Here is a 144,179-nt window from a genome sequence, read left to right as displayed (position 1 = left end):
CCCTAAAAAAGTCTGCTAGGGGACATCAGCATATATTGGTCATATCAGATTATGCCACCCGATATCCGGAGGCAGTTCCCCTACGTAGCACCTCTGCTAAAAACAAAGCAAAAGAATTAATAGTTCTGTTTACCCGGGTCGGAATTCCTAAAGAGATCTTAACTGACCAGGGAACACCATTTATGTCCCAAGTAACAAAAGAGCTATGTAAACTCCTAAAAATCAAGCATCTCAGAACCTCAGTCTATCATCCACAAACAGATGGTTTAGTGGAATGGTTCAATAAAACCTTAAAGAGCATGTTACGCCGGGCGGTCGATAAGGATGGGAAAAACTGGGATTATTTGTTACCATACCTGTTATTTGCCATTAGGGAGGTTCCCCAATCATTCACAGGCTTCTCCCCGTTTGAATTATTGTATGGCCGACACCCAAGGGGCTTACTGGATATAGCCAAACAGACTTGGGAACACGAGGTTACCCCATACAGAAGTGTAATAGAGCATGTTGCCCAGATGCAGGACCGCATAGCTGCAGTTCTACCTATAGTGAGGGAACACATGGAAAAAGCTCAAGAGGCCCAGAGGAATATGTATAATAAGGGTGCTAGGGTCAGAATTTTTTTTCCAGGTGATAGGGTACTAGTTCTGGTTTCCACCGTAGAGAGTAAATTCCTTGCTAAGTGGCATGGGCCATATGAGGTCTTGGAAAGAGTGGGAGAAGTAAAATACAAGGTGAGACAGCCAGGTAGGAGGAAACCTGAGCAAATTTACCATACAGTATAAACCTACTTTAGCCCTGGAAAGATAAAGAGGTCTTGTTAACCATAGTACCCCCAGTTCCATCAGAGAATTGAGATACTGACCCAGAGGTTAGCATAGCTGAAACCCTGTCCGTTCATCAGAAACGAGAGGTCCAGAATTTAGTGAGAAGAAACAAAGAAGTCTTCTCTACACAGCCAGGTAGAACTAGCGTAATTGAACATGACCTAGTCTCTGAACCGGGGGGTCCGAGTTAACCTTAAACCGTACCGAATCCCAGAGGCCAAAAGAGAGGCTATAAGTTTAGAGGTTAAAAAAATGCTAAAACTAGGCGTAATTGAGGAATCCCAAAGTGGGTGGAACAGCCCTATAGTTTTAGTCCCAAAACCAGACGGTACAACAAGGTTTTGCAATGACTACCGTAAACTAAACGCTGTGTCAAAATGTGATACTTATCCTATGCCCAGGGTTGATGAACTGGTAGAGAGACTGGGCAAAGCCCGATATCTCACGACCCTAGACCTAAGAAAAGGATACTGGCAGGTTCCCCTCACAGAAAGGGCAAAAGAAAAGACAGCCTTCTCAACCCCAGATGGCCTCTTTCAGTATAGGGGGCTGCCTTTTGGCTTACATGGAGCTCCCGCCCCATTCCAAAGAATGATGGATACAATTTTAAAACCACATGCTCGGTATGCTGCCGCCTACCTGGATGATGTGGTAATCCATAGTGAAGATTGGCAATCCCACCTTCCAAAGGTCCAAGCTGTGCTTGACGCAGTTCGGTCTGCTGGACTAACTGCTAACCCCGCTAAATGCACTATTGGTCTGGAGGAGGCCAAGTATCTGGGGTATTCTATTGGCAGAGGTTTACTCAAACCCCAAACACTCAAAGTAGAGGCGATACAAAATTGGCCAAGGCCAGTTACAAAAAAACAAGTAAGGACCTTTTTGGGATTAATTAGTTACTATAGAAGGTTTATTCCCAATTTTGCAAATAAGGCAACCCCACTAACCGACCTCACAAAAGCAAGATGGCCCCTAATGGTAAAGTGGTCCCCCGAAACCGAACAGGCCTTTAGAAGCCTGAAAGAAGCTCTCTGTGCCCAACCAGTGTTGGTCACACCTGACTTCTCAAAAGAATTTTTAGTCCAAACCGACGCATCTGAGGTAGGGCTGGGGGCTGTACTCTCCCAGGAGTCTCAAGGTGAGGAGCACCCCATCCTTTATTTAAGTAGGAAACTAAATCCCCAGGAGAAAAATTACTCCATAGTCGAGAAAGAATGTCTCGCAATAAAGTGGGCAATAGAGACGCTCAAATACTATCTGTTGGGGAGAAATTTCTGGTTGGTCACAGATCATGCACCCCTCACCTGGATGTGTCAAAACAGAGAGAAGAATGCTAGAGTGACCAGGTGGTTCCTAAGTCTACAACCCTTTAAATTTTCTGTGGAACACAGGTCAGGGCACAAACATGGCAATGCTGACGGGTTGTCAAGGATGCACTCCCTAATATCCATTGTCGCTCATCCCTCGGGGTCTGAGCTGGGGGGGGAGGATATGTGACAGAAACCAGGGGATGGTAATAAATTCCATATATAGGACTCCCAGGATACTGAACAGTTTCTATCCTGTTTAGGCTGGAAAGTGCAGCCTCATAATACATGCACTCCATTCCACAGTTTGGCAAGTGCTGGAACTGAGGGATGAGGGATCCAGACCAGAGTTTGTCTGCTGCCTGATTTCTGTCACCTGTCCTGCTAGTTAGAAATCAGGTATTTAAGACTGATTTTGTGGTTCCTCTTCCCTCTCCCCAAGAGCCTGGAGGCAGGAAGGCTGCTGGAAGCAGAGAGAGGAAAAGCTTCTCCCCAAACAGGTTAAATCATTCTACTCCTTTTTTCTAAAACTGCAAAGCCACTCCAACCCTGAGTCAGGGAAAACCTAAGTTAAGTTAGTGCTCAGGTGAGCAGACTTTTGTTTTGCTTGTGTTTCTTTTGTATGCACTGTGGCAGTCTCAGTGCCTGGGACTGAATAAACCAGGCATAAAAGACCGTGTTCTAACAGTCCCGGACAGACAGCGGAGCCCCGGAGTAAGCCGTTTGTCACAATATATATATATATATATATATATATATATACATATATATATATATATATACATATATATATATATATATATATATATATATATATATATATATATATATAGTAAAGGTTTACGTATATTTGCGAGTTGTCATTATTGTTCTTGTTCAGGGAAATCTCACATATTGGGGATCCTGGGCAAGTGGAGGTGCTGCCAATTAACCTATCGTTGCCCCAGGCTTCCAGTAGCTTGGGCTCAGATCTCTGTGAGCCAGCAGGTAAAGATAGCACCAGTAGACCCGTCTAGTCACAGGGAAAGAAACCACATTACCGTGTCCACTTGCACATGGCCGTGTAAGTGTATTTAATATTTTCACCAACCCCCAGCAATATTGTTGTAACCACATTAATTTTATTGTATTTTATTGTTTTATTGTCAAATGTTTTTCTAATCCCACGCTCCCCCATTGCTTGTATGTCTCTATATCTTTAACAGGGAAAGAGGGCTACACCTGTCATTTTTCCTCTGCAATATTACAAAGATACGCCCTTTCCTCTGTTGCTCGACTGCTAAAACTCTGACTCAGGCCCTCATTCTCTCCCATCTCGATTACAGTAACCTCTTGCTGTCCGGCCTTCCTGCCTCTCACCTGTCTACCAAACAATCTATCATAAACGCTGCTTCCAGAATCACTCTACTCTTTCCTAAATCTGTCTCGGCATCTCCCCTGCTGAAATCACTCTCCTGGCTTCCTATCAAATCCCGCATCTCACACTCAATTCTCCTTCTCCTCACTTTTAAAGCTTTACACTCTTCTGCCTACTTACATCTCAGTCCTAATTTCTCGCTATGCACCATCCCGACTCTTGCGTTATGCTCAAGGATGTCTTCTCTCTACCCCCTTTGTATCTAAAGCCCTCTCCCGCCTTAAACCTTTCTCACTGACTGCCCCACACCTCTGAAATGCCCTTCCCCTCAATACCCGACTAGCACCCTCTCTATCCACCTTTAAGACCCACCTTAAAACACACTAGTTTAAAGAAGCATATGAGTAGCTTCGTGGCTGATACTATACATCTCATACTGTACATAGACCTTGGCCCCCTGCAGATGCACTTACTAGAATTCCCTTCTACTGTCTCTGTACCATTACAATTAGATTGTAAGCTCTTCGGAGCAGGGACTCCTTTTCCTAAATGTTACTTTAATCTCTGAAGCACTTATTCCCATTATGTGTTATTTGTATTACTTGTTATTTATATAATTGTCACGTGTATTACTGCTGTGAAGCGCTTTGTACATTCATGGCGCTATATAAATAAAGACATACATACATACAATTTAATTTGGATACATTTATAGGCTTATGTCCTATTATACATCCATGCTTTGCAAGAAATTATTAACATTTGCTTCACCTTACCTTACAAGTAAGTATTAGTGTAAAAAATTGTCTAAGCAACTACAATAATAATAATCAGGACAGAGTAGCCCAGTGCACACTCCAAGGCCCTTTTACAGGCTGGGTTCCACCCACCAGTTCAGGAGCCCTGGTTTATATGTTGGAGGCATTTGGATTTGTTTCCATTTACAGTTAAAAAGTGGTGCAGTTTGATCCTAGAAAATTCAGCGAGACCTTAATTCATTATGGGCTATATTAACCAAGCAGAGCGGTGACGTCACCAGCTCTCCAAGCATGAGCGCCGGGTGTCCTGGCTATTTCGCAAGCACGCGCGGGGGGCGTTGCGGGCAAGTTGAAAAAAAAATTGTTTACTCACGCGCCAAGCTTTAATGAGCGTGCGTGCCCGCGCACACAGCGTGAGCCGGGACAATTTGAATTCCGAAACTAAACTCGGCTCAGCGCTAGCGTGGCCGTAGCCTTAGGCTGTGTCCATAGAGCCTCAGCCCACGATCCTCAACGCTGATGCTGAGGCTCGCCTGCTCGGTCAGCAGCGATCCCATGGACTGGCAGGCGAGCCAGCGTGCGCGATCAGGAGGCGGGGCAGTGATGTCGCTGGGCCAATAGCCCACGACGCACCGACGTCAACGTCACGGTGCCGACGTCACGGCGCTGTGACGTTGATACTGCTTTGCTGTGATTGGAGGTTTTCAGCCGACAGCGCGCTTTAAAACAGCATTGGCTGTCGGCTGAAAATCCCAACTCCTCAGCACGCCTGTGGACGCTTGCGTGAGCCCCCTCTCAAGACATCCTCATTGAGGATGCCGGGGCTCAGCGCGGAGCGTCCGCACAGCTCAGCGCTGCCTGTCCTTCCATGGACGCAGCCCTAGGCCTCGGGCATGGTGCTTCACGCCGCGCTGAGCCGTGCTCCTGCTCTGCCTCGCCTGCTCAATCCTGGTGCTTTTTTGTGTCCTGTCAGGTGAGGCAGTGAGCGTGCTTTGGGGGCGGGGCAGAGGCGGGAGGTGGGGCTAGTCCCTCGCTCCCATTGGGTGTTTGCGGTCATGTGACCGCTCCTCCGCTCCCCTCAGCGCGAAAAGTTAAACTTGCCTGTCTGCTGAAATTTTCGGAGCCTCCGCACGCATGCGGAAGCGGTTCCTAAAGCCGCGCTGATTGCAGATGCAGGGGGTAAGTGCATCTGCTCAGTGCAGATCAGCGGGGTCTGCTTTACCATGTCCCAGGCCTTATATGAAATATGGGGTCTCATACAGAGACAGAAATAGCTTGTTTTCCATTGCAGGACCAGGAGGGGGCAGTGTAAGGGCCTCATGCAGAGAGCAGCGGTGGAATTAATTGGAGAAAGTAAAAAATAGTACCTTTTTTGGCGTGATTTAATCTCCATATGCAGAAAGGTCATAAAACTGCATTTAAAATCCTGTCTGCATATGGAGAGTTTCAACCGGCGATATGAGCGCTGTTGAAACTTGTTGTAAAAAAATCGCGTTTTTTTTTTTCTCCCCCACCGACCGCCGAGCTCCAGCTTCTTGCCAACTTTTGTTGGCGAAGCAAAATGTTGAAAATCGCGCCATTTTTTTGGCGTGAACAGCCGCTAGATGGCGATCGCGCCTCTCTGAATACGGCCGTTTTCAACACTGGAGAGATTTAGGTTCTCGCCAGCCGCGCGGCGAGATTTGCAAATAAAAAAAAAATGGCGCTTCTTTCAAAACTCGCCATTACCTGCCTTTCTAAAGGCAGATTTCGCCAAAAAATTCCGCTTTTCCTGTTAGCGCTGCTCTCTGCATGAGGCCCTAAGAGGCCAGTAAATAAAATATAGAAGAGGAATAAAAGTCTAGTTAACCTGTTCTCTGCTAGAGGGCGCAGCAACATTCTCCAAAGGCATTTACAGTATTTATCGCAAAATTGGCAAAAGCTGGTAAAGTGAAAAAATTCCATCAGACGGGAAAAATCTTTCACCAAATTTTGCCTCCGAATTTAAAATTATTTTACAGACTTTTGCAAAATGTTACTTTTTTCTCAACAATTAAAAACATGTCAACACTCTACATATTATTCTCGATATGCAAACCCTCATTAGATACAGGTACAATTTACTATTTATTTCCCTTTTTTTAATTTAAAAATAATTTCATTTGGAGCAACATGACTGTTGCACGTGCCTAGAGATACTAGTAGTCATGTTGTATAATTCGTTGTGGTTTTAACATGTGATTTAAAATACGTTTTAAAACAATGATTTGTCAAATTTCTTGTCATAAGGACTCATTTACAATTTATTAAAAATGTAAATGAAACAAAAATGGAGAGGCCCCAGCGAGATTTGAACTCGCGACCCCTGGTTTACAAGACCAGTGCTCTAACCCCTGAGCTATGGAGCCAGCTGATCTCTAACTTTACTATATAGTCTGATAACATTACATGCGCAGTTTAGGTTCTGCGTGTTATATTGATTCTGATTGGCTACGGATTGGCCTATGCTTGCATTTAAAGGAGACAGCTCATATACAGTACCCAGAAGGTGACGTCCACTTCTCCGAGAGGTTGCTAAAAGGACTCACTCCATTGGACAGGGCTGTTTGTTAATGGTGCAGTCCCACTTATGACAAATGTAACAGTGACGTTTTTTCAATGTGTTCAAACCAGACAATTAGTGCTTTTAGCCCCTTTTCTGCCAGAGGAACACTAGAGGTTAAACAATAAATCAGACACAAACAATAATTACAAAATCATATTAATATGTTTTATTATTTCATATAATTTTTTTAAAGTTAAAATATGTGAGCCATAAAAAATTATATAAAAAATACTTGTCTGATGACAAAATACGTGTAAGTCTCCTGATTTTATCCCATCAGAGGAATCCTCGGTCTGAATGAATCTTTATAAGGTGACTGCAGCATGAAATGTGTTTGTAAAGAAGAGTATGACAGGTTAACGCAGTCATTGTCACCATTACCTGGGGGTGAGGGAATGGCCCAGGAGGCTCTAACCGTCTAACGCAATACAAATAACTCCCGTGCGGCGGGCGTCATGTGCGTTATAATAATGGGCTCTGTGTGTTCTCTCCCGAGCTTCCTTCCTCTGTCATTACTCGCTGCTCTCCCGGGTGTCTACGTTAATTACAGGGATGGGAACCGACTCCCGAACGCGACAGGAAATAACGAGCAATTAGGGACTCGCCTGCTCTCTCCGGAGACACGGAGCCAGAGGGGGGGATGATTCAGCTGAGGGTGACATGCGCAGGAGGTTATCAGGCCGGGGGACACAGGTGCAGAGCTCACACACACCTAGCTGGTGTCACTGCTGTTTAGCCAGTCAGATGGCTAGTTTATAGTTGGCAAAGCAATGGGTTGCTGGTCTCTGTCTCTCTTATAACTGTTCACTATAATTCCTCCTATTACGCCATAACCTCTCCCTATAACTCCTCGTATTGCCCCTATAACCTCTCCCTATAACTCCTCCTATTGACCCTATAACCTCTCCCTATAACTCCTCCTATTGCCCCTATAACCTCTCTCCTATTACTCCAAACAACCACTTACTATAATTTCTGCAATTGCTGCATATAACAGCTCCCTATAAATAGGGTTACCATATTTAAACATTAAAAAAAGAGGACACTCCATACGGCGGAGGGAGGGGGGGTGGGTTGGTGATTCCACCAGTACCTACCAACTCATGTTGTATTCATGAGTTATACTCAGTGGTGTGATTCAGAAAATTTAACAGACCCTGCGAGTGTGAGACCACTGGAGGAATCCCAAGTGGCCGTCAGGTTCCCCAGCCCTCCCGTCTCGCCATCAGACTCCACAGACGTACCTCTCTCCCCTGGCATGCGGATCCGGCAGCCGATTGGGGCAGGTGGTCGCCTCCTGGGCCGGTAGGAGCCGCAACGAGGAGGCAAGACAGCCATCCCCAAACCAAGAAAGGCAAGGACTGGGCATAGCCTGTCTCTCCCTTGGAATCCTGAGCCGCTGATCGGGCCCTGTCACAGGAGACCAGTACTTTTAACACCTTCATACCTTCTGGGATCAATACACACAGGAAGTCTGGGGGTGAAAACTAGCCTCCAATAGGTGCAGGGTGCCTGCTTCAGGAAGGCTTACCCTGTCCTCTCCACATCCAGGAACACACGGTACTCTTTCGGGAGAGGCACCTTCTCAGAACTTGCTCCCAGCGCTTATCTTCTGCTTGGCTAGGCTACCCCGGCACCTCTATTCCAAGCACCCGCCGGTCGCATCACTGGACTACGCCTGGAGCAAGTAACATTGTTCCTCAGAACTTTTCTTCAGCTAGGCTAGGCTTCTCCAGCACCTCAATGCCTAGTGCTTTGCTATTGCGAGCAAAGCACCTTGGAAAAGCCTGCCGGCGCTCCCACTGGACCAAGTCCCAAGATTGCCTCTTAGGCTGCGCCCAGGCAAGGAACGGGCGCACTTGTGCTTGTGCTCTGCGCCCTGCTCGGCTGGGCGATTTGTGGCCGGCTAGGCGCACGCTCGCTCGCCTGCCATGACGTCACAGAGATGGTTCGCCCTCATTGGGCGAACCGCTCACGTAACGCGCTTGCGAGCGGAAAATTCAAATTTGCTTGCTCTGTGCGCTGAGCGGCTTGCTCAGCGTGACCCTGGACGAGGCCTAAGTCTGAGAGACTGAGAGATAGAGAGAGAACTCTCTGATCGGGCAGTCCCTCACATAGACCTCAGTGTCCTATATCTAACATGGAAGAGAGACTAGCGACCAATCAGAAAGTGGGAATTTTTCCCACCAGCCAATAAGAATGGGGCCTCGTCTGGCTGTTGATGTCAGAGGAGGGGGCGTGTCAAGCCGGCTTGAAAAACCAGGTGGGCGGGAAATATGAATTGGCCAATGGGAAACGCGCATACGAGCAGCATCTTCCCCCAGCCAACCCATTTGCCACTCCCTGCTTCTCTTTGCTATAACTGAGACCTGGCTCACTCAGTCTGACTCAGCTCTGGAAGCTGCCCTCTCCTACGGTGGCCTTTCCTTCTCCCTCCGTGCCCTGATGGCATGGGTGGAGGCGTGGGGCTCCTGCTCTCACCTCTCTGCCGTTACCGAACCCTTCCTATTCCCCCATCTCTTGCTTTTCCCTCCTTTGAGGTTCACACTGTCCAGATCTTCTCTCCTCTCCCTCCATGTGGCAGTCATCTATCGCCCACCTAACTCTACTTATTCTCCTTCTGCCTTTCTCTCTCACTTTGAATCCTGGCTCTCTTTCTTTCTCTCCTCAGACTCCCCTGTTCTTCTCCTTGGGGACTTCAATTGCCACATTGATGACCCCTCTCTCCCTGGGCTTCCCGCTTTCTTTCTCTAACCTCTTCTTTTGGCCTTCAACAGTGGGCTGCAGCCAGCACCCACAAGGATGGCCACTACTTAGACCTGGTTTTCACTAAAAACGTATCTCTCTCCGATTTCTCCATTTCCCCTTTTCCTCTCTCTGACAATCATCTCATCTCATTCTCTCTATCTCGCTTCTACCCTTCTCCACCTCCATCTACCCCCCGGTTCTGCAGAAACCTGCGCTCTATTCACTTACCTGACTTTGAGTCCACTTTACACTCCTCCCTCTCCTCTCTCAGCTCTGCTACAGACCCTGACAACCTGCTCAGGAACTACAACTCTGCCTTATCTTCCTCTCTTGATCTACATGCCCCGCTTTCTCTCTGCCGCACTCGCCCTTCTAACCCTAGTTAAATTCCCACACGCGCATGCTGGGTTCCTCCATCCGTTCCTCTGGGCGCCTCTGGAGGAAATCTCATACTCTCGCAGACTTCCTTCACTACAAATTGATGCTATCCTGTTTCAACTCTGCCCTCTCGCAAGCTAAACAAGCCTACTTTTCTTCACTAATCAACATGCACAAGTCTAACCCACGCCGACTGTTCTCTGTCTTTGATACTCTACTCAAACCACCCTCAGCTGCCTCTCCTTCCTCCATCTCGCTCAGGACTTTGCTGACTATTTTAAGGAAAAGGTGGAATCCATACATCAGAACATCCCCTCTGTCTCTTCCTCCCATCCTACACCTCTTCCTAACTCTCCTCCTGCCTTCCTTGACTCTTTTTCCACTGTCTCAGAGGAGGATGTGTCGCTGTTGATCGCCTCTTCTCCCTCTACCACTTGCCCTTTTGACCCCATTCCCTCCCATCTCCTAAAACCTCTTGCTCCTAATATAATCGCTATGCTCACACACATTTTTAACTCCTCCTCTGCCCTGGAACCTTTCCATCCTCCTTCAAACATGCAACAGTCATACCATTACTCAAAAACAGCAAGCTTTACCCTACCTGTCTTTCTAACTATCGACCTGTCTCCCTCCTGCCTTTTGCCTATAAACTCCTTGAACGTCTTGTATTCTCTCGCTTGCTCCATTTTCTCAACACCTATTCTCTCCTAGACCCTCTACAATCTGGCTTCCGCACTACTCACTCCACGGAAACAGCCCTCACTAAAATAACTGACGACCTCCATGCTGCCAAAGACAGAGGTCATTACAATCTGCTCATATTACTCAACCTCTCTGCAGCATTTGACACTGTGGACCACCCTCTTCTACTTCACATTCTCCATACTCTTGGTATTCGGAACAAAGCTCTATCCTGGATCTCATCCTACCTCTCCCATCGTACTTTCAGTGTCTCTTCTGCTAACACATCCTCCTCTATTGATCTCTCTGTGGGGGTACCCCGGGGCTCTGTCCTGTGACCTCTTCTCTTATCTCTGTACACACTCTCTCTAGGTGACCTAATAACATCTTTTGGGTTTAATTATCACCTCTATGCTGACGACACACAAATATACTTTTCAACACCCGACCTTACACCTGCGGTACAAACCAAAGTTTCTGAATGTCTCTCTGCTATATCATCCTGGATGGCCCTCTGCCGCCTTAAACTCAACATGGCTAAAACAGAGCTCCTCATACTTCCTCCCAAACCTGGCCCTACTACCTCCTTCCACATTACTGTTGGAACTACGATCATTCACCCTGTAGCCCAAGCACGCTGCCTAGGGGTCACACTCGACTCCTCTCTCACATTCGCTCCTCACATTCAAAACATTTCTAAAACCTGTCGCTTTTTCCTCCGCAATATAGCAAAGATACGCCCTTTCCTCTATTGCTCAACTGCTAAAACTCTGACTCAGGCCCTCATTCTCTCTCGTCTTGATTACTGTAACCTCCTGCTGTCCGGCCTTCCTGCCTCTCACCTGTCTCCCCTACAATCTATCCTAAACGCTGCTGCCAGTGTCCCGCTACTCTTTCCTAGATCTGTCTCAGCATCTCCCCTCATGAAATCCCTCTCCTGGCTTCCGATCAAATCCCACATCTCACACTCCATTCTTCTCCTCACTTTTAAAGCTTTACACTCTTCTGCCCCTCCTTACATCTCAGCCCTAATTTCTCGTTATGCACCATCCAGACTCTTGCGTTCTTCTCAAGGATGACTTCTTTCTACCCCCTTTGTATCTAAAGCCCTCTCCCGCCTTAACCTTTTTCACTGACTACCCCACACCTCTGGAATGCCCTTCCCCTCAGTACCCGACTAGCACCCTCCCTATCCACCTTTAAGACTCAACTTAAGACACATTTGCTTAAAGAAGCATATGAATAGCACTGTGGCTATTCTGAACACATGATACATAAAGCTTGGCCCCCTGCAGACGCACTTACCAGAACTCCCTCCTACTGTCTGTACGTTCTCCCTACCTACCAATTAGACTGTAAGCTCCTCGGGGCAGGGACTCCTCTTCCTTAATGTTACTTTTATGTCCAAAGCACTTATTCCCATGATCTGTTATTTATATTATCTGTTATTTATTGGATTACCATGTGTATTACTACTGTGAAGAGCTATGTACATTAATGGCGCTATATAAATAAAGACATACAATACAATACAATATACTCCCTTGGGCGAGGAAGGGGATTAGAGGCATTGAGGAGTCAAAAGCTCCCAACACGGGATTGGGGTTAGGGGAGAGGAAAGAACACAGTGTTCTCAAAGTCAACAATCAGATAATGTGCGAGTGAGCGAGACACCTCAGTAAAGAGGGGGCTTGACTCAACTTAAAGTATATATCACCTAAATTAATTCAGCTCTAACTTTAAATAAAAACTTGCCGACCAATGACACCCATGCCATCCTAGCAACAAAAAAACCTACAGTCCCGCAGAAGGCCTCCTTTTTCTTCAAGAAATGCACTATAGGGGCTAAAGATCAAGAAGCGTCTGTCGCAGGAGAAGCGCAGATCCAGAACCAAACAGAGGAATAAGTAGACACCCCACTCACTCGTTGTAACGGGTGCTCACCACAAACAGGACTGAACCATGAGGCTGAGGTGGGGATTTTAGTATACACCAACCTACAGCCGCGAGACTGCGTCCTGTGTGCAGATTCTTAGTTGTGTGGTCGGGTCAGGGTAGGAGAAGTAGAATAGTATTGATACTCAACGTGGTCTAAGGTTGGAGTGATAGAATGGTCGTTGTGTGTAGCCGAGATCCAGGAGTAGAGATGGTGGGAGTCCAGGTAGAAGCCGAGGTCATAGATAGAAGAAGGCGGGGTCCAGGTACAAGTCGAGGTCGAGGGTACTAAGAAACAAGGCAGGTTAAGTGGGATTGCACAATACAAAACAGGACAAGGCAGGCTGATTGCTTGTGGGTAGCACTTAGTCGCAGGGTATGAACTGCTATGATCAGCCGATTTGGAGCAGGGATTGGTGAGCATATAAAGGGCTGTAAGCCAATCAGAGGAAAGGCTGCAAATGCTGATGTTATCTGCCCAATCGATCGTCAGAAGGCAGAGTGAGCACCACAGGTGAGGGAGATGAGATGATACCCTGCTGTCAGGTTTAACTCCTACACACAATCCTGTTAGCACGAGGTGCGTCACCAGTGGTGTCATGAGGCACGTCATAGGAACAGGACCTAAGACCGATCCTTCAGTAAACCCCCCCCCCCCCTTCAGAAGTGACCTCCGGGCGCTTCAAGAATGGTTTGGAGGGATACCTCCGGTGGAAGGCCCGGACCAGCCTAGGAGTGTGTAATTGATCTCTGGGGATCCAAGAGCGCTCTTCAGGGCCAAGACCCCTCCAGTGGACCAGGTACTGGAGCTTTCCCCTGGTCACCCTGGAATACAGGACAGTCTGGACCTCGAATGCCTGTTGTCCTTCTACTAGGAGAGGTTTAGGTGGAGACACTGAGGCAGGAGACAAAGAATCCTGTAAGAATGGTTTGAGAAGAGAAATGTGAAACACTCATGGATACTGGCAGACGTAGCAGGTAGGCCACCGGATTTACATTCTCAACGGACCAATGTATCTAGGTGCCAATTGTGCTATGGTTGCCTTTAGTCGAATGTTTTTTGTGGACAGCTATACCTTTTCACCCGGATTGTATGCTGGTGTTTCACGTCGATGCCGGTCTGCCTGTCTTTTCTGCATAGTCACCGCTTTTCGGAGATTCACACAAATTCTTTCCCATGACTCTTGCAGTTGTTGAATTCTGCTATCCACTACTGGAGTACCCGATCTAGGTCCTGTAGCAGGATGACCTTATGGGTGAAACCCATAATTCATAAAGAATGGTGATTCCTGTGCGGTCTCACTTTGTAGATTGTTGTGTGAGAATTCGGCCCAAGGCAAGAGCTCTGTCCAATTGTCCTGAGTGTCTGAAATAAAACATCGGATGAATTGTTCCAGTGACTTATTCGTCCTCTCCGTCTGGCCATTAGTCTGTGGATGACAAGCGGAAGAGAAGTGAAGAGATACTCCTAATTGCTGACAAAAGGCCAGCCAAAATATGGAGATAAATTGGGACCCCCGAGCTGATAAAATAACTTGGGGAACTCCATGAAGTTGAAATACCTCCTTAATGAACATCTCCAATAATTTGAGGGCATTAAGTAGTCCCTTAAGGGGAATTAAATGAGCTTGTTTCTAAAACCGGTCTACATCCACCTGGATGGTTTAAAAAGGGAGCTAGATCACAACCGGGGAATTACAGACCTGTAAGCCTGGCTTCAATAGTGGGGAAACTACTTGAAGGTTTAATACGGGATAATATTCTGGAATACCTAATGAAAACAAAATTATTAGTAATAGCCAGCATGGATTTATGAAGGATAGATCATGCCAAACTAACCTTATTTTTTTCTTTGAGGAGGTAAGTAGGAATTTAAACCAGGGTAATGCAGTTGATGTGGTGTACTAAATTGTATAAGGTAGTAGAATCAGAGCAGGATGTAAATTCTCTCCAGAAGGACTTAGAGAGACTGGAAACATAGGCAGGTAAATGGCAAATGAGGTTTAATACTGTACAGATAAATGTAAGGTTATGCATTTGGAATGCAAGCATAAACAGGCGACTTACAAATTAGATGGGGATAAATTGGGGGAATCCTTGATGGAGAAGGATTTAGGAGTGCTTGTAGACAGCAGGCTTAGTAATAGTGCCCAAAGTCATGCAGTAGCTGCAAAGGCAAACAAGATCTTATCTTGCATTAAACGGGCAATGGATGGAAGGGAAGTAACATAATAGATGCCCCTTTACAAAGCATTAGTAAGACCACACCTTGAATATGGAGTACAATTTAGGGCACCAATCCTAAGAAAAGACATTATGGAACTAGACAGAGTGCAGAGCAGAGCCACCAAATTAATAAAGGGTGTGGACAATCAAACTTATGAGGAGAGGCTTGCTAAATTAGATTTATTTACATTAGAAAAGAGGCGTCAAGAGACACGCCCCCGGAAGCTAGGGTGAATGGCAGCTTAGGGAATTAGCTCCCTTCACACTGGCAAGAATCATATAGCAAAGTGACAATAAAAATCACTATAAAAACCTCCAGAAGGCTGATAAACTTGGCGGAATACCTGGGGATGCCAGCCAAGGCAAAATCGAAGCAAAAAGACCCCTCGGTCAAGCCATATTTCAACAAAGCCACACCGTCAGCAGCAGGAGGCTCTGTATCACCCACACCGACTATGCAGTCAGAGTCCGACAACGAGACACTAACCCCACTAGCTGATGACCAGGAACTGGTCAGGAGAAAGGATCTCCGTGAATTCTGCGGGGAAATGAAGACCTTTTTCCGCAAAGAACTCTGGAACCTACGGAGAGATTTGGACGCGGTGGGTGAACGGACCGGGACCCTTGAGAAAAAAATGAATACCAACACGAGGGCCATAGTACAAACTAATAAAACGGTCTCCCAATTGGCAGAAAAGGTCCGAGAGATAGCAGACAAACAGGAGGACTCTGAAAATCGGGAACGCAGGAACAATGTCCGCATAAGGGGAATCCCAGAAACTATTACAGATCACGAGGACTTTGTTCAAAAATGGCTGGAGCATTTGCTCCCAGATAAATCGGAGCAGGACTTACACTTAGGGCCTCATGCAGAGAGCAGCGAATTTTAGAATTGGAGAGGGGGAAAAATTTTAGCTTTTTTGGAGAGTTTTTTTCTCCATATGCAGAAAGGGCAGAAAACTGCATTTACAAGCCTTTCTGCATATGGAGAGTTTCAACCAGCGCTATAAGCGCTGTTGAAACTAGTGGGGAAAAAATCGCGCTTTTTTTTTTTCCCCTCCACCGGCCGCGGAGCGCCAGCTGCTTGGTGGAGAGTAAAAATGTTGAAAATCGCGCCATTTTTTTGGCGCGAACAGCCACTAGATGGCGATCGCGGCTCTCTGCATACGGCAGAAAAAAAAAACTGGAGAGATTAGAAACTCTCCAGCCGCGCGGCGAATTTCAAGGAAAAAAAAAAAAATGGCGCTTTTTTCAAATCTCGCCATTTTCGGCTGTTTTTAGCGCGATTTTCGCCGGAAAATGGCGAGATTGCTATTAGCGCTGTTCTCTGCATGAGGCCCTTAGACCGCTGCCACCAAGCGCTTCGTTCAAGACCGCAAGCGGGAGACCCCCCTCGGGACATAATAGTGCGCTTCCACTATTTCCACATTTAAAGATGCTGTCTGCCAGATGGCGCGGGAGGCGAGATCCCTGGAATTCGAGGGATTCAGGCTTCAGGTCTTCCAAGACCTTTCACCAGCTACCCTTGCCAGACGCAGGAGTCTAGGCCCTGTGACAAAAGTGCTGCAAGAAAAAGGGACCCGCTACAGGTGGCTGTTCCCATTTGCCTTACTAGTGGTAAAAAACAGGGTCGCAAACACGCTTAGGAAAGTGGAAGATGGCGACGCATTTCTAAAGAAGCTGGGTCTGCTGCGAGGGGCGCCAAGCCCCGATCCCTCCCAACCTCCTCACCTCAATCTGGAGCCTGATCCAGCGCTGGAGACGTCCTGGCAGAGAGTGGGAACTCCGGAAGCTGCAGACCAGTGAAGAGCCGAGACTCCCAACAGCAGCCGTGTCCAATTAAACATTTAAAGGCAAAGTGCACTATTTACCCCCCCACAGAGGACATGGCCGCCGGGCTCCTTTACCTGTGCCTTCTTTGCTTTTTTTTTTTTCTCTCCATCTCCCCCTGGTGGTCATTATCGAACATCGCAGGCTGCATTGGCGGCAGAAGATCAGCTTCAGCAGCATTTGGCGGGAATCCAACAAAGAGCGCGAAGACGGCTGAGGCGGCATCGCGGGCTTGAAGAAGGCTCCGCGTCGCCATCTTGCTTTAGCTCATGTGACTTCCGCCTGCCCCGGCGACCTCTGGGACAGCGGAACTTCCGATCGGACAGATACAACGCCATTGGTCCTTCATGGCGACACCGGGAGAAGGGCACCCACCACAGAAGAGCGGCGTCCCTCGTGGGGTCGAGGGAGGGGGGTAGCGGGAGGGGGATGATGGGGGGGGGGCGAACGAGGTATGGGGAGAGTGAGACGTCTGGTCACAGAGGGGGGAGGAGGGGCCAGATCGGTGACCGGATCCCCATCACCCCTAGGGGTTTCCACGGACGGCAGCTAAGCAGGCTGTGCATGACGAGCAGAGGGGAGGGGCTCGGAGGGCTCATCAATCGGCATTATTATGTCCCGTCCAGATGGAGGCCAAAGGGGAAGTGCGGGAGGAGGGGGGGGGGGAGAACTCCCTGCATTAAACATTCCTCTGATGAAGGGGCTTAAAGAGTTTCCTATGAAGACACGGCAGTGCCAGATATACCCCAAGGGTTTGCTGTCTAGTTTAAGAGATAGCCTAATGTTGTTATATGTTACATTCTCTTTATCCCTGCAGCGGATGATAGGGCTGGGAGTCCGGAGATGCCCGTGATGGAACTTACCTCGTGAGCCCCTCTGCCTGATGGTTATGTGGAATCTAGTGCGGCCCTGTCCTTACCGGGGGATACGGGTGAAGCAAAGATTGGTGGAGGCGGGGAGGACCATCCGGTCAGCGGGGGTCTCCGGACGTCCAGCCACAGCTGCTCGACTAAAGTTAAGTCAGGTTTAGTTGAAACTACTTGGAGTTGTTAAGAGGTTTTACACTTTTACATTTGCACGATGTCACTTCTTATATTTTGTTGACCTGCCGGTGTGAACTACCCTAGTAGTTCGTCGGCGCCTCGAAAGGTACCTCATGGAGCTAGTTCATGAGGACCGCTCTTCCCTACAGAGGACAGATCTACAAAGGCCTGGTAGTACAACCCAGAGGTGCCAGGCAACTGTCCAGTCCGTAGGGCTGAAGAGCCGGTTCTGGCTCACCCCAGACAAGGCTCTTCTCATTTTGTTTTTTCTTTTTGCGCTCTCCCACGCTCCCTTCCTACCCTCCCCTTCCAGGCCACCCCGCCATACCGACGGTCGAAACCCCCATGAACAAAGAGTGCCGACAACTACCCCAACCGAGGCCCTCCAGGTTCACCCCGAGGACACCCAGGTAATGCAGATCAGGATGCATCCACATTGTAACATAATGAGAAACCAGATACACATAATACGACTTAAATGGCGTTAAATATCATATCTAACAATGTCAACGGCTTTAATAGCCCCATAAAAAGGAAGGCCGCGTTCATAGATTACAAAAGGAAAAAAGCAGACGTGCTCCTCTTACAGGAAACCCACTTCAGTACTAGTAGCTCCCCTAAATATTTAGATAACCACTATAAACAATTCTACCTAGCGTCTGCCACAGAGAAAAAGAGAGGGGTAGGGATCCTCTTTCAGAATAACGTACCCTTTACAATGCAGACACTCAGGAGGGATAAGGCAGGCAGATTCCTGATCGTTGTGGGAGTTATCCACGAACAACCGATAACTCTGGCAACGCTCTATGCTCCTAGTGAGCAAAGTCATGATTTTTTCAGAGATTTCTTCCAAAAATTGTCCCAGGTTGCCAAAGGCCACATTATACTAGCAGGTGACTTTAATCTCACGATGAACCCAAATCTGGATAGGTCGGGCACACCTAGAAGTGGGCAGCGCAAGGCGCTGGAGGCTCTAAAGAAGGGACTTAAGAAAAATCAGTTGACTGATATCTGGAGGGAGTTATATCCCACGGAGAGAAATTACACTTTCTACTCCCATCCCCATGACGCATATAGTAGAATCGACTATTTCTTCATATCTAGTAGACTTGTTCCCTTGGTCTCCTCTACAAGGATCCATGATATTTCGTGGGCGGACCATGCACCGATAGAGCTGTGGTGCACTCAAATTCGTTCTGATAGGCCCGGTGCAAATTGGAAGCTTAATGAGTCACTGTTAAAAACTCCAGATATCTGCGGGGCAGTGAGCGAGGAAATCAACCAATTCTTTAAGATAATCCACGGATCAGTACAATCATACTTTACCCTCTGGGAAGCCCATAAGGCAACCATAAGGGGCACATTACTTGGTATAGCAGCTCGCAGAAAACGAGAGAGAAACACCAAATTGGTAACGCTCCAAAATAAACTACATGCCCTCACGACTAGGCATAAAAGGCAACCCGACCCGCAGACATTATCTGAAATAAAGAACACCAAAATTGAACTTAATCTTCTGCTGACCTCTCAGGCAGACAAATCACTGAGTTGGTCAAAGAGGAAATACTATGAAAAGGCAAACAGGCCAGATACTATGCTAGCACGCAAATTACAAACCAAGCACTCAAATTATAATATACAGGCGATCCGATTAAAAACCGGAGCCTCTACGTCAAACCCGAAAAACATAGTAGAAGAATTCAAATCTTTTTACGAAAACCTATATAATGGAGAGAAAGTGGCACATAATATCAAAACCACAAGGGCCGCAGAAGATTTTCTGGCGAGCGCCAATCTGACAGGGCTAGATGAGGTGGACAGAGGGGTGTTGGAAGCGGAGTTCACGATGGAGGAACTTACCCAGGTCATAACAGACCTAAAGCCTTCAAAGGCCCCAGGCCCTGATGGCTACACAGGGCTATATTATAAGAAGTTAATTGAGAACCTAGCCCCATGGCTGCTCCGAATGTTTAATGCTGTGTTGGCAGGAGCCACGTTCCCGGAGCGGATGCTCCAAGCGTCTATTTCCGTGATTCATAAAAATGGAAAGGATCCGCAGGATTGCAAAAGTTATCGTCCAATCTCCCTCATTAATACCGATGTTAAAATATACGCCAAGCTAATAGCCAATAGATTGAGTCACATCCTGCCCAGACTCATACATCCAGATCAAGTCGGCTTTATTAAAGGTAGACAAGCTGCGGACAACACCCGACAAATTATTGATCTGCTAGAGATAGCCAATAATAAAAAAATACCAGCTATGATGTTGAGTCTGGACGCAGAAAAAGCTTTTGACAGGATTGACTGGCCTTACTTATGAAAGACGTTTGGGGCGTTTGGCTTTGGGGACAAGGTGAGTGGCGCTATAATGGCGTTATACTCCGGCCCCGCTGCTAGGGTCATACACCAGGGATTCCCATCAAATACATTTCAAATTAAAAGCGGTACACGACAGGGGTGCCCATTATCTCCCCTTTTATTCGCCCTGTGTATGGAACCACTAGCAGCGCAGATCCGCAACAACTCGGATATCTCAGGGATCAATATAGATTCGAAATCCCACAAGGTTGCCCTGTATGCTGACGACATCTTATTGATGATCTCCAAACCCCTTACTTCCTGCCGAACCTATTTGACCTGCTAGAAAAATTTAATAAGATATCTGGATTTAAAATAAATCAAACCAAATCAGAGGCCTTGAATATCAGTCTCCCAAAAGCAACAGAAAAACTATTGAGTCTGAACTTTAATTTCAATTGGCAACCAAAACATATTAAGTATCTAGGAGTCCATATCACTAAAGAATATAAAGGCATCTACGAAGCAAATTATCCCAAACTGATTCGAACCCTAAAAGATGATCTGAGAAAGTGGATGCCATATAGGATCTCCTGGATTGGTAGGATACATAGTGTAAAGATGAATCTCCTCCCCCGTATCCTATACCTATTTCAGACTCTGCCAGTACCACTGAGACTGAAGGAAATTCTCTCACTCCAGTCTGAAATCTCCAATTTTGTATGGGGCGGAAACAAACCGAGAGTAAACAAGACAATTATGAGAAAGACAATTCGGACAGGGGGACTAGCGGTACCTTGCCTGGTATCTTATTACAAAGTGGCGCAATTGTGTCAACTCACACAATGGCAGATCAACCCAGCATTGAAAAGATGGGTGGATCTGCAGACATCGGTCTGCTCCCCATTGGAGTTAGACAATCTATTGTGGTTACCTAAAACAGCCGTTAAATGGGCTGACCGGCCGCTTTCCTCGATGATCAACTCAATGTCAATTTGGGAGGCCTCTAAATCTAAATATGCCCTAACGTCTAAACACTCGCTGATATCCCCGCTTTGGGGTAATCCCGACTTTGCACCGGGACTCTCAGAACACACCTCAGAAATTTGGAAACGAAATGGATATAATCGGCTTAGAGATCTGGAGGGGATACCAAATAAAATTAAATCATTTGAACAAATCAGATCTGAGAAAAACATCCCACATTCCGAATTTTTCCGGTACCTCCACCTCAGGGCGTATTTTAACAAGACCACGCCATACCCATCTCTAACTACATTTGAAAAGCTATGTCTGACAGAAACAGACACACGGGGACTTACATCGCAGATTTATGGAGAAATTGTGGACTCTAGGAATGCACGACAAGAGCAAAAACTAGGATACAGAATTAAGTGGGAGACCGATCTAGGAGAAGCCCTGGAGGAGGAGGACTGGTCGGCCATATTTGAGGCGGCAGCCAAAAGCTCTATTTGCACGACTTTGAAGGAAAACGCATATAAAGTATTGATGAGATGGTACCTCACCCCACTGAAATTATCAAGGTTTGTGACAGGATACTCCCCGCTGTGTCCAAAGCAGTGTGGAGAATCGGCCGACCTGTTACACATGCTGTGGTCTTGCCCCCGTATCTCACCCATATGGGAAGAAATCCGAAATTGGATCCAGGGGATTTTTGACCTCACAATTCCCCCGGACCCGTGGCTGTTCCTCCTGAATAGACCATGGCCGGGACTCTCTAAAAATGGTAATAAATTAGTTGCACATTTCGCAATGGCAACACGGTGCGAGATCGCAGCTATGTGGAAACAACCCGAAATCCCAAATATCCCCAAGATTAGAAATCGAATGTGGTACATATGCCAGATGGAGAAATTAACGAGTTTGGTTAATGACACTGGTGAAAAATATCTATAAGTCTGGTCGCCCTGGTTGGAACAGACCGATATCCCGGGGATAGAGGTCACCACAATTTGGCAATAATAGTTCAAAATGCGTTTTCACTCGAAGGATGGGAGCATTGCAGTAGGCATCTCAGGCACACACAGGGAAGCAATAGGATATAAGAGACCTAGGAGCTATGTCGACGAGAGCTGAGGGAGGATACAAATCATGATCTGAATACTAATTTTTAATCTAAAAGCTGGTGAGGACCGCACTCGCGGGGCCATAACCCCCCCTCAACCCCCCAGCCCCCCCCCCCCATTTTAGCCTCACTTTTATTTTTTATTTCCCCCATAGCGCAGCACCTTAATTGCACCATATAATACAAAACCAGAGTTATGTTACGGTTCAGACTGTTTAGGTACTCTGGGGAGTACTTTGGTATCGCACAGGAATGTTATATGTGAGAGACTCATTTAATGTATACTGTGATACTGTATGTATTGAAAACTCTTTCAATAAAATCAAAGTTGAAAAAAAAAATAAACGAACAGAGGCGTCAAGAGGGGATATGATAATCTAACGCATATTCCCCCTCCAATCGCAGATAGGGTGCATGTGAGGAGAAATCTATATGTATTACCAAGTGTGGTGCTTTACCTGTTAGGCTCACAGGAAGCCTGAGCCTCCGCCAGTGAAAGCCTGGGGTGTATCCTCTTTAACAATACTATATGGTGGAGCGCGCCTCCACCTGCGATGGCTCCCCGCAGAGCGGGAATTTTTCCTCGCAGGACACATTCAAATGAACACATACACAGGAGTATAAGTATAACAGTTTACTATATGCAGAATATAACATAACACATACCTCAGCAATAATAACAGTGTCCCTCTATAACAACACTTGCACAACTACCCATCTTCTCACAGGGCCTTAACCCCCACACCTTATTCCTCCCCCAACACCGTGTACCCAGAGTCCTACGAGTCCACTAAGCGACCCAGAACCTATAGGCAGGATCAGCGCCTGATGTACCAGTATGTGCACGTAAAATACGATACCTGCCCCAGTGCTCCAGAAGCTGGGGCTGCAGATACTTCACAAAGGATCCGCCGCTCTGCGATCTCCTCTGCGACGTTCTGAAACTCTGCCTGGCGGTGGGTGGCCACCGCATGGAAAGTCTCTTATCTCTGCAGCTGCAGAGAGTGATTCACCTTCACCGCAATGCCAGGAGATTCACACTCACTTGTTTGGGTTTTACAGGACCCTGTCCCTATCTAAGGGGAGTCCCTGTAGTAACCACAAGCTGAGGGGATTGGGGCCTAGCTGGGGCCTAAGGGGGATGTCTGGCCTAGTGTATGAGCCACTTGCTCTCTACACTTACCCACCCTCCCCTGTCTGTGTCCCAGCTTCTTCTGCTTCCTCACTGCAGCACAATGTATCTTTCCTCTCAGGAAAAGCTGGAAGCCCTATTGGCTGCTGTGGCATCACGTGTGCTCCAGCCCCTGGGGCTGCTGGGAGTTGTTGTTCCCCTAGGGCCTCTTTAACATTAGGGCCGCGTGCTATGGGTACTGCGCACGTGCAACACTGTAATGGCCACCGCTAGCCCTACCTGCGCTTGCGTGAACTCTGGGAAGCTCTGCACTTCTGTAATGGCTGCTGGCCACCTTCTGCACATGCGCAATCCTGTGCCAATAGAAAAATGGCTGCCGTGATGCTTCTGCGCATGCGCGAGCTTTCGCACCTGCGCAAACACAATAAAGATGGCGGCACCCTGTAGCTGATGTCGCCGGGAGCCCCCGGCAATGCACTCGCCTGTGCCATTCCCTACACATGGAGCGGAGGTCCCTGCAACAGAACGCAAGTAAGGGGGACCCTGCTACACTAACTATATACAAATGTAGCTCGGCTTCCTATCACTAGCAAGCTGCTACTATGTGCTGTATTACCTGCCGGCTAACAGGGCCTAAGTCTCTGCCACGGAGAGCCTGGGGTGCGCACAATATTTTTAACGGGTGCAGCGCCTCCACCTGCGACAGCTCCCACCAAAGGGGGAGTGGGTCTTCGCAGGACGTATATGCAAGAATTACACTTACACAGCCAAGTTCTAAAACCAATCTCTTTTACTTGCAGACCAAACTCACAGTACATTACATGCCATAACATTCCAATATAGATGTAGCCAGGTCCCCCTTCGGTTGTGGGCCCCCCCCCCGCTAGGGGTACTCACCGGGTGGTTAGGAGGTTAGCCGCGCTCGTGGAGAGGTGTGGGCGCGTGAGTTAGCATAGCGCGATATTATTGAGGCGTGCAGGTTGCCAGGGAAGCTTGCGGTAGCGTTGCTAGGGCTTCAGCGGGTCCCGGTGCAGGGCGCCGCCATAGCGAATTGCGCGCGCATGCGCAGTGAAGATTTCAGAGCAAGGAACTGGCAGGGAAGTTCGCGCACGCGCAGGACAAGCGCGCGAACACTAGCCTACCAGGGAAGGCTCTGGGAAGGGACTACAAGTCCCATGAGCCTCGGTAGTGACCCCATGATGCCAGGGAGCCAAAAGGGCTGCAGGAGCTCCCTGCTTGCAACAAAGAGATACATTTCGCGGGGTTTTTGCAGATAGTCAGTTGGTGACCGGAGCAGCTAGGGGAAGGGGGTAGGGTGCCAGAGTCAGTGACTCTCTGCACTAGGCCAGCAATTCCCCTAGGCCCCAGATAGCCCTGAGTCACCCTAGTTGAGTGTGTAGGGACAGGCCCTAGGTTAGGGACCCTGGCCTATTAGCTATTCGCTAGTTAGGGATCCAGCGGACGCTGTGTTTCCCGCCACGAGGCTTGGGCTCAAGCCCTAGCCTTTGAGAGAGCTGGACTATATGCACGGAGGTCAAGCAAGCAGCGACTGCGGCCCGCTGGCAGCAGACAGATCCTCGCCGGGGTACAGACGGTGCGGAGCTGCGGTGATATTATCCACGCCGGAATTCACCCCACGCGTAGGAAGATATCCCGACTGATCCAATCCCAGTGGTATAGCAGCACCCGTGGCTGGAGCCAGGGCAGGTATCGTTATAAAGTGCACTGACAAGGCCTATCATCAGACATAGTGACTGCGCAGTCACACATGTACATGTATATGACTTGGTAGTGTGAGACAGTGGGATTACTGGACACAGGGTGGGATCCTTCTGTGTGAAGGACGCTTAAGGTGTTGGCGTCCGCCGTGACGCATAAGGTGTTGGCGTCCGCCGTGACGCATAAGGTGTTGGCGTCCGCCGTGACGCATAAGGTGTTTTGGCGTCCACCGTGACGCATAAGGTGTTGGCGTCCGCCGTGACGCATAAAGTGTTGGCGTCCGCCGTGACGCATAAAGTGTTAGCGTCCTGCGAGACGCAATAGTTAGTGTCCCCTCTAGGAAGGGGCACCAGTTGATGCTATATGCAGGAAGGGGCACCAGTTGATGTATGTTCTTGTGTTCACTAGTAAAATCACTGATTGGTTACACACATTGTGCTGGTTGATTATTTGTGTCCTGCGAGGACCAATTCCTGCTTTGCTAGGAACCATCGCAGGTGGAGGCGCTGCACCAAATAATAGAGAACTACTAGTTAATATATATGCCCCCAGGTTTCCCGTGGCGGAAGTTCAGCCCTCCTGTGAGCCGACAGGTAAAGCACCACACCTTGGTAGTAATGAAGACACTCCCCCCGTGGGAGGCAGGAACGGCGCGCAGCCCACAATGAAACCGCAGCAGGCAATGGTGATGAAGCACACAATGTGTGCTTCATCACTATTGCCTGCTGCGGTTTCATTTTGGGCTGCGCGCCGTTCCTGCCTCCCACGGGGGGAGTGTCTTCATGCTGCAGATCTTCAATGGCTGCGCGCCGGACGGCTGCTGTTCCTGTCATTCCAGGACATTGAGGGATACATCTGATGCGAGCAGAGCCAAGTTTGCAACCGGTTCTCAGATTGCCGGTGCTGCTGTTTATTCTTACTACTGGCCTCCCATCACTTTTCAGAACCGTGAGTCTACAATTACAATTTCACTGGTGCTCTAAGAAGAGCTATTTGTTTATTGCTAAGACTGTGTTAATCGGTTGTTTTGGGATCTGGTCAGCATTACATTTACCTATTATCAGGATGCAGCTGTCTTCTATAGACTCTTGGAAGCGCCTGGATAGTTAACCTCTTGGTTACCTGGTTTCATACACCTTGGTAGTAACACTGTATGTCCTTAGCACCCACACTATAATCTGCGATTGGGTGGGGGAATACCCGTTACATATACAGTAGCGACATACTTTATCGCACTAAATGCCGGCGGCATGCCGGGATCTACCCCAGCTGCCGCCAGTAATAACCGCGCGCCGCCGCGTTTCCCCCACGCACCCCCCCTCCAACTCGCGCGCAATTTACTATGCTTCCGGACCCCGAGCCCGGCTTCTGCTCTGCCCCTCTGCTTCCCCGCACCCCCGCTTACCTTGATTTGATCTCCAGGGGTGTCGGGGAAGCCTGGGGAAGCCAGGGAAGACGGGGAAGCCGGGCGCGCTTGTGACTGTGACGTCACAGTGCGCCGCCACGCGCCGCGGCTACCCGCTTCCCAGCCACATACAGCCAGCGGCTTTTGCTCGAATAAGAGCTGCCGCTGCTGTATATGTAGACGTTATATAGCACGCCACGGCGGATGCCAACAATAATCCCCACATCCGCCACCGGATGAGCCCACCCCGTGTCCGATCCTTACGGATTAGTCCTCCTGCTCACAGCAGGCCCTATGTGTGTGTATGGGTGACTGCGCAGCCACTATGTCTCGGGTGAATGAAGGGTACCGGTGGTGCACTTGATGAAATACCTGCCGAGCACTCCGATGCTCGGGACTGCCACGATCTTCAAAAAGGGTCTCTGTACGTCGACACCGATCTATCTCTCTCTCTCTAGGGTCCGGGCCTCTCCCACCCGGACTCCGGCAACACCAGTGCGGGTCTGAGCCCAGACCTCCCTCTCGACAGTATAGTCCCGGTCAAGACTTACAGTTACTAGGGAAACAGGAACCTCACTAAGGCGATCCCTAGCTTAGCTTGTCTCTAAGGTGACTCAGGGCTAACTGGGCCTGGGGCACCTAGGCTGCGCCGGGGCGGTTCGACCTCCCCTCACAGACTCTCCGTCTCCTCTCCTCTCCAATCAGCTCTAACTCCACGTGCGCGCAACCACTGCCTATATCTCTGGCACCTCCTCCACCCATTGGCTAGACTCTCTCACCTGACCCTCCCCGCAGGGCTGCTGGATCATGGGACTGCTTTCTCCCGCCAAATGCACTGTCCTCCTTCGCGGGCTTTTGCCACTACTATTTGCAAGCGCAACCTCCCGCTCTTTGGGGTGAATCAGGGGTCACGGCTACATCCTCCCCCCTGTGGATTCCAACAACCCCGCTTGGCCAATGATAACAACACAACCAGTTATATAATGAAAAACACTAATACATTGGTCTCTCTATCAACTTGTACATTTCACCGAACATGATAATCACTGATTGGACCCGGCTGCAAGCCCACTGCTGAGCCTCATAATGGGATGCCCCGAACTGATCAGAAGCCAACCTCATGAGAGGTTGGACAGCTCTTTGGCTTCTGCAAATTGGCTCTTCTGCTACCTCTTTGGGAGAGTAGCAATTCTCCTCGGGCATTTCCAACTCGGCCCTTGAGGGGCTAGGTATAGCTGTAAAGTCTCTTTGTGGCACAAAGCACGGGCTCTGGGGATCTAGCGGCGGACTCACTGGAGTCAGTGTCTCTGTCATGGGGCCAAGGGGCTCTTTGTCCATAGCTCCTCCGGGAGATTCCCCCTGCGGCCGGAAGGCCCCTTTGAAAGGTTCCTTCCTTTGGATCTTCCAGACTTTCCTGTCCGGATGACAGTTCCCCACTCAGGGGAGATGTAGGCCACTCCAAGTCTCCTTCTTCTATTTGGGGAATAGGGAGCAGATGATTGCGATGCTACGTCTTTATCCGACCCTCCGAGTCTTTGATACGGTAGACTGGAAGGCAAGGCATTTGAGAAATTACTTCGTACACCCCTTCCTGCCAACGGTCAGCCAACTTATGTTTTCCCGGTACTCCCAGGTTGCGGAGCAGTACGGCATCACCAAGTTTAATGTCTCTATGTTTTACTTTGTGATCATAGCGCCTTTTGTTCCTGGCATTTAGTTTTTCGGTGGATCTCTCGGCTTGCCCATAGGCCTTCTGTAGGTTCTCTTGCAATCTTTGTACGTAGCAAAAATGGGTGGAATTGTGCACCCCATCGGTGGAGACTCTTAACTGGATATCCACTGGCAGACGGGCTGCACGGCCAAACATAAGAAAGTAGGGCGAGAACCCGGTAGATTCATGTCGGGTGCAATTATAAGCATGGACTATAGTTTCCACATGGTGACTCCAATTAGTCTTCTCTACCCCCGTTAGCGTGCCCACAATGTCCAGCAGAGTGCGATTGAAACGTTCGGGTAAAACATCCCCTTCTGGGTGGTAAGGGGTAGTACGGGACTTTTTAATGTGCAAGTGGTTCAGTAATTCTTTTATTAGTTTAATTTCAAAGTCCCGTCCCTGGTCGGAGTGCAAACGTTGAGGTAGCCCATAATGCATGAAATACTTCTCCCAGAGCACCTTAGCCACCGTAATAGCTTTTTGATCTTTGGTCGGAAAGGCCTGGGCATAGCGGGTATAATGATCAGTGATAACAAGCATGTTCCCTATACCATGGGTGTCAGGTTCGATGCACAAGAAGTCCATGCAGACTAAATCCATAGGTCCCGTACTCTTTAGATGGCCCATGGGGGCAGTTCTAGTGGGTAGAGTCTTGCGTTGGATGCACCGCACACACCTTCGACAGTGATGCTCCACGGATTCTCTCATTTTTGGCCAAAAAAATCTATCTCTCACTAGTCCGAAGGTCTTGTCTACCCCCAGATGTCCGTGTTCATCATGGAGAGCTTTCAACACTAAGTATTGTAGTCGTTTTGGTAACACTAGTTAGCGGCGACCCGGATGGTCATGATACTTCACCACTCGGTACAACAGCCGATCTTGGATTTCAAATTTGTCCGCCTCCGGCATCAGTATACCTCCGACATCCTCCGGAGTCTGGCGAAGCAGGCCCCGTCGCTTTTGTCGAATGGCCTCACGGATAGTCCCTGCGACCGGATCTTGCTCTTGGTAATGTACCATGTCCTCCCAAGCAATGATTTGATCGGGGGTAACATGCATCCCACTCGGGTCACGATAGGCTTCAGGTATAGCGGTAGAGGTGCACCCTAGGGAGTCGGCCACCCGTAATTCCGAAAAGGCTACTTGCTCATGTATGATGGCTGCCGTGCCACAGAGTGCTCTTATGCCGGGTCCCGGAATCTCTTCCCACTGATCTTCGTCGGCGGTAGGAATCCACGTGTAGGATGTAGGGTTGGTCGGGATTGGCGTAGGCCAAGACCTGAGCAGCCGTCAGGCTCTGCTTCAAGTCGTGGAAGGCTTGTTCGCACTCGGGGGTCCATTTATCCCCGACTGGCTTTTTGGCTGAGTGGTTCTTCGGGCCCGTTTCAGACGGGTATATGCGGAGCAGGCTGTTGAGGGCTTTGGCCCTACGTGAGTACCCTTCCACAAATCGCCGATAGTAGCCGCAAAAACCCAGGAATGAGCGCAGCTCCCCCACATTCTCTGGGCGAGGCCAGTTAACGACAGCTTCTATTTTAGCGGGATCAGTGACGATTCCGGCGCTGGACACTATGTGTCCTACATACGTTACTGAGGTCCGGCAGAACCGACATTTGTCCAGAGAGAGTTTGAGGCCTTCTTGGGACAATCTATCCAGTACCTTCAAGAGATGGTTCTCGTGTTCTTCCAGGGTTTTCCCGAAGACTATGATGTCATCTAGGTACACCAGGCATTCTCGGGGGTTGAGGTCGCCCAACGTCTTCTCCATTAATCGCTGGAAGGTGGCGGGTGCTCCGCATATGCCTTGGGGCATGCGGGTGAACTGATAAAACCCCAAGGGGCAGACGAAGTCTGTCTTTTCTTGATCCTCTGGGCTCATAGGGACTTGATAGTACCCAGATCATAGATCCAGTACGCTGAACCACTGGCTCCCATGTAGGGTATCGAGGGCAGTAGAGAGCAGGGTAATCCAGTACAAGCAGAGGTCAAGCCAGGGGAATCCAGGGGTAAACAGGAGCAGGAACCGAAGCTGGAAAACACAGGAGAGCCAAGCATAGGACTGCACACACAGAGGTTACAAAGAACAATGCAGAGCAATGAGTGAGAGCACAGACAGGGGTTATAAAGGAGGGAATTCCAATGAGAGAGAGAGGAGGAGCAGAGGGTGAAGTGAGTGGCAGCAGGGATACACTGGCGACACACTTTATTCAAGCTTGGCTAGTCCCACGAATTCGGGTATACCCGGGTGTATTGAGGTTTGTGACTGTTTTCTGCCCGAGTGCATTGAGTTATTTTCCAAGCAGGGATTGAAGCATTTTATTCCCGCTGGCTGCAATACTGCACAGTATATATATATATATACTGCATTACAATTCATGAATTTATGCCATCTGGTAGACACGCGAAGCATTGCAGCCTATTAAATCCTAATCATTATCATTTAACAGATCAGCCGCCCATCAGCCAGGCATGAACCCAGGCTGGGAAGGCAAATGCAACGGGGCTTGTCAGAGGTGAGGAGTGGCGCATTCCAGGTATCTGCCAGGTACATACTGGGTATTTGCTCGAATAAAGTGTGTCGGTGCAGTAGGTGAAAAGGAGAGGAGGAGACAGGTGAGCCAGAGAGGGAGATAGCCTGAACAGCCAGAGAGGAGGAGCCAGGGGTCTGGGAAGGCCTACAAGAGGAGCATGTGCGCGCGCCCTCTGTAAGGTTAGAGTGCGCGCACAGGCTGTGTCAAGAGGCACACGGAGCGCCGTGCCGCAGGGGCACCCGCGGATGGTGGAGGGAGATACGGAGAGGAGTCAGCAGGAGCTAAGGGGACCAGAGTGGGAGCAGAGGGAGAGCATGAGCGGGGAGTATTAGACAGGGAAACGTGAGACTGAGGAGGCGCGCGTGCCCTGCGGGGAACATGCACAAACGCTGGGGAAGCATCAGGGACTGCCGCAGAGGGACGGGTGCGGGAGGAGGAAGGAAGACCAGAACGGGGAGGCAAGGAAAGGACATGAGAGACAGGAGGAAGCGCAGCGCCAGGGACACATGGAGGGGAAGGAATCCCCTGAACCGTCACAGTATCCCCCCTTGAGGATCGATCTCCGGGCGATCCAGCCATGGCTTTTGGGGAAATTTCAGATGGAATTGCCAGAGGAGTTTGGGGGCATGGATATGACATGCTGGAACCCAAGAACGCTCTTCAGGACCATACCCCTTCCAGTGGACGAGAAATTGGAGTTTATTCTTGGACCACCGAGAGTCGATTAGAGAGTGAATCTCGTACTCTCTGGATGAAAGGTTTGAGTAGGGATACATGGAATACAGACGGAATCCTCATGGTGGGAGGCAGTGCTAGACGGTAGGCGACCGGATTGATCTTTTCTATAATCTTGAAAGGGCCCAAAAATCTTGGAGACAACTTTGGAGATGGAGTCTTGAGTCTAATATTCTTTGAGGACAACCACACTCTGTCACCGGGTTTGAACGAAAGACCTGGTTGGCGACATCGATCTGCCTTAGTTTTTTGTTTTGAGACGGCAGACTGTAGAGACTTAAGGATCCTCCTCCAAGAATTCTGAATGGTCGTAACATGGGAGTCCACTGCGGGAACGCCAGAAGGTGGGAAGGAGAGAGGGAGACTGCTAGGGTGAAAACCGAAATTGATGAAAAAAGGAGATTCTTGTGTAGATTCATTCTTAAGAGAGTTGATAGCAAATTCGGCCCACGGTAGCAGGTCCACCCAGTTGTCTTGCGACTCGGATACAAAACATCTGAGGTATTGCTCTAAGGTCGGATTCATCCTTTCAATCTGACCATTGGTCTGAGGGCGATATCCGGAAGAAAAAAGAAGAGAAATCCCAAGACTCTGGGAGAACACACGCCAGAACTTAGAGATTAATTGAGAACCTCTGTCAGAGACAATTGAAATGGGAACGCCATGTACTGCACCGACACACTTTATTCGAGCAAATACCCGGTATGTACCTGGCAGATACCTGGAATGCGCCACTCCTAACCTCTGACAAGCCCCGTTGCATTTGCCTTCCCAGCCTGGGTTCATGCCTGGCTGATGGGCGGCTGATCTGTTAAATGATAATGATTAGGATTTAATAGGCTGCAATGCTTCGCGTGTCTACCAGATGGCATAAATTCATGAATTGTAATGCAGTTTATATATATATACTGTGCAGTATTGCAGCCAGCGGGAATAAAATGCTTCAATCCCTGCTTGGAAAATAACTCAATGTACTCGGGCAGAAAACAGTCACAAACCTCAATACACCCGGGTATACCCGAATTCGTGGGACTAGCCAAGCTCGAATAAAGTGTGTCGCCAGTGTAATCTGAAAATTTACTTGGAAAAAATATCGGCCAAAGTAGCAAAATTAGGAAGACCCTTGAGGGGAATAAAGTGTGAGTGTTTAGAAAATCTGTCTACCACGACAAGAATGGTATTCATTCCCTTAGAGTTGGGAAGTTCGACAATGAAGTCCATAGAGATGTGTTTCCATGGTTGCTCCGGGATGGGAAGAGGCAAGAGAAGACCCGAAGGCTTATGATGGGCAGATTTACTCTGGGCACATACCGGACAAGCACTAGTGAAATAAAAAATGTCCTTGTTCATCTTAGGCCACCAAAATGTCCGTTTAATGAGATCAGCTGTCCTTTTGAAGCCTGGATGGCCGGCCGATCTAGAAGAATGTCCCCAAAGTAATATCTTGTGACGAAACCGTGGAGCTGCGTATAAGCGTCCCTCTGGTACCCTGAACCTGCTGGGAATGTGGACCTGGGCTTTGTTGATTTCATCCAACACATCGAAATTATTGGCCGAGATTATACACTTGGCAGGAAGAATCGTTTCCAAGGATTCATTAGATTCATTCTCCGTGGCAAACTGGTGAGAGAGAGCGTCCGCTTTGATATTTTTGGTACCAGGAATATACGAAATGGTATAGTTGAAACGGGAAATAAAAAGAGACCAACGGGCCTGAAGGGATCCTAACCGTCGAGCTCCCTCGATATACAGCAAATTTTTGTGGTTGGTGAGGATGGCAATAGGTTCCTTGGTGCCTTCTAAAATATGACTCCACTCCAATGGGCCAATTTGATGGCCAAAAGCTCTCGATTCCCAACATCATAATTTCTCTCGGCAGACGAGAATTTCCGAGAAAAAAAACCACAGGGATGGAGTTTTTCTTGAGGAGAGGATCTCTGAGAAAGAACTGCACTGGCTCCCACATCCGAGGCGTCAACTTCCAAAGTGAAGGGAAGGGAGGTATCCGGGTGACGTAGGATGGGTGCAGAGACAAAGGCTTTTTTGAGAAACTCGAATGCGTCAATGGCTTCAGGAGACCAAGACGTGGGATCTGCACCTTTTTTGGTCAAGGCAGTGATGGGGAGAGCAATGGAAGAAACATTACGGATGAATTTCCTGTAATAGTTGGCAAAGCCGAGAAAACGCTGCACGGCCTTGAGAGAATTTGGCAGCGGCCAGTCGAGAACAGACTTCAGTTTCTCTGGGTCCATAGAAAAACCCTGGTTAGAGATAATATAGCCTTGGAAGGCAGTAGAGGTCTGGTGGAACAAACATTTCTCCATCTTGGCATATAGGCGGTTAGCACGAAGCCTAGAAAGCACTAGTTTGGTATGGTGAATGTGTTCCTCTAAGTTTTTAGAAAAAATGAGAATGTCATCCAAGTATACGATAACAAATGTTCCCAATACATTCCAGAAGATGGGTGTACTTTCTTTTTCACATGACTGTATATGTGTGTGTGTGTATATATGATATATATTATATATATATATATATGCAAATACAACTGTATGCTCATATTTGTATTTGCATATTTGCTTTCCTGTGGAGGGTTTTTGTCACTTTTTTTACTCACCATAACTTAACTCAGTATTATGGTGTATATATATATATATACATAAACACAGAAAAAACAGGCGCACTCATAGCGTAAAATTGTATAACAATAAATTTATGGAGTAAGGGATAAAAATGCACACTCACAAACAAAGCTGAAAAAAATGCGTTTTTGAGTACAACTCAGCCCGTTCAGATGCAGGAACCCAAGGAGGAGGACTTCGGTGTGATGTCCACGGTGTGTCTTGCCACAATAGCCCCTCTAGGTCCTGGCAGGGACCGAAAGCCACGAGGGACGCCGCCATCCCCTCTCTCTGGTGCTACACAGAGCATACACTGAATAGAGTCTCGCGTGAACTTGATGATGTCAGCGAGGTTTCAGCCGGGGAGAGTTCACAGTGTAAACAGGAACTTGAATGTCTGAATGGCTGGTAGCAAAATGCTAGCAAAGCAGCAGGAGTGCAATAATGTAGATGAGTGCAAATAAAATATATAACCTGGACAGTAGGCTCCACAGCAATCTCTACGTGTTTCGTCTCAAGCGAGACTTCATCAGGAGATGGTAGCATAGGCATTACATACAGTTATATAGTACACATGACCAATAAGATTATTAATAAGGAGGCAGAGGATTAGTAATGAGATACACATGATGAGTATTAGGGTTGGATTAACCCCTATATATGCCAGAGCACACATAGATAAGGATTCACAATTTTAATCCTAAAGACCAAGTATGTTATAGCATATAGTATTAGACGCTTCAACCAATGCATAAAATATATATCACAATTATAGACCAGAAATTAAACATACAAGTCAGCCAAAAAAGGTTAACCTGAAGAGTTAAGTAAAATGTCATAGGTAGTTGACTTGCATAGTAACATATATATAATACGTATAATACAGTAAACAGATGTCAATATGTGGTGAACAATACCCTAAGTATAGAGAGATAGCTATATAACAACTAAATATAGGAGGAGACAACATAGGTGCTAAAGAGACCCAGAGGGACCCGGGTAAGGAAACATGAGACCAAAAAGCTAACAGAACAACAAAAAAAAAAAAAGGGGTAGACATATATATAATGTAGGTAAAAGGAAAAAAAAAAAAAAAAAAAAAAGACATAAAAATGAAATTAAAAAATTAAAAAAAAAAAAAAAACTAAAAGTGAAAATGAAAATAAAAATAAACATAAAAATAAAAGTACAAATGGAGAAAAAAACAAAACAAAAAAAATATAATGAGATAATGTCTAAATAATGAAGGATACTAGACCAATGGTGATCACGCAAGCAAAGTCAATGGTACCCATATGAATAATGTAAATGTGAAAATGATTTGGTATACAAATATAAATGTAGAAATACTGAGCCACTGTGGTGTAATGGCACCCACAAGGAGGGAACGAAATAAATCGTTCAACCCAGACCTCCCAGCTAAGCGCCAGACCTCACAGTCAAAATTTTTTACTACATCCACTGTGCTTAGCATAGGTTTTTTACTTTTATTTGTAATAACATTTTCCATTTCACTTTTATTTATATTTTTACTCTATAGAGATTTTATATAGTGATAGGTTGGCGCTAATATATTTCTTCTTTTGTTGTGATATATATATATATATATATATATATATATATATATACATATATATATATATATATATATATATATATATATAAAAACAAACATCACAGCTTGCACTCAATGTACTGGTTCATATAGACAGGTGCTAGTCTCAAATAATAGAAATACAACATTACCATTCTCTCGTCCGGTAAAGAAAGACTGCACTCGGTTCAGTAATAATGAAAATCTGTATTGGGCATCTGAATAGAAAAGATAAATCACCCAATCCGACGTTTCGGTCCTGGAATAGGACCTCTCTCAAGGGGGTGCAATGACAAACTGACAGACAAGCATAATACCCTCACCACATGTGACAAACACACCTGACTCACATTACCTACAATAAAAATCTCTGCAAAAATCACCTGCCAGGTGTGTATAATGAGCCGTCGCCATCTTGGAGGGGGTGTCTGTGAAGGTAATGACCTCACTGATCTGCCTTCATTCACTGCTACTATATATCTACCCTATAGTTAGGTCAGTCTTGCAGCCTGTCTGCCTGCCAGAACGACCACAAGATGGCATACCTGCCCATTCCCAAGCTAAAGTCAATGGGGCATGCAGAAAGAGTGAAGGACAGCCATAGGCTGTCTATACAGGCAGCAACAAAGCACCAATCACACCAAAAAATGGAGATAATGATATAGCAAACTATGGGGAGAAAAAAAAGGGAGCAATGCTTCCCATAAATAACAACTGGTAATGTAGCCAAAATACCCCTTACAGCACATAAATAAACTGGATCAATCCTATGGGACAAGGCTCATCAAACATAACAGTGTAACATAGAAACCATCCATACTAACACAAAAGGAAAGGGATATGTGAACACACGAGAGATATACATATTTACACAAAGAAAACTAAAAACAATTTAGTCACGCCGTGTCTAATATCTGTACATACTACTACCCTACAATACCCTATATCCCAGAGTCACACACAGAGAGACTGAGACAAAAGGCAGGAAGATAATACAAACAATGACTGCATGTCACGATGACACCAACTTTTATCAACACATTTATATTTCTGGGTACTTGATTGAACAGAACAAGTTGCAAAATAAATTGTGATTTATTTCCTTAATAGACAAACACACGACATCTGCAGAATACACTTAAAACAACACTCACTGGGATAAGAGAACTAAATTGTCCTTGGAACGAAAGAAATTGTCCTTTGCTTGCCAGTGCAAGAAATGCAGCCTTGGTTTTAAAAGTCCTGTGGTTATGTGGTTGTTAACCCCTTCACTCCTGGACTGGTTGCTGCTGTACTGGAACAAAGTCTTGCATCTTTACATCATGGATTAAAATTCAGGAATCACACTGGGAAATACCTGGGGAGCCACAGTTATAGACTGGCCAAAGCTATCTTTAACATGTGGATCCAATCCCCTCGTGGGAACAAAAAACCCCACGAATAGCCAAGTGACCCACAAGTCATAGGACCGGTCAAAAGGGCTGTCCGGTGGGCAGGGCGCATGGGTCAGGTTGACGCAAATGCCACTTAGCATACCTGGGCTACACCCATTTCTTGGGGCCACTGTGTCTGGTCTCTGTCTTAAAGGTGTCAATAGCCTGACATCTGCTGTGCATCAGTATGCCAGTATTGTATACATTATGGGTCTCTGGGTCTTTTCATAATTGACACTCTTTTAGACAGGGGGACTCTAAATCTGTGGGAGCCTTTTGAGGCTCCATCATAAAAATAATTACAACCCTTTGAGGCTTGGTCATAAAAATACCGAAGCTCATTCACCCATATCACAGCTGGAGGTCCAAGTAATTCCTGCTTGGACTTACAAAAAAATACATCCTGCCTTACATTTAAGATCTGCTATCATGTGTTGGTTAGAGGGTATGGCAAGCAATGCATCTTGTCTTTTACCCTCGCAGACAGAGAATGGCCTGCAAATGGGGAATAAAAATGGCGGGGACAGGGCAACAACAGTAATGCATGGCAAATCAGGTATTAACCCTTTCATCCCCATCACACCTCCCCCACTCAAGATGCAGTGACTGCCCTGACCACTCCGTCCGGTGGCTGGGCTGACCTGCCAGCTCTTGAAGTTAGTAAGTCCTGAGGGCTGTCCTGGCAGGAAAGGCCATCAGCATTATCATGCTCACTTCCCTTCTTGTGCTGGATGGTGAAGTTCCACTCCTGTAAGGCAAGATTTCAGCGCAAAAGTTTAGCATTTTCCCCCGACACCCTCTGTAACCAACTCAAAGGATTGTGGTCAGTTATTACTGTGAAATGTCTGCCATACAAATAAGGCTGTAACTTCTTTAGAGCCCACACTATGGCCAGACACTCCTTCTCAATGGTGGCATATGCCACCTCCCTGGGCAGCAGTTTGCGGCTTAGATATACTACCGGGTGCTCATCGCCCTCCTCCCCCACTTGGCTGAGTACAGCACCAATGCCAAAGTCTGAGGGATCAGTCTGCACCAGGAACTTTTTTGCATAGTCTGGAGCAGCAAGTATAGGAGCGCTGGCTAGTGCAGTCTTTAATGCTTGAAATGAGACTTCACAGGCAGGAGACCAGACTACCAGCACAGACTGTCGCTTCTGGGTCAAGTCCCAGCAGCAGCAGCAGCAGCAGCAGCAGCGCACGGTACGTTTCATGTGCATGCAGTAAGGAACAGCAGAACTACAGTATCTGAAAGGCCAATTATAAAAAAGGCCAATTATAGAAAACATCCCAAATTAAGGTCCTCATTAAGACCCTTTGGGGTCACCGTATTAAGATTATATATGAGTCTTGCTTCCATTTGCAATAACAGTTTGTTCCTATTGCCGCCCCTGTTTGAAACACGTGCCTGTGCGATCGGCATGCAACGGAACGTGGCCAGGCTGTGTTTCAGATTTTCAAAGTGCCTAGCCACTGGCTGGTATTTCAACTCATCTTGGTCTGTGGTCTCCAAAAGTGCCTGCCTGTCAGGAATCGGTGTTCTCCTCGCTCCCCACACAGAGCACTCCCTCCCCGCAGGGAGTCCCTGGACACACAAAACAATCCTGCCTTACCAGCCTCCACGGCTCCTTGCCCCTGCCGCCGTCGCGGGATCACTCCCCTCTGCGATTTCTCTGCTCAGCGCCGGGCGCGCCCACGCCATCCTGCACGCACACCTGCACCATCCACTGGCTCGGTTCACACGCGTACACGAGTTACGGAGCACGCTCAGTCTGCACACTCTTATTCCCGTCCCTCGGACCTCAGGCTCCGCCCCCGCACACTGCACGGGCATACTCAGGTTACTATCAAGACTCACCTGGCCTGTTATGCCTGCACCAAGCTGCAGTGTCTCCCTGTAGCTCTTCCTGTCCCGCCTCCGTTCCTAATTGGACCTTCCTGCTTTATCTAGCTCCTCTCTGCTCTCAGTCTTTGCTCGACATAGTCTCTGTATGGAAATACTTCTGGATTCTCTCAGTGTTTTCCCAGGTTCTGACGCAGCTCGTACGACTACCCCCTCTGGCTCTCGATCTCGGCACTCCTTGGACAACGCTTCCTCTGGTAACCCCTTGAACACGGCTTGGACTATGATCTATCTCCACTCTCCACTCCCTGACTTCGGCAAGGCATCATTCTCTCTATCTCTACAACCGGTACCGGCAAGTATTGTCTACCTTACTACACCTGGCCTGGCAACGCTTCATACCACACTCCGGACACGCTCCCTTTGCTGCGGGTGCATGTATTACCACTACCCCCTTCAGCTCAGGGGACGGGTCTGGTCTGCGGGCAGCACCGGCGTAACATTATGTCGAACCCACAAGATGCAGACCAGACCGAACTTCAACAGTTTCTCTCCAATCTGCTTCAGCAAAACCAGGCCATGGCGGATCAAATTGTGGCACTTACACGCCAGGTCGCAGTACTCTCAGACAGGGTACCGACCGCGACCCCGCCAGATGTAAGCCCCCACTCCGCAAGCGCAGTTAGCAGCTCAGATGTAAGGATTCCTCCCCCCAAGCCTTATGCAGGTGAACCGCAAGATTGTAGGGGTTTCCTAAACCAGTGTGAGGTGCAGTTTGAAATGGCCCCCCATCTCTACAATACTGATCGCAAGAAGGTAGCCTACATTTATAACCTCCTCACTGGCAGCGCCCTGGCTTGGGCTTCCCCGGTTTGGGAGCGACGTTCTGACCTTACCCAAGATTACCCGGCATTTAAAGCCGAGTTTCAACAAGTATTCGATTCTCCCGCTCGTCGGGAGATGGCATCTGTTTCTCTCCTCCAGATCACTCAGGGACGGCGAATGGTGACGCAGTATGCTTTGGAATTCCGGACTCTAGTAGCCGAGACTATCTGGGGACAAGAGGCTCTCATCTCCGTGTTCTGGCAAGGCCTGGCAAATCCCATCAAGGATGAACTCTCTCGCCAATCCTGGCCGGATCAATTGAAGGTCCTCATTGATTTGGCTGTCCGAGTGGATCAACGTATCCAGGTACGCCGCTCAGAGCGTCAGCGTCAGGAGATCTTAGTTCTCGATGCCATTCACGCTCCTGGGATACCCATCACCCTTGGTCTTCCTTGGCTACAGCTTAACAATCCTCTCATTGACTGGACTTCCTCTGCTCCCATTTCCTGGAGGCCGAGGTCAGGCGAGACTCATCAATTGCTGGCCAATACCTCTGTTCCCGAAGTTATTCTACCTTCCGTTTACCATCAATTCCGGGATGTTTTCAATAAGGTACAGTCAGACCTCTTGCCGCCACACAGGACTTACGATTGTCCGATCGATCTAGTTCCAGGTTACTCCCTACCCAAGTCCAAGACCTACCCGTTGTCGTTACCAGAATCTCACGCTATGGATGAATATATCCAGGAGAATCTCAAGAAAGGCTTTATTCGTTACTCCAATTCCCCAGCAGGGGTTGGGTTTTTCTTCGTCAAGAAAAAGGACGGGTCGTTGGGGCCTTACATCGACTATAGGGGTTTAAACCACATCACTATTAAAAATTGTTACCCCCTTCCCTTTATTACCGAACTGTTCGATAAATTACAGGGGGCCAAGATTTTTTGCAAGTTGGATCTACGTGGTGCCTATAACCTGGTGCGCATCAGGAAGGGGGATGAATGGAAGACGGCCTTCAACACGCGTAGTGGACACTATGAATATCTGGTAATGCCTTTCGGCTTATGTAATGCTCCCGCTGTCTTCCAGGATTTCATCAACGACGTCTTTCGTAAGGTACTCAATATTTTTGTTATTGTATACTTGGATGATATCCTGACTTTTTCCAAAGATCTCCAGGACCATATACGCCACACCTCCTACGTCCTTTCCCGTCTCCGTGGACACCATTTGTACGCCAAACTGGAGAAGTGCACCTTTCATCAGACCTCTACTCCGTTCCTGGGGTATATAATTTCCGATGAGGGGTTTATGATGGACTCCGGTAAACTTCAAGCAGTCACTGAATGGCCAAGACCCAACTCTCTCAAGGCCATACAACGTTTTTTAGGGTTTGCTAATTACTATCGTAAGTTTATACGGAGTTTTTCCACCATTGTGGCACCCCTCACTGCGCTCACCAAAAAAGGAGCTGATCCTTCTGCTTGGTCATCCGAGGCCATCTCCACCTTCGAGACACTCAAGGAAGCCTTTATATCTGCACCTATTCTCCGTCATCCCAACATCGAACTTCCCTTCGTCCTGGAGGTCAACGCTTCTGATTGCGGCGCTGGTGCCGTTCTTTCCCAGAGACCCACGCCCCAAGATAAGTTACATCCCTGTGCATATTTTTCCACGAAATTCTCGTCTGCCGAGAGGAACTATGACGTGGGTAACAGGGAACTTCTGGCCGTGAAGATGGCTCTTCAAGAGTGGAGACACCTGCTAGAGGGGTCGAAAGAGCCATTTACTATTCTCACGGACCACAAGAACCTTCTTTACATAGAGAACGCTCAACGCCTTGGTCCACGACAGGCTCGTTGGGCTCTTTTTTTTTCTCGATTCGATTTTCACCTTTCCTATATCCCCGGGACCAAGAACGTAAAGGCAGACGCACTCTCCCGAATACATTCTTCTGAAGAGAGGCCAGAGGAATCTTTGGAAACTATCCTTCCACAAGAGAGGATTCTCGCCACGTCTTCTTTCAAGATTCTTGACAAGATTTTGCACTCCCAGAGACGCATTCCCAAGGACTTGGTTGTTACCGACAACAAACTCTTTGTACCATCCAAATTTGTTCCAGAGGTCCTGTCTTGGGGTCACTCCTCTAAATCTGCAGGTCATCCAGGTTTTAAGAAGACTACTGATCTCATTCGTCGGAATTTCTGGTGGCCAAGGATGTCTCAAGATATTCTGGAGTTTACCCGCGCATGCCCCACGTGCGCTCAAAGCAAGACTCTCCGTCAAAAGCCTCAGGGTTTTCTGTTACCCCTTCCAGTTCCCGACCGCCCCTGGTCCCACATTTCTATGGACTTCATCGTGGAGTTGCCCAGGTCCAGAGGAATGAACACTATCTTGGTGGTCGTGGACAGGTTCTCGAAGATGTCCCATTTCATTCCACTTAAAGGATTACCCACCTCCCCCGCCCTTGCTGATATCTTTACGGAGCAGATTTTCCGGATTCATGGGATCCCTTCGTCCATTGTTTCTGACAGAGGTTCTCAGTTCGTATCCAAATTTTGGAGAGCTTTCACGAAGAGATTGGGCATCTCTTCTTCTTTTTCTTCCGCCTATCATCCTCAGTCCAATGGACAAACGGAGAGAATCAATCAATCCCTGGAGAAGTACCTGAGATGTTTTATATCCGATTTCCAGGATGATTGGGCTCAACTCCTCTCTTGGGCAGAGTATGCCGTCAATTCTGCAAAAAACGAGTCCACCCGGGAGTCGCCCTTCTTTATAAATTATGGGTTCCATCCTCCCTGTCTTCCCATCCCCAACATTCCTTCTGGAGTACCAGCCGTAGATGAACGCATTTCTTCCCTCCAAACCGCATGGTCCAGGATTCAGTCTACCCTTCTCAACTCCGCCCGCAGATCGAAACTACAGGCCGATCGTCGTCGTCGTTCGGCGCCCAGTTACAAACCAGGGGATTTGGTATGGCTTTCCTCTAAGAATATCCACCTCAAGGTACCATCTCCTAAACTGGCACCTAAGTTCCTGGGTCCCTTCCCTATTTGTGAACAAATCAATCCTGTGGCATTCCGGCTCCAACTACCACCCAGTATGAAGATTCCCAATGTCTTTCATGTGTCCCTCTTAAAACCATTTATCTCCAGTCACGTCTTTCCGGATCAGACTCCTAAACCGGATCCCATTACTGTACAAAATAACGAGGAATACGAAGTTCACTCTCTTTTGGATTCTCAGCTATGCAGGGGTCAGCTCCAGTTCTTGGTGCAGTGGAAGTGCTTTGGCCCTGAAGAGAGATCCTGGGTACCTTCAAAGGACATTCATGCCCCGGCCCTTCTTAAGTCCTTCAGGAAAAAGTTTCCAGAGAAACCGTTCTTGGACCGTCCTGAGGCCGTTCCTGAAGAGGGCGATACTGTCAGGAATCAGTGTTCTCCTCGCTCCCCACACAGAGCACTCCGTCCCCGCAGGGAGTCCCTGGACACACAAAACAATCCTGCCTTACCGGCCTCCACGGCTCCTCGCCCCTGCCGCCGTCGCGGGATCACTCCCCTCTGCGATTTCTCTGCTCAGCGCCGGGCGCGCCCACGCCATCCTGCACGCACACCTGCACCATCCACTGGCTCGGTTCACACGCGTACACGAGTTACGGAGCACGCTCAGTCTGCACACTCTTATTCCCGTCCCCCGGACCTCAGGCTCCGCCCCCGCACACTGCACGGGCATACTCAGGTTACTAACAAGACTCAAAGGTACCCCTATAAATGCACTCTAAACCAAGCGTATATGTTTCTTAGGCTATAAAATAAAAGACCCCTATACCAGAAACTAAAAGAAAAAACGGCGCAAAAAACAAAAACGTTTTAATACATATTTACAATTAGCAATTACACTCAAATGGATAAAATATGGGTATGAACTGAACCCCTTGGAGGAGCAATATGGAGTCAGAATGGGGCTATGTATGGACCTTAGTATTCTCCTGAGTCGCTTATATCAGAGATTAACCCCTTCAACTCCGGCGTATAATTAGGACATATGATGCTCATGAACTAAACACATTTCCTATGCATATTCAGTAACCTGCATCAAGCAAAGGAATGATAGCAGTGTCAAACATAACAGTATACAATATTTATCAGCGGTATCCAAATATTTATAAATGTCGCTCTGTATACATATGTGTTGTATATCACGGTCTATGCTAGTGACAAATTGTCAAATACTTGAACGGTATCCGTTAATACAATCATAACCCTTCCCTCATATCCGTGTAACTACACGGGTGGTAACAGTATAGCAAGCCTGTATCAGATGGTTGCTGTATAGTAACAGCTTCCCAGTGTCACGCCAAAATACATATACACAGCTATGCACTCGTCAGGCGGCTGTAGTGTTGTAACAGACAGTGCTGTATGTTGGCAGAAGGCCAAAGCTTCTGACACTGAGATATGAGAGGGGGAGGGAGAGAAAGCAGGCTACGGTGAGCCCTTAACAGATAGAGAAAGGCATACGACCCGTTCGAGCATCTGGTACAGTCCTCACAGTCGCTCCTCCGGTGACGTCACCCTCGTGACGTCAGCAACACCCGACACGTGTTTCGCGCGTGTGACGCGCTTCTTCAGGGGGAGGAGTCTGCCCTTCCTATTCAGTGACTGGTATTTATAGAGAGACTTGGACTCCTATTGGTCCATGGATCCTTGTGGCGTATGCCTATATGCTGCTAATAGCAGAGTTAACCCTATCAGATCGGGTTTGTATCTAAAAACTGATAGTTAAAGGACGGATGAATAATTAGTGTAATGGGAGATTCCTCATATATTCAAATTTATGTTCCCAAATTTCTGCACATAAAACATGACGAGATTTGTAATGCATTCAAAGGATAACCCCAAACCATAGTAGTATGTATTTGTGTAGGAATGCATGACCTGATTATAGTGATCCGCCCCTAAGGTCAATAAGGATCTAGATACATTTAATATACTTGATGATGTTGAACCGGAGAGTATATAGAAATGTAACCAGATATAACACAATAGCTTGCTGGAAGGTCTTATGGTACCATATAGAGAATGTATATATGTAGGAATGTGTAACCCACTTAAAATGATCCGCCCCTAAGGTCAATACGGATCTTGGCTTGTCTTATATTCTGTATACCAATACCCCCAGGTGTGTGAAAATGGCTGTATTGAGTGCAATAAATTGTCGTGGATACACATAGTATCAAATGGATTGATATATTTGCGTATATATATGCCTTGCACTGTATTCAATTGCATGCAAATAGTGAATCAGTGGTTATTGGCATAAATTTATCGTAAAAACGCAGAGTACATGAATCCCTCATTCAGTCCTGAGGGTGACTGGGTCTGGAGGAGATATATCCACCGACATTCACGTTGGAGTAGGATTTTATCCCAGTCACCCCCTCGAGGACTGGGAGGTACATGTTCAATTGCTGAAAAGGTCATAACTTGTTGATTGACCTGATGGCATTCAGCAATGTGTCTAGCAATAGGTGTATCCACAAGATTTCTCACATTGCCCAGGTGTTCCAGTACACGTATTTTGAAGGGTCTGTGGGTTTTACCCACGTACCTCATTCCGCATGTACATGTCATCAAGTATATGACCCCGCAAGTCTGACAGTTCATGAAATTATTTATTTTGTAATTAGTTGTACCTTTTATGTTCATAAATGATTTGATACTCTGCATATAGGGACAAGCTTTGCATCTTGTACATTTAAAGAAACCCTTTGGTTTGTCTCCTAGCCAGGTTTTCTTAGGTTCGGATTGGAAGTGACTACGTACAATTCGATCTTTGACATTTCTGCTGCGTCTGCAGCACATACTTGGTGTTTTTGGAAGTATTTTCTTAAGGTCAATATCCTCCAGAAGAATATGCCAAAACTGGTTTAGAATACGTTTAACTTCCTGCCATTGGCTGCTGTATTTGCCAATAAAGCGTATGGTGTTGTCTTCGTGTGTCGCTTTATTTTGTACGAGTAGTTCTGTTCTCACTGATGTCAGTGCTCTATAATAGGCTTTTTTGATCACCTTGTTGGAGTAGCCCCTTTCCCTAAACCTTGATGTCATATCTTTTGATTGGGATTTAAATTCCGTTAGGGAAGAGCAATTACGTCTTAATCGTAAGAACTGACCAATGGGTATGTTGTCTACAATATGCCTTGGGTGATGGCTTGTAGCCATTAACAGTGTGTTGGTGGACGTGGGTTTCCTAAAGATATTAGTATCTAAATTGCCTGTACCGGTCTTTAGGATCGTGATGTCCAGAAAATCTAATTGTGTCTTACTTATGTGGTAAGTGAGTCTGAGGTTCAATGTGTTATTGTTCAGATGGTCAATGAATTCTACTAACAATGCTTCTGTTCCATTCCAGATGAGAAGGATATCGTCGATATATCTGACCCATAGTTCGATATGTTGTGTGTACCTCTCATAGTCCTCAAGGAAGACAATAGTCTCTTCCCACCACCAAAGAGTCTTCCTTGAGGACTACGAGAGGTACACACAACATATCGAACTATGGGTCAGATATATCGACGATATCCTTCTCATTTGGAATGGAACAGAAGCATTGTTAGTAGAATTCATTGACCATCTGAACAATAACACATTGAACCTCAGACTCACTTACCAGATAAGTAAGACACAATTAGATTTTCTGGACATCACGATCCTAAAGACCGGTACAGGCAATTTAGATACTAATATCTTTAGGAAACCCACGTCCACCAACACACTGTTAATGGCTACAAGCCATCACCCAAGGCATATTGTAGACAACATACCCATTGGTCAGTTCTTACGATTAAGACGTTATTGCTCTTCCCTAACGGAATTTAAATCCCAATCAAAAGATATGACATCAAGATTTAGGGAAAAGGGCTACTCCAACAAGGTGATCAAAAATGCCTATTATAGAGCACTGACATCAGTGAGAACAGAACTACTCGTACAAAATAAAGCGACACACGAAGACAACACCATACGCTTTATTGGCAAATACAGCAGCCAATGGCAGGAAGTTAGACGTATTCTAAACCAGTTTTGGCATATTCTTCTGGAGGATATTGACCTTAAGAAAATACTTCCAAAAACACCAAGTATGTGTTGCAGACGCAGCAGAAATGTAAAAAATCGACTTGTACGTAGTCACTACCAATCCGAACCTAAGAAAACCTGGCTAGGAGACAAACCAAAGGGTTTCTTTAAATGTACTGCTGCGGCAGCTTTTATTCTTACTAATCACTGGCATGCACCTGGCATGTTCCTGGAATGCGACTCTGTTCACCCGGAGCATGCCGGGCTCCTTTTGCCTTCCCAGCCAGGCGCATTACACGGCTGACGCGCGGTTGATGTGTTAATTGATAATTGTTCAGGATTTACTAGGCTGCAATGCTTCGCGTGTCTGCCAGATGGCATAAATTCATGAATTGTAATGCAGTATTTATATGTATATGTATATATATATATATACTGTATAACAACAACCCCTATAACCCCTAACATACACATACAGTACTGTATATGCACATCAATGATACTATAGGCCGGCGGGGGCGAGATGTTTTTGCAGCAGAGAGAGAACCGCTGCTCTCTCTGCGCATGTACAGTATAAATAAAACACACACATCAATAAAGAATCGTTCTTTAACTTAACGGCTATTTAGCGGGTTCCCTGGGCCAGAAAATTTTATTAAAAATACAGAAATGCTGCTTCATTACCATAGCTGATGTCGATGGAACCGAATGAAATAAAAAAGAATTAAAATCTCAGTGTATTAGATACACATGTGGGGGATGGGGGAAGAGGGTGGGGGGGTGGGTGGGGAAAGGGGGAGGGGGGTAAGGGCAGGGGGTGGAAGGAAGGAGGAGGATAATGCTGGAGGGGTTGATAATTGGTTTTCCACTTTAACTAATCAAAGAATACATAAAATTATGGATTCAGTGACTCACACGGGCTTGTGTGGTGTCTCTCCCTCAACGCTGACTGTAGTGGATTTATTACAGACTCATATGCTGGAGTCTCAATATACATAAAACTCACACGGCCTGATGTGAGTCCTTGTCCTCAGAGGGTGATGTCCTGTATGGATGGTGTCTGGGTTGTCTCAGCAGAATTATCCCCCGATGGGTGTAGTGTGTGAGTGTCTCCTCTCCCCGTTTCCCAGATGACCAAAAGGAGTGTATGCCAACAAGGGTTAACAACAATAAAAAAGGTCTTTAATGGGTATACAGTGGAGACATAAGCATATGAAATGCAAACATGTGGTGAACCATAACACAATGAAATACAATAAAATAAGACACAATGAAATGAAATAAAGCAAACACAAGGACTACACTCACACTTGATGTCAGATAAAATGGCCCAGCCTCAGCCGCTCGGTACACTCCTGCACGGTCTCCTCCTCCGTTCTTGCTCCCACTGGCGCGTCCGGCAGCGGAACCGGAAGAGGGGATCTGCACCGGATGTCCTGTAGTGTGCTGGGTCCCTCTCTCAATGAGCTCCGGCAGGGAACAACATGTTTCGCAATAAGCTTCGTCGGGTTCCTGCCGGATGCTCATTGTGTGCTGTATATATAGGTATCCCCCTTTAGTTAATTGGTTGATCACCTGTTTCTGATTAAAATTCAAACGGAGTAAAAATGACTATTTTATGTCTTTATAAGTGTTGCCGTTATTAGCCCTTAGTATTTATGGTAACCGGATGGTGGATTTCAACTTTGTAAGAAGAGATTGCATAATAAAAATTGCATAGTAGAAATTGCATAATGAAAATAATCTTTACCCAGCACTAATTAAAAATGGGTGTTCAAACAGGCTTAGTTTTTCTTTCAATTGCGCGACTATCTGGTGGGAACAGTATTTTCAAAATAATCACAATGTTAGGAACCATTAAAATCCTCCGTGAGTCACTTCTTTTAAACTTTTTTTGCTATTAGTTAGAATCTTGCCATTCGTGATACAATAGTGCCACCATGTGGCCAAACGTGAAAATTACATTCTACCTTGACATTGCAAAATCATATTTCTTACTGTGGGCAGTATGCCCTACATTTGTACAAAACACATTTAGAATGGTTATAAAGAGTGGTATATTAGAAAGGTATTTTAAAAATAGGGAGAAAGGGTTTAGAACCTAATGATTTGACAGGCACATTTGAAATGATTCAGGGAACATCTAAAAACCTTTCCTTCCTTGGAAGAGCAAGAATAAGTATACATACACAGTTAAAACCTAATGTGGCTCAATCCTTAGGATGGAGAACCCCGGAGTGCTCGTTCAGCTAACTAGACATCATTTAATGGATCGCATAGCTCTTAGGAAATAGTAGATCAAAAACCAAATATTGGAGTGCTCATTCAGATAGCTGGAGTAACTCCGTGTTTCACTTCACACTTAGATGATTTGCAGTCTGATAAAAACTTTGATAAAAACTTTATCATGGTTTAAAACATGGTGCCACGTTGTGGCTGTGTGTGGAAATTGCATTGACATTGTCATTTCTAATAGTAAGTCTGTGAAACTTAAAAGATGTTCAAGGTTATTCGTTGCTAGTTTCTAACTTCAAATCTGCTTGCAGTTTCATACAGAGTGAGTTCATTAGTTGTCCCGATGATGTGCATCACTTTTGGTCCTCGAGGGCAGGTTCAAGGTGAATTCATATACGATACGCACTCCCCTATACGAAATGGGATGGGAGAGGAATCAGTGTGTGTTTGGACATGCTTCTGGAATGATTTTTTTTTAAATGACTCTTAAAAATGACTTTTAAAAAGGGGGAAATGGAAACAGATCAATGTGTGTTCAAAGAAAGGCTGCAATGTCTATATCTACGTTAAGGCCTGCGGGTGCCAGGCTTTTCAGTTTATATATCCAAAAAGTTTCTTTTCGCGATAGAGATGTCAGTCTGTCCCCTCCCCTTCAATGAGGGGGGACTACTTCGATGCCCCTAAATTCAAGGCCTGATGGGTCTCCTTGGTGATGCAGTGCAAAATGCTTTGAGACGCTATGTGTCATTAATTTGCGTCTAATGTTCCCTAGGTGTTCCAGAATGCGTACCCGTAGTGGTCTACTGGTACGTCCTACATACTGGAGTCCACAGGGGCAATTTAAAAGGTAAACTACGAATTCTGATTTACAGTTGATAAAACTGGTGATTTTAAACTGTTCTCCTGTTATTTTAGAGATGAACTGAATTTTTTCTTTAGTTCCCTGTTTGCATGCTTTGCAAGAATTACATCTATGGAAACCTTTTACTTTTTGTAGCCAGTTGGGATCATGGCCTGTTACACTATTTTCTGGCCTAAAAAGGCTTGGTGCTAACCTTCTTTTGATATTGTCAGCCCTCTTATAGATGACTTTCGGCTTCCCTGGAAGATAATCCTTCAGAGTGGGGTCTCCTTGTAGGAGATGCCAGTGTTTATTCAGAATTTGTTGTATGCTTCCTGCATCTTGGCTGTACTGTGTTAAAAAAGCTATGCTGAACTCCTCTTTGGGCTTTGGTGGATTCGTTTTAAGGATTTCACTACGTTTGAGCTTCCCTACATCTCTTATTGCTATATCCATTTTGTCGTTATCATAGTTTTTAGCAATGAAGCGGTTTTTAAGTATATTGGATTGCTCCCTATAGACATTATCATCGCTACAGTTTCTCCTAATTCTGCGAAACTGTCCTGGGGGTATGTTCTTTAACCAATTTTTGTGGTGGCAACTGGTGTTGAGTAAGTAATTGTTACAGTCTACTGTTTTGAAGAAAGTTTTGGTCTTAAGTGTATTGTCTTCTATATAGATTGTTAGATCTAAGAAGTCTACTGAGTTAATTCCTATACACGACGTGAAAGCCAAATTTCTCTCATTATTGTTAATGTAATTTAAGAAGTGATTCAAGTTTTCGCTACTGCCTTTCCAGATGAAGAACACATCATCGATGTATCTTCGCCACAGGACGAGATCCGCACCATAATCATGGTCCGACCAGATGGTGTCGGTCTCCCAATTGTCCATTAACAAGTTGGCATAACTTGGTGCGAATTTCGTACCCATCGCTGTACCACATTTTTGTAAAAAGTAGGTTCCATCGAAATTAAAAAGGTTGTGTTTAAGAATAAAATTGATACTTTCTAAAATAAAGCGTTGCTGTTCTATTTTAACCGTTTTATCGCTTGTTATTGTCCTATTGATGGCTTCGATTCCATCATCATGCTTTATGGATGTGTATAATGAAGTTACGTCACATGTGCACATTTTATAGTCTTCTTGCCAGACTATCTGTTCCAATATATTAAGAATTTGCGTGGTATCTCTAAGGTAAGACCGCATCTCCGCAACATATGGTTGCAGGAAGCCATCTATATACTCTGATAGTCGCGACGTGAGCGAGCCTATCCCAGAGATGATGGGTCTCCCTGGTGGTGCTTCCATGTTTTTATGTATTTTAGGTAGAAAGTAGAATATCGGCATAACTGGGAACTTGACATTAAGATAGTCATATTCTTTCTCATTTAGAACTCCTGTCGTCCTGCCTTTATCTAGCAGAGTGAGGAATTCTGTACAGAATTCTTTATGCGGATTCGTCTTTAGACGTGCATAGGTGACGTCGTCAGACAGTATCCTCTCTGCTTCTCCTTTATAGTAAACAGTGTCCATAATGACTACCCCTCCCCCCTTGTCTGCTTGTTTGAATGTGATTCCCTTATCTTTTTCTAAGTTTTGTAGAGCGATTTTTTCTTTAAGTGTTAGATTATTTTTTGTTAACTTAGTCGTATTCGAGGTCAGTCTGTCAAAATCCTCCTGTATTTTCTGATGGAATACTTCAAGATTATGGCCTTTCGCCCAACTAGGATAGAATTTAGACTTATTTTTGAGGTTGGAATGTTTGAACTCATCACTCTCTATGTTCAAATTAGCATTACTGCTCACTATCTCCCTGGTTTGTGCATCTTTTGAGATGAAGAATTTCTTGAGTGTAAGCTGTCTAATATACTTGTGTGCGTCTATATACAGATTGAAGCTATTCGCCTTTGCGACTGAAGCGAAATCTAACCCCTTTTTTATTAGGTTATATTCATCTATATTAAGTTCTTTTTTACTCAGGTTGAATATGTTATTTAGATCGCTGCTCTTTTTCTGTGTCCTTCGTCCTCCCCGCTTTCCTCGTGTGGTCTTTTTCTGAGTTTTGTATTTGGTGTTTCTATTTCCTTCTGGTCTTCTAACACTAGGAAGCGATTCTGAGTGGCTAAGGGTGGAGGTTTTGTTGTATGGGCCTGTTCTAAAAAATGCCCTGCGTGTGGTCGGGGTGATCTTTGCTCTCTCCCATAGCCCTGCTCCTTGTCCTGTCGTTCCCTGTGTGTTTCCCTCTGTTCCCTATAGGGGGATCTGCGTTCCCTTCTTTGGCTTTGTTCCCTCTGGTGTTTGTGGGGTGACCGGTAGTGTCTCCTTTGGCTCTCTTCTCTCTCATAGCGTCTCTCTCTATATTCTCGATTGGACCCATAATGTTTGTAGGGTGATCTAGGGTCCCTATCCCTGCTCCGTTCTCTTTCATACCTGTTGTCACGACGTTCAAGTGGTGATCTTGCTCTGTAATTGTATGTGGCTGGCTTAGTTGTATGATACCTTTCCTGATACTCCTTTGCTTTAGAATAGTAATTGTGGCTCTCTCCCTGATCCTCTCTGTCTCTATCATTTTTCTTGGTCTCATCCCTTTTGTGACTTGCTGCGTCTTTGATTGTGTGGGTCTTATTTTCTCTGGGTGTTACTAGGGTGTCCGCTTCCTGGCGTCTAGTTGGATTTTGTCTAGCCTCAGTATTAAATGCAACACTTTTGTTGTTTTCATATTTTGGATAGTTTTTATATCTATCTGGATTTGTTGGATAGCTTGATATGTTAGGTCTTGAATTTTGGTGTTTGGTGCTACCTTCCCTACTCCTATATTCAAACATTTTCCTATCCCTTGGTGTGCTAGGTGGGACCAGTGTGACCTTTTGCCACCTGGGGTTGGACCCCACTACATAGTCTTCTTCATCTCGTCTAAATTTTTTATTCTTAGACTCTATTAGGTTTTTTTCTATGGCGTCTATTTCATCCGCTAGTTTTTTGTCCCTAGTTAGGAAAGTGGGATTATCTGTGGAGATTTCTAGTCTTCTCTGAATTAATGTTACTTCTTGATCAATTTCTAATAGGGTCTTTGTATGGTGTTTGACGATAAGTTTCATTAAGCTGAATGAACAAGCATCCATCGCTTCCTCCCATTGGACATTATATTCTATGTCTGCTAAATTGAAAGATGATTTTTTATCAAACCGTAAACCCCTAGGGATACGTTTAATGGCTAAGTATTTTTCTAGGTAGACTTTGTCCCAGACCTTCTTGGTCTCTTTCTTGAGTAAATTCTCAAGTTTGTCGAATTCGTTGTTTATTGTTTCTATATCTCCCATCTCCGCTGACTCAATTTCCCTCATTTTGTTTTCTATGTTATTACTTCTGAAAATTCTTTTTGTGAACACACTCTCCTTGATTTCGACCGAATCTTCTATCTCTATGGCTGCTTCTTCCATATTGAGATTGTCTGTGTGGGGTGCTGCCACCAGGATGGGATTAGAAAAGCCTGGAGGTTGTTTGAACTGGGGCGCTCCCTAGGATTTGTGGCGGAGAAAGTGCTGCAACGTCTAAGCTATTCAAATAAATTGGAATATAGATATGTGATTGTGTACGAAGTGTAAAAGAGTATATAAAAATATATACTGGCCCTTTTTTGATGATTTCCTGGTTGCTGCTTGACTTCGGAGAAGGGAATCCCGTCTCCTTCTTAGCGTGGCAGTTGTAGTGTGAAGATAGTCAGCGCAAACCTCATGGGCCTCCCAATGTCGATGGAACCGAATGAAATAAAAAAGAATTAAAATCTCAGTGTATTAGATACACATGTGGGGGATGGGGGAAGAGGGGGGGTGGGGGTGGGTGGGGAAAGGGGGAGGGGGTAAGGGCAGGGTGTGGAAGCAAGGAGGAGGATAATGCTGGAGGGGTTGATAATTGGTTTTCCACTTTAACTAATCAAAGAATACATAAAATTATGGATTCAGTGACTCACACGGGCTTGTGTGGTGTCTCTCCCTCAACGCTGACTGTAGTGGATTGATTACAGACTCATATGCTGGAGTCTCAATATACATAAAACTCACACGGCCTGATGTGAGTCCTTGTCCTCAGAGGGTGATGTCCTGTATGGATGGTGTCTGGGTTGTCTCAGCAGAATTATCCCCCGATGGGTGTAGTGTGTGAGTGTCTCCTCTCCCCGTTTCCCAGATGACCAAAAGGAGTGTATGCCAACAAGGGTTAACAACAATAAAAAAGGTCTTTAATGGGTATACAGTGGAGACATAAGCATATGAAATGCAAACATGTGGTGAACCATAACACAATGAAATACAATAAAATAAGAGACAATGAAATGAAATAAAGCAAACACAAGGACTACACTCACACTTGATGTCAGATAAAATGGCCCAGCCTCAGCCGCTCGGTACACTCCTGTACGGTCTCCTCCTCCGTTCTTGTTCCCACTGGCGCGTCCGGCAGCGGAACCGGAAGAGGGGATCTGCACCGGATGTCCTGTAGTGTGCTGGGTCCCTCTCTCAATGAGCTCCGGCAGGGAACAACATGTTTCGCAATAAGCTTCGTCGGGTTCCTGCCGGATGCTCATTGTGTGCTGTATATATAGGTATCCCCCTTTAGTTAATTGGTTGATCACCTGTTTCTGATTAAAATTCAAACGGAGTAAAAATGACTATTTTATGTCTTTATAAGTGTTGCCGTTATTAGCCCTTAGTATTTATGGTAACCGGATGGTGGATTTCAACTTTGTAAGAAGAGATTGCATAATAAAAATTGCATAGTAGAAATTGCATAATGAAAATAATCTTTACCCAGCACTAATTAAAAATGGGTGTTCAAACAGGCTTAGTTTTTCTTTCAATTGCGCGACTATCTGGTGGGAACAGTATTTTCAAAATAATCACAATGTTAGGAACCATTAAAATCCTCCGTGAGTCACTTCTTTTAAACTTTTTTTGCTATTAGTTAGAATCTTGCCATTCGTGATACAATGGTGCCACCATGTGGCCAAACGTGAAAATTACATTCTACCTTGACATTGCAAAATCATATTTCTTACTGTGGGCAGTATGCCCTACATTTGTACAAAACACATTTAGAATGGTTATAAAGAGTGGTGTATTAGAAAGGTATTTTAAAAATAGGGAGAAAGGGTTTAGAACCTAATGATTTGGCAATAGTAGATCAAAAAACAAATATTGGAGTGCTCATTCAGATAGCTGGAGTAACTCCGTGTTTCACTTCACACTTAGATGATTTGCAGTCTGATAAAAACTTTGATAAAAACTTTATCATGGTTTAAAACATGGTGCCACGTTGTGGCTGTGTGTGGAAATTGCATTGACATTGTCATTTCTAATAGTAAGTCTGTGAAACTTAAAAGATGTTCAAGGTTATTCGTTGCTAGTTTCTAACTTCAAATCTGCTTGCAGTTTCATACAGAGTGAGTTCATTAGTTGTCCCGATGATGTGCATCACTTTTGGTCCTCGAGGGCAGGTTCAAGGTGAATTCATATACGATACGCACTCCCCTATACGAAATGGGATGGGAGAGGAATCAGTGTGTGTTTGGACATGCTTCTGGAATGATTTTTTTTAAAATGACTCTTAAAAATGACTTTTAAAAAGGGGGAAATGGAAACAGATCAATGTGTGTTCAAAGAAAGGCTGCAATGTCTATATCTAGGTTAAGGCCTGCGGGTGCCAGGCTTTTCAGTTTATATATCCAAAAAGTTTCTTTTCGCGATAGAGATGTCAGTCTGTCCCCTCCCCTCCAATGAGGGGGGACTACTTCGATGCCCCTAAATTCAAGGCCTGATGGGTCTCCTTGGTGATGCAGTGCAAAATGCTTTGAGACGCTATGTGTCATTAATTTGCGTCTAATGTTCCCTAGGTGTTCCAGAATGCGTACCCGTAGTGGTCTACTGGTACGTCTTACATACTGGAGTCCACAGGGGCAATTTAAAAGGTAAACTACGAATTCTGATTTACAGTTGATAAAACTGGTGATTTTAAACTGTTCTCCTGTTATTTTAGAGATGAACTGAATTTTTTCTTTGGTTCCCTGTTTGCATGCTTTGCAAGAATTACATCTATGGAAACCTTTTACTTTTTGTAGCCAGTTGGGATCATGGCCTGTTACACTATTTTCTGGCCTAAAAAGGCTTGGTGCTAACCTTCTTTTGATATTGTCAGCCCTCTTATAGATGACTTTCGGCTTCCCTGGAAGATAATCCTTCAGAGTAGGGTCTCCTTGTAGGAGATGCCAGTGTTTATTCAGAATTTGTTGTATGCTTCCTGCATCTTGGCTGTACTGTGTTAAAAAAGCTATGCTGAACTCCTCTTTGGGCTTTGGTGGATTCGTTTTAAGGATTTCACTACGTTTGAGCTTCCCTAACAAGCAGACAAGGGGGGAGGGGTAGTCATTATGGACACTGTTTACTATAAAGGAGAAGCAGAGAGGATACTGACGACGTCACCTATGCACGTCTAAAGACGAATCCGCATAAAGAATTCTGTACAGAATTCCTCACTCTGCTAGATAAAGGCAGGACGACAGGAGTTCTAAATGAGAAAGAATATGACTATCTTAATGTCAAGTTCCCAGTTATGCCGATATTCTACTTTCTACCTAAAATACATAAAAACATGGAAGCACCACCAGGGAGACCCATCATCTCTGGGATAGGCTCGCTCACGTCGCGACTATCAGAGTATATAGATGTCATAGGTAGTTGACTTGCATAGTAACATATATATAATACGTATAATACAGATAGCTATATAACAACTAAATATAGGAGGAGACAACATAGGTGCTAAAGAGACCCAGAGGGACCCGGGTAAGGAAACATGAGACCAAAAAGCTAACAGAACAACAAAAAAAAAAAGGGGTAGACATATATATAATGTAGGTAAAAGGAAAAAAAAAAAAAAGACATAAAAATGAAATTAAAAAATTAAAAAAAAAAAAACTAAAAGTGAAAATGAAAATAAAAATAAACATAAAAATAAAAGTACAAATGGAGAAAAAAACAAAACAAAAAAAATATAATGAGATAATGTCTAAATAATGAAGGATACTAGACCAATGGTGATCACGCAAGCAAAGTCAATGGTACCCATATGAATAATGTAAATGTGAAAATGATTTGGTATACAAATATAAATGTAGAAATACTGAGCCACTGTGGTGTAATGGCACCCACAAGGAGGGAACGAAATAAATCGTTCAACCCAGACCTCCCAGCTAAGCGCCAGACCTCACAGTCAAAATTTTTTACTACATCCACTGTGCTTAGCATAGGTTTTTTACTTTTATTTGTAATAACATTTTCCATTTCACTTTTATTTATATTTTTACTCTATAGAGATTTTATATAGTGATAGGTTGGCGCTAATATATTTCTTCTTTTGTTGTGATATATATATATATATATATATATATATATATATATATATATATACATATATATATATATATATATATATATATATATAAAAACAAACATCACAGCTTGCACTCAATGTACTGGTTCATATAGACAGGTGCTAGTCTCAAATAATAGAAATACAACATTACCATTCTCTCGTCCGGTAAAGAAAGACTGCACTCGGTTCAGTAATAATGAAAATCTGTATTGGGCATCTGAATAGAAAAGATAAATCACCCAATCCGACGTTTCGGTCCTGGAATAGGACCTCTCTCAAGGGGGTGCAATGACAAACTGACAGACAAGCATAATACCCTCACCACATGTGACAAACACACCTGACTCACATTACCTACAATAAAAATCTCTGCAAAAATCACCTGCCAGGTGTGTATAATGAGCCGTCGCCATCTTGGAGGGGGTGTCTGTGAAGGTAATGACCTCACTGATCTGCCTTCATTCACTGCTACTATATATCTACCCTATAGTTAGGTCAGTCTTGCAGCCTGTCTGCCTGCCAGAACGACCACAAGATGGCATACCTGCCCATTCCCAAGCTAAAGTCAATGGGGCATGCAGAAAGAGTGAAGGACAGCCATAGGCTGTCTATACAGGCAGCAACAAAGCACCAATCACACCAAAAAATGGAGATAATGATATAGCAAACTATGGGGAGAAAAAAAAGGGAGCAATGCTTCCCATAAATAACAACTGGTAATGTAGCCAAAATACCCCTTACAGCACATAAATAAACTGGATCAATCCTATGGGACAAGGCTCATCAAACATAACAGTGTAACATAGAAACCATCCATACTAACACAAAAGGAAAGGGATATGTGAACACACGAGAGATATACATATTTACACAAAGAAAACTAAAAACAATTTAGTCACGCCGTGTCTAATATCTGTACATACTACTACCCTACAATACCCTATATCCCAGAGTCACACACAGAGAGACTGAGACAAAAGGCAGGAAGATAATACAAACAATGACTGCATGTCACGATGACACCAACTTTTATCAACACATTTATATTTCTGGGTACTTGATTGAACAGAACAAGTTGCAAAATAAATTGTGATTTATTTCCTTAATAGACAAACACACGACATCTGCAGAATACACTTAAAACAACACTCACTGGGATAAGAGAACTAAATTGTCCTTGGAACGAAAGAAATTGTCCTTTGCTTGCCAGTGCAAGAAATGCAGCCTTGGTTTTAAAAGTCCTGTGGTTATGTGGTTGTTAACCCCTTCACTCCTGGACTGGTTGCTGCTGTACTGGAACAAAGTCTTGCATCTTTACATCATGGATTAAAATTCAGGAATCACACTGGGAAATACCTGGGGAGCCACAGTTATAGACTGGCCAAAGCTATCTTTAACATGTGGATCCAATCCCCTCGTGGGAACAAAAAACCCCACGAATAGCCAAGTGACCCACAATTCATAGGACCGGTCAAAAGGGCTGTCCAGTGGGCAGGGCGCATGGGTCAGGTTGACGCAAATGCCACTTAGCATACCTGGGCTACACCCATTTCTTGGGGCCACTGTGTCTGGTCTCTGTCTTAAAGGTGTCAATAGCCTGACATCTGCTGTGCATCAGTATGCCAGTATTGTATACATTATGGGTCTCTGGGTCTTTTCATAATTGACACTCTTTTAGACAGGGGGACTCTAAATCTGTGGGAGCCTTTTGAGGCTCCATCATAAAAATAATTACAACCCTTTGAGGCTTGGTCATAAAAATACCGAAGCTCATTCACCCATATCACAGCTGGAGGTCCAAGTAATTCCTGCTTGGACTTACAAAAAAATACATCCTGCCTTACATTTAAGATCTGCTATCATGTGTTGGTTAGAGGGTATGGCAAGCAATGCATCTTGTCTTTTACCCTCGCAGACAGAGAATGGCCTGCAAATGGGGAATAAAAATGGCGGGGACAGGGCAACAACAGTAATGCATGGCAAATCAGGTATTAACCCTTTCATCCCCATCACACCTCCCCCACTCAAGATGCAGTGACTGCCCTGACCACTCCGTCCGGTGGCTGGGCTGACCTGCCAGCTCTTGAAGTTAGTAAGTCCTGAGGGCTGTCCTGGCAGGAAAGGCCATCAGCATTATCATGCTCACTTCCCTTCTTGTGCTGGATGGTGAAGTTCCACTCCTGTAAGGCAAGATTTCAGCGCAAAAGTTTAGCATTTTCCCCCGACACCCTCTGTAACCAACTCAAAGGATTGTGGTCAGTTATTACTGTGAAATGTCTGCCATACAAATAAGGCTGTAACTTCTTTAGAGCCCACACTATGGCCAGACACTCCTTCTCAATGGTGGCATATGCCACCTCCCTGGGCAGCAGTTTGCGGCTTAGATATACTACCGGGTGCTCATCGCCCTCCTCCCCCACTTGGCTGAGTACAGCACCAATGCCAAAGTCTGAGGGATCAGTCTGCACCAGGAACTTTTTTGCATAGTCTGGAGCAGCAAGTATAGGAGCGCTGGCTAGTGCAGTCTTTAATGCTTGAAATGAGACTTCACAGGCAGGAGACCAGACTACCAGCACAGACTGTCGCTTCTGGGTCAAGTCCCAGCAGCAGCAGCAGCAGCAGCAGCGCACGGTACGTTTCATGTGCATGCAGTAAGGAACAGCAGAACTACAGTATCTGAAAGGCCAATTATAAAAAAGGCCAATTATAGAAAACATCCCAAATTAAGGTCCTCATTAAGACCCTTTGGGGTCACCGTATTAAGATTATATATGAGTCTTGCTTCCATTTGCAATAACAGTTTGTTCCTATTGCCGCCCCTGTTTGAAACACGTGCCTGTGCGATCGGCATGCAACGGAACGTGGCCAGGCTGTGTTTCAGATTTTCAAAGTGCCTAGCCACTGGCTGGTATTTCAACTCATCTTGGTCTGTGGTCTCCAAAAGTGCCTGCCTGTCAGGAATCGGTGTTCTCCTCGCTCCCCACACAGAGCACTCCCTCCCCGCAGGGAGTCCCTGGACACACAAAACAATCCTGCCTTACCAGCCTCCACGGCTCCTTGCCCCTGCCGCCGTCGCGGGATCACTCCCCTCGGCGATTCCTCTGCTCAGCACCGGGCGTGCCCACGCCCTCCTGCACGCACACCTGCACCATCCACTGGCTCGGTTCACACGCGTACACGAGTTACGGAGCACGCTCAGTCTGCACACTCTTATTCCCGTCCCTCGGACCTCAGGCTCCGCCCCCGCACACTGCACGGGCATACTCAGGTTACTATCAAGACTCACCTGGCCTGTTATGCCTGCACCAAGCTGCAGTGTCTCCCTGTAGCTCTTCCTGTCCCGCCTCCGTTCCTAATTGGACCTTCCTGCTTTATCTAGCTCCTCTCTGCTCTCAGTCTTTGCTCGACATAGTCTCTGTATGGAAATACTTCTGGATTCTCTCAGTGTTTTCCCAGGTTCTGACGCAGCTCGTACGACTACCCCCTCTGGCTCTCGATCTCGGCACTCCTTGGACAACGCTTCCTCTGGTAACCCCTTGAACACGGCTTGGACTATGATCTATCTCCACTCTCCACTCCCTGACTTCGGCAAGGCATCATTCTCTCTATCTCTACAACCGGTACCGGCAAGTATTGTCTACCTTACTACACCTGGCCTGGCAACGCTTCATACCACACTCCGGACACGCTCCCTTTGCTGCGGGTGCATGTATTACCACTACCCCCTTCAGCTCAGGGGACGGGTCTGGTCTGCGGGCAGCACCGGCGTAACATTATGTCGAACCCACAAGACGCAGACCAGACCGAACTTCAACAGTTTCTCTCCAATCTGCTTCAGCAAAACCAGGCCATGGCGGATCAAATTGTGGCACTTACACGCCAGGTCGCAGTACTCTCAGACAGGGTACCGACCGCGACCCCGCCAGATGTAAGCCCCCACTCCGCAAGCGCAGTTAGCAGCTCAGATGTAAGGATTCCTCCCCCCAAGCCTTATGCAGGTGAACCGCAAGATTGTAGGGGTTTCCTAAACCAGTGTGAGGTGCAGTTTGAAATGGCCCCCCATCTCTACAATACTGATCGCAAGAAGGTAGCCTACATTTATAACCTCCTCACTGGCAGCGCCCTGGCTTGGGCTTCCCCGGTTTGGGAGCGACGTTCTGACCTTACCCAAGATTACCCGGCATTTAAAGCCGAGTTTCAACAAGTATTCGATTCTCCCGCTCGTCGGGAGATGGCATCTGTGTGCTCTCCTCCAGATCACTCAGGGACGGCGAATGGTGACGCAGTATGTCTTGGAATTGCACTACTGGCAAGATCAAGAAGAAGCAATGGGAATCGTATCACTAGGATATCTAGTCGCCGAGACTATCTGGGGACAAGAGGCTCTCATCTCCGTGTTCTGGCAAGGCCTGGCAAATCCCATCAAGGATGAACTCTCTCGCCAATCCTGGCCGGATCAATTGAAGGTCCTCATTGATTTGGCTGTCCGAGTGGATCAACGTATCCAGGTACGCCGCTCAGAGCGTCAGCGTCAGGAGATCTTAGTTCTCGATGCCATTCACGCTCCTGGGATACCCATCACCCTTGGTCTTCCTTGGCTACAGCTTAACAATCCTCTCATTGACTGGACTTCCTCTGCTCCCATTTCCTGGAGGCCGAGGTCAGGCGAGACTCATCAATTGCTGGCCAATACCTCTGTTCCCGAAGTTATTCTACCTTCCGTTTACCATCAATTCCGGGATGTTTTCAATAAGGTACAGTCAGACCTCTTGCCGCCACACAGGACTTACGATTGTCCGATCGATCTAGTTCCAGGTTACTCCCTACCCAAGTCCAAGACCTACCCGTTGTCGTTACCAGAATCTCACGCTATGGATGAATATATCCAGGAGAATCTCAAGAAAGGCTTTATTCGTTACTCCAATTCCCCAGCAGGGGTTGGGTTTTTCTTCGTCAAGAAAAAGGACGGGTCGTTGGGGCCTTACATCGACTATAGGGGTTTAAACCACATCACTATTAAAAATTGTTACCCCCTTCCCTTTATTACCGAACTGTTCGATAAATTACAGGGGGCCAAGATTTTTTGCAAGTTGGATCTACGTGGTGCCTATAACCTGGTGCGCATCAGGAAGGGGGATGAATGGAAGACGGCCTTCAACACGCGTAGTGGACACTATGAATATCTGGTAATGCCTTTCGGCTTATGTAATGCTCCCGCTGTCTTCCAGGATTTCATCAACGACGTCTTTCGTAAGGTACTCAATATTTTTGTTATTGTATACTTGGATGATATCCTGACTTTTTCCAAAGATCTCCAGGACCATATACGCCACACCTCCTACGTCCTTTCCCGTCTCCGTGGACACCATTTGTACGCCAAACTGGAGAAGTGCACCTTTCATCAGACCTCTACTCCGTTCCTGGGGTATATAATTTCCGATGAGGGGTTTATGATGGACTCCGGTAAACTTCAAGCAGTCACTGAATGGCCAAGACCCAACTCTCTCAAGGCCATACAACGTTTTTTAGGGTTTGCTAATTACTATCGTAAGTTTATACGGAGTTTTTCCACCATTGTGGCACCCCTCACTGCGCTCACCAAAAAAGGAGCTGATCCTTCTGCTTGGTCATCCGAGGCCATCTCCACCTTCGAGACACTCAAGGAAGCCTTTATATCTGCACCTATTCTCCGTCATCCCAACATCGAACTTCCCTTCGTCCTGGAGGTCAACGCTTCTGATTGCGGTGCTGGTGCCGTTCTTTCCCAGAGACCCACGCCCCAAGATAAGTTACATCCCTGTGCATATTTTTCCACGAAATTCTCGTCTGCCGAGAGGAACTATGACGTGGGTAACAGGGAACTTCTGGCCGTGAAGAGGGCTCTTCAAGAGTGGAGACACCTGCTAGAGGGGTCGAAAGAGCCATTTACTATTCTCACGGACCACAAGAACCTTCTTTACATAGAGAACGCTCAACGCCTTGGTCCACGACAGGCTCGTTGGGCTCTTTTTTTTTCTCGATTCGATTTTCACCTTTCCTATATCCCCGGGACCAAGAACGTAAAGGCAGACGCACTCTCCCGAATACATTCTTCTGAAGAGAGGCCAGAGGAATCTTTGGAAACTATCCTTCCACAAGAGAGGATTCTCGCCACGTCTTCTTTCAAGATTCTTGACAAGATTTTGCACTCCCAGAGACGCATTCCCAAGGACTTGGTTGTTACCGACAACAAACTCTTTGTACCATCCAAATTTGTTCCAGAGGTCCTGTCTTGGGGTCACTCCTCTAAATCTGCAGGTCATCCAGGTTTTAAGAAGACTACTGATCTCATTCGTCGGAATTTCTGGTGGCCAAGGATGTCTCAAGATATTCTGGAGTTTACCCGCGCATGCCCCACGTGCGCTCAAAGCAAGACTCTCCGTCAAAAGCCTCAGGGTTTTCTGTTACCCCTTCCAGTTCCCGACCGCCCCTGGTCCCACATTTCTATGGACTTCATCGTGGAGTTGCCCAGGTCCAGAGGAATGAACACTATCTTGGTGGTCGTGGACAGGTTCTCGAAGATGTCCCATTTCATTCCACTTAAAGGATTACCCACCTCCCCCGCCCTTGCTGATATCTTTACGGAGCAGATTTTCCGGATTCATGGGATCCCTTCGTCCATTGTTTCTGACAGAGGTTCTCAGTTCGTATCCAAATTTTGGAGAGCTTTCACGAAGAGATTGGGCATCTCTTCTTCTTTTTCTTCCGCCTATCATCCTCAGTCCAATGGACAAACGGAGAGAATCAATCAATCCCTGGAGAAGTACCTGAGATGTTTTATATCCGATTTCCAGGATGATTGGGCTCAACTCCTCTCTTGGGCAGAGTATGCCGTCAATTCTGCAAAAAACGAGTCCACCCGGGAGTCGCCCTTCTTTATAAATTATGGGTTCCATCCTCCCTGTCTTCCCATCCCCAACATTCCTTCTGGAGTACCAGCCGTAGATGAACGCATTTCTTCCCTCCAAACCGCATGGTCCAGGATTCAGTCTACCCTTCTCAACTCCGCCCGCAGATCGAAACTACAGGCCGATCGTCGTCGTCGTTCGGCGCCCAGTTACAAACCAGGGGATTTGGTATGGCTTTCCTCTAAGAATATCCACCTCAAGGTACCATCTCCTAAACTGGCACCTAAGTTCCTGGGTCCCTTCCCTATTTGTGAACAAATCAATCCTGTGGCATTCCGGCTCCAACTACCACCCAGTATGAAGATTCCCAATGTCTTTCATGTGTCCCTCTTAAAACCATTTATCTCCAGTCACGTCTTTCCGGATCAGACTCCTAAACCGGATCCCATTACTGTACAAAATAACGAGGAATACGAAGTTCACTCTCTTTTGGATTCTCAGCTATGCAGGGGTCAGCTCCAGTTCTTGGTGCAGTGGAAGTGCTTTGGCCCTGAAGAGAGATCCTGGGTACCTTCAAAGGACATTCATGCCCCGGCCCTTCTTAAGTCCTTCAGGAAAAAGTTTCCAGAGAAACCGTTCTTGGACCGTCCTGAGGCCGTTCCTGAAGAGGGCGATACTGTCAGGAATCAGTGTTCTCCTCGCTCCCCACACAGAGCACTCCGTCCCCGCAGGGAGTCCCTGGACACACAAAACAATCCTGCCTTACCGGCCTCCACGGCTCCTCGCCCCTGCCGCCGTCGCGGGATCACTCCCCTCTGCGATTTCTCTGCTCAGCGCCGGGCGCGCCCACGCCATCCTGCACGCACACCTGCACCATCCACTGGCTCGGTTCACACGCGTACACGAGTTACGGAGCACGCTCAGTCTGCACACTCTTATTCCCGTCCCCCGGACCTCAGGCTCCGCCCCCGCACACTGCACGGGCATACTCAGGTTACTAACAAGACTCAAAGGTACCCCTATAAATGCACTCTAAACCAAGCGTATATGTTTCTTAGGCTATAAAATAAAAGACCCCTATACCAGAAACTAAAAGAAAAAACGGCGCAAAAAACAAAAACGTTTTAATACATATTTACAATTAGCAATTACACTCAAATGGATAAAATATGGGTATGAACTGAACCCCTTGGAGGAGCAATATGGAGTCAGAATGGGGCTATGTATGGACCTTAGTATTCTCCTGAGTCGCTTATATCAGAGATTAACCCCTTCAACTCCGGCGTATAATTAGGACATATGATGCTCATGAACTAAACACATTTCCTATGCATATTCAGTAACCTGCATCAAGCAAAGGAATGATAGCAGTGTCAAACATAACAGTATACAATATTTATCAGCGGTATCCAAATATTTATAAATGTCGCTCTGTATACATATGTGTTGTATATCACGGTCTATGCTAGTGACAAATTGTCAAATACTTGAACGGTATCCGTTAATACAATCATAACCCTTCCCTCATATCCGTGTGACTACACGGGTGGTAACAGTATAGCAAGCCTGTATCAGATGGTTGCTGTATAGTAACAGCTTCCCAGTGTCACGCCAAAATACATATACACAGCTATGCACTCGTCAGGCGGCTGTAGTGTTGTAACAGACAGTGCTGTATGTTGGCAGAAGGCCAAAGCTTCTGACACTGAGATATGAGAGGGGGAGGGAGAGAAAGCAGGCTACGGTGAGCCCTTAACAGATAGAGAAAGGCATACGACCCGTTCGAGCATCTGGTACAGTCCTCACAGTCGCTCCTCCGGTGACGTCACCCTCGTGACGTCAGCAACACCCGACACGTGTTTCGCGCGTGTGACGCGCTTCTTCAGGGGGAGGAGTCTGCCCTTCCTATTCAGTGACTGGTATTTATAGAGAGACTTGGACTCCTATTGGTCCATGGATCCTTGTGGCGTATGCCTATATGCTGCTAATAGCAGAGTTAACCCTATCAGATCGGGTTTGTATCTAAAAACTGATAGTTAAAGGACGGATGAATAATTAGTGTAATGGGAGATTCCTCATATATTCAAATTTATGTTCCCAAATTTCTGCACATAAAACATGACGAGATTTGTAATGCATTCAAAGGATAACCCCAAACCATAGTAGTATGTATTTGTGTAGGAATGCATGACCTGATTATAGTGATCCGCCCCTAAGGTCAATAAGGATCTAGATACATTTAATATACTTGATGATGTTGAACCGGAGAGTATATAGAAATGTAACCAGATATAACACAATAGCTTGCTGGAAGGTCTTATGGTACCATATAGAGAATGTATATATGTAGGAATGTGTAACCCACTTAAAATGATCCGCCCCTAAGGTCAATACGGATCTTGGCTTGTCTTATATTCTGTATACCAATACCCCCAGGTGTGTGAAAATGGCTGTATTGAGTGCAATAAATTGTCGTGGATACACATAGTATCAAATGGATTGATATATTTGCGTATATATATGCCTTGCACTGTATTCAATTGCATGCAAATAGTGAATCAGTGGTTATTGGCATAAATTTATCGTAAAAACGCAGAGTACATGAATCCCTCATTCAGTCCTGAGGGTGACTGGGTCTGGAGGAGATATATCCACCGACATTCACGTTGGAGTAGGATTTTATCCCAGTCACCCCCTCGAGGACTGGGAGGTACATGTTCAATTGCTGAAAAGGTCATAACTTGTTGATTGACCTGATGGCATTCAGCAATGTGTCTAGCAATAGGTGTATCCACAAGATTTCTCACATTGCCCAGGTGTTCCAGTACACGTATTTTGAAGGGTCTGTGGGTTTTACCCACGTACCTCATTCCGCATGTACTGTACATGTCATCAAGTATATGACCCCGCAAGTCTGACAGTTCATGAAATTATTTATTTTGTAATTAGTTGTACCTTTTATGTTCATAAATGATTTGATACTCTGCATATAGGGACAAGCTTTGCATCTTGTACATTTAAAGAAACCCTTTGGTTTGTCTCCTAGCCAGGTTTTCTTAGGTTCGGATTGGAAGTGACTACGTACAATTCGATCTTTGACATTTCTGCTGCGTCTGCAACACATACTTGGTGTTTTTGGAAGTATTTTCTTAAGGTCAATATCCTCCAGAAGAATATGCCAAAACTGGTTTAGAATACGTTTAACTTCCTGCCATTGGCTGCTGTATTTGCCAATAAAGTGTATGGTGTTGTCTTCGTGTGTCGCTTTATTTTGTACGAGTAGTTCTGTTCTCACTGATGTCAGTGCTCTATAATAGGCTTTTTTGATCACCTTGTTGGAGTAGCCCCTTTCCCTAAACCTTGATGTCATATCTTTTGATTGGGATTTAAATTCCGTTAGGGAAGAGCAATTACGTCTTAATCGTAAGAACTGACCAATGGGTATGTTGTCTACAATATGCCTTGGGTGATGGCTTGTAGCCATTAACAGTGTGTTGGTGGACGTGGGTTTCCTAAAGATATTAGTATCTAAATTGCCTGTACCGGTCTTTAGGATCGTGATGTCCAGAAAATCTAATTGTGTCTTACTTATCTGGTAAGTGAGTCTGAGGTTCAATGTGTTATTGTTCAGATGGTCAATGAATTCTACTAACAATGCTTCTGTTCCATTCCAGATGAGAAGGATATCGTCGATATATCTGACCCATAGTTCGATATGTTGTGTGTACCTCTCATAGTCCTCAAGGAAGACAATAGTCTCTTCCCACCACCAAAGAGTCTTCCTTGAGGACTACGAGAGGTACACACAACATATCGAACTATGGGTCAGATATATCGACGATATCCTTCTCATTTGGAATGGAACAGAAGCATTGTTAGTAGAATTCATTGACCATCTGAACAATAACACATTGAACCTCAGACTCACTTACCAGATAAGTAAGACACAATTAGATTTTCTGGACATCACGAAACTAAAGACCGGTACAGGCAATTTAGATACTAATATCTTTAGGAAACCCACGTCCACCAACACACTGTTAATGGCTACAAGCCATCACCCAAGGCATATTGTAGACAACATACCCATTGGTCAGTTCTTACGATTAAGACGTAATTGCTCTTCCCTAACGGAATTTAAATCCCAATCAAAAGATATGACATCAAGATTTAGGGAAAAGGGCTACTCCAACAAGGTGATCAAAAATGCCTATTATAGAGCACTGACATCAGTGAGAACAGAACTACTCGTACAAAATAAAGCGACACACGAAGACAACACCATACGCTTTATTGGCAAATACAGCAGCCAATGGCAGGAAGTTAGACGTATTCTAAACCAGTTTTGGCATATTCTTCTGGAGGATATTGACCTTAAGAAAATACTTCCAAAAACACCAAGTATGTGTTGCAGACGCAGCAGAAATGTAAAAAATCGACTTGTACGTAGTCACTACCAATCCGAACCTAAGAAAACCTGGCTAGGAGACAAACCAAAGGGTTTCTTTAAATGTACTGCTGCGGCAGCTTTTATTCTTACTAATCACTGGCATGCACCTGGCATGTTCCTGGAATGCGACTCTGTTCACCCGGAGCATGCCGGGCTCCTTTTGCCTTCCCAGCCAGGCGCATTACACGGCTGACGCGCGGTTGATGTGTTAATTGATAATTGTTCAGGATTTACTAGGCTGCAATGCTTCGCGTGTCTGCCAGATGGCATAAATTCATGAATTGTAATGCAGTATTTATATGTATATGTATATATATATATATATACTGTATAACAACAACCCCTATAACCCCTAACATACACATACAGTACTGTATATGCACATCAATGATACTATAGGCCGGCGGGGGCGAGATGTTTTTGCAGCAGAGAGAGAACCGCTGCTCTCTCTGCGCATGTACAGTATAAATAAAACACACACATCAATAAAGAATCGTTCTTTAACTTAACGGCTATTTAGCGGGTTCCCTGGGCCAGAAAATTTTATTAAAAATACAGAAATGCTGCTTCATTACCATAGCTGATGTCGATGGAACCGAATGAAATAAAAAAGAATTAAAATCTCAGTGTATTAGATACACATGTGGGGGATGGGGGAAGAGGGTGGGGGGGTGGGTGGGGAAAGGGGGAGGGGGGTAAGGGTAGGGGGTGGAAGGAAGGAGGAGGATAATGCTGGAGGGGTTGATAATTGGTTTTCCACTTTAACTAATCAAAGAATACATAAAATTATGGATTCAGTGACTCACACGGGCTTGTGTGGTGTCTCTCCCTCAACGCTGACTGTAGTGGATTTATTACAGACTCATATGCTGGAGTCTCAATATACATAAAACTCACACGGCCTGATGTGAGTCCTTGTCCTCAGAGGGTGATGTCCTGTATGGATGGTGTCTGGGTTGTCTCAGCAGAATTATCCCCCGATGGGTGTAGTGTGTGAGTGTCTCCTCTCCCCGTTTCCCAGATGACCAAAAGGAGTGTATGCCAACAAGGGTTAACAACAATAAAAAAGGTCTTTAATGGGTATACAGTGGAGACATAAGCATATGAAATGCAAACATGTGGTGAACCATAACACAATGAAATACAATAAAATAAGACACAATGAAATGAAATAAAGCAAACACAAGGACTACACTCACACTTGATGTCAGATAAAATGGCCCAGCCTCAGCCGCTCGGTACACTCCTGCACGGTCTCCTCCTCCGTTCTTGCTCCCACTGGCGCGTCCGGCAGCGGAACCGGAAGAGGGGATCTGCACCGGATGTCCTGTAGTGTGCTGGGTCCCTCTCTCAATGAGCTCCGGCAGGGAACAACATGTTTCGCAATAAGCTTCGTCGGGTTCCTGCCGGATGCTCATTGTGTGCTGTATATATAGGTATCCCCCTTTAGTTAATTGGTTGATCACCTGTTTCTGATTAAAATTCAAACGGAGTAAAAATGACTATTTTATGTCTTTATAAGTGTTGCCGTTATTAGCCCTTAGTATTTATGGTAACCGGATGGTGGATTTCAACTTTGTAAGAAGAGATTGCATAATAAAAATTGCATAGTAGAAATTGCATAATGAAAATAATCTTTACCCTGCACTAATTAAAAATGGGTGTTCAAACAGGCTTAGTTTTTCTTTCAATTGCGCGACTATCTGGTGGGAACAGTATTTTCAAAATAATCACAATGTTAGGAACCATTAAAATCCTCCGTGAGTCACTTCTTTTAAACTTTTTTTGCTATTAGTTAGAATCTTGCCATTCGTGATACAATAGTGCCACCATGTGGCCAAACGTGAAAATTACATTCTACCTTGACATTGCAAAATCATATTTCTTACTGTGGGCAGTATGCCCTACATTTGTACAAAACACATTTAGAATGGTTATAAAGAGTGGTGTATTAGAAAGGTATTTTAAAAATAGGGAGAAAGGGTTTAGAACCTAATGATTTGACAGGCACATTTGAAATGATTCAGGGAACATCTAAAAACCTTTCCTTCCTTGGAAGAGCAAGAATAAGTATACATACACAGTTAAAACCTAATGTGGCTCAATCCTTAGGATGGAGAACCCCGGAGTGCTCGTTCAGCTAACTAGACATCATTTAATGGATCGCATAGCTCTTAGGAAATAGTAGATCAAAAACCAAATATTGGAGTGCTCATTCAGATAGCTGGAGTAACTCCGTGTTTCACTTCACACTTAGATGATTTGCAGTCTGATAAAAACTTTGATAAAAACTTTATCATGGTTTAAAACATGGTGCCACGTTGTGGCTGTGTGTGGAAATTGCATTGACATTGTCATTTCTAATAGTAAGTCTGTGAAACTTAAAAGATGTTCAAGGTTATTCGTTGCTAGTTTCTAACTTCAAATCTGCTTGCAGTTTCATACAGAGTGAGTTCATTAGTTGTCCCGATGATGTGCATCACTTTTGGTCCTCGAGGGCAGGTTCAAGGTGAATTCATATACGATACGCACTCCCCTATACGAAATGGGATGGGAGAGGAATCAGTGTGTGTTTGGACATGCTTCTGGAATGATTTTTTTTAAAATGACTCTTAAAAATGACTTTTAAAAAGGGGGAAATGGAAACAGATCAATGTGTGTTCAAAGAAAGGCTGCAATGTCTATATCTACGTTAAGGCCTGCGGGTGCCAGGCTTTTCAGTTTATATATCCAAAAAGTTTCTTTTCGCGATAGAGATGTCAGTCTGTCCCCTCCCCTTCAATGAGGGGGGACTACTTCGATGCCCCTAAATTCAAGGCCTGATGGGTCTCCTTGGTGATGCAGTGCAAAATGCTTTGAGACGCTATGTGTCATTAATTTGCGTCTAATGTTCCCTAGGTGTTCCAGAATGCGTACCCGTAGTGGTCTACTGGTACGTCCTACATACTGGAGTCCACAGGGGCAATTTAAAAGGTAAACTACGAATTCTGATTTACAGTTGATAAAACTGGTGATTTTAAACTGTTCTCCTGTTATTTTAGAGATGAACTGAATTTTTTCTTTAGTTCCCTGTTTGCATGCTTTGCAAGAATTACATCTATGGAAACCTTTTACTTTTTGTAGCCAGTTGGGATCATGGCCTGTTACACTATTTTCTGGCCTAAAAAGGCTTGGTGCTAACCTTCTTTTGATATTGTCAGCCCTCTTATAGATGACTTTCGGCTTCCCTGGAAGATAATCCTTCAGAGTGGGGTCTCCTTGTAGGAGATGCCAGTGTTTATTCAGAATTTGTTGTATGCTTCCTGCATCTTGGCTGTACTGTGTTAAAAAAAGCTATGCTGAACTCCTCTTTGGGCTTTGGTGGATTCGTTTTAAGGATTTCACTACGTTTGAGCTTCCCTACATCTCTTATTGCTATATCCATTTTGTCGTTATCATAGTTTTTAGCAATGAAGCGGTTTTTAAGTATATTGGATTGCTCCCTATAGACATTATCATCGCTACAGTTTCTCCTAATTCTGCGAAACTGTCCTGGGGGTATGTTCTTTAACCAATTTTTGTGGTGGCAACTGGTGTTGAGTAAGTAATTGTTACAGTCTACTGTTTTGAAGAAAGTTTTGGTCTTAAGTGTATTGTCTTCTATATAGATTGTTAGATCTAAGAAGTCTACTGAGTTAATTCCTATACACGACGTGAAAGCCAAATTTCTCTCATTATTGTTAATGTAATTTAAGAAGTGATTCAAGTTTTCGCTACTGCCTTTCCAGATGAAGAACACATCATCGATGTATCTTCGCCACAGGACGAGATCCGCACCATAATCATGGTCCGACCAGATGGTGTCGGTCTCCCAATTGTCCATTAACAAGTTGGCATAACTTGGTGCGAATTTCGTACCCATCGCTGTACCACATTTTTGTAAAAAGTAGGTTCCATCGAAATTAAAAAGGTTGTGTTTAAGAATAAAATTGATACTTTCTAAAATAAAGCGTTGCTGTTCTATTTTAACCGTTTTATCGCTTGTTATTGTCCTATTGATGGCTTCGATTCCATCATCATGCTTTATGGATGTGTATAATGAAGTTACGTCACAAGTGCACATTTTATAGTCTTCTTGCCAGACTATCTGTTCCAATATATTAAGAATTTGCGTGGTATCTCTAAGGTAAGACCGCATCTCCGCAACATATGGTTGCAGGAAGCCATCTATATACTCTGATAGTCGCGACGTGAGCGAGCCTATCCCAGAGATGATGGGTCTCCCTGGTGGTGCTTCCATGTTTTTATGTATTTTAGGTAGAAAGTAGAATATCGGCATAACTGGGAACTTGACATTAAGATAGTCATATTCTTTCTTATTTAGAACTCCTGTCGTCCTGCCTTTATCTAGCAGAGTGAGGAATTCTGTACAGAATTCTTTATGCGGATTCGTCTTTAGACGTGCATAGGTGACGTCGTCAGACAGTATCCTCTCTGCTTCTCCTTTATAGTAAACAGTGTCCATAATGACTACCCCTCCCCCCTTGTCTGCTTGTTTGAATGTGATTCCCTTATCTTTTTCTAAGTTTTGTAGAGCGATTTTTTCTTTAAGTGTTAGATTATTTTTTGTTAGCTTAGTCGTATTCGAGGTCAGTCTGTCAAAATCCTCCTGTATTTTCTGATCGAATACTTCAAGATTATGGCCTTTCGCCCAACTAGGATAGAATTTAGACTTATTTTTGAGGTTGGAATGTTTGAACTCATCACTCTCTATGTTCAAATTAGCATTACTGCTCACTATCTCCCTGGTTTGTGCATCTTTTGAGATGAAGAATTTCTTGAGTGTAAGCTGTCTAATATACTTGTGTGCGTCTATATACAGATTGAAGCTATTCGCCTTTGCGACTGGAGCGAAATTTAACCCCTTTTTTATTAGGTTATATTCATCTATATTAAGTTCTTTTTTACTCAGGTTGAATATGTTATTTAGATCGCTGCTCTTTTTCTGTGTCCTTCGTCCTCCCCGCTTTCCTCGTGTGGTCTTTTTCTGAGTTTTGTATTTGGTGTTTCTATTTCCTTCTGGTCTTCTAACACTAGGAAGCGATTCTGAGTGGCTAAGGGTGGAGGTTTTGTTGTATGGGCCTGTTCTAAAAAATGCCCTGCGTGTGGTCGGGGTGATCTTTGCTCTCTCCCATAGCCCTGCTCCTTGTCCTGTCGTTCCCTGTGTGTTGCCCTCTGTTCCCTATAGGGGGATCTGCGTTCCCTTCTTTGGCTTTGTTCCCTCTGGTGTTTGTGGGGTGACCGGTAGTGTCTCCTTTGGCTCTCTTCTCTCTCATAGCGTCTCTCTCTATATTCTCGATTGGACCCATAATGTTTGTAGGGTGATCTAGGGTCCCTATCCCTGCTCCGTTCTCTTTCATACCTGTTGTCACGACGTTCAAGTGGTGATCTTGCTCTGTAATTGTATGTGGCTGGCTTAGTTGTATGATACCTTTCCTGATACTCCTTTGCTTTAGAATAGTAATTGTGGCTCTCTCCCTGATCCTCTCTGTCTCTATCATTTTTCTTGGTCTCATCCCTTTTGTGACTTGCTGCGTCTTTGATTGTGTGGGTCTTATTTTCTCTGGGTGTTACTAGGGTGTCCGCTTCCTGGCGTCTAGTTGGATTTTGTCTAGCCTCAGTATTAAATGCAACACTTTTGTTGTTTTCATATTTTGGATAGTTCTTATATCTATCTGGATTTGTTGGATAGCTTGATATGTTAGGTCTTGAATTTTGGTGTTTGGTGCTACCTTCCCTACTCCTATATTCAAACATTTTCCTATCCCTTGGTGTGCTAGGTGGGACCAATGTGACCTTTTGCCACCTGGGGTTGGACCCCACTACATAGTCTTCTTCATCTCGTCTAAATTTTTTATTCTTAGACTCTATTAGGTTTTTTTCTATGGCGTCTATTTCATCCGCTAGTTTTTTGTCCCTAGTTAGGAAAGTGGGATTATCTGTGGAGATTTCTAGTCTTCTCTGAATTAATGTTACTTCTTGATCAATTTCTAATAGGGTCTTTGTATGGTGTTTGACGATAAGTTTCATTAAGCTGAATGAACAAGCATCCATCGCTTCCTCCCATTGGACATTATATTCTATGTCTGCTAAATTGAAAGATGATTTTTTATCAAACCGTAAACCCCTAGGGATACGTTTAATGGCTAAGTATTTTTCTAGGTAGACTTTGTCCCAGACCTTCTTGGTCTCTTTCTTGAGTAAATTCTCAAGTTTGTCGAATTCGTTGTTTATTGTTTCTATATCTCCCATCTCCGCTGACTCAATTTCCCTCATTTTGTTTTCTATGTTATTACTTCTGAAAATTCTTTTTGTGAACACACTCTCCTTGATTTCGACCGAATCTTCTATCTCTATGGCTGCTTCTTCCATATTGAGATTGTCTGTGTGGGGTGCTGCCACCAGGATGGGATTAGAAAAGCCTGGAGGTTGTTTGAACTGGGGCGCTCCCTAGGATTTGTGGCGGAGAAAGTGCTGCAACGTCTAAGCTATTCAAATAAATTGGAATATAGATATGTGATTGTGTACGAAGTGTAAAAGAGTATATAAAAATATATACTGGCCCTTTTTTGATGATTTCCTGGTTGCTGCTTGACTTCGGAGAAGGGAATCCCGTCTCCTTCTTAGCGTGGCAGTTGTAGTGTGAAGATAGTCAGCGCAAACCTCATGGGCCTCCCAATGTCGATGGAACCGAATGAAATAAAAAAGAATTAAAATCTCAGTGTATTAGATACACATGTGGGGGATGGGGGAAGAGGGGGGGGTGGGGGTGGGTGGGGAAAGGGGGAGGGGGTAAGGGCAGGGTGTGGAAGCAAGGAGGAGGATAATGCTGGAGGGGTTGATAATTGGTTTTCCACTTTAACTAATCAAAGAATACATAAAATTATGGATTCAGTGACTCACACGGGCTTGTGTGGTGTCTCTCCCTCAACGCTGACTGTAGTGGATTGATTACAGACTCATATGCTGGAGTCTCAATATACATAAAACTCACACGGCCTGATGTGAGTCCTTGTCCTCAGAGGGTGATGTCCTGTATGGATGGTGTCTGGGTTGTCTCAGCAGAATTATCCCCCGATGGGTGTAGTGTGTGAGTGTCTCCTCTCCCCGTTTCCCAGATGACCAAAAGGAGTGTATGCCAACAAGGGTTAACAACAATAAAAAAGGTCTTTAATGGGTATACAGTGGAGACATAAGCATATGAAATGCAAACATGTGGTGAACCATAACACAATGAAATACAATAAAATAAGAGACAATGAAATGAAATAAAGCAAACACAAGGACTACACTCACACTTGATGTCAGATAAAATGGCCCAGCCTCAGCCGCTCGGTACACTCCTGTACGGTCTCCTCCTCCGTTCTTGTTCCCACTGGCGCGTCCGGCAGTGGAACCGGAAGAGGGGATCTGCACCGGATGTCCTGTAGTGTGCTGGGTCCCTCTCTCAATGAGCTCCGGCAGGGAACAACATGTTTCGCAATAAGCTTCGTCGGGTTCCTGCCGGATGCTCATTGTGTGCTGTATATATAGGTATCCCCCTTTAGTTAATTGGTTGATCACCTGTTTCTGATTAAAATTCAAACGGAGTAAAAATGACTATTTTATGTCTTTATAAGTGTTGCCGTTATTAGCCCTTAGTATTTATGGTAACCGGATGGTGGATTTCAACTTTGTAAGAAGAGATTGCATAATAAAAATTGCATAGTAGAAATTGCATAATGAAAATAATCTTTACCCAGCACTAATTAAAAATGGGTGTTCAAACAGGCTTAGTTTTTCTTTCAATTGCGCGACTATCTGGTGGGAACAGTATTTTCAAAATAATCACAATGTTAGGAACCATTAAAATCCTCCGTGAGTCACTTCTTTTAAACTTTTTTTGCTATTAGTTAGAATCTTGCCATTCGTGATACAATGGTGCCACCATGTGGCCAAACGTGAAAATTACATTCTACCTTGACATTGCAAAATCATATTTCTTACTGTGGGCAGTATGCCCTACATTTGTACAAAACACATTTAGAATGGTTATAAAGAGTGGTGTATTAGAAAGGTATTTTAAAAATAGGGAGAAAGGGTTTAGAACCTAATGATTTGGCAGGCACATTTGAAATGATTCAGGGAACATCTAAAAACCTTTCCTTCCTTGGAAGAGCAAGAATAAGTATACATACTGTACACAGTTAAAACCTAATGTGGCTCAATCCTTAGGATGGAGAACCCTGGAGTGCTCGTTCAGCTAACTAGACATCATTTAATGGATCGCATAGCTCTTAGGAAATAGTAGATCAAAAAACAAATATTGGAGTGCTCATTCAGATAGCTGGAGTAACTCCGTGTTTCACTTCACACTTAGATGATTTGCAGTCTGATAAAAACTTTGATAAAAACTTTATCATGGTTTAAAACATGGTGCCACGTTGTGGCTGTGTGTGGAAATTGCATTGACATTGTCATTTCTAATAGTAAGTCTGTGAAACTTAAAAGATGTTCAAGGTTATTCGTTGCTAGTTTCTAACTTCAAATCTGCTTGCAGTTTCATACAGAGTGAGTTCATTAGTTGTCCCGATGATGTGCATCACTTTTGGTCCTCGAGGGCAGGTTCAAGGTGAATTCATATACGATACGCACTCCCCTATACGAAATGGGATGGGAGAGGAATCAGTGTGTGTTTGGACATGCTTCTGGAATGATTTTTTTTAAAATGACTCTTAAAAATGACTTTTAAAAAGGGGGAAATGGAAACAGATCAATGTGTGTTCAAAGAAAGGCTGCAATGTCTATATCTAGGTTAAGGCCTGCGGGTGCCAGGCTTTTCAGTTTATATATCCAAAAAGTTTCTTTTCGCGATAGAGATGTCAGTCTGTCCCCTCCCCTCCAATGAGGGGGGACTACTTCGATGCCCCTAAATTCAAGGCCTGATGGGTCTCCTTGGTGATGCAGTGCAAAATGCTTTGAGACGCTATGTGTCATTTATTTGCGTCTAATGTTCCCTAGGTGTTCCAGAATGCGTACCCGTAGTGGTCTACTGGTACGTCTTACATACTGGAGTCCACAGGGGCAATTTAAAAGGTAAACTACGAATTCTGATTTACAGTTGATAAAACTGGTGATTTTAAACTGTTCTCCTGTTATTTTAGAGATGAACTGAATTTTTTCTTTGGTTCCCTGTTTGCATGCTTTGCAAGAATTACATCTATGGAAACCTTTTACTTTTTGTAGCCAGTTGGGATCATGGCCTGTTACACTATTTTCTGGCCTAAAAAGGCTTGGTGCTAACCTTCTTTTGATATTGTCAGCCCTCTTATAGATGACTTTCGGCTTCCCTGGAAGATAATCCTTCAGAGTGGGGTCTCCTTGTAGGAGATGCCAGTGTTTATTCAGAATTTGTTGTATGCTTCCTGCATCTTGGCTGTACTGTGTTAAAAAAGCTATGCTGAACTCCTCTTTGGGCTTTGGTGGATTCGTTTTAAGGATTTCACTACGTTTGAGCTTCCCTAACAAGCAGACAAGGGGGGAGGGGTAGTCATTATGGACACTGTTTACTATAAAGGAGAAGCAGAGAGGATACTGACGACGTCACCTATGCACGTCTAAAGACGAATCCGCATAAAGAATTCTGTACAGAATTCCTCACTCTGCTAGATAAAGGCAGGACGACAGGAGTTCTAAATGAGAAAGAATATGACTATCTTAATGTCAAGTTCCCAGTTATGCCGATATTCTACTTTCTACCTAAAATACATAAAAACATGGAAGCACCACCAGGGAGACCCATCATCTCTGGGATAGGCTCGCTCACGTCGCGACTATCAGAGTATATAGATGTCATAGGTAGTTGACTTGCATAGTAACATATATATAATACGTATAATACAGTAAACAGATGTCAATATGTGGTGAACAATACCCTAAGTATAGAGAGATAGCTATATAACAACTAAATATAGGAGGAGACAACATAGGTGCTAAAGAGACCCAGAGGGACCCGGGTAAGGAAACATGAGACCAAAAAGCTAACAGAACAACAAAAAAAAAAAGGGGTAGACATATATATAATGTAGGTAAAAGGAAAAAAAAAAAAAAGACATAAAAATGAAATTAAAAAATTAAAAAAAAAAAAACTAAAAGTGAAAATGAAAATAAAAATAAACATAAAAATAAAAGTACAAATGGAGAAAAAAACAAAACAAAAAAAATATAATGAGATAATGTCTAAATAATGAAGGATACTAGACCAATGGTGATCACGCAAGCAAAGTCAATGGTACCCATATGAATAATGTAAATGTGAAAATGATTTGGTATACAAATATAAATGTAGAAATACTGAGCCACTGTGGTGTAATGGCACCCACAAGGAGGGAACGAAATAAATCGTTCAACCCAGACCTCCCAGCTAAGCGCCAGACCTCACAGTCAAAAATTTTTACTACATCCACTGTGCTTAGCATAGGTTTTTTACTTTTATTTGTAATAACATTTTCCATTTCACTTTTATTTATATTTTTACTCTATAGAGATTTTATATAGTGATAGGTTGGCGCTAATATATTTCTTCTTTTGTTGTGATATATATATATATATATATATATATATATACATATATATATATATATATATATATATATATATATATATATATATAAAAACAAACATCACAGCTTGCACTCAATGTACTGGTTCATATAGACAGGTGCTAGTCTCAAATAATAGAAATACAACATTACCATTCTCTCGTCCGGTAAAGAAAGACTGCACTCGGTTCAGTAATAATGAAAATCTGTATTGGGCATCTGAATAGAAAAGATAAATCACCCAATCCGACGTTTCGGTCCTGGAATAGGACCTCTCTCAAGGGGGTGCAATGACAAACTGACAGACAAGCATAATACCCTCACCACATGTGACAAACACACCTGACTCACATTACCTACAATAAAAATCTCTGCAAAAATCACCTGCCAGGTGTGTATAATGAGCCGTCGCCATCTTGGAGGGGGTGTCTGTGAAGGTAATGACCTCACTGATCTGCCTTCATTCACTGCTACTATATATCTACCCTATAGTTAGGTCAGTCTTGCAGCCTGTCTGCCTGCCAGAACGACCACAAGATGGCATACCTGCCCATTCCCAAGCTAAAGTCAATGGGGCATGCAGAAAGAGTGAAGGACAGCCATAGGCTGTCTATACAGGCAGCAACAAAGCACCAATCACACCAAAAAATGGAGATAATGATATAGCAAACTATGGGGAGAAAAAAAAGGGAGCAATGCTTCCCATAAATAACAACTGGTAATGTAGCCAAAATACCCCTTACAGCACATAAATAAACTGGATCAATCCTATGGGACAAGGCTCATCAAACATAACAGTGTAACATAGAAACCATCCATACTAACACAAAAGGAAAGGGATATGTGAACACACGAGAGATATACATATTTACACAAAGAAAACTAAAAACAATTTAGTCACGCCGTGTCTAATATCTGTACATACTACTACCCTACAATACCCTATATCCCAGAGTCACACACAGAGAGACTGAGACAAAAGGCAGGAAGATAATACAAACAATGACTGCATGTCACGATGACACCAACTTTTATCAACACATTTATATTTCTGGGTACTTGATTGAACAGAACAAGTTGCAAAATAAATTGTGATTTATTTCCTTAATAGACAAACACACGACATCTGCAGAATACACTTAAAACAACACTCACTGGGATAAGAGAACTAAATTGTCCTTGGAACGAAAGAAATTGTCCTTTGCTTGCCAGTGCAAGAAATGCAGCCTTGGTTTTAAAAGTCCTGTGGTTATGTGGTTGTTAACCCCTTCACTCCTGGACTGGTTGCTGCTGTACTGGAACAAAGTCTTGCATCTTTACATCATGGATTAAAATTCAGGAATCACACTGGGAAATACCTGGGGAGCCACAGTTATAGACTGGCCAAAGCTATCTTTAACATGTGGATCCAATCCCCTCGTGGGAACAAAAAACCCCACGAATAGCCAAGTGACCCACAATTCATAGGACCGGTCAAAAGGGCTGTCCGGTGGGCAGGGCGCATGGGTCAGGTTGACGCAAATGCCACTTAGCATACCTGGGCTACACCCATTTCTTGGGGCCACTGTGTCTGGTCTCTGTCTTAAAGGTGTCAATAGCCTGACATCTGCTGTGCATCAGTATGCCAGTATTGTATACATTATGGGTCTCTGGGTCTTTTCATAATTGACACTCTTTTAGACAGGGGGACTCTAAATCTGTGGGAGCCTTTTGAGGCTCCATCATAAAAATAATTACAACCCTTTGAGGCTTGGTCATAAAAATACCGAAGCTCATTCACCCATATCACAGCTGGAGGTCCAAGTAATTCCTGCTTGGACTTACAAAAAAATACATCCTGCCTTACATTTAAGATCTGCTATCATGTGTTGGTTAGAGGGTATGGCAAGCAATGCATCTTGTCTTTTACCCTCGCAGACAGAGAATGGCCTGCAAATGGGGAATAAAAATGGCGGGGACAGGGCAACAACAGTAATGCATGGCAAATCAGGTATTAACCCTTTCATCCCCATCACACCTCCCCCACTCAAGATGCAGTGACTGCCCTGACCACTCCGTCCGGTGGCTGGGCTGACCTGCCAGCTCTTGAAGTTAGTAAGTCCTGAGGGCTGTCCTGGCAGGAAAGGCCATCAGCATTATCATGCTCACTTCCCTTCTTGTGCTGGATGGTGAAGTTCCACTCCTGTAAGGCAAGATTTCAGCGCAAAAGTTTAGCATTTTCCCCCGACACCCTCTGTAACCAACTCAAAGGATTGTGGTCAGTTATTACTGTGAAATGTCTGCCATACAAATAAGGCTGTAACTTCTTTAGAGCCCACACTATGGCCAGACACTCCTTCTCAATGGTGGCATATGCCACCTCCCTGGGCAGCAGTTTGCGGCTTAGATATACTACCGGGTGCTCATCGCCCTCCTCCCCCACTTGGCTGAGTACAGCACCAATGCCAAAGTCTGAGGGATCAGTCTGCACCAGGAACTTTTTTGCATAGTCTGGAGCAGCAAGTATAGGAGCGCTGGCTAGTGCAGTCTTTAATGCTTGAAATGAGACTTCACAGGCAGGAGACCAGACTACCAGCACAGACTGTCGCTTCTGGGTCAAGTCCCAGCAGCAGCAGCAGCAGCAGCAGCGCACGGTACGTTTCATGTGCATGCAGTAAGGAACAGCAGAACTACAGTATCTGAAAGGCCAATTATAAAAAAGGCCAATTATAGAAAACATCCCAAATTAAGGTCCTCATTAAGACCCTTTGGGGTCACCGTATTAAGATTATATATGAGTCTTGCTTCCATTTGCAATAACAGTTTGTTCCTATTGCCGCCCCTGTTTGAAACACGTGCCTGTGCGATCGGCATGCAACGGAACGTGGCCAGGCTGTGTTTCAGATTTTCAAAGTGCCTAGCCACTGGCTGGTATTTCAACTCATCTTGGTCTGTGGTCTCCAAAAGTGCCTGCCTGTCAGGAATCGGTGTTCTCCTCGCTCCCCACACAGAGCACTCCCTCCCCGCAGGGAGTCCCTGGACACACAAAACAATCCTGCCTTACCAGCCTCCACGGCTCCTTGCCCCTGCCGCCGTCGCGGGATCACTCCCCTCGGCGATTCCTCTGCTCAGCACCGGGCGTGCCCACGCCCTCCTGCACGCACACCTGCACCATCCACTGGCTCGGTTCACACGCGTACACGAGTTACGGAGCACGCTCAGTCTGCACACTCTTATTCCCGTCCCTCGGACCTCAGGCTCCGCCCCCGCACACTGCACGGGCATACTCAGGTTACTATCAAGACTCACCTGGCCTGTTATGCCTGCACCAAGCTGCAGTGTCTCCCTGTAGCTCTTCCTGTCCCGCCTCCGTTCCTAATTGGACCTTCCTGCTTTATCTAGCTCCTCTCTGCTCTCAGTCTTTGCTCGACATAGTCTCTGTATGGAAATACTTCTGGATTCTCTCAGTGTTTTCCCAGGTTCTGACGCAGCTCGTACGACTACCCCCTCTGGCTCTCGATCTCGGCACTCCTTGGACAACGCTTCCTCTGGTAACCCCTTGAACACGGCTTGGACTATGATCTATCTCCACTCTCCACTCCCTGACTTCGGCAAGGCATCATTCTCTCTATCTCTACAACCGGTACCGGCAAGTATTGTCTACCTTACTACACCTGGCCTGGCAACGCTTCATACCACACTCCGGACACGCTCCCTTTGCTGCGGGTGCATGTATTACCACTACCCCCTTCAGCTCAGGGGACGGGTCTGGTCTGCGGGCAGCACCGGCGTAACATTATGTCGAACCCACAAGACGCAGACCAGACCGAACTTCAACAGTTTCTCTCCAATCTGCTTCAGCAAAACCAGGCCATGGCGGATCAAATTGTGGCACTTACACGCCAGGTCGCAGTACTCTCAGACAGGGTACCGACCGCGACCCCGCCAGATGTAAGCCCCCACTCCGCAAGCGCAGTTAGCAGCTCAGATGTAAGGATTCCTCCCCCCAAGCCTTATGCAGGTGAACCGCAAGATTGTAGGGGTTTCCTAAACCAGTGTGAGGTGCAGTTTGAAATGGCCCCCCATCTCTACAATACTGATCGCAAGAAGGTAGCCTACATTTATAACCTCCTCACTGGCAGCGCCCTGGCTTGGGCTTCCCCGGTTTGGGAGCGACGTTCTGACCTTACCCAAGATTACCCGGCATTTAAAGCCGAGTTTCAACAAGTATTCGATTCTCCCGCTCGTCGGGAGATGGCATCTGTTTCTCTCCTCCAGATCACTCAGGGACGGCGAATGGTGACGCAGTATGCTTTGGAATTCCGGACTCTAGTAGCCGAGACTATCTGGGGACAAGAGGCTCTCATCTCCGTGTTCTGGCAAGGCCTGGCAAATCCCATCAAGGATGAACTCTCTCGCCAATCCTGGCCGGATCAATTGAAGGTCCTCATTGATTTGGCTGTCCGAGTGGATCAACGTATCCAGGTACGCCGCTCAGAGCGTCAGCGTCAGGAGATCTTAGTTCTCGATGCCATTCACGCTCCTGGGATACCCATCACCCTTGGTCTTCCTTGGCTACAGCTTAACAATCCTCTCATTGACTGGACTTCCTCTGCTCCCATTTCCTGGAGGCCGAGGTCAGGCGAGACTCATCAATTGCTGGCCAATACCTCTGTTCCCGAAGTTATTCTACCTTCCGTTTACCATCAATTCCGGGATGTTTTCAATAAGGTACAGTCAGACCTCTTGCCGCCACACAGGACTTACGATTGTCCGATCGATCTAGTTCCAGGTTACTCCCTACCCAAGTCCAAGACCTACCCGTTGTCGTTACCAGAATCTCACGCTATGGATGAATATATCCAGGAGAATCTCAAGAAAGGCTTTATTCGTTACTCCAATTCCCCAGCAGGGGTTGGGTTTTTCTTCGTCAAGAAAAAGGACGGGTCGTTGGGGCCTTACATCGACTATAGGGGTTTAAACCACATCACTATTAAAAATTGTTACCCCCTTCCCTTTATTACCGAACTGTTCGATAAATTACAGGGGGCCAAGATTTTTTGCAAGTTGGATCTACGTGGTGCCTATAACCTGGTGCGCATCAGGAAGGGGGATGAATGGAAGACGGCCTTCAACACGCGTAGTGGACACTATGAATATCTGGTAATGCCTTTCGGCTTATGTAATGCTCCCGCTGTCTTCCAGGATTTCATCAACGACGTCTTTCGTAAGGTACTCAATATTTTTGTTATTGTATACTTGGATGATATCCTGACTTTTTCCAAAGATCTCCAGGACCATATACGCCACACCTCCTACGTCCTTTCCCGTCTCCGTGGACACCATTTGTACGCCAAACTGGAGAAGTGCACCTTTCATCAGACCTCTACTCCGTTCCTGGGGTATATAATTTCCGATGAGGGGTTTATGATGGACTCCGGTAAACTTCAAGCAGTCACTGAATGGCCAAGACCCAACTCTCTCAAGGCCATACAACGTTTTTTAGGGTTTGCTAATTACTATCGTAAGTTTATACGGAGTTTTTCCACCATTGTGGCACCCCTCACTGCGCTCACCAAAAAAGGAGCTGATCCTTCTGCTTGGTCATCCGAGGCCATCTCCACCTTCGAGACACTCAAGGAAGCCTTTATATCTGCACCTATTCTCCGTCATCCCAACATCGAACTTCCCTTCGTCCTGGAGGTCAACGCTTCTGATTGCGGTGCTGGTGCCGTTCTTTCCCAGAGACCCACGCCCCAAGATAAGTTACATCCCTGTGCATATTTTTCCACGAAATTCTCGTCTGCCGAGAGGAACTATGACGTGGGTAACAGGGAACTTCTGGCCGTGAAGAGGGCTCTTCAAGAGTGGAGACACCTGCTAGAGGGGTCGAAAGAGCCATTTACTATTCTCACGGACCACAAGAACCTTCTTTACATAGAGTACGCTCAACGCCTTGGTCCACGACAGGCTCGTTGGGCTCTTTTTTTTTCTCGATTCGATTTTCACCTTTCCTATATCCCCGGGACCAAGAACGTAAAGGCAGACGCACTCTCCCGAATACATTCTTCTGAAGAGAGGCCAGAGGAATCTTTGGAAACTATCCTTCCACAAGAGAGGATTCTCGCCACGTCTTCTTTCAAGATTCTTGACAAGATTTTGCACTCCCAGAGACGCATTCCCAAGGACTTGGTTGTTACCGACAACAAACTCTTTGTACCATCCAAATTTGTTCCAGAGGTCCTGTCTTGGGGTCACTCCTCTAAATCTGCAGGTCATCCAGGTTTTAAGAAGACTACTGATCTCATTCGTCGGAATTTCTGGTGGCCAAGGATGTCTCAAGATATTCTGGAGTTTACCCGCGCATGCCCCACGTGCGCTCAAAGCAAGACTCTCCGTCAAAAGCCTCAGGGTTTTCTGTTACCCCTTCCAGTTCCCGACCGCCCCTGGTCCCACATTTCTATGGACTTCATCGTGGAGTTGCCCAGGTCCAGAGGAATGAACACTATCTTGGTGGTCGTGGACAGGTTCTCGAAGATGTCCCATTTCATTCCACTTAAAGGATTACCCACCTCCCCCGCCCTTGCTGATATCTTTACGGAGCAGATTTTCCGGATTCATGGGATCCCTTCGTCCATTGTTTCTGACAGAGGTTCTCAGTTCGTATCCAAATTTTGGAGAGCTTTCACGAAGAGATTGGGCATCTCTTCTTCTTTTTCTTCCGCCTATCATCCTCAGTCCAATGGACAAACGGAGAGAATCAATCAATCCCTGGAGAAGTACCTGAGATGTTTTATATCCGATTTCCAGGATGATTGGGCTCAACTCCTCTCTTGGGCAGAGTATGCCGTCAATTCTGCAAAAAACGAGTCCACCCGGGAGTCGCCCTTCTTTATAAATTATGGGTTCCATCCTCCCTGTCTTCCCATCCCCAACATTCCTTCTGGAGTACCAGCCGTAGATGAACGCATTTCTTCCCTCCAAACCGCATGGTCCAGGATTCAGTCTACCCTTCTCAACTCCGCCCGCAGATCGAAACTACAGGCCGATCGTCGTCGTCGTTCGGCGCCCAGTTACAAACCAGGGGATTTGGTATGGCTTTCCTCTAAGAATATCCACCTCAAGGTACCATCTCCTAAACTGGCACCTAAGTTCCTGGGTCCCTTCCCTATTTGTGAACAAATCAATCCTGTGGCATTCCGGCTCCAACTACCACCCAGTATGAAGATTCCCAATGTCTTTCATGTGTCCCTCTTAAAACCATTTATCTCCAGTCACGTCTTTCCGGATCAGACTCCTAAACCGGATCCCATTACTGTACAAAATAACGAGGAATACGAAGTTCACTCTCTTTTGGATTCTCAGCTATGCAGGGGTCAGCTCCAGTTCTTGGTGCAGTGGAAGTGCTTTGGCCCTGAAGAGAGATCCTGGGTACCTTCAAAGGACATTCATGCCCCGGCCCTTCTTAAGTCCTTCAGGAAAAAGTTTCCAGAGAAACCGTTCTTGGACCGTCCTGAGGCCGTTCCTGAAGAGGGCGATACTGTCAGGAATCAGTGTTCTCCTCGCTCCCCACACAGAGCACTCCGTCCCCGCAGGGAGTCCCTGGACACACAAAACAATCCTGCCTTACCGGCCTCCACGGCTCCTCGCCCCTGCCGCCGTCGCGGGATCACTCCCCTCTGCGATTTCTCTGCTCAGCGCCGGGCGCGCCCACGCCATCCTGCACGCACACCTGCACCATCCACTGGCTCGGTTCACACGCGTACACGAGTTACGGAGCACGCTCAGTCTGCACACTCTTATTCCCGTCCCCCGGACCTCAGGCTCCGCCCCCGCACACTGCACGGGCATACTCAGGTTACTAACAAGACTCAAAGGTACCCCTATAAATGCACTCTAAACCAAGCGTATATGTTTCTTAGGCTATAAAATAAAAGACCCCTATACCAGAAACTAAAAGAAAAAACGGCGCAAAAAACAAAAACGTTTTAATACATATTTACAATTAGCAATTACACTCAAATGGATAAAATATGGGTATGAACTGAACCCCTTGGAGGAGCAATATGGAGTCAGAATGGGGCTATGTATGGACCTTAGTATTCTCCTGAGTCGCTTATATCAGAGATTAACCCCTTCAACTCCGGCGTATAATTAGGACATATGATGCTCATGAACTAAACACATTTCCTATGCATATTCAGTAACCTGCATCAAGCAAAGGAATGATAGCAGTGTCAAACATAACAGTATACAATATTTATCAGCGGTATCCAAATATTTATAAATGTCGCTCTGTATACATATGTGTTGTATATCACGGTCTATGCTAGTGACAAATTGTCAAATACTTGAACGGTATCCGTTAATACAATCATAACCCTTCCCTCATATCCGTGTGACTACACGGGTGGTAACAGTATAGCAAGCCTGTATCAGATGGTTGCTGTATAGTAACAGCTTCCCAGTGTCACGCCAAAATACATATACACAGCTATGCACTCGTCAGGCGGCTGTAGTGTTGTAACAGACAGTGCTGTATGTTGGCAGAAGGCCAAAGCTTCTGACACTGAGATATGAGAGGGGGAGGGAGAGAAAGCAGGCTACGGTGAGCCCTTAACAGATAGAGAAAGGCATACGACCCGTTCGAGCATCTGGTACAGTCCTCACAGTCGCTCCTCCGGTGACGTCACCCTCGTGACGTCAGCAACACCCGACACGTGTTTCGCGCGTGTGACGCGCTTCTTCAGGGGGAGGAGTCTGCCCTTCCTATTCAGTGACTGGTATTTATAGAGAGACTTGGACTCCTATTGGTCCATGGATCCTTGTGGCGTATGCCTATATGCTGCTAATAGCAGAGTTAACCCTATCAGATCGGGTTTGTATCTAAAAACTGATAGTTAAAGGACGGATGAATAATTAGTGTAATGGGAGATTCCTCATATATTCAAATTTATGTTCCCAAATTTCTGCACATAAAACATGACGAGATTTGTAATGCATTCAAAGGATAACCCCAAACCATAGTAGTATGTATTTGTGTAGGAATGCATGACCTGATTATAGTGATCCGCCCCTAAGGTCAATAAGGATCTAGATACATTTAATATACTTGATGATGTTGAACCGGAGAGTATATAGAAATGTAACCAGATATAACACAATAGCTTGCTGGAAGGTCTTATGGTACCATATAGAGAATGTATATATGTAGGAATGTGTAACCCACTTAAAATGATCCGCCCCTAAGGTCAATACGGATCTTGGCTTGTCTTATATTCTGTATACCAATACCCCCAGGTGTGTGAAAATGGCTGTATTGAGTGCAATAAATTGTCGTGGATACACATAGTATCAAATGGATTGATATATTTGCGTATATATATGCCTTGCACTGTATTCAATTGCATGCAAATAGTGAATCAGTGGTTATTGGCATAAATTTATCGTAAAAACGCAGAGTACATGAATCCCTCATTCAGTCCTGAGGGTGACTGGGTCTGGAGGAGATATATCCACCGACATTCACGTTGGAGTAGGATTTTATCCCAGTCACCCCCTCGAGGACTGGGAGGTACATGTTCAATTGCTGAAAAGGTCATAACTTGTTGATTGACCTGATGGCATTCAGCAATGTGTCTAGCAATAGGTGTATCCACAAGATTTCTCACATTGCCCAGGTGTTCCAGTACACGTATTTTGAAGGGTCTGTGGGTTTTACCCACGTACCTCATTCCGCATGTACTGTACATGTCATCAAGTATATGACCCCGCAAGTCTGACAGTTCATGAAATTATTTATTTTGTAATTAGTTGTACCTTTTATGTTCATAAATGATTTGATACTCTGCATATAGGGACAAGCTTTGCATCTTGTACATTTAAAGAAACCCTTTGGTTTGTCTCCTAGCCAGGTTTTCTTAGGTTCGGATTGGAAGTGACTACGTACAATTCGATCTTTGACATTTCTGCTGCGTCTGCAACACATACTTGGTGTTTTTGGAAGTATTTTCTTAAGGTCAATATCCTCCAGAAGAATATGCCAAAACTGGTTTAGAATACGTTTAACTTCCTGCCATTGGCTGCTGTATTTGCCAATAAAGTGTATGGTGTTGTCTTCGTGTGTCGCTTTATTTTGTACGAGTAGTTCTGTTCTCACTGATGTCAGTGCTCTATAATAGGCTTTTTTGATCACCTTGTTGGAGTAGCCCCTTTCCCTAAACCTTGATGTCATATCTTTTGATTGGGATTTAAATTCCGTTAGGGAAGAGCAATTACGTCTTAATCGTAAGAACTGACCAATGGGTATGTTGTCTACAATATGCCTTGGGTGATGGCTTGTAGCCATTAACAGTGTGTTGGTGGACGTGGGTTTCCTAAAGATATTAGTATCTAAATTGCCTGTACCGGTCTTTAGGATCGTGATGTCCAGAAAATCTAATTGTGTCTTACTTATCTGGTAAGTGAGTCTGAGGTTCAATGTGTTATTGTTCAGATGGTCAATGAATTCTACTAACAATGCTTCTGTTCCATTCCAGATGTGAAGGATATCGTCGATATATCTGACCCATAGTTCGATATGTTGTGTGTACCTCTCATAGTCCTCAAGGAAGACAATAGTCTCTTCCCACCACCAAAGAGTCTTCCTTGAGGACTACGAGAGGTACACACAACATATCGAACTATGGGTCAGATATATCGACGATATCCTTCTCATTTGGAATGGAACAGAAGCATTGTTAGTAGAATTCATTGACCATCTGAACAATAACACATTGAACCTCAGACTCACTTACCAGATAAGTAAGACACAATTAGATTTTCTGGACATCACGAAACTAAAGACCGGTACAGGCAATTTAGATACTAATATCTTTAGGAAACCCACGTCCACCAACACACTGTTAATGGCTACAAGCCATCACCCAAGGCATATTGTAGACAACATACCCATTGGTCAGTTCTTACGATTAAGACGTAATTGCTCTTCCCTAACGGAATTTAAATCCCAATCAAAAGATATGACATCAAGGTTTAGGGAAAAGGGCTACTCCAACAAGGTGATCAAAAATGCCTATTATAGAGCACTGACATCAGTGAGAACAGAACTACTCGTACAAAATAAAGCGACACACGAAGACAACACCATACGCTTTATTGGCAAATACAGCAGCCAATGGCAGGAAGTTAGACGTATTCTAAACCAGTTTTGGCATATTCTTCTGGAGGATATTGACCTTAAGAAAATACTTCCAAAAACACCAAGTATGTGTTGCAGACGCAGCAGAAATGTAAAAAATCGACTTGTACGTAGTCACTACCAATCCGAACCTAAGAAAACCTGGCTAGGAGACAAACCAAAGGGTTTCTTTAAATGTACTGCTGCGGCAGCTTTTATTCTTACTAATCACTGGCATGCACCTGGCATGTTCCTGGAATGCGACTCTGTTCACCCGGAGCATGCCGGGCTCCTTTTGCCTTCCCAGCCAGGCGCATTACACGGCTGACGCGCGGTTGATGTGTTAATTGATAATTGTTCAGGATTTACTAGGCTGCAATGCTTCGCGTGTCTGCCAGATGGCATAAATTCATGAATTGTAATGCAGTATTTATATGTATATGTATATATATATATATATACTGTATAACAACAACCCCTATAACCCCTAACATACACATACAGTACTGTATATGCACATCAATGATACTATAGGCCGGCGGGGGCGAGATGTTTTTGCAGCAGAGAGAGAACCGCTGCTCTCTCTGCGCATGTACAGTATAAATAAAACACACACATCAATAAAGAATCGTTCTTTAACTTAACGGCTATTTAGCGGGTTCCCTGGGCCAGAAAATTTTATTAAAAATACAGAAATGCTGCTTCATTACCATAGCTGATGTCGATGGAACCGAATGAAATAAAAAAGAATTAAAATCTCAGTGTATTAGATACACATGTGGGGGATGGGGGAAGAGGGTGGGGGGGTGGGTGGGGAAAGGGGGAGGGGGGTAAGGGTAGGGGGTGGAAGGAAGGAGGAGGATAATGCTGGAGGGGTTGATAATTGGTTTTCCACTTTAACTAATCAAAGAATACATAAAATTATGGATTCAGTGACTCACACGGGCTTGTGTGGTGTCTCTCCCTCAACGCTGACTGTAGTGGATTTATTACAGACTCATATGCTGGAGTCTCAATATACATAAAACTCACACGGCCTGATGTGAGTCCTTGTCCTCAGAGGGTGATGTCCTGTATGGATGGTGTCTGGGTTGTCTCAGCAGAATTATCCCCCGATGGGTGTAGTGTGTGAGTGTCTCCTCTCCCCGTTTCCCAGATGACCAAAAGGAGTGTATGCCAACAAGGGTTAACAACAATAAAAAAGGTCTTTAATGGGTATACAGTGGAGACATAAGCATATGAAATGCAAACATGTGGTGAACCATAACACAATGAAATACAATAAAATAAGACACAATGAAATGAAATAAAGCAAACACAAGGACTACACTCACACTTGATGTCAGATAAAATGGCCCAGCCTCAGCCGCTCGGTACACTCCTGCACGGTCTCCTCCTCCGTTCTTGCTCCCACTGGCGCGTCCGGCAGCGGAACCGGAAGAGGGGATCTGCACCGGATGTCCTGTAGTGTGCTGGGTCCCTCTCTCAATGAGCTCCGGCAGGGAACAACATGTTTCGCAATAAGCTTCGTCGGGTTCCTGCCGGATGCTCATTGTGTGCTGTATATATAGGTATCCCCCTTTAGTTAATTGGTTGATCACCTGTTTCTGATTAAAATTCAAACGGAGTAAAAATGACTATTTTATGTCTTTATAAGTGTTGCCGTTATTAGCCCTTAGTATTTATGGTAACCGGATGGTGGATTTCAACTTTGTAAGAAGAGATTGCATAATAAAAATTGCATAGTAGAAATTGCATAATGAAAATAATCTTTACCCTGCACTAATTAAAAATGGGTGTTCAAACAGGCTTAGTTTTTCTTTCAATTGCGCGACTATCTGGTGGGAACAGTATTTTCAAAATAATCACAATGTTAGGAACCATTAAAATCCTCCGTGAGTCACTTCTTTTAAACTTTTTTTGCTATTAGTTAGAATCTTGCCATTCGTGATACAATAGTGCCACCATGTGGCCAAACGTGAAAATTACATTCTACCTTGACATTGCAAAATCATATTTCTTACTGTGGGCAGTATGCCCTACATTTGTACAAAACACATTTAGAATGGTTATAAAGAGTGGTGTATTAGAAAGGTATTTTAAAAATAGGGAGAAAGGGTTTAGAACCTAATGATTTGACAGGCACATTTGAAATGATTCAGGGAACATCTAAAAACCTTTCCTTCCTTGGAAGAGCAAGAATAAGTATACATACACAGTTAAAACCTAATGTGGCTCAATCCTTAGGATGGAGAACCCCGGAGTGCTCGTTCAGCTAACTAGACATCATTTAATGGATCGCATAGCTCTTAGGAAATAGTAGATCAAAAACCAAATATTGGAGTGCTCATTCAGATAGCTGGAGTAACTCCGTGTTTCACTTCACACTTAGATGATTTGCAGTCTGATAAAAACTTTGATAAAAACTTTATCATGGTTTAAAACATGGTGCCACGTTGTGGCTGTGTGTGGAAATTGCATTGACATTGTCATTTCTAATAGTAAGTCTGTGAAACTTAAAAGATGTTCAAGGTTATTCGTTGCTAGTTTCTAACTTCAAATCTGCTTGCAGTTTCATACAGAGTGAGTTCATTAGTTGTCCCGATGATGTGCATCACTTTTGGTCCTCGAGGGCAGGTTCAAGGTGAATTCATATACGATACGCACTCCCCTATACGAAATGGGATGGGAGAGGAATCAGTGTGTGTTTGGACATGCTTCTGGAATGATTTTTTTTAAAATGACTCTTAAAAATGACTTTTAAAAAGGGGGAAATGGAAACAGATCAATGTGTGTTCAAAGAAAGGCTGCAATGTCTATATCTACGTTAAGGCCTGCGGGTGCCAGGCTTTTCAGTTTATATATCCAAAAAGTTTCTTTTCGCGATAGAGATGTCAGTCTGTCCCCTCCCCTTCAATGAGGGGGGACTACTTCGATGCCCCTAAATTCAAGGCCTGATGGGTCTCCTTGGTGATGCAGTGCAAAATGCTTTGAGACGCTATGTGTCATTAATTTGCGTCTAATGTTCCCTAGGTGTTCCAGAATGCGTACCCGTAGTGGTCTACTGGTACGTCCTACATACTGGAGTCCACAGGGGCAATTTAAAAGGTAAACTACGAATTCTGATTTACAGTTGATAAAACTGGTGATTTTAAACTGTTCTCCTGTTATTTTAGAGATGAACTGAATTTTTTCTTTAGTTCCCTGTTTGCATGCTTTGCAAGAATTACATCTATGGAAACCTTTTACTTTTTGTAGCCAGTTGGGATCATGGCCTGTTACACTATTTTCTGGCCTAAAAAGGCTTGGTGCTAACCTTCTTTTGATATTGTCAGCCCTCTTATAGATGACTTTCGGCTTCCCTGGAAGATAATCCTTCAGAGTGGGGTCTCCTTGTAGGAGATGCCAGTGTTTATTCAGAATTTGTTGTATGCTTCCTGCATCTTGGCTGTACTGTGTTAAAAAAGCTATGCTGAACTCCTCTTTGGGCTTTGGTGGATTCGTTTTAAGGATTTCACTACGTTTGAGCTTCCCTACATCTCTTATTGCTATATCCATTTTGTCGTTATCATAGTTTTTAGCAATGAAGCGGTTTTTAAGTATATTGGATTGCTCCCTATAGACATTATCATCGCTACAGTTTCTCCTAATTCTGCGAAACTGTCCTGGGGGTATGTTCTTTAACCAATTTTTGTGGTGGCAACTGGTGTTGAGTAAGTAATTGTTACAGTCTACTGTTTTGAAGAAAGTTTTGGTCTTAAGTGTATTGTCTTCTATATAGATTGTTAGATCTAAGAAGTCTACTGAGTTAATTCCTATACACGACGTGAAAGCCAAATTTCTCTCATTATTGTTAATGTAATTTAAGAAGTGATTCAAGTTTTCGCTACTGCCTTTCCAGATGAAGAACACATCATCGATGTATCTTCGCCACAGGACGAGATCCGCACCATAATCATGGTCCGACCAGATGGTGTCGGTCTCCCAATTGTCCATTAACAAGTTGGCATAACTTGGTGCGAATTTCGTACCCATCGCTGTACCACATTTTTGTAAAAAGTAGGTTCCATCGAAATTAAAAAGGTTGTGTTTAAGAATAAAATTGATACTTTCTAAAATAAAGCGTTGCTGTTCTATTTTAACCGTTTTATCGCTTGTTATTGTCCTATTGATGGCTTCGATTCCATCATCATGCTTTATGGATGTGTATAATGAAGTTACGTCACAAGTGCACATTTTATAGTCTTCTTGCCAGACTATCTGTTCCAATATATTAAGAATTTGCGTGGTATCTCTAAGGTAAGACCGCATCTCCGCAACATATGGTTGCAGGAAGCCATCTATATACTCTGATAGTCGCGACGTGAGCGAGCCTATCCCAGAGATGATGGGTCTCCCTGGTGGTGCTTCCATGTTTTTATGTATTTTAGGTAGAAAGTAGAATATCGGCATAACTGGGAACTTGACATTAAGATAGTCATATTCTTTCTTATTTAGAACTCCTGTCGTCCTGCCTTTATCTAGCAGAGTGAGGAATTCTGTACAGAATTCTTTATGCGGATTCGTCTTTAGACGTGCATAGGTGACGTCGTCAGACAGTATCCTCTCTGCTTCTCCTTTATAGTAAACAGTGTCCATAATGACTACCCCTCCCCCCTTGTCTGCTTGTTTGAATGTGATTCCCTTATCTTTTTCTAAGTTTTGTAGAGCGATTTTTTCTTTAAGTGTTAGATTATTTTTTGTTAGCTTAGTCGTATTCGAGGTCAGTCTGTCAAAATCCTCCTGTATTTTCTGATCGAATACTTCAAGATTATGGCCTTTCGCCCAACTAGGATAGAATTTAGACTTATTTTTGAGGTTGGAATGTTTGAACTCATCACTCTCTATGTTCAAATTAGCATTACTGCTCACTATCTCCCTGGTTTGTGCATCTTTTGAGATGAAGAATTTCTTGAGTGTAAGCTGTCTAATATACTTGTGTGCGTCTATATACAGATTGAAGCTATTCGCCTTTGCGACTGGAGCGAAATTTAACCCCTTTTTTATTAGGTTATATTCATCTATATTAAGTTCTTTTTTACTCAGGTTGAATATGTTATTTAGATCGCTGCTCTTTTTCTGTGTCCTTCGTCCGCCCCGCTTTCCTCGTGTGGTCTTTTTCTGAGTTTTGTATTTGGTGTTTCTATTTCCTTCTGGTCTTCTAACACTAGGAAGCGATTCTGAGTGGCTAAGGGTGGAGGTTTTGTTGTATGGGCCTGTTCTAAAAAATGCCCTGCGTGTGGTCGGGGTGATCTTTGCTCTCTCCCATAGCCCTGCTCCTTGTCCTGTCGTTCCCTGTGTGTTGCCCTCTGTTCCCTATAGGGGGATCTGCGTTCCCTTCTTTGGCTTTGTTCCCTCTGGTGTTTGTGGGGTGACCGGTAGTGTCTCCTTTGGCTCTCTTCTCTCTCATAGCGTCTCTCTCTATATTCTCGATTGGACCCATAATGTTTGTAGGGTGATCTAGGGTCCCTATCCCTGCTCCGTTCTCTTTCATACCTGTTGTCACGACGTTCAAGTGGTGATCTTGCTCTGTAATTGTATGTGGCTGGCTTAGTTGTATGATACCTTTCCTGATACTCCTTTGCTTTAGAATAGTAATTGTGGCTCTCTCCCTGATCCTCTCTGTCTCTATCATTTTTCTTGGTCTCATCCCTTTTGTGACTTGCTGCGTCTTTGATTGTGTGGGTCTTATTTTCTCTGGGTGTTACTAGGGTGTCCGCTTCCTGGCGTCTAGTTGGATTTTGTCTAGCCTCAGTATTAAATGCAACACTTTTGTTGTTTTCATATTTTGGATAGTTCTTATATCTATCTGGATTTGTTGGATAGCTTGATATGTTAGGTCTTGAATTTTGGTGTTTGGTGCTACCTTCCCTACTCCTATATTCAAACATTTTCCTATCCCTTGGTGTGCTAGGTGGGACCAATGTGACCTTTTGCCACCTGGGGTTGGACCCCACTACATAGTCTTCTTCATCTCGTCTAAATTTTTTATTCTTAGACTCTATTAGGTTTTTTTCTATGGCGTCTATTTCATCCGCTAGTTTTTTGTCCCTAGTTAGGAAAGTGGGATTATCTGTGGAGATTTCTAGTCTTCTCTGAATTAATGTTACTTCTTGATCAATTTCTAATAGGGTCTTTGTATGGTGTTTGACGATAAGTTTCATTAAGCTGAATGAACAAGCATCCATCGCTTCCTCCCATTGGACATTATATTCTATGTCTGCTAAATTGAAAGATGATTTTTTATCAAACCGTAAACCCCTAGGGATACGTTTAATGGCTAAGTATTTTTCTAGGTAGACTTTGTCCCAGACCTTCTTGGTCTCTTTCTTGAGTAAATTCTCAAGTTTGTCGAATTCGTTGTTTATTGTTTCTATATCTCCCATCTCCGCTGACTCAATTTCCCTCATTTTGTTTTCTATGTTATTACTTCTGAAAATTCTTTTTGTGAACACACTCTCCTTGATTTCGACCGAATCTTCTATCTCTATGGCTGCTTCTTCCATATTGAGATTGTCTGTGTGGGGTGCTGCCACCAGGATGGGATTAGAAAAGCCTGGAGGTTGTTTGAACTGGGGCGCTCCCTAGGATTTGTGGCGGAGAAAGTGCTGCAACGTCTAAGCTATTCAAATAAATTGGAATATAGATATGTGATTGTGTACGAAGTGTAAAAGAGTATATAAAAATATATACTGGCCCTTTTTTGATGATTTCCTGGTTGCTGCTTGACTTCGGAGAAGGGAATCCCGTCTCCTTCTTAGCGTGGCAGTTGTAGTGTGAAGATAGTCAGCGCAAACCTCATGGGCCTCCCAATGTCGATGGAACCGAATGAAATAAAAAAGAATTAAAATCTCAGTGTATTAGATACACATGTGGGGGATGGGGGAAGAGGGGGGGGTGGGGGTGGGTGGGGAAAGGGGGAGGGGGTAAGGGCAGGGTGTGGAAGCAAGGAGGAGGATAATGCTGGAGGGGTTGATAATTGGTTTTCCACTTTAACTAATCAAAGAATACATAAAATTATGGATTCAGTGACTCACACGGGCTTGTGTGGTGTCTCTCCCTCAACGCTGACTGTAGTGGATTGATTACAGACTCATATGCTGGAGTCTCAATATACATAAAACTCACACGGCCTGATGTGAGTCCTTGTCCTCAGAGGGTGATGTCCTGTATGGATGGTGTCTGGGTTGTCTCAGCAGAATTATCCCCCGATGGGTGTAGTGTGTGAGTGTCTCCTCTCCCCGTTTCCCAGATGACCAAAAGGAGTGTATGCCAACAAGGGTTAACAACAATAAAAAAGGTCTTTAATGGGTATACAGTGGAGACATAAGCATATGAAATGCAAACATGTGGTGAACCATAACACAATGAAATACAATAAAATAAGAGACAATGAAATGAAATAAAGCAAACACAAGGACTACACTCACACTTGATGTCAGATAAAATGGCCCAGCCTCAGCCGCTCGGTACACTCCTGTACGGTCTCCTCCTCCGTTCTTGTTCCCACTGGCGCGTCCGGCAGTGGAACCGGAAGAGGGGATCTGCACCGGATGTCCTGTAGTGTGCTGGGTCCCTCTCTCAATGAGCTCCGGCAGGGAACAACATGTTTCGCAATAAGCTTCGTCGGGTTCCTGCCGGATGCTCATTGTGTGCTGTATATATAGGTATCCCCCTTTAGTTAATTGGTTGATCACCTGTTTCTGATTAAAATTCAAACGGAGTAAAAATGACTATTTTATGTCTTTATAAGTGTTGCCGTTATTAGCCCTTAGTATTTATGGTAACCGGATGGTGGATTTCAACTTTGTAAGAAGAGATTGCATAATAAAAATTGCATAGTAGAAATTGCATAATGAAAATAATCTTTACCCAGCACTAATTAAAAATGGGTGTTCAAACAGGCTTAGTTTTTCTTTCAATTGCGCGACTATCTGGTGGGAACAGTATTTTCAAAATAATCACAATGTTAGGAACCATTAAAATCCTCCGTGAGTCACTTCTTTTAAACTTTTTTTGCTATTAGTTAGAATCTTGCCATTCGTGATACAATGGTGCCACCATGTGGCCAAACGTGAAAATTACATTCTACCTTGACATTGCAAAATCATATTTCTTACTGTGGGCAGTATGCCCTACATTTGTACAAAACACATTTAGAATGGTTATAAAGAGTGGTGTATTAGAAAGGTATTTTAAAAATAGGGAGAAAGGGTTTAGAACCTAATGATTTGGCAGGCACATTTGAAATGATTCAGGGAACATCTAAAAACCTTTCCTTCCTTGGAAGAGCAAGAATAAGTATACATACACAGTTAAAACCTAATGTGGCTCAATCCTTAGGATGGAGAACCCTGGAGTGCTCGTTCAGCTAACTAGACATCATTTAATGGATCGCATAGCTCTTAGGAAATAGTAGATCAAAAAACAAATATTGGAGTGCTCATTCAGATAGCTGGAGTAACTCCGTGTTTCACTTCACACTTAGATGATTTGCAGTCTGATAAAAACTTTGATAAAAACTTTATCATGGTTTAAAACATGGTGCCACGTTGTGGCTGTGTGTGGAAATTGCATTGACATTGTCATTTCTAATAGTAAGTCTGTGAAACTTAAAAGATGTTCAAGGTTATTCGTTGCTAGTTTCTAACTTCAAATCTGCTTGCAGTTTCATACAGAGTGAGTTCATTAGTTGTCCCGATGATGTGCATCACTTTTGGTCCTCGAGGGCAGGTTCAAGGTGAATTCATATACGATACGCACTCCCCTATACGAAATGGGATGGGAGAGGAATCAGTGTGTGTTTGGACATGCTTCTGGAATGATTTTTTTTAAAATGACTCTTAAAAATGACTTTTAAAAAGGGGGAAATGGAAACAGATCAATGTGTGTTCAAAGAAAGGCTGCAATGTCTATATCTAGGTTAAGGCCTGCGGGTGCCAGGCTTTTCAGTTTATATATCCAAAAAGTTTCTTTTCGCGATAGAGATGTCAGTCTGTCCCCTCCCCTCCAATGAGGGGGGACTACTTCGATGCCCCTAAATTCAAGGCCTGATGGGTCTCCTTGGTGATGCAGTGCAAAATGCTTTGAGACGCTATGTGTCATTAATTTGCGTCTAATGTTCCCTAGGTGTTCCAGAATGCGTACCCGTAGTGGTCTACTGGTACGTCTTACATACTGGAGTCCACAGGGGCAATTTAAAAGGTAAACTACGAATTCTGATTTACAGTTGATAAAACTGGTGATTTTAAACTGTTCTCCTGTTATTTTAGAGATGAACTGAATTTTTTCTTTGGTTCCCTGTTTGCATGCTTTGCAAGAATTACATCTATGGAAACCTTTTACTTTTTGTAGCCAGTTGGGATCATGGCCTGTTACACTATTTTCTGGCCTAAAAAGGCTTGGTGCTAACCTTCTTTTGATATTGTCAGCCCTCTTATAGATGACTTTCGGCTTCCCTGGAAGATAATCCTTCAGAGTGGGGTCTCCTTGTAGGAGATGCCAGTGTTTATTCAGAATTTGTTGTATGCTTCCTGCATCTTGGCTGTACTGTGTTAAAAAAGCTATGCTGAACTCCTCTTTGGGCTTTGGTGGATTCGTTTTAAGGATTTCACTACGTTTGAGCTTCCCTAACAAGCAGACAAGGGGGGAGGGGTAGTCATTATGGACACTGTTTACTATAAAGGAGAAGCAGAGAGGATACTGACGACGTCACCTATGCACGTCTAAAGACGAATCCGCATAAAGAATTCTGTACAGAATTCCTCACTCTGCTAGATAAAGGCAGGACGACAGGAGTTCTAAATGAGAAAGAATATGACTATCTTAATGTCAAGTTCCCAGTTATGCCGATATTCTACTTTCTACCTAAAATACATAAAAACATGGAAGCACCACCAGGGAGACCCATCATCTCTGGGATAGGCTCGCTCACGTCGCGACTATCAGAGTATATAGATGTCATAGGTAGTTGACTTGCATAGTAACATATATATAATACGTATAATACAGTAAACAGATGTCAATATGTGGTGAACAATACCCTAAGTATAGAGAGATAGCTATATAACAACTAAATATAGGAGGAGACAACATAGGTGCTAAAGAGACCCAGAGGGACCCGGGTAAGGAAACATGAGACCAAAAAGCTAACAGAACAACAAAAAAAAAAAGGGGTAGACATATATATAATGTAGGTAAAAGGAAAAAAAAAAAAAAGACATAAAAATGAAATTAAAAAATTAAAAAAAAAAAAACTAAAAGTGAAAATGAAAATAAAAATAAACATAAAAATAAAAGCACAAATGGAGAAAAAAACAAAACAAAAAAAATATAATGAGATAATGTCTAAATAATGAAGGATACTAGACCAATGGTGATCACGCAAGCAAAGTCAATGGTACCCATATGAATAATGTAAATGTGAAAATGATTTGGTATACAAATATAAATGTAGAAATACTGAGCCACTGTGGTGTAATGGCACCCACAAGGAGGGAACGAAATAAATCGTTCAACCCAGACCTCCCAGCTAAGCGCCAGACCTCACAGTCAAAATTTTTTACTACATCCACTGTGCTTAGCATAGGTTTTTTACTTTTATTTGTAATAACATTTTCCATTTCACTTTTATTTATATTTTTACTCTATAGAGATTTTATATAGTGATAGGTTGGCGCTAATATATTTCTTCTTTTGTTGTGATATATATATATATATATATATATATATATATATATATATATATACATATATATATATATATATATATATATATATATATATATATATAAAAACAAACATCACAGCTTGCACTCAATGTACTGGTTCATATAGACAGGTGCTAGTCTCAAATAATAGAAATACAACATTACCATTCTCTCGTCCGGTAAAGAAAGACTGCACTCGGTTCAGTAATAATGAAAATCTGTATTGGGCATCTGAATAGAAAAGATAAATCACCCAATCCGACGTTTCGGTCCTGGAATAGGACCTCTCTCAAGGGGGTGCAATGACAAACTGACAGACAAGCATAATACCCTCACCACATGTGACAAACACACCTGACTCACATTACCTACAATAAAAATCTCTGCAAAAATCACCTGCCAGGTGTGTATAATGAGCCGTCGCCATCTTGGAGGGGGTGTCTGTGAAGGTAATGACCTCACTGATCTGCCTTCATTCACTGCTACTATATATCTACCCTATAGTTAGGTCAGTCTTGCAGCCTGTCTGCCTGCCAGAACGACCACAAGATGGCATACCTGCCCATTCCCAAGCTAAAGTCAATGGGGCATGCAGAAAGAGTGAAGGACAGCCATAGGCTGTCTATACAGGCAGCAACAAAGCACCAATCACACCAAAAAATGGAGATAATGATATAGCAAACTATGGGGAGAAAAAAAAGGGAGCAATGCTTCCCATAAATAACAACTGGTAATGTAGCCAAAATACCCCTTACAGCACATAAATAAACTGGATCAATCCTATGGGACAAGGCTCATCAAACATAACAGTGTAACATAGAAACCATCCATACTAACACAAAAGGAAAGGGATATGTGAACACACGAGAGATATACATATTTACACAAAGAAAACTAAAAACAATTTAGTCACGCCGTGTCTAATATCTGTACATACTACTACCCTACAATACCCTATATCCCAGAGTCACACACAGAGAGACTGAGACAAAAGGCAGGAAGATAATACAAACAATGACTGCATGTCACGATGACACCAACTTTTATCAACACATTTATATTTCTGGGTACTTGATTGAACAGAACAAGTTGCAAAATAAATTGTGATTTATTTCCTTAATAGACAAACACACGACATCTGCAGAATACACTTAAAACAACACTCACTGGGATAAGAGAACTAAATTGTCCTTGGAACGAAAGAAATTGTCCTTTGCTTGCCAGTGCAAGAAATGCAGCCTTGGTTTTAAAAGTCCTGTGGTTATGTGGTTGTTAACCCCTTCACTCCTGGACTGGTTGCTGCTGTACTGGAACAAAGTCTTGCATCTTTACATCATGGATTAAAATTCAGGAATCACACTGGGAAATACCTGGGGAGCCACAGTTATAGACTGGCCAAAGCTATCTTTAACATGTGGATCCAATCCCCTCGTGGGAACAAAAAACCCCACGAATAGCCAAGTGACCCACAATTCATAGGACCGGTCAAAAGGGCTGTCCGGTGGGCAGGGCGCATGGGTCAGGTTGACGCAAATGCCACTTAGCATACCTGGGCTACACCCATTTCTTGGGGCCACTGTGTCTGGTCTCTGTCTTAAAGGTGTCAATAGCCTGACATCTGCTGTGCATCAGTATGCCAGTATTGTATACATTATGGGTCTCTGGGTCTTTTCATAATTGACACTCTTTTAGACAGGGGGACTCTAAATCTGTGGGAGCCTTTTGAGGCTCCATCATAAAAATAATTACAACCCTTTGAGGCTTGGTCATAAAAATACCGAAGCTCATTCACCCATATCACAGCTGGAGGTCCAAGTAATTCCTGCTTGGACTTACAAAAAAATACATCCTGCCTTACATTTAAGATCTGCTATCATGTGTTGGTTAGAGGGTATGGCAAGCAATGCATCTTGTCTTTTACCCTCGCAGACAGAGAATGGCCTGCAAATGGGGAATAAAAATGGCGGGGACAGGGCAACAACAGTAATGCATGGCAAATCAGGTATTAACCCTTTCATCCCCATCACACCTCCCCCACTCAAGATGCAGTGACTGCCCTGACCACTCCGTCCGGTGGCTGGGCTGACCTGCCAGCTCTTGAAGTTAGTAAGTCCTGAGGGCTGTCCTGGCAGGAAAGGCCATCAGCATTATCATGCTCACTTCCCTTCTTGTGCTGGATGGTGAAGTTCCACTCCTGTAAGGCAAGATTTCAGCGCAAAAGTTTAGCATTTTCCCCCGACACCCTCTGTAACCAACTCAAAGGATTGTGGTCAGTTATTACTGTGAAATGTCTGCCATACAAATAAGGCTGTAACTTCTTTAGAGCCCACACTATGGCCAGACACTCCTTCTCAATGGTGGCATATGCCACCTCCCTGGGCAGCAGTTTGCGGCTTAGATATACTACCGGGTGCTCATCGCCCTCCTCCCCCACTTGGCTGAGTACAGCACCAATGCCAAAGTCTGAGGGATCAGTCTGCACCAGGAACTTTTTTGCATAGTCTGGAGCAGCAAGTATAGGAGCGCTGGCTAGTGCAGTCTTTAATGCTTGAAATGAGACTTCACAGGCAGGAGACCAGACTACCAGCACAGACTGTCGCTTCTGGGTCAAGTCCCAGCAGCAGCAGCAGCAGCAGCAGCGCACGGTACGTTTCATGTGCATGCAGTAAGGAACAGCAGAACTACAGTATCTGAAAGGCCAATTATAAAAAAGGCCAATTATAGAAAACATCCCAAATTAAGGTCCTCATTAAGACCCTTTGGGGTCACCGTATTAAGATTATATATGAGTCTTGCTTCCATTTGCAATAACAGTTTGTTCCTATTGCCGCCCCTGTTTGAAACACGTGCCTGTGCGATCGGCATGCAACGGAACGTGGCCAGGCTGTGTTTCAGATTTTCAAAGTGCCTAGCCACTGGCTGGTATTTCAACTCATCTTGGTCTGTGGTCTCCAAAAGTGCCTGCCTGTCAGGAATCGGTGTTCTCCTCGCTCCCCACACAGAGCACTCCCTCCCCGCAGGGAGTCCCTGGACACACAAAACAATCCTGCCTTACCAGCCTCCACGGCTCCTTGCCCCTGCCGCCGTCGCGGGATCACTCCCCTCGGCGATTCCTCTGCTCAGCACCGGGCGTGCCCACGCCCTCCTGCACGCACACCTGCACCATCCACTGGCTCGGTTCACACGCGTACACGAGTTACGGAGCACGCTCAGTCTGCACACTCTTATTCCCGTCCCTCGGACCTCAGGCTCCGCCCCCGCACACTGCACGGGCATACTCAGGTTACTATCAAGACTCACCTGGCCTGTTATGCCTGCACCAAGCTGCAGTGTCTCCCTGTAGCTCTTCCTGTCCCGCCTCCGTTCCTAATTGGACCTTCCTGCTTTATCTAGCTCCTCTCTGCTCTCAGTCTTTGCTCGACATAGTCTCTGTATGGAAATACTTCTGGATTCTCTCAGTGTTTTCCCAGGTTCTGACGCAGCTCGTACGACTACCCCCTCTGGCTCTCGATCTCGGCACTCCTTGGACAACGCTTCCTCTGGTAACCCCTTGAACACGGCTTGGACTATGATCTATCTCCACTCTCCACTCCCTGACTTCGGCAAGGCATCATTCTCTCTATCTCTACAACCGGTACCGGCAAGTATTGTCTACCTTACTACACCTGGCCTGGCAACGCTTCATACCACACTCCGGACACGCTCCCTTTGCTGCGGGTGCATGTATTACCACTACCCCCTTCAGCTCAGGGGACGGGTCTGGTCTGCGGGCAGCACCGGCGTAACATTATGTCGAACCCACAAGACGCAGACCAGACCGAACTTCAACAGTTTCTCTCCAATCTGCTTCAGCAAAACCAGGCCATGGCGGATCAAATTGTGGCACTTACACGCCAGGTCGCAGTACTCTCAGACAGGGTACCGACCGCGACCCCGCCAGATGTAAGCCCCCACTCCGCAAGCGCAGTTAGCAGCTCAGATGTAAGGATTCCTCCCCCCAAGCCTTATGCAGGTGAACCGCAAGATTGTAGGGGTTTCCTAAACCAGTGTGAGGTGCAGTTTGAAATGGCCCCCCATCTCTACAATACTGATCGCAAGAAGGTAGCCTACATTTATAACCTCCTCACTGGCAGCGCCCTGGCTTGGGCTTCCCCGGTTTGGGAGCGACGTTCTGACCTTACCCAAGATTACCCGGCATTTAAAGCCGAGTTTCAACAAGTATTCGATTCTCCCGCTCGTCGGGAGATGGCATCTGTTTCTCTCCTCCAGATCACTCAGGGACGGCGAATGGTGACGCAGTATGCTTTGGAATTCCGGACTCTAGTAGCCGAGACTATCTGGGGACAAGAGGCTCTCATCTCCGTGTTCTGGCAAGGCCCGGCAAATCCCATCAAGGATGAACTCTCTCGCCAATCCTGGCCGGATCAATTGAAGGTCCTCATTGATTTGGCTGTCCGAGTGGATCAACGTATCCAGGTACGCCGCTCAGAGCGTCAGCGTCAGGAGATCTTAGTTCTCGATGCCATTCACGCTCCTGGGATACCCATCACCCTTGGTCTTCCTTGGCTACAGCTTAACAATCCTCTCATTGACTGGACTTCCTCTGCTCCCATTTCCTGGAGGCCGAGGTCAGGCGAGACTCATCAATTGCTGGCCAATACCTCTGTTCCCGAAGTTATTCTACCTTCCGTTTACCATCAATTCCGGGATGTTTTCAATAAGGTACAGTCAGACCTCTTGCCGCCACACAGGACTTACGATTGTCCGATCGATCTAGTTCCAGGCTACTCCCTACCCAAGTCCAAGACCTACCCGTTGTCGTTACCAGAATCTCACGCTATGGATGAATATATCCAGGAGAATCTCAAGAAAGGCTTTATTCGTTACTCCAATTCCCCAGCAGGGGTTGGGTTTTTCTTCGTCAAGAAAAAGGACGGGTCGTTGGGGCCTTGCATCGACTATAGGGGTTTAAACCACATCACTATTAAAAATTGTTACCCCCTTCCCTTTATTACCGAACTGTTCGATAAATTACAGGGGGCCAAGATTTTTTGCAAGTTGGATCTACGTGGTGCCTATAACCTGGTGCGCATCAGGAAGGGGGATGAATGGAAGACGGCCTTCAACACGCGTAGTGGACACTATGAATATCTGGTAATGCCTTTCGGCTTATGTAATGCTCCCGCTGTCTTCCAGGATTTCATCAACGACGTCTTTCGTAAGGTACTCAATATTTTTGTTATTGTATACTTGGATGATATCCTGACTTTTTCCAAAGATCTCCAGGACCATATACGCCACACCTCCTACGTCCTTTCCCGTCTCCGTGGACACCATTTGTACGCCAAACTGGAGAAGTGCACCTTTCATCAGACCTCTACTCCGTTCCTGGGGTATATAATTTCCGATGAGGGGTTTATGATGGACTCCGGTAAACTTCAAGCAGTCACTGAATGGCCAAGACCCAACTCTCTCAAGGCCATACAACGTTTTTTAGGGTTTGCTAATTACTATCGTAAGTTTATACGGAGTTTTTCCACCATTGTGGCACCCCTCACTGCGCTCACCAAAAAAGGAGCTGATCCTTCTGCTTGGTCATCCGAGGCCATCTCCACCTTCGAGACACTCAAGGAAGCCTTTATATCTGCACCTATTCTCCGTCATCCCAACATCGAACTTCCCTTCGTCCTGGAGGTCAACGCTTCTGATTGCGGCGCTGGTGCCGTTCTTTCCCAGAGACCCACGCCCCAAGATAAGTTACATCCCTGTGCATATTTTTCCACGAAATTCTCGTCTGCCGAGAGGAACTATGACGTGGGTAACAGGGAACTTCTGGCCGTGAAGAGGGCTCTTCAAGAGTGGAGACACCTGCTAGAGGGGTCGAAAGAGCCATTTACTATTCTCACGGACCACAAGAACCTTCTTTACATAGAGAACGCTCAACGCCTTGGTCCACGACAGGCTCGTTGGGCTCTTTTTTTTTCTCAATTCGATTTTCACCTTTCCTATATCCCCGGGACCAAGAACGTAAAGGCAGACGCACTCTCCCGAATACATTCTTCTGAAGAGAGGCCAGAGGAATCTTTGGAAACTATCCTTCCACAAGAGAGGATTCTCGCCACGTCTTCTTTCAAGATTCTTGACAAGATTTTGCACTCCCAGAGACGCATTCCCAAGGACTTGGTTGTTACCGACAACAAACTCTTTGTACCATCCAAATTTGTTCCAGAGGTCCTGTCTTGGGGTCACTCCTCTAAATCTGCAGGTCATCCAGGTTTTAAGAAGACTACTGATCTCATTCGTCGGAATTTCTGGTGGCCAAGGATGTCTCAAGATATTCTGGAGTTTACCCGCGCATGCCCCACGTGCGCTCAAAGCAAGACTCTCCGTCAAAAGCCTCAGGGTTTTCTGTTACCCCTTCCAGTTCCCGACCGCCCCTGGTCCCACATTTCTATGGACTTCATCGTGGAGTTGCCCAGGTCCAGAGGAATGAACACTATCTTGGTGGTCGTGGACAGGTTCTCGAAGATGTCCCATTTCATTCCACTTAAAGGATTACCCACCTCCCCCGCCCTTGCTGATATCTTTACGGAGCAGATTTTCCGGATTCATGGGATCCCTTCGTCCATTGTTTCTGACAGAGGTTCTCAGTTCGTATCCAAATTTTGGAGAGCTTTCACGAAGAGATTGGGCATCTCTTCTTCTTTTTCTTCCGCCTATCATCCTCAGTCCAATGGACAAACGGAGAGAATCAATCAATCCCTGGAGAAGTACCTGAGATGTTTTATATCCGATTTCCAGGATGATTGGGCTCAACTCCTCTCTTGGGCAGAGTATGCCGTCAATTCTGCAAAAAACGAGTCCACCCGGGAGTCGCCCTTCTTTATAAATTATGGGTTCCATCCTCCCTGTCTTCCCATCCCCAACATTCCTTCTGGAGTACCAGCCGTAGATGAACGCATTTCTTCCCTCCAAACCGCATGGTCCAGGATTCAGTCTACCCTTCTCAACTCCGCCCGCAGATCGAAACTACAGGCCGATCGTCGTCGTCGTTCGGCGCCCAGTTACAAACCAGGGGATTTGGTATGGCTTTCCTCTAAGAATATCCACCTCAAGGTACCATCTCCTAAACTGGCACCTAAGTTCCTGGGTCCCTTCCCTATTTGTGAACAAATCAATCCTGTGGCATTCCGGCTCCAACTACCACCCAGTATGAAGATTCCCAATGTCTTTCATGTGTCCCTCTTAAAACCATTTATCTCCAGTCACGTCTTTCCGGATCAGACTCCTAAACCGGATCCCATTACTGTACAAAATAACGAGGAATACGAAGTTCACTCTCTTTTGGATTCTCAGCTATGCAGGGGTCAGCTCCAGTTCTTGGTGCAGTGGAAGTGCTTTGGCCCTGAAGAGAGATCCTGGGTACCTTCAAAGGACATTCATGCCCCGGCCCTTCTTAAGTCCTTCAGGAAAAAGTTTCCAGAGAAACCGTTCTTGGACCGTCCTGAGGCCGTTCCTGAAGAGGGCGATACTGTCAGGAATCAGTGTTCTCCTCGCTCCCCACACAGAGCACTCCGTCCCCGCAGGGAGTCCCTGGACACACAAAACAATCCTGCCTTACCGGCCTCCACGGCTCCTCGCCCCTGCCGCCGTCGCGGGATCACTCCCCTCTGCGATTTCTCTGCTCAGCGCCGGGCGCGCCCACGCCATCCTGCACGCACACCTGCACCATCCACTGGCTCGGTTCACACGCGTACACGAGTTACGGAGCACGCTCAGTCTGCACACTCTTATTCCCGTCCCCCGGACCTCAGGCTCCGCCCCCGCACACTGCACGGGCATACTCAGGTTACTAACAAGACTCAAAGGTACCCCTATAAATGCACTCTAAACCAAGCGTATATGTTTCTTAGGCTATAAAATAAAAGACCCCTATACCAGAAACTAAAAGAAAAAACGGCGCAAAAAACAAAAACGTTTTAATACATATTTACAATTAGCAATTACACTCAAATGGATAAAATATGGGTATGAACTGAACCCCTTGGAGGAGCAATATGGAGTCAGAATGGGGCTATGTATGGACCTTAGTATTCTCCTGAGTCGCTTATATCAGAGATTAACCCCTTCAACTCCGGCGTATAATTAGGACATATGATGCTCATGAACTAAACACATTTCCTATGCATATTCAGTAACCTGCATCAAGCAAAGGAATGATAGCAGTGTCAAACATAACAGTATACAATATTTATCAGCGGTATCCAAATATTTATAAATGTCGCTCTGTATACATATGTGTTGTATATCACGGTCTATGCTAGTGACAAATTGTCAAATACTTGAACGGTATCCGTTAATACAATCATAACCCTTCCCTCATATCCGTGTGACTACACGGGTGGTAACAGTATAGCAAGCCTGTATCAGATGGTTGCTGTATAGTAACAGCTTCCCAGTGTCACGCCAAAATACATATACACAGCTATGCACTCGTCAGGCGGCTGTAGTGTTGTAACAGACAGTGCTGTATGTTGGCAGAAGGCCAAAGCTTCTGACACTGAGATATGAGAGGGGGAGGGAGAGAAAGCAGGCTACGGTGAGCCCTTAACAGATAGAGAAAGGCATACGACCCGTTCGAGCATCTGGTACAGTCCTCACAGTCGCTCCTCCGGTGACGTCACCCTCGTGACGTCAGCAACACCCGACACGTGTTTCGCGCGTGTGACGCGCTTCTTCAGGGGGAGGAGTCTGCCCTTCCTATTCAGTGACTGGTATTTATAGAGAGACTTGGACTCCTATTGGTCCATGGATCCTTGTGGCGTATGCCTATATGCTGCTAATAGCAGAGTTAACCCTATCAGATCGGGTTTGTATCTAAAAACTGATAGTTAAAGGACGGATGAATAATTAGTGTAATGGGAGATTCCTCATATATTCAAATTTATGTTCCCAAATTTCTGCACATAAAACATGACGAGATTTGTAATGCATTCAAAGGATAACCCCAAACCATAGTAGTATGTATTTGTGTAGGAATGCATGACCTGATTATAGTGATCCGCCCCTAAGGTCAATAAGGATCTAGATACATTTAATATACTTGATGATGTTGAACCGGAGAGTATATAGAAATGTAACCAGATATAACACAATAGCTTGCTGGAAGGTCTTATGGTACCATATAGAGAATGTATATATGTAGGAATGTGTAACCCACTTAAAATGATCCGCCCCTAAGGTCAATACGGATCTTGGCTTGTCTTATATTCTGTATACCAATACCCCCAGGTGTGTGAAAATGGCTGTATTGAGTGCAATAAATTGTCGTGGATACACATAGTATCAAATGGATTGATATATTTGCGTATATATATGCCTTGCACTGTATTCAATTGCATGCAAATAGTGAATCAGTGGTTATTGGCATAAATTTATCGTAAAAACGCAGAGTACATGAATCCCTCATTCAGTCCTGAGGGTGACTGGGTCTGGAGGAGATATATCCACCGACATTCACGTTGGAGTAGGATTTTATCCCAGTCACCCCCTCGAGGACTGGGAGGTACATGTTCAATTGCTGAAAAGGTCATAACTTGTTGATTGACCTGATGGCATTCAGCAATGTGTCTAGCAATAGGTGTATCCACAAGATTTCTCACATTGCCCAGGTGTTCCAGTACACGTATTTTGAAGGGTCTGTGGGTTTTACCCACGTACCTCATTCCGCATGTACTGTACATGTCATCAAGTATATGACCCCGCAAGTCTGACAGTTCATGAAATTATTTATTTTGTAATTAGTTGTACCTTTTATGTTCATAAATGATTTGATACTCTGCATATAGGGACAAGCTTTGCATCTTGCACATTTAAAGAAACCCTTTGGTTTGTCTCCTAGCCAGGTTTTCTTAGGTTCGGATTGGAAGTGACTACGTACAATTCGATCTTTGACATTTCTGCTGCGTCTGCAACACATACTTGGTGTTTTTGGAAGTATTTTCTTAAGGTCAATATCCTCCAGAAGAATATGCCAAAACTGGTTTAGAATACGTTTAACTTCCTGCCATTGGCTGCTGTATTTGCCAATAAAGTGTATGGTGTTGTCTTCGTGTGTCGCTTTATTTTGTACGAGTAGTTCTGTTCTCACTGATGTCAGTGCTCTATAATAGGCTTTTTTGATCACCTTGTTGGAGTAGCCCCTTTCCCTAAACCTTGATGTCATATCTTTTGATTGGGATTTAAATTCCGTTAGGGAAGAGCAATTACGTCTTAATCGTAAGAACTGACCAATGGGTATGTTGTCTACAATATGCCTTGGGTGATGGCTTGTAGCCATTAACAGTGTGTTGGTGGACGTGGGTTTCCTAAAGATATTAGTATCTAAATTGCCTGTACCGGTCTTTAGGATCGTGATGTCCAGAAAATCTAATTGTGTCTTACTTATCTGGTAAGTGAGTCTGAGGTTCAATGTGTTATTGTTCAGATGGTCAATGAATTCTACTAACAATGCTTCTGTTCCATTCCAGATGAGAAGGATATCGTCGATATATCTGACCCATAGTTCGATATGTTGTGTGTACCTCTCATAGTCCTCAAGGAAGACAATAGTCTCTTCCCACCACCAAAGAGTCTTCCTTGAGGACTACGAGAGGTACACACAACATATCGAACTATGGGTCAGATATATCGACGATATCCTTCTCATTTGGAATGGAACAGAAGCATTGTTAGTAGAATTCATTGACCATCTGAACAATAACACATTGAACCTCAGACTCACTTACCAGATAAGTAAGACACAATTAGATTTTCTGGACATCACGATCCTAAAGACCGGTACAGGCAATTTAGATACTAATATCTTTAGGAAACCCACGTCCACCAACACACTGTTAATGGCTACAAGCCATCACCCAAGGCATATTGTAGACAACATACCCATTGGTCAGTTCTTACGATTAAGACGTAATTGCTCTTCCCTAACGGAATTTAAATCCCAATCAAAAGATATGACATCAAGGTTTAGGGAAAAGGGCTACTCCAACAAGGTGATCAAAAATGCCTATTATAGAGCACTGACATCAGTGAGAACAGAACTACTCGTACAAAATAAAGCGACACACGAAGACAACACCATACGCTTTATTGGCAAATACAGCAGCCAATGGCAGGAAGTTAGACGTATTCTAAACCAGTTTTGGCATATTCTTCTGGAGGATATTGACCTTAAGAAAATACTTCCAAAAACACCAAGTATGTGTTGCAGACGCAGCAGAAATGTAAAAAATCGACTTGTACGTAGTCACTACCAATCCGAACCTAAGAAAACCTGGCTAGGAGACAAACCAAAGGGTTTCTTTAAATGTACTGCTGCGGCAGCTTTTATTCTTACTAATCACTGGCATGCACCTGGCATGTTCCTGGAATGCGACTCTGTTCACCCGGAGCATGCCGGGCTCCTTTTGCCTTCCCAGCCAGGCGCATTACACGGCTGACGCGCGGTTGATGTGTTAATTGATAATTGTTCAGGATTTACTAGGCTGCAATGCTTCGCGTGTCTGCCAGATGGCATAAATTCATGAATTGTAATGCAGTATTTATATGTATATGTATATATATATATATATACTGTATAACAACAACCCCTATAACCCCTAACATACACATACAGTACTGTATATGCACATCAATGATACTATAGGCCGGCGGGGGCGAGATGTTTTTGCAGCAGAGAGAGAACCGCTGCTCTCTCTGCGCATGTACAGTATAAATAAAACACACACATCAATAAAGAATCGTTCTTTAACTTAACGGCTATTTAGCGGGTTCCCTGGGCCAGAAAATTTTATTAAAAATACAGAAATGCTGCTTCATTACCATAGCTGATGTCGATGGAACCGAATGAAATAAAAAAGAATTAAAATCTCAGTGTATTAGATACACATGTGGGGGATGGGGGAAGAGGGTGGGGGGGTGGGTGGGGAAAGGGGGAGGGGGGTAAGGGTAGGGTGTGGAAGGAAGGAGGAGGATAATGCTGGAGGGGTTGATAATTGGTTTTCCACTTTAACTAATCAAAGAATACATAAAATTATGGATTCAGTGACTCACACGGGCTTGTGTGGTGTCTCTCCCTCAACGCTGACTGTAGTGGATTTATTACAGACTCATATGCTGGAGTCTCAATATACATAAAACTCACACGGCCTGATGTGAGTCCTTGTCCTCAGAGGGTGATGTCCTGTATGGATGGTGTCTGGGTTGTCTCAGCAGAATTATCCCCCGATGGGTGTAGTGTGTGAGTGTCTCCTCTCCCCGTTTCCCAGATGACCAAAAGGAGTGTATGCCAACAAGGGTTAACAACAATAAAAAAGGTCTTTAATGGGTATACAGTGGAGACATAAGCATATGAAATGCAAACATGTGGTGAACCATAACACAATGAAATACAATAAAATAAGACACAATGAAATGAAATAAAGCAAACACAAGGACTACACTCACACTTGATGTCAGATAAAATGGCCCAGCCTCAGCCGCTCGGTACACTCCTGCACGGTCTCCTCCTCCGTTCTTGCTCCCACTGGCGCGTCCGGCAGCGGAACCGGAAGAGGGGATCTGCACCGGATGTCCTGTAGTGTGCTGGGTCCCTCTCTCAATGAGCTCCGGCAGGGAACAACATGTTTCGCAATAAGCTTCGTCGGGTTCCTGCCGGATGCTCATTGTGTGCTGTATATATAGGTATCCCCCTTTAGTTAATTGGTTGATCACCTGTTTCTGATTAAAATTCAAACGGAGTAAAAATGACTATTTTATGTCTTTATAAGTGTTGCCGTTATTAGCCCTTAGTATTTATGGTAACCGGATGGTGGATTTCAACTTTGTAAGAAGAGATTGCATAATAAAAATTGCATAGTAGAAATTGCATAATGAAAATAATCTTTACCCTGCACTAATTAAAAATGGGTGTTCAAACAGGCTTAGTTTTTCTTTCAATTGCGCGACTATCTGGTGGGAACAGTATTTTCAAAATAATCACAATGTTAGGAACCATTAAAATCCTCCGTGAGTCACTTCTTTTAAACTTTTTTTGCTATTAGTTAGAATCTTGCCATTCGTGATACAATAGTGCCACCATGTGGCCAAACGTGAAAATTACATTCTACCTTGACATTGCAAAATCATATTTCTTACTGTGGGCAGTATGCCCTACATTTGTACAAAACACATTTAGAATGGTTATAAAGAGTGGTGTATTAGAAAGGTATTTTAAAAATAGGGAGAAAGGGTTTAGAACCTAATGATTTGACAGGCACATTTGAAATGATTCAGGGAACATCTAAAAACCTTTCCTTCCTTGGAAGAGCAAGAATAAGTATACATACACAGTTAAAACCTAATGTGGCTCAATCCTTAGGATGGAGAACCCCGGAGTGCTCGTTCAGCTAACTAGACATCATTTAATGGATCGCATAGCTCTTAGGAAATAGTAGATCAAAAACCAAATATTGGAGTGCTCATTCAGATAGCTGGAGTAACTCCGTGTTTCACTTCACACTTAGATGATTTGCAGTCTGATAAAAACTTTGATAAAAACTTTATCATGGTTTAAAACATGGTGCCACGTTGTGGCTGTGTGTGGAAATTGCATTGACATTGTCATTTCTAATAGTAAGTCTGTGAAACTTAAAAGATGTTCAAGGTTATTCGTTGCTAGTTTCTAACTTCAAATCTGCTTGCAGTTTCATACAGAGTGAGTTCATTAGTTGTCCCGATGATGTGCATCACTTTTGGTCCTCGAGGGCAGGTTCAAGGTGAATTCATATACGATACGCACTCCCCTATACGAAATGGGATGGGAGAGGAATCAGTGTGTGTTTGGACATGCTTCTGGAATGATTTTTTTTTAAATGACTCTTAAAAATGACTTTTAAAAAGGGGGAAATGGAAACAGATCAATGTGTGTTCAAAGAAAGGCTGCAATGTCTATATCTACGTTAAGGCCTGCGGGTGCCAGGCTTTTCAGTTTATATATCCAAAAAGTTTCTTTTCGCGATAGAGATGTCAGTCTGTCCCCTCCCCTTCAATGAGGGGGGACTACTTCGATGCCCCTAAATTCAAGGCCTGATGGGTCTCCTTGGTGATGCAGTGCAAAATGCTTTGAGACGCTATGTGTCATTAATTTGCGTCTAATGTTCCCTAGGTGTTCCAGAATGCGTACCCGTAGTGGTCTACTGGTACGTCCTACATACTGGAGTCCACAGGGGCAATTTAAAAGGTAAACTACGAATTCTGATTTACAGTTGATAAAACTGGTGATTTTAAACTGTTCTCCTGTTATTTTAGAGATGAACTGAATTTTTTCTTTAGTTCCCTGTTTGCATGCTTTGCAAGAATTACATCTATGGAAACCTTTAACTTTTTGTAGCCAGTTGGGATCATGGCCTGTTACACTATTTTCTGGCCTAAAAAGGCTTGGTGCTAACCTTCTTTTGATATTGTCAGCCCTCTTATAGATGACTTTCGGCTTCCCTGGAAGATAATCCTTCAGAGTGGGGTCTCCTTGTAGGAGATGCCAGTGTTTATTCAGAATTTGTTGTATGCTTCCTGCATCTTGGCTGTACTGTGTTAAAAAAGCTATGCTGAACTCCTCTTTGGGCTTTGGTGGATTCGTTTTAAGGATTTCACTACGTTTGAGCTTCCCTACATCTCTTATTGCTATATCCATTTTGTCGTTATCATAGTTTTTAGCAATGAAGCGGTTTTTAAGTATATTGGATTGCTCCCTATAGACATTATCATCGCTACAGTTTCTCCTAATTCTGCGAAACTGTCCTGGGGGTATGTTCTTTAACCAATTTTTGTGGTGGCAACTGGTGTTGAGTAAGTAATTGTTACAGTCTACTGTTTTGAAGAAAGTTTTGGTCTTAAGTGTATTGTCTTCTATATAGATTGTTAGATCTAAGAAGTCTACTGAGTTAATTCCTATACACGACGTGAAAGCCAAATTTCTCTCATTATTGTTAATGTAATTTAAGAAGTGATTCAAGTTTTCGCTACTGCCTTTCCAGATGAAGAACACATCATCGATGTATCTTCGCCACAGGACGAGATCCGCACCATAATCATGGTCCGACCAGATGGTGTCGGTCTCCCAATTGTCCATTAACAAGTTGGCATAACTTGGTGCGAATTTCGTACCCATCGCTGTACCACATTTTTGTAAAAAGTAGGTTCCATCGAAATTAAAAAGGTTGTGTTTAAGAATAAAATTGATACTTTCTAAAATAAAGCGTTGCTGTTCTATTTTAACCGTTTTATCGCTTGTTATTGTCCTATTGATGGCTTCGATTCCATCATCATGCTTTATGGATGTGTATAATGAAGTTACGTCACAAGTGCACATTTTATAGTCTTCTTGCCAGACTATCTGTTCCAATATATTAAGAATTTGCGTGGTATCTCTAAGGTAAGACCGCATCTCCGCAACATATGGTTGCAGGAAGCCATCTATATACTCTGATAGTCGCGACGTGAGCGAGCCTATCCCAGAGATGATGGGTCTCCCTGGTGGTGCTTCCATGTTTTTATGTATTTTAGGTAGAAAGTAGAATATCGGCATAACTGGGAACTTGACATTAAGATAGTCATATTCTTTCTTATTTAGAACTCCTGTCGTCCTGCCTTTATCTAGCAGAGTGAGGAATTCTGTACAGAATTCTTTATGCGGATTCGTCTTTAGACGTGCATAGGTGACGTCGTCAGACAGTATCCTCTCTGCTTCTCCTTTATAGTAAACAGTGTCCATAATGACTACCCCTCCCCCTTGTCTGCTTGTTTGAATGTGATTCCCTTATCTTTTTCTAAGTTTTGTAGAGCGATTTTTTCTTTAAGTGTTAGATTATTTTTTGTTAGCTTAGTCGTATTCGAGGTCAGTCTGTCAAAATCCTCCTGTATTTTCTGATCGAATACTTCAAGATTATGGCCTTTCGCCCAACTAGGATAGAATTTAGACTTATTTTTGAGGTTGGAATGTTTGAACTCATCACTCTCTATGTTCAAATTAGCATTACTGCTCACTATCTCCCTGGTTTGTGCATCTTTTGAGATGAAGAATTTCTTGAGTGTAAGCTGTCTAATATACTTGTGTGCGTCTATATACAGATTGAAGCTATTCGCCTTTGCGACTGGAGCGAAATTTAACCCCTTTTTTATTAGGTTATATTCATCTATATTAAGTTCTTTTTTACTCAGGTTGAATATGTTATTTAGATCGCTGCTCTTTTTCTGTGTCCTTCGTCCTCCCCGCTTTCCTCGTGTGGTCTTTTTCTGAGTTTTGTATTTGGTGTTTCTATTTCCTTCTGGTCTTCTAACACTAGGAAGCGATTCTGAGTGGCTAAGGGTGGAGGTTTTGTTGTATGGGCCTGTTCTAAAAAATGCCCTGCGTGTGGTCGGGGTGATCTTTGCTCTCTCCCATAGCCCTGCTCCTTGTCCTGTCGTTCCCTGTGTGTTGCCCTCTGTTCCCTATAGGGGGATCTGCGTTCCCTTCTTTGGCTTTGTTCCCTCTGGTGTTTGTGGGGTGACCGGTAGTGTCTCCTTTGGCTCTCTTCTCTCTCATAGCGTCTCTCTCTATATTCTCGATTGGACCCATAATGTTTGTAGGGTGATCTAGGGTCCCTATCCCTGCTCCGTTCTCTTTCATACCTGTTGTCACGACGTTCAAGTGGTGATCTTGCTCTGTAATTGTATGTGGCTGGCTTAGTTGTATGATACCTTTCCTGATACTCCTTTGCTTTAGAATAGTCATTGTGGCTCTCTCCCTGATCCTCTCTGTCTCTATCATTTTTCTTGGTCTCATCCCTTTTGTGACTTGCTGCGTCTTTGATTGTGTGGGTCTTATTTTCTCTGGGTGTTACTAGGGTGTCCGCTTCCTGGCGTCTAGTTGGATTTTGTCTAGCCTCAGTATTAAATGCAACACTTTTGTTGTTTTCATATTTTGGATAGTTCTTATATCTATCTGGATTTGTTGGATAGCTTGATATGTTAGGTCTTGAATTTTGGTGTTTGGTGCTACCTTCCCTACTCCTATATTCAAACATTTTCCTATCCCTTGGTGTGCTAGGTGGGACCAATGTGACCTTTTGCCACCTGGGGTTGGACCCCACTACATAGTCTTCTTCATCTCGTCTAAATTTTTTATTCTTAGACTCTATTAGGTTTTTTTCTATGGCGTCTATTTCATCCGCTAGTTTTTTGTCCCTAGTTAGGAAAGTGGGATTATCTGTGGAGATTTCTAGTCTTCTCTGAATTAATGTTACTTCTTGATCAATTTCTAATAGGGTCTTTGTATGGTGTTTGACAATAAGTTTCATTAAGCTGAATGAACAAGCATCCATCGCTTCCTCCCATTGGACATTATATTCTATGTCTGCTAAATTGAAAGATGATTTTTTATCAAACCGTAAACCCCTAGGGATACGTTTAATGGCTAAGTATTTTTCTAGGTAGACTTTGTCCCAGACCTTCTTGGTCTCTTTCTTGAGTAAATTCTCAAGTTTGTCGAATTCGTTGTTTATTGTTTCTATATCTCCCATCTCCGCTGACTCAATTTCCCTCATTTTGTTTTCTATGTTATTACTTCTGAAAATTCTTTTTGTGAACACACTCTCCTTGATTTCGACCGAATCTTCTATCTCTATGGCTGCTTCTTCCATATTGAGATTGTCTGTGTGGGGTGCTGCCACCAGGATGGGATTAGAAAAGCCTGGAGGTTGTTTGAACTGGGGCGCTCCCTAGGATTTGTGGCGGAGAAAGTGCTGCAACGTCTAAGCTATTCAAATAAATTGGAATATAGATATGTGATTGTGTACGAAGTGTAAAAGAGTATATAAAAATATATACTGGCCCTTTTTTGATGATTTCCTGGTTGCTGCTTGACTTCGGAGAAGGGAATCCCGTCTCCTTCTTAGCGTGGCAGTTGTAGTGTGAAGATAGTCAGCGCAAACCTCATGGGCCTCCCAATGTCGATGGAACCGAATGAAATAAAAAAGAATTAAAATCTCAGTGTATTAGATACACATGTGGGGGATGGGGGAAGAGGGGGGGGTGGGGGGTGGGTGGGGAAAGGGGGAGGGGGTAAGGGCAGGGTGTGGAAGCAAGGAGGAGGATAATGCTGGAGGTGTTGATAATTGGTTTTCCACTTTAACTAATCAAAGAATACATAAAATTATGGATTCAGTGACTCACACGGGCTTGTGTGGTGTCTCTCCCTCAACGCTGACTGTAGTGGATTGATTACAGACTCATATGCTGGAGTCTCAATATACATAAAACTCACACGGCCTGATGTGAGTCCTTGTCCTCAGAGGGTGATGTCCTGTATGGATGGTGTCTGGGTTGTCTCAGCAGAATTATCCCCCGATGGGTGTAGTGTGTGAGTGTCTCCTCTCCCCGTTTCCCAGATGACCAAAAGGAGTGTATGCCAACAAGGGTTAACAACAATAAAAAAGGTCTTTAATGGGTATACAGTGGAGACATAAGCATATGAAATGCAAACATGTGGTGAACCATAACACAATGAAATACAATAAAATAAGAGACAATGAAATGAAATAAAGCAAACACAAGGACTACACTCACACTTGATGTCAGATAAAATGGCCCAGCCTCAGCCGCTCGGTACACTCCTGTACGGTCTCCTCCTCCGTTCTTGTTCCCACTGGCGCGTCCGGCAGCGGAACCGGAAGAGGGGATCTGCACCGGATGTCCTGTAGTGTGCTGGGTCCCTCTCTCAATGAGCTCCGGCAGGGAACAACATGTTTCGCAATAAGCTTCGTCGGGTTCCTGCCGGATGCTCATTGTGTGCTGTATATATAGGTATCCCCCTTTAGTTAATTGGTTGATCACCTGTTTCTGATTAAAATTCAAACGGAGTAAAAATGACTATTTTATGTCTTTATAAGTGTTGCCGTTATTAGCCCTTAGTATTTATGGTAACCGGATGGTGGATTTCAACTTTGTAAGAAGAGATTGCATAATAAAAATTGCATAGTAGAAATTGCATAATGAAAATAATCTTTACCCAGCACTAATTAAAAATGGGTGTTCAAACAGGCTTAGTTTTTCTTTCAATTGCGCGACTATCTGGTGGGAACAGTATTTTCAAAATAATCACAATGTTAGGAACCATTAAAATCCTCCGTGAGTCACTTCTTTTAAACTTTTTTTGCTATTAGTTAGAATCTTGCCATTCGTGATACAATGGTGCCACCATGTGGCCAAACGTGAAAATTACATTCTACCTTGACATTGCAAAATCATATTTCTTACTGTGGGCAGTATGCCCTACATTTGTACAAAACACATTTAGAATGGTTATAAAGAGTGGTATATTAGAAAGGTATTTTAAAAATAGGGAGAAAGGGTTTAGAACCTAATGATTTGGCAGGCACATTTGAAATGATTCAGGGAACATCTAAAAACCTTTCCTTCCTTGGAAGAGCAAGAATAAGTATACATACACAGTTAAAACCTAATGTGGCTCAATCCTTAGGATGGAGAACCCTGGAGTGCTCGTTCAGCTAACTAGACATCATTTAATGGATCGCATAGCTCTTAGGAAATAGTAGATCAAAAAACAAATATTGGAGTGCTCATTCAGATAGCTGGAGTAACTCCGTGTTTCACTTCACACTTAGATGATTTGCAGTCTGATAAAAACTTTGATAAAAACTTTATCATGGTTTAAAACATGGTGCCACGTTGTGGCTGTGTGTGGAAATTGCATTGACATTGTCATTTCTAATAGTAAGTCTGTGAAACTTAAAAGATGTTCAAGGTTATTCGTTGCTAGTTTCTAACTTCAAATCTGCTTGCAGTTTCATACAGAGTGAGTTCATTAGTTGTCCCGATGATGTGCATCACTTTTGGTCCTCGAGGGCAGGTTCAAGGTGAATTCATATACGATACGCACTCCCCTATACGAAATGGGATGGGAGAGGAATCAGTGTGTGTTTGGACATGCTTCTGGAATGATTTTTTTTAAAATGACTCTTAAAAATGACTTTTAAAAAGGGGGAAATGGAAACAGATCAATGTGTGTTCAAAGAAAGGCTGCAATGTCTATATCTACGTTAAGGCCTGCGGGTGCCAGGCTTTTCAGTTTATATATCCAAAAAGTTTCTTTTCGCGATAGAGATGTCAGTCTGTCCCCTCCCCTTCAATGAGGGGGGACTACTTCGATGCCCCTAAATTCAAGGCCTGATGGGTCTCCTTGGTGATGCAGTGCAAAATGCTTTGAGACGCTATGTGTCATTAATTTGCGTCTAATGTTCCCTAGGTGTTCCAGAATGCGTACCCGTAGTGGTCTACTGGTACGTCCTACATACTGGAGTCCACAGGGGCAATTTAAAAGGTAAACTACGAATTCTGATTTACAGTTGATAAAACTGGTGATTTTAAACTGTTCTCCTGTTATTTTAGAGATGAACTGAATTTTTTCTTTAGTTCCCTGTTTGCATGCTTTGCAAGAATTACATCTATGGAAACCTTTAACTTTTTGTAGCCAGTTGGGATCATGGCCTGTTACACTATTTTCTGGCCTAAAAAGGCTTGGTGCTAACCTTCTTTTGATATTGTCAGCCCTCTTATAGATGACTTTCGGCTTCCCTGGAAGATAATCCTTCAGAGTGGGGTCTCCTTGTAGGAGATGCCAGTGTTTATTCAGAATTTGTTGTATGCTTCCTGCATCTTGGCTGTACTGTGTTAAAAAAGCTATGCTGAACTCCTCTTTGGGCTTTGGTGGATTCGTTTTAAGGATTTCACTACGTTTGAGCTTCCCTACATCTCTTATTGCTATATCCATTTTGTCGTTATCATAGTTTTTAGCAATGAAGCGGTTTTTAAGTATATTGGATTGCTCCCTATAGACATTATCATCGCTACAGTTTCTCCTAATTCTGCGAAACTGTCCTGGGGGTATGTTCTTTAACCAATTTTTGTGGTGGCAACTGGTGTTGAGTAAGTAATTGTTACAGTCTACTGTTTTGAAGAAAGTTTTGGTCTTAAGTGTATTGTCTTCTATATAGATTGTTAGATCTAAGAAGTCTACTGAGTTAATTCCTATACACGACGTGAAAGCCAAATTTCTCTCATTATTGTTAATGTAATTTAAGAAGTGATTCAAGTTTTCGCTACTGCCTTTCCAGATGAAGAACACATCATCGATGTATCTTCGCCACAGGACGAGATCCGCACCATAATCATGGTCCGACCAGATGGTGTCGGTCTCCCAATTGTCCATTAACAAGTTGGCATAACTTGGTGCGAATTTCGTACCCATCGCTGTACCACATTTTTGTAAAAAGTAGGTTCCATCGAAATTAAAAAGGTTGTGTTTAAGAATAAAATTGATACTTTCTAAAATAAAGCGTTGCTGTTCTATTTTAACCGTTTTATCGCTTGTTATTGTCCTATTGATGGCTTCGATTCCATCATCATGCTTTATGGATGTGTATAATGAAGTTACGTCACAAGTGCACATTTTATAGTCTTCTTGCCAGACTATCTGTTCCAATATATTAAGAATTTGCGTGGTATCTCTAAGGTAAGACCGCATCTCCGCAACATATGGTTGCAGGAAGCCATCTATATACTCTGATAGTCGCGACGTGAGCGAGCCTATCCCAGAGATGATGGGTCTCCCTGGTGGTGCTTCCATGTTTTTATGTATTTTAGGTAGAAAGTAGAATATCGGCATAACTGGGAACTTGACATTAAGATAGTCATATTCTTTCTTATTTAGAACTCCTGTCGTCCTGCCTTTATCTAGCAGAGTGAGGAATTCTGTACAGAATTCTTTATGCGGATTCGTCTTTAGACGTGCATAGGTGACGTCGTCAGACAGTATCCTCTCTGCTTCTCCTTTATAGTAAACAGTGTCCATAATGACTACCCCTCCCCCTTGTCTGCTTGTTTGAATGTGATTCCCTTATCTTTTTCTAAGTTTTGTAGAGCGATTTTTTCTTTAAGTGTTAGATTATTTTTTGTTAGCTTAGTCGTATTCGAGGTCAGTCTGTCAAAATCCTCCTGTATTTTCTGATCGAATACTTCAAGATTATGGCCTTTCGCCCAACTAGGATAGAATTTAGACTTATTTTTGAGGTTGGAATGTTTGAACTCATCACTCTCTATGTTCAAATTAGCATTACTGCTCACTATCTCCCTGGTTTGTGCATCTTTTGAGATGAAGAATTTCTTGAGTGTAAGCTGTCTAATATACTTGTGTGCGTCTATATACAGATTGAAGCTATTCGCCTTTGCGACTGGAGCGAAATTTAACCCCTTTTTTATTAGGTTATATTCATCTATATTAAGTTCTTTTTTACTCAGGTTGAATATGTTATTTAGATCGCTGCTCTTTTTCTGTGTCCTTCGTCCTCCCCGCTTTCCTCGTGTGGTCTTTTTCTGAGTTTTGTATTTGGTGTTTCTATTTCCTTCTGGTCTTCTAACACTAGGAAGCGATTCTGAGTGGCTAAGGGTGGAGGTTTTGTTGTATGGGCCTGTTCTAAAAAATGCCCTGCGTGTGGTCGGGGTGATCTTTGCTCTCTCCCATAGCCCTGCTCCTTGTCCTGTCGTTCCCTGTGTGTTGCCCTCTGTTCCCTATAGGGGGATCTGCGTTCCCTTCTTTGGCTTTGTTCCCTCTGGTGTTTGTGGGGTGACCGGTAGTGTCTCCTTTGGCTCTCTTCTCTCTCATAGCGTCTCTCTCTATATTCTCGATTGGACCCATAATGTTTGTAGGGTGATCTAGGGTCCCTATCCCTGCTCCGTTCTCTTTCATACCTGTTGTCACGACGTTCAAGTGGTGATCTTGCTCTGTAATTGTATGTGGCTGGCTTAGTTGTATGATACCTTTCCTGATACTCCTTTGCTTTAGAATAGTAATTGTGGCTCTCTCCCTGATCCTCTCTGTCTCTATCATTTTTCTTGGTCTCATCCCTTTTGTGACTTGCTGCGTCTTTGATTGTGTGGGTCTTATTTTCTCTGGGTGTTACTAGGGTGTCCGCTTCCTGGCGTCTAGTTGGATTTTGTCTAGCCTCAGTATTAAATGCAACACTTTTGTTGTTTTCATATTTTGGATAGTTCTTATATCTATCTGGATTTGTTGGATAGCTTGATATGTTAGGTCTTGAATTTTGGTGTTTGGTGCTACCTTCCCTACTCCTATATTCAAACATTTTCCTATCCCTTGGTGTGCTAGGTGGGACCAATGTGACCTTTTGCCACCTGGGGTTGGACCCCACTACATAGTCTTCTTCATCTCGTCTAAATTTTTTATTCTTAGACTCTATTAGGTTTTTTTCTATGGCGTCTATTTCATCCGCTAGTTTTTTGTCCCTAGTTAGGAAAGTGGGATTATCTGTGGAGATTTCTAGTCTTCTCTGAATTAATGTTACTTCTTGATCAATTTCTAATAGGGTCTTTGTATGGTGTTTGACGATAAGTTTCATTAAGCTGAATGAACAAGCATCCATCGCTTCCTCCCATTGGACATTATATTCTATGTCTGCTAAATTGAAAGATGATTTTTTATCAAACCGTAAACCCCTAGGGATACGTTTAATGGCTAAGTATTTTTCTAGGTAGACTTTGTCCCAGACCTTCTTGGTCTCTTTCTTGAGTAAATTCTCAAGTTTGTCGAATTCGTTGTTTATTGTTTCTATATCTCCCATCTCCGCTGACTCAATTTCCCTCATTTTGTTTTCTATGTTATTACTTCTGAAAATTCTTTTTGTGAACACACTCTCCTTGATTTCGACCGAATCTTCTATCTCTATGGCTGCTTCTTCCATATTGAGATTGTCTGTGTGGGGTGCTGCCACCAGGATGGGATTAGAAAAGCCTGGAGGTTGTTTGAACTGGGGCGCTCCCTAGGATTTGTGGCGGAGAAAGTGCTGCAACGTCTAAGCTATTCAAATAAATTGGAATATAGATATGTGATTGTGTACGAAGTGTAAAAGAGTATATAAAAATATATACTGGCCCTTTTTTGATGATTTCCTGGTTGCTGCTTGACTTCGGAGAAGGGAATCCCGTCTCCTTCTTAGCGTGGCAGTTGTAGTGTGAAGATAGTCAGCGCAAACCTCATGGGCCTCCCAATGTCGATGGAACCGAATGAAATAAAAAAGAATTAAAATCTCAGTGTATTAGATACACATGTGGGGGATGGGGGAAGAGGGGGGGGTGGGGGTGGGTGGGGAAAGGGGGAGGGGGTAAGGGCAGGGTGTGGAAGCAAGGAGGAGGATAATGCTGGAGGTGTTGATAATTGGTTTTCCACTTTAACTAATCAAAGAATACATAAAATTATGGATTCAGTGACTCACACGGGCTTGTGTGGTGTCTCTCCCTCAACGCTGACTGTAGTGGATTGATTACAGACTCATATGCTGGAGTCTCAATATACATAAAACTCACACGGCCTGATGTGAGTCCTTGTCCTCAGAGGGTGATGTCCTGTATGGATGGTGTCTGGGTTGTCTCAGCAGAATTATCCCCCGATGGGTGTAGTGTGTGAGTGTCTCCTCTCCCCGTTTCCCAGATGACCAAAAGGAGTGTATGCCAACAAGGGTTAACAACAATAAAAAAGGTCTTTAATGGGTATACAGTGGAGACATAAGCATATGAAATGCAAACATGTGGTGAACCATAACACAATGAAATACAATAAAATAAGAGACAATGAAATGAAATAAAGCAAACACAAGGACTACACTCACACTTGATGTCAGATAAAATGGCCCAGCCTCAGCCGCTCGGTACACTCCTGTACGGTCTCCTCCTCCGTTCTTGTTCCCACTGGCGCGTCCGGCAGCGGAACCGGAAGAGGGGATCTGCACCGGATGTCCTGTAGTGTGCTGGGTCCCTCTCTCAATGAGCTCCGGCAGGGAACAACATGTTTCGCAATAAGCTTCGTCGGGTTCCTGCCGGATGCTCATTGTGTGCTGTATATATAGGTATCCCCCTTTAGTTAATTGGTTGATCACCTGTTTCTGATTAAAATTCAAACGGAGTAAAAATGACTATTTTATGTCTTTATAAGTGTTGCCGTTATTAGCCCTTAGTATTTATGGTAACCGGATGGTGGATTTCAACTTTGTAAGAAGAGATTGCATAATAAAAATTTCATAGTAGAAATTGCATAATGAAAATAATCTTTACCCAGCACTAATTAAAAATGGGTGTTCAAACAGGCTTAGTTTTTCTTTCAATTGCGCGACTATCTGGTGGGAACAGTATTTTCAAAATAATCACAATGTTAGGAACCATTAAAATCCTCCGTGAGTCACTTCTTTTAAACTTTTTTTGCTATTAGTTAGAATCTTGCCATTCGTGATACAATGGTGCCACCATGTGGCCAAACGTGAAAATTACATTCTACCTTGACATTGCAAAATCATATTTCTTACTGTGGGCAGTACTGTATGCCCTACATTTGTACAAAACACATTTAGAATGGTTATAAAGAGTGGTATATTAGAAAGGTATTTTAAAAATAGGGAGAAAGGGTTTAGAACCTAATGATTTGGCAGGCACATTTGAAATGATTCAGGGAACATCTAAAAACCTTTCCTTCCTTGGAAGAGCAAGAATAAGTATACATACACAGTTAAAACCTAATGTGGCTCAATCCTTAGGATGGAGAACCCTGGAGTGCTCGTTCAGCTAACTAGACATCATTTAATGGATCGCATAGCTCTTAGGAAATAGTAGATCAAAAAACAAATATTGGAGTGCTCATTCAGATAGCTGGAGTAACTCCGTGTTTCACTTCACACTTAGATGATTTGCAGTCTGATAAAAACTTTGATAAAAACTTTATCATGGTTTAAAACATGGTGCCACGTTGTGGCTGTGTGTGGAAATTGCATTGACATTGTCATTTCTAATAGTAAGTCTGTGAAACTTAAAAGATGTTCAAGGTTATTCGTTGCTAGTTTCTAACTTCAAATCTGCTTGCAGTTTCATACAGAGTGAGTTCATTAGTTGTCCCGATGATGTGCATCACTTTTGGTCCTCGAGGGCAGGTTCAAGGTGAATTCATATACGATACGCACTCCCCTATACGAAATGGGATGGGAGAGGAATCAGTGTGTGTTTGGACATGCTTCTGGAATGATTTTTTTTTAAATGACTCTTAAAAATGACTTTTAAAAAGGGGGAAATGGAAACAGATCAATGTGTGTTCAAAGAAAGGCTGCAATGTCTATATCTAGGTTAAGGCCTGCGGGTGCCAGGCTTTTCAGTTTATATATCCAAAAAGTTTCTTTTCGCGATAGAGATGTCAGTCTGTCCCCTCCCCTCCAATGAGGGGGGACTACTTCGATGCCCCTAAATTCAAGGCCTGATGGGTCTCCTTGGTGATGCAGTGCAAAATGCTTTGAGACGCTATGTGTCATTAATTTGCGTCTAATGTTCCCTAGGTGTTCCAGAATGCGTACCCGTAGTGGTCTACTGGTACGTCTTACATACTGGAGTCCACAGGGGCAATTTAAAAGGTAAACTACGAATTCTGATTTACAGTTGATAAAACTGGTGATTTTAAACTGTTCTCCTGTTATTTTAGAGATGAACTGAATTTTTTCTTTGGTTCCCTGTTTGCATGCTTTGCAAGAATTACATCTATGGAAACCTTTTACTTTTTGTAGCCAGTTGGGATCATGGCCTGTTACACTATTTTCTGGCCTAAAAAGGCTTGGTGCTAACCTTCTTTTGATATTGTCAGCCCTCTTATAGATGACTTTCGGCTTCCCTGGAAGATAATCCTTCAGAGTGGGGTCTCCTTGTAGGAGATGCCAGTGTTTATTCAGAATTTGTTGTATGCTTCCTGCATCTTGGCTGTACTGTGTTAAAAAAGCTATGCTGAACTCCTCTTTGGGCTTTGGTGGATTCGTTTTAAGGATTTCACTACGTTTGAGCTTCCCTAACAAGCAGACAAGGGGGGAGGGGTAGTCATTATGGACACTGTTTACTATAAAGGAGAAGCAGAGAGGATACTGACGACGTCACCTATGCACGTCTAAAGACGAATCCGCATAAAGAATTCTGTACAGAATTCCTCACTCTGCTAGATAAAGGCAGGACGACAGGAGTTCTAAATGAGAAAGAATATGACTATCTTAATGTCAAGTTCCCAGTTATGCCGATATTCTACTTTCTACCTAAAATACATAAAAACATGGAAGCACCACCAGGGAGACCCATCATCTCTGGGATAGGCTCGCTCACGTCGCGACTATCAGAGTATATAGATGGCTTCCTGCAACCATATGTTGCGGAGATGCGGTCTTACCTTAGAGATACCACGCAAATTCTTAATATATTGGAACAGATAGTCTGGCAAGAAGACTATAAAATGTGCACTTGTGACGTAACTTCATTATACACATCCATAAAGCATGATGATGGAATCGAAGCCATCAATAGGACAATAACAAGCGATAAAACGGTTAAAATAGAACAGCAACGCATTATTTTAGAAAGTATCAATTTTATTCTTAAACACAACCTTTTTAATTTCGATGGAACCTACTTTTTACAAAAATGTGGTACAGCGATGGGTACGAAATTCGCACCAAGTTATGCCAACTTGTTCATGGACAATTGGGAGACCGACACCATCTGGTCGGACCATGATTATGGTGCGGATCTCGTCCTGTGGCGAAGATACATCGATGATGTGTTCTTCATCTGGAAAGGCAGTAGCGAAAACTTGAATCACTTCTTAAATTACATTAACAATAATGAGAGAAATTTGGCTTTCACGTCGTGTATAGGAATTAACTCAGTAGACTTCTTAGATCTAACAATCTATATAGAAGACAATACACTTAAGACCAAAACTTTCTTCAAAACAATGTTTATATCCCTTTAAAGTGAATCTTGATACTGAAAATGCTTTATAAGTACAAAAAAGATTTTATAAGTACTAGATATATGAAATCCTTTGTTATACATCTGTATACTTCCATTAATTGATATAGCTTTATATAATAATAATGATGCTGGTAACTTAAAACATCAGTAGTTGTGTTTTTAAATTTATCCATTATATGTTCTGTTTTGTTTTTAAGATTTCTCATGTGTATGTTGTAAATACCTTGTTGTGCAGCCATTGCTATGGGGATTGTTGGGGAGATAGTTATCCACTTTAATGATTAATCTACCACAGGTGAGGTTTAAATACGTTCCCTGTTTCTATTGGTGGCATACACTCACCACTCCCTATATCTATTTGGCTGCCATACACTATCAGCACTCTTTGAAAAAGTCCATAGCCTGGACGAAACATGTTAGAGTGGTTGCCTGATGTTTGCTGCTAGCGATCAATAAAGTTTTTTTAGACATCCATGCGTTGGCTGCTGAAGTTGCTGTGAACCACGGACCATCTTACCCCCTTCTTCCTGTGTCATCATTTCCGGCGGAGCACGCTGACGCCAGCTACACCAGAGGAGGAAGCCGCTGCAGAATTCCCTGCACCAACAGGGACGGCTTTTTCGTGAGTACTCCTAACCTCCACGCGGTATTTCAGGGAGATTATTGAGGCGGTTAGTGCCGGGCTGTGATTTACTTGGGGGCGCCCCTTAGGGAGGTGTCCCCCTGTACCTCTATCCGGCTTACTATTACCCAACTCCCTGTTTTCAATACCGGAGGCTTATTGTTTCATTAATCATTGCTGGGTCTCTCTTCAATCAAGTTGCCATAAAGTGTGTGCACTACCTGTTAGCAGCCTCGGTATACTGGGTAATTCCATATTCTCTAGCACTTCTTAAATTACATTAACAATAATGAGAGAAATTTGGCTTTCACGTCGTGTATAGGAATGAACTCAGTAGACTTCTTAGATCTAACAATCTATATAGAAGACAATACACTTAAGACCAAAACTTTCTTCAAAACAGTAGACTGTAACAATTACAAACTCAACACCAGTTGCCACCACAAAAATTGGTTAAAGAACATACCGATATCATACAGAAGAAAAAGGACCCAGTCTTGCAGCACTCAATCACTCGGAATGTAATGTTGTAAATTTAAAATATACTTTATTGATAACCTTGAATAAAAAATAGGGGGTTAAAACGTAATTAAATGATGATAAACAGCTCGTGACTGTTAAGGTTTACCCTGGTCAACAACAACCTACCTCACCTACAGTTTAGGTGTCTAGAGGATTACTTTATGCCTTAGCCAATGCCATACTATCCTGTATCTTTCTACGCAGTATGTCCATGAGCCTGCACCTATGATCAATAGTGGGGGCTACACAGGTTCTTACCATAGACCTGGCTCACACAGCGCATATCTATATCAGGGACAGACATCACATAGGTCTAACCAAGCGCACATTATGCCATACTAAATACTGTACCTATCCTCAGTGTATCAATTTAGTACCTATCATACGCCTGGATACACTCGCAAGGAGAGTATCTTCAAGTGGGCTCTCAGAGGCTCCTTTTTCCTATATTTTTAGGTAGCTACTATCCGTAGCGCTTGATCCCCAATATTTATTAGGGACTCTATTTACACCTACCCACCTTACCGTAGGTGGGGTATTTAGGATACAGTCACGAGCTGTTTATCATCATTTAATTACGTTTTAACCCCCTATTTTTTATTCAAGGTTATCAATAAAGTATATTTTAAATTTACAACATTACATTCCGAGTGATTGAGTGCTGCAAGACTGGGTCCTTTTTCTTCTGTATGATATCATCACGTCTCCATCCAGTCAGCACCTCACTGTGGTCTAACACTAGCTGTGCGGGTTCCTTTTGCGTGTAGCTTAAAGAACATACCCCCAGGACAGTTTCGCAGAATTAGGAGAAACTGTAGCGATGATAATGTCTATAGGGAGCAATCCAATATACTTAAAAACCGCTTCATTGCTAAAAACTATGATAACGACAAAATGGATATAGCAGTAAGATATGTAGGGAAGCTCAAACGTAGTGAAATCCTTAAAACGAATCCACCAAAGCCCAAAGAGGAGTTCAGCATAGCTTTTTTAACACAGTACAGCCAAGATGCAGGAAGCATACAACAAATTCTGAATAAACACTGGCATCTCCTACAAGGAGACCCCACTCTGAAGGATTATCTTCCAGGGAAGCCGAAAGTCATCTATAAGAGGGCTGACAATATCAAAAGAAGGTTAGCACCAAGCCTTTTTAGGCCAGAAAATAGTGTAACAGGCCATGATCCCAACTGGCTACAAAAAGTAAAAGGTTTCCATAGATGTAATTCTTGCAAAGCATGCAAACAGGGAACCAAAGAAAAAATTCAGTTCATTTCTAAAATAACAGGAGAACAGTTTAAAATCACCAGTTTTATCAACTGTAAATCAGAATTCGTAGTTTACCTTTTAAATTGCCCCTGTGGACTCCAGTATGTAGGACGTACCAGTAGACCACTACGGGTACGCATTCTGGAACACCTAGGGAACATTAGACGCAAATTAATGACACATAGCGTCTCAAAGCATTTTGCACTGCATCACCAAGGAGACCCATCAGGCCTTGAATTTAGGGGCATCGAAGTAGTCTCCCCTCATTGGAGGGGAGGGGACAGACTGACATCTCTATCGCGAAAAGAAACTTTTTGGATATATAAACTGAAAAGCCTGCCACCCGCAGGCCTTAACGTAGATATAGACATTGCAGCCTTTCTTTGAACACACATTGATCTGTTTCCATTTCCCCCTTTTTAAAAGTAATTTTTAAGAGTCATTTAAAAAAAAATCATTCCAGAAGCATGTCCAAACACACACTGATTCCTCTCCCATCCCATTTCGTATAGGGGAGTGCGTATCGTATATGAATTCACCTTGAACCTGCCCTCGAGGACCAAAAGTGATGCACATCATCGGGACAACTAATGAACTCACTCTGTATGAAACTGCAAGCAGATTTGAAGTTAGAAACTAGCAACGAATAACCTTGAACATCTTTTAAGTTTCACAGACTTACTATTAGAAATGACAATGTCAATGCAATTTCCACACACAGCCACAACGTGGCACCATGTTTTAAACCATGATAAAGTTTTTATCAAAGTTTTTATCAGACTGCAAATCATCTAAGTGTGAAGTGAAACACGGAGTTACTCCAGCTATCTGAATGAGCACTCCAATATTTGGTTTTTGATCTACTATTTCCTAAGAGCTATGCGATCCATTAAATGATGTCTAGTTACTGTAGCTGAACGAGCACTCCAGGGTTCTCCATCCTAAGGATTGAGCCACATTAGGTTTTAACTGTGTATGTATACTTATTCTTGCTCTTCCAAGGAAGGAAAGGTTTTTAGATGTTCCCTGAATCATTTCAAATGTGCCTGCCAAATCATTAGGTTCTAAACCCTTTCTCCCTATTTTTAAAATACCTTTCTAATATACCACTCTTTATAACCATTCTAAATGTGTTTTGTACAAATGTAGGGCATACTGCCCACAGTAAGAAATATGATTTTGCAATGTCAAGGTAGAATGTAATTTTAACGTTTGGCCACATGGTGGCACCATTGTATCACGAATGGCAAGATTCTAACTAATAGCAAAAAAAGTTTAAAAGAAGTGACTCACGGAGGATTTTAATGGTTCCTAACATTGTGATTATTTTGAAAATACTGTTCCCACCAGATAGTCGCGCAATTGAAAGAAAAACTAAGCCTGTTTGAACACCCATTTTTAATTAGTGCTGGGTAAAGATTATTTTCATTATGCAATTTCTTCTATGCAATTTTTATTATGCAATCTCTTCTTACAAAGTTGAAATCCACCATCCGGTTACCATAAATACTAAGGGCTAATAACGGCAACACTTATAAAGACATAAAATAGTCATTTTTACTCCGTTTGAATTTTAATCAGAAACAGGTGATCAACCAATTAACTAAAGGGGGATACCTATATATACAGCACACAATGAGCATCCGGCAGGAACCCGACGAAGCTTATTGCGAAACATGTTGTTCCCTGCCGGAGCTCATTGAGAGAGGGACCCAGCACACTACAGGACATCCGGTGCAGATCCCCTCTTCCGGTTCCGCTGCCGGACGCGCCAGTGGGAACAAGAACGGAGGAGGAGACCGTGCAGGAGTGTACCGAGCGGCTGAGGCTGGGCCATTTTATCTGACATCAAGTGTGAGTGTAGTCCTTGTGTTTGCTTTATTTCATTTCATTGTGTCTTATTTTATTGTATTTCATTGTGTTATGGTTCACCACATGTTTGCATTTCATATGCTTATGTCTCCACTGTATACCCATTAAAGACCTTTTTCATTGTTGTTAACCCTTGTTGGCATACACTCCTTTTGGTCATCTGGGAAACGGGGAGAGGAGACACTCACACACTACACCCATCGGGGGATAATTCTGCTGAGACAACCCATACACCATCCATACAGGACATCACCCTCTGAGGACAAGGACTCACATCAGGCCGTGTGAGTTTTATGTATATTGAGACTCCAGCATATGAGTCTGTAATAAATCCACTACAGTCAGCGTTGAGGGAGAGACACCACACAAGCCCGTGTGAGTCACTGAATCCATAATTTTATGTATTCTTTGATTAGTTAAAGTGAAAAACCAATTATCAACCCCTCCAGCATTATCCTCCTCCTTGCTTCCACCCCCTGCCCTTACCCCCCTCCCCCTTTCCCCACCCACCCCCCCCCCCTCTTCCCCCATCCCCCACATGTGTATCTAATACACTGAGATTTTAATTCTTTTTTATTTCATTCGGTTCCATCGACATCGGGAGGCCCATGAGGTTTGCGCTGACTATCTTCACACTACAACTGCCACGCTAAGAAGGAGACGGGATTCCCTTCTCCGAAGTCAAGCAGCAACAAGGAAATCATCAAAAAAGGGCCAGTATATATTTTTATATACTCTTTTACACTTCGTACACAATCACATATCTATATTCCAATTTATTTGAATAGCTTAGGCGTTGCAGCACTTTCTCCGCCACAAATCATAGAGAGCGCCCCAGTTCAAACAACCTCCACTCATTACCATAGCTGATAGCCGCTAAGGCAATGAAGGGGTTAACCCACCGTGCCCGTTTTATTGTGGGTAGCGGGGGTGGGTGAAGGGGGTATTTGGCCCTTGGTGTGAGTTTAGGACTTGCGGGGGGGTTGCGGGTGCACTTAACCCCTTCACGGCCGTAGCAGTTAATACCGCTACTGTCATGAAGGGGTTAACCCCTCCCACTACCCCCCCGCAAGCCCTAAACAACCATCATTGGGGCTAATACCCCCTTCACCCACTCCCGCTACCCACAATAAAAAAAACTCACACACAGCAGCCGCCAAAAAATAAATAAATAAATCTACTAAAATAAATAAATAAATGACTATAAATAAATACATTTGAAATACATTTTTATTTATAGTGTAGATATGCAGGGGGTCTCCGGAGCTGAACCGCGTTGGTTTCAGGTCGGGAGACCCCCTGCTCCCCGAGATACAGCCCCCTTTATGAGGTGCCAGTATCCCTCTGCATTTAAAGGTCCCGATCACGTGATCGCGGCCTGTAAACAAAGCAGAGGGATACCGGCACCCCCTAAAGGGACCTGTATCTCGGGGAGCAGGGGGTCCCGGACCTAAAACCACAGCGGTTCTGCTCCGGAGACCCTCTGCACATGTACAGTATAAATAAAACACACACATCAATAAAGAATCGTTCTTTACCTTAGCGGCTATGTGCTATGGTAATTAAGCAGCATTTCTGTATTTTAATAATATTGTACAGTGAGCAGGGGGTTCCCTGAGCCAGAAATTAATGCTTAGGGGACCCCCTGCTCCTGCACAATTTTATTAAAAATACAGAAATGCTGCTTCATTACCATAGCGTATAGCCGCTAAGGCAATGAAGGGTTAAGGCAGAATAAACAATAAATACATTTCATACATATTTTTAATGTGTGTTTTAAACTTCCCTGCCTTCACTGTAATCTATGTAAAAAAAAACTCCCCCTATTGTGTGTTTTAAACTTCCCTGCCTTCACTGTAATCTATGTAAAAAACCCTCCCCCTATTGTGTGTGAAGCTTCCCTGCCTTCACTGTAATCTATGTAAAAAACCCTCCCCCTATTGTGTGTGAAGCTTCCCTGCCTTCACTGTAATCTATGTAAAAAACCCTCCCCCTATTGTGTCTGTTAAACTTCCCTGCTTTGACTAATCTGTGTAAACCCCCTCCCCCTATTGTGTCAGTTAAATCTGCCTGGCCTGTGTTTTCTGTGAGTGCAGTGTACTGTATGTAAATGTGGGGAGGGGGATCCCGTGTAAATAACCACACCCACACCCACTACCCACTACCCACCTGCACATGGCCCCTCCGCTGCTGCAAAAAAGAGACAAAAATTAAAACATACAAAGTAATGTCCCCTAACCCCTTAATCACCATAGCGGTTATTAACCGCTACAGTCATTAAGGGGTTAACCCACCCTCACCCACCACTCGGGATGCCTACATACCCTCCCACACTAACCCCCCCCCCCCGTGAGGCCTAACCACCCAGTACCCACAAGGGAGGCCTACCCATATACCGTTGGGGAAACAACCAGTACCCACCCCCTGTGCCCCCCCATAAATACAAGATTTATCCTTTTACATACAGGGTTCATAACGCAGACCCACGCGAGTCCCCGGTTGCTAGCGGGGCACCTGGACAGACCTACAGTTTACCAGCAGCCCTTTTTACACAGGTTCTGGAGGCCTGCTGGTGGATCCCGCCATTTTTCGTCATGGTTCCCACGGTTGACAGAGGCTTGGGGGGAAAAAGGATGTGACGTCATTGAAAGCTTGTCACATGGTACTAGAGCCAATCAGAGTAAGGATGGAGTTCCCACGCTCTGATTGGCTACCATACCATGTGAGGGCGGCCATGTGTCTTTTCATGACGTCATCTTAAAGGCAATTGAAGCAAAGCCATTCTGATTGGCTGTACTTTCATTGCCTTTAAGTGACGTCATCATTTTTTTTTGTCGGCCAAAACACATGGTTTTCACGGCCCAATCAGGACCATGGGAACCATGACGAAAAATGTGACGTCATAGGCCTTTAAAAGCCTATGTCGTCTCATTTTGAAGCCAGACGCCGCGGAGGAAGGACCTCCGGGCAAGAAAGAAGACCAGGGCGTGGCCGCAGACGGGGAGAAGACCCCGCCCCGCTGGAAGGAGATAGAAGAAAGAAGAATACAGATGAAGATAAAGATGGATTACAAGTAGAAGACCCGTGGATTGATTTGGATTTTTAGTTTAATGTTTATTATTTTATGTTTTTTTATTTTATGGGTTCCTGATCGTGGATTGGTTCGTGAGTAAGCTGCGCAACGGGAGTCGGTGGGGCCAAGTAATGGTAAGTGAACTAAAGAAATGTATTTTATTTAACTTGTTAATTTTTTCAAAAGGTTTTTTAACATGTGTATTTTTTTTTTGTGGTATATCATTTCTTGCCACTGTATGTATGTATGTATATATGTCTAGAGAGAAATATACATACAGGGTAAGAAATGATGTTGTTTTAAAAGCTTGATTTGATGTGTTTTAAATTAATTTGTCTATGCTGCTATGCATTATTGTGAGTTTAAAGTATTTTAAAATTAGATAGATGTATTCCTTGGTATTGTATTGTGTGTTTGAGGGAGGTCAGCGATAGCCTTGGTTTTAAAGGTTGTATTTTGGTTGGTACTTATATTTTATCACAGGCTAAATTGTTCTGCTCCAGGTGTGAATTAGTTAATTGTTTCATTGTTCGGGATGGAGTGTGAATTGTTTAGGGATGTAAATAATGATTGCTAATTGATTTTTGTTAACTTGGTTGATTCATTTGCAGAATGTATATGGTGCATAGATTTTATGCATCATATATATTGGAATGTGAGGTGTTTCATTGGCTTTTCATTGGTTTGGGATGATATAGATTGTGAGATCAGTTAGGATTATTAAAGGAAATTGATTTTAATGTAGTGTCTGTATGGAGAAGTGTTTGGTTATAGGACAGTATGCTTTTGATAACCCTTCTAAATTTATTTGTATATTGGTTCATCATGTGTATACTGTATATATATATATATATATATATATATATATATATATATATATATATATATATATATATATATATATATATATCTGTATATATATACAGTATATATATATATATATAGTTGCATGATGAAGCCACTGTACAAATTCATGGGTGAAGGGTGGGTATCGGGCCTGTGTGGCTTAACCCCTTAATCACTTTTGCGGTTATTATCTGATAAGGTGTTTAAGGGGTTAATTGATATCTGAATGTACTTGCAATGTATTGGCTTTGTATTTGCTATGTATGTTGTGGGCAAGACAAGGATGTTGCTGGCTACGGACACTTCGTATTGATGAGGTCAGTAGTACTTTATTTATTTGAATATGCTAGTTAATGTTTTTAATAATGGGCAATTAATCTATTATCCATATCTGGATAATAGTTATTTTGCACATTATTGTACTGTAGGTGTTGGGGGGGAGGGTATATGTATTGAATGTATAGGCCAGGTTTATTTTTTTTACATTCAGGGTTGGTTCCGTGGTTCTGCGTGGGACCTCTGGAGACCACCTGCGGGTATCCTCGGGTATCCCAAGCGTATCACGCTGGTGGTTCCACGGGTGACACATGCGGGGATGAAGATGTGTGGCCCCACTTCTGTGGGGGCACCGCCGACCCGTAGTCTGCGGGGATGACGATGTGTGGTCCCACTTCTGTGGGGGCACCGCCGACCCGTAGGTGCGGGGATGATGATGTGTGGTCACACTTCTGTGGGGGCACCGTGGACCCGTAGTGAGCACACGTGAGTTCCCCAGACCCCCGAGGGAACCACCCAAGGCCCCGCAGACACCTGTGGGTCTGACCCGGGGCTCCCAGACATCCGCGGGCCTACCGTGGGGACCCAATTGTGGCCCACAGTGACCCAAGGAGACCACCTGGGGGCCATGGTGCTGGCGGGATCCACCAGCAGGCCGCCAGAACCTGTGTAAAAAGGGCTGCTGGTAAACTGTAGGTCTGTCCAGGTGCCCCGCCAGCCCACCGGGGACTCGCGTGGGTCTGCGTTATGAACCCTGTATGTAAAAGGATAAATCTTGTATTTATGGGGGGGCACAGGGGGTGGGTAATGTATTTAATAAATATAATGCTGTTTATTGTGGGTCACTGTACTGTTTTAATTGTGGGTACTGGGGGTGGGGGGGGGGGTGTTTCCCCAACGGTATGTGGGTAGGCTTCCCTTGTGGGTACTGGGTGTTTAGGCCTCAAGGGGGGGGGTGTTAGTGTGGGAGGGTATGTAGGCATCCCGAGTGGTGGGTGAGGGTGGGTTAACCCCTTAATGACTGTAGCGGTTAATAACCGCTATGGTGATTAAGGGGTTAGGGGACATTACTTTGTATGTTTTAATTTTTGTCTCTTTTTTGCAGCAGCGGAGGGGCCATGTGCAGGTGGGTAGTGGGTAGTGGGTGTGGGTGTGGTTATTTACACGGGATCCCCCTCCCCACATTTACATACAGTACACTGCACTCACAGAAAACACAGGCCAGGCAGATTTAACTGACACAATAGGGGGAGGGGGGTTTACACAGATTAGTCAAAGCAGGGAAGTTTAGCAGACACAATAGGGGGAGGGGTTTTTACATAGATTACAGTGAAGGCAGGGAAGCTTCACACACAATAGGGGGAGGGTTTTTTACATAGATTACAGTGAAGGCAGGGAAGCTTCACACACAATAGGGGGAGGGTTTTTTTACATAGATTACAGTGAAGGCAGGGAAGTTTAAAACACACAATAGGGGGAGGTTTTTTTTACATAGATTACAGTGAAGGCAGGGAAGTTTAAAACACACATTAAAAATATGTATGTAATGTATTTATTGTTTATTCTGCCTTAACCCTTCATTGCCTTAGCAGCTATACGCTATGGTAATGAAGCAGCATTTCTGTATTTTTAATAATATTGAGCAGGAGCAGGGGGTCCCCTGAGCATTAATTTCTGGCTCAGGGAACCCCCTGCTCACTGTACAATATTATTAAAATACAGAAATGCTGCTTCGTTACCATAGCACATAGCCACTAAGGTAAAGAACGAGTGTTTATTTATATATATGTTTTATTTATACTGTACATGTGCAGAGGGTCTCTGGAGCAGAACCGCTGTGGTTTTAGGTCCGGGGACCCCCTGCTCCCCGAGATACAGGCCCCTTTAGGGGGTGCCGGTATCCCTCTGCTTTGTTTACATGTCGCGGTCACGTGATCGGGACCTTTAAATGCAGAGGGATACCGGCACCTTATAAAGGGGGCCGTATCTCGGGGAGCAGGGGGTCCCCCGACCTGAAACCAACGCGGTTCAGCTCCGGAGACCCCCTGCACATCTACAGTATAAATAAAAATGTATTTTAAATCATTTTTAATGTGCCGATGTTTGCGCAGAGAGAGCAGCGTTTCTCTCTCTGCTGCAAACACATCTCGCCCCCGCCGGCCTATAGTATCATTGATGTGCATATACAGTACTGTATGTGTATGTTAGGGGTTATAGGGGTTGTTGTTATACAGTATATACTGTATATATACAGTATATACTGCATTACAATTCATGAATTTCTCGGCTTCAAAGACAACAGCTCGCAAACGCCCCCATGCGTTTTTACACGGCATTGCAGTATTGCAGCCAGCGGGAATAAAATGCTTAAATCACAGCCGCGAATATAACGCTATATACCCCGGGAGAAAACGACACAAAACCGCACATCACCGGGATCCTCTGAAATTCGCGGAGCTAGCCAAGTAAGAATAAAGTTGGTCGCCAGTGTACAAGATGCAAAGCTTGTCCCTATATGCAGAGTATCAAATCATTTATGAACATAAATGGTACAACTAATTACAAAATAAATGATTTCATGAACTGTCAGACTTGCGGGGTCATATACTTGATGACATGTACATGCGGAATGAGGTACGTGGGTAAAACCCACAAACCCTTCAAAATACGTGTACTGGAACACCTGGGCAATGTGAGAAATCTTGTGGATACATCTATTGCTACTGTAGATACATTGCTGAATGCCATCAGGGCAATCAACAAGTTATGACCTTTTCAGCAATTGAACATGTACCTCCCAGTCCTCGAGGGGGTGACTGGGATAAAATCCTACTCCAACGTGAATGTCGGTGGATATATCTCCTCCAGACCCAGTCACCCTCAGGACTGAATGAGGGATTCATGTACTCTGCGTTTTTACGATAAATTTATGCCAATAACCACTGATTCACTATTAGCATGCAATTGAATACAGTGCAAGGCATATATATACGCAAATATATCAATCCATTTGATACTATGTGTATCCACGACAATTTATTGCACTCAATACAGCCATTTTCACACACCTGGGGGTACTGGTATACAGAATATAAGACAAGCCAAGATCCGTATTGACCTTAGGGGCGGATCATTTTAAGTGGGCTACACATTCCTACATATATACATTCTCTATATGGTACCATAAGACCTTCCAGCAAGCTATTGTGTTATATCTGGTTACATTTCTATATACTCTCCGGTTCAACATCATCAAGTATATTAAATGTATCTAGATCCGTATTGACCTTAGGGGCGGATCACTATAATCAGGTCATGCATTCCTACACAAATACATACTCCTATGGTTTGGGGTTATCCTTTGAATGCATTACAAATCTCGTCATGTTTTATGTGCAGAAATTTGGGAACATAAATTTGAATATATGAGGAATCTCCCATTACACTAATTATTCATCCGTCCTTTAACTATCAGTTTTTAGATACAAACCCGATCTGATAGGGTTAACTCTGCTATTAGCAGCATATAGGCATACGCCACAAGGATCCATGGACCAATAGGAGTCCAAGTCTCTCTATAAATACCAGTCACTGAATAGGAAGGGCAGACTCCTCCCCCTGAAGAAGCGCGTCACACGCGCGAAACACGTGTCGGGTGTTGCTGACGTCATGAGGGTGACGTCACCGGAGGAGCGACCGCGAGGACTGTACCAGATGCTCGAACGGGTCGTATGCCTCTCTCTATCGGTTAAGGGCTCGCCGTAGCCTGCTTTCTCTCCCTTCCCCTCTCATATCTCAGTGTCAGAAGCTTTGGCCTTCTGCCAACATACAGCGCTGTCTGTTACAACACTACAGCCGCCTGACGAGTGCATAGCTGTGTATATGTATTTTGGAGTGACACTGGGAAGCTGTTACTACACTACCGACACGTTTTATCCGAGCACGGCTAGCACCGCAAGCCGGGGGATGCCCCGGCGTGCTAGCCGCACTCCCTCAGCGTGCCGCGCATCACCGATGCGCGGTCACGCGTCATCGGGTGCCTGCGCCCCCTGCACGCGCGTCCAGGGCTCCCCGAGGGAGCCCTGGTGTCCCGCGATGTGGGGGATGCGGCAGGGGGTTCCGGGGAACCCGGGGGACCCGGGGGACCCGGCGGACCCGGCAGCGGGAGGGAGAGCGCCCCGATCGGAGGGCGCTCCTCCGCTGCTTCGGCGCGCGCCCGGCACCCTCCGGCGCGTGCCAGGTTACTGCTGCGGCCGAGAACGGGCAAATGCTCGAATAAACTCGGACGCAGCAGTATACAGCAACCATCTGATACAGGCTTGCTATACTGTTACCACCCGTGTATTCACACGCATATGAGGGATGGGTTATGATTGTATTAACGGATACCGTTCAAGTATTTGACAATTTGTCACTAGCATAGTCCGTGATATACAACACATATGTATACAGAGCGACATTTATCAATATTTGGATACCGCTGATAAATATTGTATACTGTTATCTTTGACACTGCTATCATTCCTTTGCTTGATGCAGGTTACTGAATATGCATAGGAAATGTGTTTAGTTCATGAGCATCATATGTCCTAATTATACGCAGGAGTGGAAGGGGTTAATCTCTGATATAAGCGACTCAGGAGAATACTAAGGTCCATACATAGCCCCATTCTGACTCCATATTGCTCCTCCAAGGGGTTTAGTTCATACCCATATTTTATCCATTTGAGTGTAATTGCTAATTGTAAATATGTATTAAAACGTTTTTGTTTTTTGCGCCGTTTTCCCTTTTAGTTTCTGGTATAGGGGTCTTTTACCTTATAGCCTAAGAAACATATACGCTTGGCTTAGAGTGCATTTATAGGGGTACCTTTGAACTTCTTCGTTCACTCTCTCTCACATATGTATTGACCTCCTTTGCACCTACCATTTTAAGGACCTCCGGTTTAATAGGTGAGCAGCTCTTTACTAACCATACGTACTAACAAGACTCACCTGGCCTGTTATGCACCAAACTGCAGTGTCTCCCTGTAGCTCTTCCTGTCCCGCCTCCGTTCCTAATTGGACCTTCCTGCTTTATCTAGCTCCTCTCTGCTCTCAGTCTTTGCTCGCCATAGTCTCTGTATGGAAGTACTTCGCGATTCTCTCAGTGTTTTCACAGGTTCTGACGCAGCTCGTACGACTACCCCCTCTGGCTCTCGATCTCGGCACTCCTTGGACAACGCTCACTCTGGTAACCCCTTGAACATGGCTTGGACTACGACCTATCTCCACTCTCCACTCTCTGACTTCGGCAAGGCATCATTCACTCTATCTCTACAACCGGTACCGGCAAGTATTGTCTACCTTACTACACCTGGCCTGGCAACGCTTCATACCACACTCCGGACACGCTCCCTTTGCTGCGGGTACGTGTATTACCACTTCCCCCTTCAGCTCAGGGGACGGGTCTGGTCTGCGGGCAGCACCGGCGTAACACTGCCAGGCCGGTACACGCATGCTCTAAAAGGAGCTGCCGGCGCCTCCCACAGGGAGGGAACTCGTCCGCACGTCCGTGTGACGTCAGCGCTCCGCGACGCGCATCGCGCACGTGCGCGGGGTGCCCGGCAACCAGGGTAATCACCAGGAAAGCCTGACCTGCAGGCTGTTTCAGATTATTGCCTTCCGGACACCATTGGTGGACCGGATCACACCCCTGCAAGGTAATTGGATTCTTCCTACTTATATACCTGCTCCTGTCTCTCATTCCTTGCTGCGCATAAACTCCTGTTTATGCATTGTGCTCACCGCTGCTGTTTAGTTGTCTTGAACTCTGCTTGGCCTCACCTGTCTGTTCTCTCCTGTCCTGATCTTGGCTGTTCTTTGGATTCCTACACTCTCCTGCGCTTCGTCCCTTGACCATTCTACCTTCTATTACCCTGGACCTTGGCTACGGAAATCTACCATCCTCCACTCTCCGACCCGAAAATACGGCAAGTACCCTGACTACCCTGACCTCTCCAACCCTACGACGCTGTACGACTTGGACTGCGCATTCCGGACAGGACTGCGTGGTTGTGGGTCGATGTCTTTCCATCCCCACCTCAGCCCCGTGGTCTTCTGTCCTTCCTGGGGAAGAGCAGGACGTGGGTACTTGTATTAAGTGCCATACTTCACACCTCTGGAGAGTTTCCCGGTCCAGATACCCAAAAGGCAGACTTTGAGTCGCCATCTTGTTAGTGTGTGGTGCTGAAAATGGGTCTCTGGCCAGAGTGATGTGTGCATGTGCCAACCACCTGGGGGCAGGTACCTTATTGCTTCCCACATTAGCTGGCAAAATATAATTGGGTCCAGGTAATTGTCATCCAATACCTGAGTCCCAATGTTAGGGATAGAGCCCAAAATCAAATATAAACGATTGCACACTCTATGTCCATTGTCTTTCGTGTCTTCATTCTTATACCTGATGCCTGATGAACTGCTAATCTGAATCCTGGGTTATTTCATTGTGCGCTTCCCAAGTAAGTGTATATATTCCGTTTGTTATTTGTCCAACATTGTGTGTCCACTTGTCTTTTAAGGAATAAAATCTCTTTATTATATCACAGTCGTATTCAATTCAACCCAGATGATTTGGTGTATATTATAACCCTGTGACTACCGTGACAGGCGGGACTTAGCAACAACCAGAAAGTGTCAGCCTGAAGGAAGGATACTAATTGGTTCATCTGTA

The 144,179-nt window shown here is 44.3% G+C and overlaps 1 protein-coding gene and 1 non-coding gene across 16 annotated transcripts; both read right to left on the bottom strand.

Annotated features, from left to right (window-relative positions):
• Nucleotides 1-6,563: 6,563 nt before the first annotated feature.
• Nucleotides 6,564-6,636, bottom strand: TRNAT-UGU (transfer RNA threonine (anticodon UGU)). The gene has a single exon. It is a non-coding gene; the product is annotated as a tRNA-Thr (tRNA).
• A 41,215-nt stretch (nucleotides 6,637-47,851) lies between these two features.
• On the bottom strand, nucleotides 47,852-127,313 carry LOC142465194 (uncharacterized). 15 transcript variants are annotated; one of them, XR_012787824.1, is made up of 6 exons: nucleotides 119,395-127,313; nucleotides 113,260-114,898; nucleotides 97,477-99,115; nucleotides 91,342-92,980; nucleotides 69,430-77,209; nucleotides 47,852-55,295 (listed from the first exon to the last, which is right to left on the bottom strand). XR_012787824.1 is itself a non-coding variant. In XM_075569182.1 (2 exons), exon 2 carries the CDS (start codon nucleotides 51,301-51,303, stop codon nucleotides 49,579-49,581), a length of 1,725 nt encoding a protein of 574 aa, XP_075425297.1. In that variant the 5' UTR covers nucleotides 51,304-55,295; nucleotides 69,430-77,353; the 3' UTR covers nucleotides 47,852-49,578. The 15 variants fall into 15 exon arrangements, 1 of the variants encoding a protein (XP_075425297.1); XR_012787826.1 differs by having other exon boundaries at nucleotides 97,779-99,115; XR_012787823.1 differs by having other exon boundaries at nucleotides 91,342-99,115; nucleotides 119,395-121,033; nucleotides 125,529-127,313.
• Nucleotides 127,314-144,179: the final 16,866 nt, after the last annotated feature.

The sequence above is a fragment of the Ascaphus truei genome, chromosome 13 (assembly GCF_040206685.1).
Source record: "Ascaphus truei isolate aAscTru1 chromosome 13, aAscTru1.hap1, whole genome shotgun sequence".
In the NCBI taxonomy this organism is placed as follows: Eukaryota; Metazoa; Chordata; class Amphibia; order Anura; family Ascaphidae; genus Ascaphus; species Ascaphus truei.
Note: the sequence above shows the minus strand (reverse complement) of the source record. Positions and strands in the feature narration are given on the sequence as shown.

Coding starts and splice junctions, on each gene's coding strand:
- LOC142465194 (XM_075569182.1), bottom strand. CDS start 51,303: ATGGACACTGTTTACTATAAAGGAGAAGCAGAGAGGATACTGTCTGAC.